General features: G+C 44.4%; 1 protein-coding gene and 1 long non-coding RNA gene across 2 annotated transcripts; one reads left to right on the top strand and one right to left on the bottom strand.

Moving 5' to 3' along the window:
* Positions 1-1,310: 1,310 nt before the first annotated feature.
* GATB (glutamyl-tRNA amidotransferase subunit B) lies at positions 1,311-70,383 on the bottom strand. The gene is made up of 13 exons (XM_001511570.4): positions 70,246-70,383; positions 67,521-67,671; positions 47,481-47,594; positions 44,926-45,124; positions 44,124-44,246; positions 36,643-36,756; positions 35,741-35,825; positions 34,624-34,668; positions 32,958-33,147; positions 13,808-13,941; positions 9,565-9,643; positions 4,237-4,371; positions 1,311-1,781 (listed from the first exon to the last, which is right to left on the bottom strand). The coding sequence occupies exons 1-13, from the start codon at positions 70,368-70,370 to the stop codon at positions 1,656-1,658; spliced, it is 1,620 nt and encodes a 539-aa protein (XP_001511620.3). The 5' UTR covers positions 70,371-70,383; the 3' UTR covers positions 1,311-1,655.
* On the top strand, positions 26,959-36,936 carry LOC114815535. Its single transcript, XR_003763324.2, has 2 exons — positions 26,959-27,082; positions 36,309-36,936. It is a non-coding gene; the product is annotated as an uncharacterized LOC114815535 (long non-coding RNA).
* Positions 70,384-121,896: the final 51,513 nt, after the last annotated feature.

The raw sequence follows: 121,896 nt of genomic DNA, 5'->3' as shown, positions 1-121,896 counted from the left end.
TCTAGGGTGGCCTCTCCCCTGATGTGTTGAACGGCTTTGGAACTAGCCGGCTCTCAGAGAGGAGCCCGAAGTGCTTCTCGTCAGCCTAAGTGACCCCCGAAACTTGGGTGAAACCATTGCTACCAACCTTCCTTGCTCTTCCTCCTACCTCTGTCCTACTTCAACTCTGAAACATGCCAATCTCATTCTGAAACATTGGGGATGCCAGCCACCGTCCTTTCCCCGCGTGTCAATCAGAGCCAGGCAGTCGGGAGGCCGGAGACACTGAACCCACGGCTGCGTTCCAGGCTAGGGCCGCGCTCTTCCCTGGTAGGTGTAGAAAAAACAAAAAGGGACCCGCCTTCCTCTCCTGCCGAATGATGTGCAGGGCAACAGAGGAAGCAGCTCGTCTGCGTGACCCATTACCTCTTGGGTGACGTGTTCATGTTAATCCCAAGCAGCATTGGACAAAAACACATTACAGGCAGCTGCTCCTTAAAAGTCTCTTTAAGTGTACAAACGAACAATCCATTATTGCCCAATTTCCTCTTTTCTTTGTTGGCCAGGGAGATTTTCATCATTACTGTGCTTGTTCTCCCCAGAGGCTGTAGGAACAATCGCCTACCACCAAGTAGCAAATACCTGAAAAAGTAGGAAAAAACCCCATTTCTGCCAGTTGCTAATGGATCCGCTATATAAAGAGCCAAGCTCGTCCCTTTGGGGTTTTGTCTCTGCTCCTCAGACCAGTGGTGGATGCCTGTTCCAAACTACAGCTTTCAGAGTTTGTTCTGTTGGCTTGTGTCATGTCACCCGGTTTTATTTGTTGGTTTTAAAGACATTGGTCCTGCAGATAATAGCCAGCTCTGAGTCACAGGTTATACAGCAAAACTGAACAAGGGCACGTGGCCCTGGGCCCCAAGGAGAGAGAGCATGTTGCTCACAGACACGAGGAAAGGCAGGGCAACCTTCGCTGGGATGTCAGGTTACGGCACAATAATTATACTTAAAGGTCAAGGTCTCTATTAATTAATTTAGAGACATTTTTTCCAGACAAAACAAGTCAACTTAACGTTTCTGCTTTTTTGTCAGCTACGTGACCTTTTAACTGTAAGTTAATTTTTTTATGTGAACTCTGGGGATATATTTTATTCATTAAAATATTTGAAAACTCTGAAGTGTCTTTTTGCATTCAATTTTTCTCTGAATCTGAACCCCTGGCTTAGGAGTCAGGCATATAGTCTCTGTCATTCCCACAGAAGTCAGATGGACCAAGGATGCTGCTAACCCTTGCTGATGGTTAAGAATTACTTAAAAAAACAATGGCTCCGGTGTTTAAAGGTAGTTAAGCCTGTTTTATTTCCACATTCCAATATTCAATCCATGCTGTAGGATCATCATCCAGAGGAAGAGCGATGGAATTGACCCCTGCTGTTCAAGCGCTTAGTACAGTGCTCTGCACACAGTAAGCGCTCAAAGAAACGTGACTGAATGAATGAACTGTTCCTGCTTTAAGGTAATGTTGGGGTGAAACAGTGTCCTCCTTTTCTGTGCTGAATTCCCATCTTCTCAGGGTCCCCGGGAGCGGGCTCAGGGCTGCCCATTCCCCAGAGACGAGGACCCAGGTGGCGGGTGGACAGCTGAAGATTCAGGGCCGCAGCAGCCAAAAGTCCAAACCTTCAGAGCAGTTGCTTCTCTAGGATTTGCTTTACCGTTGTCGGAGCTGCTCGTCCTTGGGTTGCTCTCTGGACCAATCCAATCAGCTTGTTCACCACCCTGTGGTTCCCCTTCCTTACTGCTGCAACCTGTAAAGGAAGGCGGGGAGGAGGGGGAAATGTCAGCAGCCTTGCTGTCAACGTCACGTGCCTCTGCCTGGGTGCCTTGCGGACGAGTGGATGTGGCTGTCGGCATACGGAGGGAGTCACCCCAGAAGATGGCAGAATTCTTTTGCCACTTTAGGGGCTGTTTCTTTACAAACAGAACCCTAACCCTGGTGTGCTAACAGGGTGCCAGTGTGGAGTTGGACCCCAGTAGCCCCGCTTCAGCTCCCTGATTCAAAACGGGGCTCAAGGCGATTGGAGTGGCTGTCGGGTCACGTGGAGAAATAATGCCCTATTCAAAGAAGAATTCCCCAAGCCTGACGGGAATAGTGGTCGACACAGAGTAAGTGCTTAACAAATACCATAAAAAACCCCCCAAACCACCCGGACTGACACGCTCACCGGTCAGTGACGACTGTCCGCGGGGATGCGAAACGGCTACCCGGCGGCACTTAGAATACAGAGCTCTGCTTTAGAGAAAGCGCTCATGGAGGATTGGAGTCTAGAGCGACACAGGGCAGGGGGTCGCCGAACGCACCCATACGACCACTGGCTCGGGAGACCGGAGCCCGTTACTATATAACCTTTCCCGCCGCTTCCCGTTGATCGGGGGCGAGGCTTGAATCTCTCCCTCTTCGAGTGCTCTGATACAAAACGTGAGACTAAAATTGTCTTTTATCAGTCCCTACAGATGAGGTGGGAAGACGGAGATGGTGCAGACCCAATGCAAGCTCATTTTCTTTATCAAGAGCTCTTTATAGAGCTGTTAGTGTCCCACCATGAGTTGATGTGTGGGAGGGTATTGTGCTGAGAGAGATGCTAGCAATTTTCTATCCCCTCCCAGCCCCCTGAAAAATGGAACTAGACAATATGATTATACTTAAGGGGAGAAAAGGAGGGGACTCGTTTAAGCTTTTATGTTTTCTGATACATTCAGAACACAAAATGACTTGGTTTTCAGCCACACTACTGTCAAGGATTTTCTCCATAATTTAAAAGTAATTTTCCTCGCTGCCTTTGCGGAAATGTTTCCACATTACTTTTCCCCTTCTCCAGAACCCTTGCCTGTTGGTTTGTTATTGTGAGGTTCTCGCTAAACTTGGTCACTAGCTTGGGTTGACACAACACTTCACCATTCTGGGAGAGGGGAGTGAGCTTTTATTTTAAGCTTCTTGATGGCAGGGATTGGCTCGCTACTTTTAATAGCACTCCCCCAATTGCTTAGTAGTTTAGGGTTGACTTTATGCAGAACACTGAGCTGTTGATGGCTTGATTAGGGCCCAGATTTGGATTTAACATGCTCTTCAATAATAATAATAGTAATGTTGGTATTTGTTAAGCACTTACTATGTGCAGAACACTGTTCTAAGCACTGGGGTAGATTTACAGGGTAATCAGATTGTCCCAAATGAGGCGCACAGCCTTAATCCCCATTTTACAGATGAGGTAACTGAGGCCCAGAGAAGTTAAGTGACTTGCCCACAGTCACCCAGCTGACAAGTGGCAGAGCCGGAATTCAAACCCATGACCTCTGACTCCCAAGCCCAAGCTCTTTCCACTGAGCCACGCTGCTAAGTAAGGGACCAACTGCCTTGGATAGGGGAGTGCCTCCCACTTGCAAAGCTGGAATTTTTCCAGTGTTCTATTCATTTTGCTTCTATTGACCTTTGGTACAGAAGAGGTCAGAAAAGCAGCATGACCTGGTGGACAGAACACAGGCCTGGGAGTCAGAAGGATCTGGGTTTTAATCCTAGCTCAGCCACTTGTCTGCGGTGTGACCTTAGGCAAGTCGCTTAACTTCTCTGGACCTTGTCGGTAAAATGGGGATTAAGACAATCTCCATGTGGGACATGGACCGTGTCCAACCTGATTAGCTTGTATCTACCCCTACTCTTAGTACAGTGCTTGGCACACAGTAAGTTGTTTAACAAATAGCATTAAAAAAAAAAAAGGGAATTAGGGCATTATTGATCAAACTGGGCCAGCTGGGGAGCAGCAGAAAGGATTTCACCCTGACCTACTCTGAAAGTCCACAACATGCTGGCAAACTGAGGTAGTTTTCTGACGTCTGAAAATGGCCTGGGCTTTGAAAACCAGAGGAAACCATTCTGCCACTACCTTTTTCCAGTCACATTACAGCACACACAGCTGCTGTAGTGTTCTGGGAGCAGATGCCTGCTTTGTGGATTATCCAGGCAAACCTGGCAGTGTTAGGGAAGCTGCCAGGAGCCGAGATGAAGGCAAAGTGGTTCCGGCACCTTGGAGAAGGGTGGTGGTGGGGATGGAGTTTTCCCAGTGGCCACGGGGTGCTGTGCGCTGTTTCTACACAGTTGGGAAAGGACAGCACCAGCAACGAAGGGAACGGTGAACCCATTGTTTGACGTGTCTGTTGCTACGTTGGCTCTAGACAAGTGAGATATAATTTGGGAATGATAGTCACCTGTTCTGGATGTGTCTCCATCACTTCCAGGCAGATCTGCTCCAGCACCTTCTCGTCCCAGATTAGCTCAAGTTTCTTCTCTTTAACGATCTGAGCCGGGGTCTTTCCTTCTCCTTTCCACAGCTCTGAGAACACCTACACTCTCCAAGGAGGGAGAAAATTAGAGGGCCGGGGAGAGGGAGAGAAATCTTTTAAGGTTCGGTGAGTAGGGGAATCACCCCAGGACCGATCCAGAAACAGGAGGAAAGGATGTTGACGTGCCGTGGCCCCAGCCTCCACTGAATCGTTAATCTGGTCAATGCGCATCAAGGCTGAACAGCTTCTTTCCAATCTACCACTCAAGTGCCAAGGCCAACTGCGCCCCAGGACAGAGAAAAGTTCTGGGTAGTTATACTCAGTAAGTTGTTTCCTCTTGGAAGTGGAAAATAATAATAAATGTGGTATTTGTTAAGTGCTTACTATGTGCCAGGCACTGTACTAAGCGCTGGGGTAGATACAAGCAAATCAGGTTTGTCCCAGTCCCTGTCCCCCAGTCCCAGTCTTAATCCCCATTTTTAGGTGAGGAAACTGAGGCACAGAGAAATGAAGCAACTTGCCCAAGATCTCACTGCAGACAAGTGGCTGATCTGGGATTATAGCCCAGGTCCTTCTGACTCCCAGGCCCCATGCTCGTTCTACTGGGCCACGCCGCTCTTTGAAATTGGGTTGTGTGGCAGAGGCCAGGGGGCAAGCTCCCGACATCATCCACTCCCTCATCAGCTCCCCGGAATCAGAAAAGAATAATTCTTTCTATGGCGCTAGAGCTGCTGGGGGAGGTGTGGTGATAGCTACCCTGATGGGTCTCCTGCTGAAAGGATTGGAGGCACCAGATGCCATCCTCCCAGAATAAATCAATTATACAGAACCGGAGATGACCATCTGGAAGGAATAAAGGTGCCCAGGATTTACCGAGGTAAGCGGTGGGCTCAGATGGATCCTTTGGGTCACTTGCACTGGGGAAGCTGGGGCACCTGTCAGCCAATAATAATAATGATGATGGCATTTGTTAAGTGCTTACTAAGTGCAAAGCACTGTTCTAAGCACTGGGGAGGATACAAGGTGATCAGGTTGTCCCATGTGGGGCTCACAATCTTAATGCCCATTTTACAGATGAGGTAACTGAGGCACTGAGAAGTTAAGTGACTTGCCCAAAGTCGCACAGCTGACAGGCAGGGGAGCCGGGATTTGAACCCATGATCTCTGACTCCCCATGCCCGTGCTCTTTCCACACTGAGCCACACAAGGATCCACAATAGAAAGAAACCAAAAATAAGACAGTGACAAATGCCAGCTTCCCAGTCCCAGCTACAAGAAGAGTTGGGAGGACAGGTCTAAACTTAAGAACCCACACAAACATTAACTGGATAAAAACCAAAAAACCTTAAAAGAAGCAGTTTCTTGGGGACATTCTTTTCCCTTTGTCCCTCTGCTCTCCCTCTGCCAGGGAATTGGAATAAGGCTCTGACTGATTTCCTGGCCACCCTGCAGTGATCAGCTCTGACTGGAGGAGTGAATTATTATTTTGGTATTTAAGTGCTTACTATGTGCCAAGCATTATTCTAGGCAATGGGGTAGATACAAGTTAATCAGGGGACACAGAGTCCATCCCACATGGGGCTCACAGCCTAAAATAGGAGGAGAACAAGTACTGAATACCCATTTTACAGATAAGTAAACTGAGGCACAGATTAATGTAAATTCATTCTAAACTGTAAACTTGTTGTGGGTAGAGAAGATTCCGTTTAGTATTATATTGTACTCTACCAAGCATTTAAGACATAGTAAGCACTCAATAAAAACAATTTACTGACAAACGGGAGCACTGCCAGTTTGCCTCCTTTACCGGTCCACCAGAAAATGGAAAGGATAGGGGAGTGAGAATCAAATCTCCTCAAAAATTAAAGAACCCAGTTGGAAGGGAAGGTGTTTTGAGATTCACCAGGGTCCACAGGGTCCCCAATCTGAGAAGGCTTAATCAAGTATTTTTTAAAGGAACTTTTCCTGCCAGTTAAAGATGCCGCCTTCCTTTTTCAGAGGGCTTATCCTGACAGCAGCCTATCGGGGGACTAAAGTAGCCATCACGCCACGCTGGGAAGCCCTAAACCAAGTCTGATGTTTCTCTCACAGAAGGGCCAGCGAACCTCTACTTTGCCTTTCCTCCATGACTGACAAGTTCTCAGCAAACACCGGATCCCATACAAAGCATCTTTCCTTTCCTAACCGGGGGACACTGGTTTGGAAAGAACAGGGCTAGAGATCGAAAGGACGCGAGTTGGGCAAGGGGCATTTTGCAGTGTCAAGGTGCCTGCAGTGTTCCTGCAGAAGATCCCCATTGAAAATGAGCTCCGGTGAGGCAAACTCTCTGGAGATCCCCAGCCTGACTCAAAATGGTGCACACCTGCAACAGCTTCCTAACAGACACCTTCAAACTGCCCCTCGTGGTGACGGACAGCCAAAACATTTGGGCAGCCAAGGCGGGAATGGTTTCTCTGGGAGGGCCCCGGCCCATCTCTCCAGGACAGTAGCTCACAGGCCGACCCCTTAATTCTGTTTATGGCTGCACTAGTTAAGAGCTGCTGGAGCTCTTAACTGAACATGTGATCTGCAGGACCAAAGCAATAATCAATCAATCACTCAGACTCCCTAACCAATCGTGGTCCCCAGTTTGTTAGCTGGGGGGACCTCGGCTGTGTGGGGAATAGGGGTGCCCAAAAGATGTAAAGAGGGAGAGGACAGCAGAGAGGAACTAGTGCTGAATGAGGAATTTCTAAAAAGACTCCAATATCCAGGTGAGCTTCTGGGGAGGAGGGCACATGTCCTATATGCATGGAGCCAATGGGGACTTTCATATCTCCCTGATGTGCACATAATAAATCACATATACATAGCTATAGATTATATGTAATTAATAATTTAAATTCATGTCTTTATCCCCCTGCCACAGACTGTGTGCTCACTGTGGGCAGGAAACACATCTACTAACTACACTGCATTGAAGTTTCCCAAAAGCTTAGCACAGTGCTCTGAGCAGAGTAAGTACTAAATAAATGCCATCGATGACGACGTTCTTTAAGATACTCCGTTTCGGCTCCACCTTCCCAAGAAACCTTTGCAGTGGCTGCTGGCCCCTAAGGACACGGTGGGTTATCCACATCTATTCCAGACTCTATGCAACTCACACCCGCCTGTTAAACATGAATTTGGTGTGGGTTGGAATTTATCCATTGCTTCAGTGTTATAAGGGGAACTCTGAAATCACTGGGCTTTTATTAGCAGCTTAATTTTGACACTGCTGTACTCTAAGGTTTTAAATTGCATTCAAGGCTGGATGCTTACTCCTAATCTGGCACTGGGACCAGCCTGGAAAGTAGAGCTGGGATCCCTTGCCCAAAAGCAGGGGTCGACCAGGACCTCCTATCGCCTTTCTCGTTTCCCCAGTTTCTCCTTCTGGAGGGACTCTCCTCCCTTCCACTCCCTGCCCTGCTTCCCCTCTGAAAGTTGGAATCAACGCCTGCCTCTCTCGGCCCCTCCCTTTCCTGGAGTAAGAAAGTGGAGTACAGGAAGAGGCTAGTATAGATAACCACAGATGCATCCAGCACACCCCGGGCGTTGGATGTAGAGAACAAGAGAGGCTCCTGACGGGGGAGGGAAGAGGCAGTGAAAGTCAGCTAAGGACAAGGGAAGGGGTGGGGGGAAGGGATCGGAAAAATCTACCTGACCATGTGCTTGCCCCTTCTCTATAAACCTTTGCCACCTGAACCCATCTTCTCAGGCGTGAAGTCAATAATAATCCCCTCTGCCTCTGATTAGGATGTCACCACTGCTTCTAGCCTGAGGTTGGTCTTCAATCCTTCCTGCTGTGGGAGATAGCTCTGCCTGCCTGCACACCTCCTGCACAGCCTGGGTAGAGCATCCGGCTCCGGGCTGACCCAAGGCACTTAATACCCTCTTAATCAGGGCACGTGGCTTTTTATTTATTTTAGTTTTATTGCTCCCTTTCTCCCCAGAACCCTCACAAGCTTCTTTAAAAATTTAAGCTGCCGCTAAAAGCCAACAGTGTGCAGGCGAGTATCTGTGGAGACTCAGAACTGTGGGTTCCTCCATCATTTCTCGTCTGAACTGCCTGCCATGCCTGGGTTCTGATTTTTGGGAGTTTTTTTCTTTTTTCCTCCAGCACAACAATTCATCTGCTCTTGTGTATATATAGCTTTTCCTGCCCTCGGGCCAGCCAATATCTCTGCCTACTGCTGAGAATTGTAATAAACATTTGTTATTCTTCTGACATCCAGGCAACCAAAATTCTTTTCTAAAAGTGGTGAGGTCCCTGTAGTCTGACAGCATCCCTCAGTGGTGGGTAAAGAGAGCCTTTATTAGTCTGTATCTCCAATTTCACCACGCGGAGGACAGCACACACTCTATGGTCGCTGGTAATTAGGCAGATGAGGAAGCCTTTTAGAAACATCACTTTGTAACCTGCTACAATTGTCAGTGTGTATAAATATTAAATGCAAAAAAAGCCCCATTAAAATAACATTAGGACATCAATAGCAGGGAAAGCTGCAGCCAAAATCAAGGCCCTCCGTCTTACTGCTCCCTCATCCCACCTTGTTTCTCATGTCCAGCTAGTGGTGTGGGGGTGATGTGAGCTCGGGGGATTTCTTCACACTCTAACAGGTGCAAGAGTGGGCCAAAAACCACCCCCGATGCAGTCTTTTCTGCATACGCGCATTGATTGGCGGAAACGGAGCGGGGCCTCTGCTTGATGCTCTCCTTCGCCGCCCGGTGCTTGGCCCTGGTTTAGGGGAGTCTGGCCTTCAAAAGGCAGCCACGGGATGCAAACGGAGGAAGTGTTTGCTTAGTCCCTGCAAGACTGCACTGGACAACAGCGAAAGACCATTAAATGGAGCATCAGGCAAGCCAGGGGAGTGATGGAGAGGCTGCTGTCAGCCTCCCAGGCTGTGAGTGGCTTCTGCCTATTCCTTAGCAGCACCACCCTGCTGGGCTTTAGCCTTTAACCCAACAAACCTCTGGAGTAAACAGTCAGGGCACCGTGCACACAATTAAGCATTCTGGCCCGCTTAAAGAGCACAGCAGCAAACTACCTGGGTACCAGAGTGCCTATTTTATCTTTCCTAAATGGAATTTTTCCCACCCTTCAACAAGAAAATATCCCTGAAAAGCAAGCACTTCCACTTCAATTATAAAATCCATTAAAAACAGCGCTTTGGTCTCACCCCAATCTGTACAGCAAAGGTAGAGGAAACAGCTTTAAAAGGTGTTGTTACTCACTTGTTTTGCTGCCGGAGGAGAAATTATCTGCGATTCTAGAAGGTTTAGAAGCTCGGCCAGAGAAGAGGGTGTAACTGGACTGATCGATTAAAAAAAAAAGTGTGGGTGATTTATATTTAACATTTCTCTTACATCAATTTTGTTATTTCACTACCTAAATTACTGTACAAAAGCCAAATACCCTAACAGCTTGAAAGGGTGTTTTTTTTTTTGTTAAGAGGAGGATAAGTCCTCAATAGGTGATCAGCAGTCCAGCAGTAGAGCGTAGGCTAAGAACAGAAAGATTGTAGAACTCTTCTCCTCTTCCCTCCTTACCCCAGATTTCTAGACTTTGAGCCTGTTGTTGGGTAGGGATTGTCACTGTTGCCGAACTGTACTTTCCAAGCGCTTAGTACAGTGCTCTGCACACAGTAAGCGCTCAATATGATTGAATGAATGTTCTGAATCACCACTTGGTCTCCTCCCCTCTCATAAAAATCAATACATCAATCAATTATATTTATTGAATGCTTACTGTGTGCAGACTACCGTATCAAGCACTTGGGAGACAACAGTAAAACCAAGGTTGGTAGAGACGTTTCCTGACCACAGTGAGCTTATCGTCTAAAGGAGGATATCCTCCACTGGTAATCTATTCCTCTCCATATCAAGCAGGAACTGCCTACCACTGGTTTTAAGGCACTCAGTTCAGCTCTCTTCCTCCCACTACTTATCCTCGCTCCTCTCCCACTACAACAAAATGCATGTCCTTCACCCTTCTAACACCAACCTTCTCATTGTGTCATTTTTCTTTCTGGCTGCTGTCCTCTTGCTCACCCCCTTCCTCTTCACATCCAGTTGGCCACTGATCATTCCATTTTCAGTCTTTCTAAAATCTCATCTCTTTCAAGAGGGCTTCCCCTCCCCACTGTTTTTCCATTCCCCACCCCGATTCCCACCACTTTAGCACGTCCGTGTAACTAGGCACTTTGATACCCCTCCAAATCTGTAGCACTGTATTAATTCCTCCTAGCTGTACTTTAAGTAACTGAAGTAATGTTAAGTGTCTGTCTTATCTGCTAGATTGTAAGCCCCTAGAAGGCAGGAATTGGGCCTAATTCTACTGTATTCATTCATTCAATAGTATTTATTGAGCACTTACTATGTGCAGAGCACTGTACTAAGCGCTTGGAATGAACAAGTCGGCAACAGAAAGAGACAGTCCCTGCCGTTTGATGGGCTTACAGTCTAATCGGGGGAGACAGGCAGACAAGAACAATGGCAATAGAGTCAAGGGGAAGAACATCTCGTAAAAACAATGGCAACTAAATAGAACCAGGGTGATGTACATCTCATTAAACAAAATAAACAAAATAAATAGGGTGATAAAGATATATACAGTACTCTTCCAAGCCCACTAAGTACAGTGCTCTGCATAGGATAAACATTACTAAATATGACAAGCTGACCAACATTATTGATGAATCTGATGGACCCAGGAGCCAAAAGTTTAGATTTTTGGGGGGTAGGGGGAAAAATGCTACCTGAGGAGGGTAGAAAAAAGCTAATTGTTCTGGGAGTTTTAACCTAAAAGGTTTTACAGAGTGAAATTGTAATTCTATATGTTCCTGTCTAACAATTCTAACAATTCTAGAAATTGCACAGTGGTTTTGCCCCATCAACAGATAACTGGTTGGTTTAATTGGGGAAAACAGGAAATGGCTGCAAAATTCATGAACTTTGATAAGGGAGAAAAAACTGAGCAATTAAGTATTCTTTGATTAGAAGATCAGCCCGAAAATACTTTGAAAAAACAGCTAATGAAGTCAGTGTGCTGTTTGATTTAATCTGAGCTCCAATTCATTGTGACTCTAAAAACTCTCCTGGAAATGAGTGGTTTTCCCTGTTTCCCTGAAGGTTCTAACTATGCAGGCAATACTAAAACGCCTCTACCATCTGAACCCCAGAGGACAATGGTGTCTATCCCGTTCTACTCTGCAACTCTCCGCCAATCCCTGAACAAGCCTCTAGACAACAAAGCACCATTCTAAACTCATTGGATGTCTCCCTCAAGGATCGGCTGCCAGCTCTAAACGTGCCTGCCACTTTTAATGGCTATATCGGCCTGTGGCCTTCACAGGTCAGGTCAGCACTATTCAGGTCTCAGTAGGACCAATCTCCACCGATTTTGTTGAGGGTGGGAGATACGGGGAGGGCAGGGAGCCACTGCCCCACTGCAACCACGGGGGTGAGGCACCAGGACAATCACCAAAAAATGAGGAAGGAAAGGAAGAAGTGAATGTGTCAAAATGAGGGAAAAGAAGACTAGAGAGAGAACGTATACATCCTGCTTGTGAATAGGTTGGGGGGGGGGGGGCGAAGGGAAGAGACGGGGGCAACTAGCGACTCTGTAAACATGTAGAGTGAAGGGTGCAGAGGTTTCTTAGAGTGTTTGGGATATTCATTCATTCAATAGTATTTATTGAGCGCTTACTATGTGCAGAGCACTGTACTAAGCGCTTGGAATGTACAATTCGGCAACAGATAGAGATAATCCCTGCCCAATGATGGGCTCACACTCTATGTGGGAGGGAGGCAATTGGGTGCCATGAGATAGGTGTAGTGGGTTAAAGTCAAATAGGTCAAAACACCTGCCTTTGTTTTAAAGAGCTACACCCATTTCTGCCAGGATGCATGTTTTGGGCCAGAATTTGGGTAGAGAATTTGAGGAGATTTTTCCACTAACACAAGCCCGCTGTGATATAGGATGGTGCGGGCCTGGCGGTATGAAGGATGGATTCAGCCTTGCACATTGCGAGTTTTCCTTAATATGGGATTTTACGAGAACACAACCTTTACGAGAACGGAGGAGTATTAAGAAACCGCTCAGACATTTACTCTATCCTTCTAGTAGGGAACAGAAACAGAAGCACAGAGGAGATAAATGAGCAAGGTAGCATGAGACACATGACACGGGAGGGTCCTAGGCCAGTCAGTTTTTTAAAATTCAGGTACAGGAAAGTCTCATTAATTCAAAGCAGCAACAGAATGGAAGGAAGTGCTATTCTCCAGCCAACCAGATAGGACTGTCCAGCTACGTTTGTGCTTATTCCAAAATGTGGATGATCCATACATAATTCATAGAGAAAATTAGGTCCTGTGAGTGCATTTCTAAGTCAGCTGGGTAATTTCACTCTGCTGCAATGAAGCAGCCTTAAGCAAAGTAAGGCCAGTGGGCCACCCAGGAGGAGAGGGAGAGAGGGAGGCTGCAAAAGCAGTAACCCATCTACTGACAGGTAAATCAGGCCCATTCACAGGTTTCTTGTCTGGAGAAGCAGGCTTAAGTGCTCTGCTCTCGTGCAGTACGATTGTGAACGCCATGTTCAACAACAAATACGTCCATTTGTGTACAAAGAACTACACTACGTATTAAAGGAGGTTTAGGTTTGGAGAGTACGCAATGTCTGTTGGACTAATGAGTGGTATACACAGTTCTCTTCTATAACACAAAGGTGATCTTGCAGGACCCACCTAAGGCTATAGTACTTAACCCAAGCATACTCACGACCGCTTCTGACGCTGTGTCGTTACACCCAGACAGACAGTTGGAAGAATGTTCCCAAATTCTGCCATGATGTCCTATCTGAATACAGAGTAAAGCACACATTCTGGCAGGACTGGGTGCACTGAGATTTATAAAGAAACACTGGGTGTACAACACAGCACTCAAACACATGTATACACACAAACACACACCTGCTGCAGTCCAGGGGACTGTCGTATGTTTGCCCACTGGTAAAGTGGTGCAGCCACTGTGGTCAGGCTGCCGGGGAGCAGTGGTAAGTGCTGCTGCAGCAGCTGAAAGAACACTGCCAACACTGCCAGCCCCATCCATTCGTGCCAGGTTGGATGGTGAGTTGGCCCATTGATCCAGATGCCAACCCTGCCTACACCGGGCATGGGGGCTAGTGGCCACCTGCAGCCTGGCCAACAAGAGCAGGTGTGGAGGAAAGGAGCAGGAGTCATGCAGGTGGAGGTGCCATTTTGGCAGCTGGGCTTCAATCAATCAACCCATGATATTTATTGAGCGCTTAGTGCACAGCACTGGACTCAAGTGCTCCAGCAGCCGGCCCATGGACCGGGACAGTTTAGATGGGGACTTCTGGTGACTTGAGGATTTAGTGCCCATTTTTTAAGTTTTCTAAGCAAGACTGCATCTAGAGAGTTCATCCCAGACAAGAGAGATCCCAGCCCTGAGCCTCACCACTCTTTGACAGTGCGGTCCTGTTGCTTTAAATATCGCAGCAAATCATTGAGAATCCAACTGGTCACTTTCTTCGGCTCTGCCTTGGTTTCTTTCAGCACATCCTGGAAAAATTCCATTAGGCCTTCCTCATTCTGTGGAGACAAAATATAGTGACGGTTCAAGGAAAAAATCCTGGGGCCAAAGCCAAAGACACTATAGCTCTAAATTACACTCCTCTGTCTTTTCACCAAAATACTCTGAGAACTAGAAATCGCTTCCTGCTAGTAATATGACCTGGAATTTCCACAATTCCCACAGCACCTAGTCTGAAGTGTGAGAGTTCCTGGTGATGATGATGATGATGACCTTTTCCTGGAGAAGATCTTGATGTCCACAGAAATGAGGAATACAAGAAATTCACATATAACGCAAAAATAATTTGGGAGCCAATATTTTAATTCCAACTACCACTCATTTTTTTTTTTTTTAACCAGAATCAAAATGTTCACATCTCCTGCCTTTCCTTGTTTCCTACTTTGAAATGAGTTCTAATAAGCAGTGATAATCAACCAATAGTATTTATTGATTGCTTACAACCAGTCATAGCTTTACTTACACTGCAAGCTCCTAGAGGACAGAGACCTTTGTCTTTAACGTCTACTCTATTTCTCCTGTGCAGTAAGCATAGTGTTCTACACATCGCAGGACCTTAATAAAGATCACTGTTTGATTGATAATTCTGCAAGAAGTGGGGAAAGGGAGACAATTTGGGAGGTCAGAGCCAGGTTACCTAACTGCCTGACAACCTGCCAGTCAATTGTTCTTTTTTGTTTTCCCATGTCCTAAATGGTGGGGTTCTAAAATTAGGTTTTTGAAGAGACTCCAGCCTTCTAGTAGGTCACTTGCCTGTTTAGCTAATCCCTTTCAATTTCTTCCTGAGACCTGCATTTATCTCTAATTTTCGTTCTAAAATTAAATATCTTCCTGTTGGCTTTTCCCCCGAGTCCTGAAGGAAGAATGTTAGGTTTACTGAGTTGTGCTAGACTGTGAGTTCGCTGTGGGCAGGAATTATCTCTCTTTATTGCTGTATTGTACTTTCTCAAGCGCTTAGTACAGTGCTCTGCACACAGAAAGCACTCAATAAATACAACTGACTGAATGAATGAATGTGCTCCCCATTGCTGAGTTTTCTCCCACGTTTACCTCCAGCATCAAGCCCCTTCCACCACTCGGTCGCAGACGGCTTCCATCTGGCACCTGATGCATGGATGAAGACTAAGGGCTCAAACAGCAGAAGAGATGCCCGGAGGCAGCATCCTTTCAAGCAACCTGTTATTACCATTTTTGGCCTACAGGAAAACTCCTCACGGTCACCAAGCTTGAGGGCCAGCAGCTCTCTCCCCTGTACTCATCCTCACTCTTCTCCCACTACAGCCCAGCCCACTTGTTCCACTCCTCTAAAAACAACCTTCCTACTGTACCTTGCTCTCATTACTGACCCCCTGCTTGCAACGCTCCCTCCTGCTTAGACCTCCTTCCCCCTTCACATCTGGTAGACCCACTCTTCTCTCCTATTTTTGAAACCTCATTTACATCACATCTTCTCTAAGAAGCTTTCCCTGACTAATCTCTAATCTCCCAACCCTAGTACAGTGCAGTACAGTGTTCTGCACACGGTAAGCGTTCCATAACCATAACCTGAGTCCACCATACTAGCTAAGAACTTACGAGGCACACCACAACCCGACAGGACTTATGCACATATCTTTCTACTCAGCTGTTTTCCCTACCTGTAATTTATTTTAAATTCCATCTTCATCACTAGATTGTAAAGCCCTTGAAGGCAGGGATCATGTTTGCTTCCTCCATTCTACTCTCCCAAATGCTCAGTGCAGTCCTTTGCACAGAGTAAGTGCTCAATAATTACTAAATACAGCGATTGATAATGGGCTCCATAAACATTCAGGTCACATGGAAAGCTTGTGGCAGGGCCAGATTGGGCTTAAGGATTTGTTTTGCCTCTCCACCATGTTGCTTTTCTCACTATTCAGCTATTATTTTCAGTCTTATCTTCCTACGCAAGAAGTCACTGTGTAAAGAAGATAACAGAGAGCAAAGCTTAGGCCTATCTGCTACCTGATAGAAATGGCATTAAATCTAAATGGTTATCTTGTCTCTCACTTTCCTAGTCACTGAAATTACGGAAGAGAGATAAAGTGGAACTTTAGGATGGAAAACACCAATCCTAAGGTGAAAATGAGGGCCACTGGCAAATAAGATGCCCGCTAGAGGGAGCTTAACCAACCATAGAAAGAAAATAGACATCACAAAGCATGGCTTAAGTACCTGAAAATTAAAAGAGCTATATTCTGCACAAATCCCACCCACTTCCACAGGGTTTATGGAAGAAATCCTAAGGGAAAAAGCTGGTTTTCCCTTTGAAAAAGCTGATTTTCACTTGGAGTGACATCCAACTTGGGTCAGTCTAAGTAAAAATAGTCCCTTCTTCAGGGTGGACATTTTCTTTATGCACAGTCTACAACGGCAATCACTGGGCGCTCAACAGAGCCACTTTACCGATGCAGCGAGGACACTGTCCTGAAGACAGAAGGACTCACCTATGCCCAGATTCCCCAAGAAGATTGGCAACTTTGCGGAAGTGGGTTTGAGCCAATGGGAGCATGGCACTGTAGGTCAGGGTGCAGCTGGGATCGTCTGGAAATTGCAATCCCTCTACAACATTTAAATGCATTCAGTGGAATCTTTGCATTGGAAGGTTAGGAGTGAGGGTAGCCCTAATCTCTTGGTTAGTTGTTAAGCGCTTTAGTACAGTGCTCTGCACACAGTAAGCGCTCCATAAACACGATCGATTGCGATGACGTAAAGGAGGGATGAACCTAAGTCCAGTCACAGAGACTTCTGGGCTGAGAACCTGCGCTGGGGAATTGGAGATGGTCCTAGTGGCATGTGCGGTGTCATTCACAGTCTCTGATCCTTTTTGATGGTGTTTCTCCAGGCGCAGTGGGCAAAATAAAGTAGAGAGGCAAAAGTGCAGTATAGTGCCAACAGCGCCAAGGACGTCATAGGAAAAACCAATCTGTGGCCAAAGTGAGCACAGCATTGTATATTGTACTTTCCCAAGCCCTTAGTACAGTGCTTTGCACACAGTAAGTGCTCAATAAACATGATTGAATGAATGAATGAATGAGCGAGCACAAATCAGCAGTCAGATGTCACCTCAACAACTGCTATGATCTGCACCACCCACTTCAGCTAAATATTTTCAAGCCTCTTGTTGAGCCTATCCACTACATGAGGTACTCTAGGCGCTTCTCTGGTCAAAAACCTTCACCAGTGACGGTGAAGTCCAAGCGGAAACACCCCTACTTTGGGATATTTTGATTCCCCTGACCACGGTGAGGTGTGGGTCAGATATTGGGGAGACTTTGCAAATTGAAAGACTGGATGGTAAGCTCCATGGGATCATCTCTGAGTGTGTGCTTTGCACACAGTAAGCGCTCAATAAACATGATTGAATGAATCTTGGATTGTATTCCAGTAAATGGTTAGTGCAGTGCTCTGCACAGAGAAAGCAATCAGTAGATACTGATGACTTATTGCATTTGTGACATTTACTGAGTGCTTATGATGTGCAGAGGACTGTACTAAGTGCTTGGGAGAGTAATAATGTTGGTATTTGTTAAGAGCTTACTATGTGCAGAGCACTGTTCTAAGCACTGGGGTAGACACAGGGGAATCAGGTTGTCCCACGTGGGGCTCACAGTATTAATCCCCATTTTACAGATGAGGTAACTGAGGCACAGAGAAGTGAAGTGACTTGCCCACAGTCACACAGCTGACAAGTGGCAGAGCGGGGCTTCGAACCCATGACCTCTGACTCCAAAGCCCGGGTTCTTTCCACTGAGCCATAGTACAATATAACAGAATTAGCAGATACGTTCCCTGCCCATAATGAGCTTTCAGATGAGACACTCTTTTGGCCTCAGATGTGGTTATTACAATTCTCTGTTTCCCTTTTAAGTGCTTCCGGCCTCCCTTATTAAAATATTAGACTTGAGTTTAAGAGGATGGATATGGTATAAGCATGTGTCTTGTCTCCAATTTCAGTTCAGGTACCGGCCTTAGGCTGCACAGGTCAGCTTATGGCTCTCTTATTACCTTTCTTTTTTTGCTGTCTTAAAGTCATCTCCAACAGTCCTCCCAATAGATCCTGAAGCTGTTGATTAAATCTCAATTTTTTCCAAAGTTTTTACACATATACAAGGGCTGAAATTTCCAAATTTGGAATTAGACACAGAATTTTCCCTTTCATTAGTAAGAAAAGTATCTTTTCCCCCATGCTTACAGTACATTTTTTTACCCTCTGATAATGTCTTTAGCAGTTTGTATTGAGCAAAATTCCTATGTGGAAAACTTAATCCTTACAAGAAGAACTTCTCTGAAAAGCCTAAGTTACCAGCCGCTAGAAGATAACAGAAAGAATCTTAAAATCTTAACTCCATAATTCATTACTACAAAGCCATCTGTCATGTATTCATAAGCACACATCCCAAAGATAGCAATTCTAGAACAAAAAGAAATTGGAAGGTCCTTTTTTATGGTATTTTTTAAGCATACAACTATGTACTAGTCTCACATCCTTAATCCCCATTTTACAGATGAGGTAGCTGAGGCACAGAGAATAATGATAATAATGATTATGATATCTGTTAGACACTTACCAAGTTCCAGGCACCGTACTAAGCAGTGAGGTGGATACAAGCAAATCGGGTTGGACATAGTCCCTGTCCCGCATGGGGCTCACAGTCTTAATCCCCATTTTATAAATAAGAACCCGGCTCCTTCTGACTCCCAGGGCCATGCTCTATCCGCTACGCCGTGCTGCTTCTAAACTAAATTCTCGGGGGATGAACCACCTGAACAGCTCACAGAGACATTTCTGACCATTTCCCTAGCCAATGATATTATTCTGCTCATGCTAAAGCTAGGGCCAAAGGCCACCTAACCAGTCAGAACAATTAGCATATACGAAAGCAAATGTAAGCAATTTGAAGAGGGAATTTGGCTTTAACTGCTCAGAAAAAGTCACCGTAACTCCCACACTCCCCAAAAAAACCCACCGAGGAGACCAGAAAGCTGTCTCACCCAAAACAGATGGGGAAGATCTCCCTTTGTTCTGTCCTAGACAGGCTGGCCCTCTGGTTAAATGAGCTGTCACAAGGAGAAAGCTCCCCTTCGCCAAGGATAGGTTTTCTAAATCCACCCTGAAATATTGCACACTTGAAGTTGGAGGCTCGGCTGAGTTGCTGGGATGTGATGAATATATATTTCCCTATCCCTGGGTGGTTTTCTATTGGATGTATAACAGCGCGAGTCAGATTTTTGTTTGTCTTTTCGTGTCAGCCCTTTGATGAAGCCTCTCCAGGTTGGAAGTGTGTACTCCACTGGGGGATACAAGGTCTCAGTCCTCAATTTAAAGTGGACATGAAAATCTGAGACTGTTTTGGAGTAAGATAAAATCGGTAAGTCTGAGCGATGCTGTGCTGTTGGCCTCCCGGAGAATGACGGATCAATAAAAGTTGCGCACTGGCCGCCACCGGGCTGCTCTATATCCCAATTCTGTCTTTTGGAGACGTGCCTCATTTGGAATAAGGTTCTCTTCGTTTTTTCCCCGGCTTTACGTAGGCAAAAGCTAATTAGCTTGGCATGAGCCTCCGAAGTCTCCGGTGACTTGGCTAGTGTCAGCCATCTGCTTTGGTCCAAAAACGGCGAGCTGGTGATTTCGGGACTTGAACATTCTATTAGCAGCAATGCAGAGAGGCCGTGACATAAAGGGACCTTTAATGTCCCATCTTAAGAGGTAAGCGACTCAGCACTAATTTATCCACAATGAGAAAGAATTTAAGCTTCTGCTGCACAGCGAACCAAGTCCTGCGGCTGATTACGGATTCTCACCATGGCTTTGGAGATGCTTCACGTAGCAGGGAAGCCTGATCCAGCCTCCCGTGGCTTCGGCTCACGTACCAGGCTGCCCTTACTGCCCTACTGCTGGAGAGCATCTTTTTTACACATTTTAATCAACTTTCCCAGAGCAATAGTCAATTACACCCATTGCCAGTATCTTCTCTACTGCTGGGCGGCTAATAGGAATATTTAACTGCTAACGGTTTTGTTAGTTTATCGATACCAGTGTGATATAAAGGAGGACTAAACACCCCGGCAAACAACTCTGAGATGAAGCGCTTATTTCAGACAATAGAATCACACTGTGACTACTACTTGACTCCAAACCTCACTTTTCATCTATCCTTAATCTAGGTAATTAAGGATAAGAAAGTTTCCTGTTGCGACGGACTAACACTGTTACCACCTTGCATGTCACGAAGTGCTCCTAATCACAGTTTATCTGGAGTCCTTTCGGAAGGTGACACGAACGAAAGAGGTCAATGTGAACTGCAATCAATTGCTATTTATTGTGCGCTGTGTTCAGAGCACTGTACTAAGCGCTTGGGAGAGTACGTTATAAAAGAGTTGGTAGACACAAAAAGCTTACAGTCAAGAGACAGCCACTGATATCAAATGTGTTACAGAGATATACGTAAGAGTTGTGAGGGTGATGGATGAGTAAAGGTTTCAAATCCAAGCGCAAGGGAGACACCGAAGGGAAGGGGAGAGAGGAAATGAGGGTTTAGTTGGGGAAAGCCTCTTCGAGATGTTTTTTTAATAAGGTTTTGAAGGTGGGGGAGAGTGATCACCTGTCAGATACAAATAGGGAAGACAACGTGGGCGAGAGGTCAGCAGCAAGATGGATGAGACCAAGGTACAGATCTTTGGGGAGAGTGGAATTCAAGAGAAATAAGTGTGGACTAAAACACCTGTGGAAGAAAAACCAATGGCACCCATCCAGAGATCAGTTTGAGGCCCTTTGGGGAATTATAAAATAAAACAAACCTGGCTCCCGGAGGTTTGGCAAAGAGGAGTGAGGAGGGCATTCCAGGTGTGGAGAATGCAGTGTATTTGGAGAGCGATTGGCTTGGAAACTGAAGATAATAAACCTGGTTTGTTCAGGTAGGGTAGAGGGCATGAATTGGTGTGCAGTGGGACATGAGTAAAGTTAGGAAAGAAGGAAGATAGAGAGTAGATGACATTTGATTAGACACAAGAAGGGGAGTTCCATGAAAGAGTAACTTTTTTTAATGGTATTTGTTAAGTGCTTATTATGTGCCAAGCACTGGGGTGGATAGAAGCTAATCAGGTTGGACACAGTCTGTTCCCACATGGGGCTTACAGTCTTAATCCCCTTTAACCGATGTGGTCACTGAGGTATCGAGAAGTTAAATGATTTGCCCAAGGACACACAGCAGACAAGTGGCAGAGCTGAGATTAGAACCCAAGTCCTCTAACTCCCAGGTTCGTGCTCTTTCCACTAGAACATGCTGCTTCTCTACAACAATAAGGATTGAGGAGGATGATTCCCACTGCTGTAACAGGTTAGAGTGGGAAGAGGACTGGTGGCCAGATATCCAACAACGATGAGGGCGAGGGTGTATCTTTTCTGTTTTTGAGGCCTGATATACACCACAGTCACTCCTGACATGTCCCAGAAGAAAGTGGTTATGACTTTAACCCGACGAGGGAACAGGGAAATGGGGTAATGCGTTGTCTCCTTGAATTGTTAGTAGTTCCAGACTCACCACTGGTGAATCCACTTTTTATCACAGCTTGTTGTGGGTAGGGAACGTGTCTACCAACTCTGTTACACTGTACTCCCCAAAGTGTTTAGTACAGAGCTCTGCACACAGTAAGCACTCAATAAATATGCTTGACTGATAGTGTTGATGTTTGACAAAAGCGCCGGTCTCTGCTTGTAACACAGAGGGGTCATGGTGTGGAGGAACTGATCTCACCCAAATCCTTGAACAGCCCAAAAGACTGTATGTTCTGCTCAATTTCCTTCCCTGATTTCCAGTTTGAATGATATCTCTCTACGCTCCATGTGCAATCCTGAGGAACCTTCTCACTAAGACTTTGTGGGGACAGCCTGGTGGCCCTGCCCATCTGGGTGGGTGCACTTTACGTGGTGTACTGTCAAGGTCAACTTTCACGTGCTTTTTTGCTCTGAGGCCAACGGTTCTTCAGCCCCTTGTTTCGTCTCCAAAAACCTTTTTTCACCACTGTGTGAATATCAAATACCCCACTGATTCATTGTCTGCCGTCAAATTCAGTCCAGCTCTGTTTATTATGCATATCGTTGAGTGATACCATTTTGTCTGCAGCCTATTCTTACATTTCCCACTAAAATGTGTTTAAGAAGCAGAAGGTTGGAATGATCAATTTCCTGACTAGCTTTCTTTGGGAGAAAAAAACAGTGGGTTGGGGGAAGAATTTGATAAATTTTTAACACTCCTCAATAACAGAAACAAGAAAAAGGGCTCCTTTTTGATTTCCCTGTCTTGCTTCAATGTGCTGAAATCTGGGCAACACCTTAATGCACAATGTCTACAAGAGATCCAGGTCCACCCATCATCCACCAGCCCAAATCCTTAGGTGGCTATCACCCTTGCTAGATGATTGCTGAGACTACCGTGGTGGTAACTCCTGAAGGTGGAAACCACACCCTAAGGGAGGAACTCGGCCAGCTCAGCCTACATCAGCAATAGGTTCATAAACAGTATATCACAGGGTTTCTGAGGTCACATCACCTCTCAGTGGTACTAGCAGGAATAATAATATTTATTAGGCTCTTACTGTGAACAGAGTGCATACTACTAAGGGCTATATTCCCTTCTAGCACACAAAGTAAGCACTTAATAAATGCCACAGTTATTATTATATTATTATTACACAAGTGGGAATTAAAAATGGTCCATCCCTTGGCCGGGGGAGAGAGAGAGAGAGCCGACAATCTCATCTCTTTCACAGCATCAAACAGAGTCATCCTGATCCTTCTTGGCAAGGAGTGTGTGTACCAACTCTATTGTACTATATTCGCTCAATCCCTTAGTACAGTGCTCTTCACACAGTAAGCACTCCATAAACACTATTGTTTGATTGAACCCCAGGGCAACTAAGAACAAAACATCCACGAGGAGCCAAACTCCTCTGACAAATACCCGCCTCTGTGCCTATTATTAACCATGAACAATTGAAGCCAAGAGAGATACAACAAAATACGCCATAAAAATAAGCACGGTCCACAGTCCCAGGCTATGTGAAAAGGCCAAAGAATCCTTATTGAAAATCAAGCAGCAGGTTGATTATTTTTTCTCTTCTTTCTAGTCCATCTGGGCTTGGTTTTCATAAAAATCTATGCCATAGGTAGACGCTTAATGATATGGGGAGCAGTAAAAACAGAAGAGACTTGTTAGGGTTAGCCCCACATTTGTGAGTAGGGTCAGAGCATATTTTGTAGACAAATAGAATTTTAAGCACTTAGTACAGTCCTTTGCACACAGTAAGCACTCAATAAATACAACAGTGAATGAATGAATTTTGCAGCCTAATGACTTTCAAAAATAAGTTGTACAGCTGAGAGAATATGCTGAGACTCTACCCAATTGTGATAGCTCCCATCATCCCAGGCTGTGAAGCAGGGAAGGAGGAAAAGAAGCAAGTACACTTTCCTGGGCAGAGTCTTCGTAGCAGAGAGGAAAATGGGAAGGGCACCTAGGTTAAGACCTAGTCAGTAAGATCTGCCCCCACCACATTCCAACCACCTTCAATCACTTCGTCTTCAACACTGCTCTCAAACAGTCTCCCCTATCCTAGCTTAAAAAAACCCCTCCCTTGACCCCATGGCAACCTCCAGTTACTCCTGCCATCTCCCTCCTGCCATTCTCCTCCGAACTCCTCAAGCAAGTTATTTACCGCAGCCGCTCCACTTCCTCTCCTAGACCCACTCAGCAATTTGGCTTCTGCCCCCTTCACTCCACAGAAACTATCCTCTCTGAGGTCACCGATGACCACCGATGACCTGTTAGCGCTTAACAAATACCACAATCATTATTATTACTAAAAAATAGCCCGAGGTTGAAATCAGTGAAAATTACCTGGTAGGTGGAACAGCCCTAAAGTATCTAACATCCTCTATAAATACTCTTCTCTGATCTTCATAAACATGGGGATCCAATGGCCCCTACTCTGTCCTACTGGCTGCTTAAAGACTCTGGGCCTACTTCTAAAAGTGAAGGACTACGCCAGTCGCCTCCATACCTAGGTCCCAGCAAGGATGAATACTGAATAGGGACTGTCTCATCGCAGTGGCAGCCTCTCCCCTATCAGCAACCACCAGCAGCATGTCTAGCTCTTTCCACTGAGGCCAGTGCCCGGAGTGCTCTCTTGTCAACACACGACAAAGCAATTAGGACATTACACCTAGCCAACCTGACTGGCGACTAGCCTTTTAAAACCACTTTTCAAGCCCTGAAACCATTCATATTTGTTAAAGCCAAGCCCATTGCATCTGCACATTGCTAGGCTATGAAAACAAGCTTAAGCTTGTAAAACCCAATCTCACATGACCACATCCCCTCTCAAATTCTCCCGGAAATTTCACATTCAAGGAGAGTTCATTTCTCTTTGGCTCATCACTTGATTTCTTTTACCATGTGGAAATGAACTAATTTCCTGGATTTGAGATGCGAATATGCAAAAAATGAGTCAGCAATCATTCATCTGAAAACTATACCCCTATCTGAAAAGCACATCCAGATCTGTTCATGCAGTAACACACAGAATACAAGTGAAATTCAATGTCCCATCTTTTACAGGAAGGCCAGCTATGCTGGGTCAGCAGATAAACACCACTCACCTGACCTTACGTTGAACGCGGTTACCTGAATTTCTGGTAAAACTAGCTGGCTCAAATAAGCCCAATCTGGGAATAAACACCACACATATACCACTTGTCTGCTGTGTGACCTTGGGCAAGTCACTTCACTTCTCTGTGCCTCAGTTGCCTCATCTGTAAAATGGGGATTAAGACTATGAGTCCAATGTGGGACAGGGACTATGTCCAACCTGAGTTGCTTGTATCTCCAGTGCTCAGTATACTGCCTAGAACATAGTAAGCGCTTAACAAATACCACAATCATTATTATTACTAAAAAACAGCCCAAGGTTGAAATCAGTGAAAATTGCCTGGTAGGTGGAACAGCCCTAAAGTGTCTAACGTCCTCCAAAATACTCTTCTCTGATCTTCATAAACATGGGGTCATCATTATCAGTTATTGAGTGGGTGCTCACTGTGTGCAGAAGACATCTGTGGACATGCAATAAAAAATAAATGACATGGTCCTATCCTCAAAGCAATTTTTACAATCCTTTTGGAACCCTTTCTGAACACTCACAAATCCTTTTTGGAATGAATCGCCTCAAGGGTGTAATGCTACAGTTAAGTCGGTGGACACATGACTGTGTGGCCCTCTTAAAACCCAACTGGTTTGGAAAGCTGAACTTCTTTGTCATCACTGTCTCCCAACCAATTATTTAGAGAGTCTTGGGAAGTACCTCCAGGGAACTGAGGGGCGGGACAATTTCTTAAGAGTCCTTGACTCAGAAGCCCCTGCTCATTTGAATCCAAATGAAAGTACCTCTAGTGTGGTGCATAAAGTCCTGAAATGCATCTCTCTGGGTCTCCCAGATGCAAGACCATCATAAAATACTCAGGGAAATGGAGAGGTTTTCTTATAAGAAAATACTGAGAGGATTAGGCCTCCTTCATTATCATCAGCAGCATGCGATGAGTAATCTACTCTGTGCAGAGTGTGGGATTATGAGGTTGGGGACATGATGATGATGATAATCATGATGGAGTCTCCTGGAGAAAACAGGGGACCAGGCTTAGTCCTGACGCTTCCAGCCCAATATCCTTCTCCAAAAATTGATTATGAGACAGTGGTTTATGTGGGGTTCCTCACTCTCTCTAGTCCCTACCGGCCATATTCCCTCTTAGTAGTGCACAAGAGAGGAGAAAGACATGGTCCCGGTTCTTAAGGAGCTAACAATCTCATTGTCTGGAGAGGCAGAGGCTGAGATTCATTCAAAAATCCATAAAAGTTGTGGACAAGGTGAACAAGAATCGTCGTTGACCAAATACCACAACACCATGACACATGATCACCCAAGGACGTTTGAAGGATAAAACCAAAACCAGTCTTCATTCAGCTGGTGAAAATTTGTTAACCCAGGAAGTTGTGTAGGCAGAAATGATCAATCGACAGTATTTACTGAGGTCTGTGCAGAACACTGAACTAGGCTCTTTGAAGAGAACATGGTCCCTGCCCTCAAATAGGAGTAGTTGTAATAGTCTTTATTGAGCATCAGTAGGTTCAGTAGAGGTTTGGGATGAATGGTCTATAATATTACTAGAGGGACACTTAGAGATACAGTGGGAAAAAAAATTAGGGATGCTGGATGAGTCATCCTTAAACATTAGGATGGAAGCCAAGGAGGACAACCATTGCACGGTTCTTCCAACTCTCTTGTTGCCACTGTCAGAGAAGAATTCTGGGCAAGATAAACCTCTGATGTGACTAATATTATTATTATTAATCATACTTATTGAGTGCTTACTATGTGCAAAGCAGTTCTTTTTTGTGCATAATAGCATTTCTTCTGTTCTTGAATGTAATCAAGTAGAAAATGAATACCAACGCAGTTTTGGCCAGAACACCGTTAGAGAATGAGGTTTAACATGGCTAGAATGCAATGCAAAATATCGGCAGAAACAGATGTACACATTTGAGCTGTGACAGTCCAGGCGGATGTACTAGACCACGTTTTCCTTATCTTGCATATGTCAAGAACATAACCCTCACCTTACAGGAGAAGCGAGGGCACAGGGTCAAACAAATGGAGTCTGAATAGACTCAAAAAATCCTCAGCCGTCTATAAACAGCCACTGTAGCTTCGGATGCTTTTTCCAAAGTATTTCAATTTTAAAATGCTATGTTCATTTTTATCTTGGGAAATGACTTTATAGGCATTTGGGCCAAAAAGCAAACTAGGGCCTTTGAAGCTCACTTGATACCCTAAGGATATCTTTGAAAAATAATCCATTTAGCAACAACTCTGCTCATAATATCTTTTCCATTTCTTTCTTCCTTGGAGACCACCTAACCTTTTCTGTGATGTCACGAACAAAGGATTATGACTTCAAACAGAGAAAAAGCAGCTGGTGAAGATGGAAGTTGTTCAAATAAACCACTGGATGAAAACATCTTTTGGACTAACACAAAGGGATCGAGAGAGTCATAAGAGACATATAAGACGGTACAGGTTACTTAACGGATATGCGTTACGATAGCATTTTTCAAAGTCCTCTTTAGCTATGTCAACTTAAGGTTTCTATAGAGCCTCACCACCTCTGTGGATCTCAAAGTATTGGTATGCTCTTATACTACTTGAGAATGGGAACAGGGTGGCCTAAGTGGATAAAGGACGGGCCTGGGAGCTGGAGGCCCTGGGTTCTACTTCCGGTACCACCACTTGCCTGCTGTGTGACCTTGGGCAAGTCACTTAACTTCTCTGTGCCTCAGTTTCCTCAACTGCAAAATAGGGATTCATTATCTCTTCTCCCTCCTATTCGACAGTGGGATAGGGACTGCATCTAGCCCGATTAACTCGTATCTACCTTAGCGCTTAGAATGGTGCTTGACATACGGTAAATGTGTAAATACCATAAAAAAACTTACTGCTTTCTTGGGGATCTGTTTAGGCTAGTTTAATTTTCTGGACCTGATGATGATTTTGCTTCTTCCATCTTCAAGGTTGAATGATCCGTTAACACTATTACTAATAATAATAATTGTGATATTTGTTAAGTGCTTACTATGTGCCAGGCACTGTACTAAGAGCTGCGGTAGATACAAGCTAATCAGGTTGGACACAGTCCCTATCTCTCATGGGGCTCACAGTCTCAATCCCCATTTTACAGATGAGGTAACTGAGGCACATAGAAGGGAAACGACTTGCCTATGGTTCAGGCATAGGCAGACAAGTGGCTGAGCAAGGATCAGAACCCAGATTCTTCTGACTTCTATGCCTGTGCTCTCTCCACTAGGCCATGTTGTTTCTCATTATCCATATTTTGCACGTAAGGAAATAGTGAGATCAACTTACTGCCTCATCATTGCCTGGCCAGGGTAAAGCACAGCTGGAAACATAGCTCTCCCAGTTTGGTGACTGAATCTATTTTCCAGTCCTACCTGATCTACTGATATTTAATGAATAATAAAAAAAATCACTATGGAGATACTGTCAACATATTTCTTATTCATCAATTAATATTGTACTGTCTGTGAATAGTCTCTATTATGTAATATAATCTAATATAAATCTATTCACCCTATGGATCATCAAAAAGTTCTGACCAGTAACACCAATTCAATTGGTGGAGGGACCCCGTACCAACGGAGCTCTCATTGACTCTTTTTACTTCACAGTAAGGGCATCAATGGGAACCAAAGGCTTTCAGCTGTCAGTGAAAGAAACAGCATAGTCTAGCGGGAAGACCCTTCAGATGGGGATGAATCACTTTAATATAGCTTTGCCTCAACTGATCCACTGGGGGTGTGGGGGGGATAACTTCTGCCTCTAACTCAAAAAGATGTGGAAAAAGGCCAAATGAAGCCCTGGTGAAAGTGATTTAGACACTTTGGAAAAAGATATTGATATTGATATCAATTATGATAGTGTCTTAAAAGTCCCTCTTGAACCTACTGCAGATAAGTGAGACAGTTTTGCAAGACAATCTTACATGCCAAAAGTCACACTGGCTATATCCAATAGCAGCAGCGTGGTCTAGTGGATAGGACACGGGCCTGGGAGTCAGAAGGGCTTGGGTTCTAATCCTGGCTCTGCCACTTATCTGTTATGTAACCTTGGGCAAGTTGCTTAACTGCTCTGTGTCTCAGGTGCCTCATCTGTAAAAATGGGGATTAAGACTGTGAGCCCCATGTGGGACATCGACTGTGCCAACCTGATTAGTTTGTATCTACTCCAGTGCTTAGTTCATAGTAAGTGCTTAACAAATACCATAAAAACATATTCATAACGTTAAGGCTAAGATATACAGGAACTTTGGGTAAAGGTGTGGTTCCCTGGGCATTTATGGAAGATAAATTGGAAGTTTTGACCCTACCTATTCATGACAGAACTACATGTCTATTGGCAATCTGTTTCCAAATCTCCAGGCCTTCCAGGGGTGCTTTCTGTTTCTTTATTTTCAAGGTGCAAATTGGACAAATAAAAATCTTACCATCTAACTGCCTCAAAAAAGGACGAATATTCAGAGTTAGTGTTATAATCATTCCCTTGAGCTCAGCCTTTCATTACCTTTTCACATTTCGGGACCCTCAAGACAAACACCATGAGATGTTAGAAATGGTGTGAATGGCCTAGTGGAAAGAACACTGAGCTAACACATATAAAGGCAGGGACTGCAGCTTTTTTTGTGTACATTCCCAAATGCCTACAGCAGTGCTCCGCACAGAGTGAGTGATCAATAAATGCTGCTGCTGACTTCTGGCCTTTATACTGTTACTCATAGAGTAACCTTTGGCAAATCACTTCTCCTGCCTCAATTTTCTCGTCTGCACAGTGAGGATAAAGAAAACCATCACCTAATCCTCTCTCAAAGAAAGCCTAAGAATTTAACAGACACTATCCTATAAGGGATTTAGCTTTGGAGGGAAGGGGTTAGAGGCATAATAAACAGAGAAAGACGGAGGGCACGTGTGAGCGAGGAAAAAAAGGTGGAAAGAGAGAGAAGTTTTGGATCAACTATGCAGAGTACGGACATCACGGAACCCGTTCTTTTTAATTTCGGCTTTACCGCTAGCTAACTCTAGAAAGGCCACTTTCTTTCATTTTTGTTTACTTGTTCACTGGATATAACTGTACTTTTCAGGGTTGTTGGGCAGAAGCTGTATGACCTCAGAGGAACAGTTATATACACACATCTAGTTTCCCCTTCTCCCACTTTGAAACTTCTATGAATATTACCTATGTAGAGTATTAAATTGATTGCAAAATACATTGCAAATACTAAGGGAAATATAAATACTTCATAAAAATATAGCAGATCCACCTTACAGCCCGTAATAAAATTCCTTGATGTAGCACGACAAACTGAGGGAAAGGTTAACCCCGGATTTAAAAGTTAGACTTTCCATATTTTTATGGAATATGGTTAGGTGTAGAAAATGTCCAGACTTAATAAGCAGTCCACAACACAGACTATGGAGTAAGTTTTTTGGGAAGCATACCTCTCCCGCTGCTATTTATTTAATGAATACTCTCGGGCACTGTTTAGATTGAAAGATGGTTCATTAGCTTTGTGCATCTGCCGCTCTCAGCAATCTGTCGTGTTTATGAAGAAGGCAGAAAAACCAATGGAAATAAAATTTTTCAGGTGTGCTAAGGTTAATTAATCTTCTAGTGCCTGGAAAGTTTCAAAAGATCCTTACTGATAACCTACCCTATTCGTAGAAAACAATTTCCTAAATTAGATGGTCTTTCTGTGTCTTCTCACATATCCTTACCATTTCTGGAAATTTAAGTCACTTCTATAATTGCATTTCAGGAAAGTCCGGCTATGGCTGATATTCGCTTATTTTGTCATATGCTAATTATTAAAAATTCATGCACGATTACAGGATATGTTTGCTACTGCAGAGGCGTACAGTTAAGACGAGCATCGTGGCACATCATATAACACAACTCTGAAACAAGATAAGTCTCCGGACTGTAAGCTTCTCTTGGGCAGGAAACGTGCTTCTGTTGTATTGCACTCTTTGTACAGTGGTCTGCACACAGTAAGCACCCAATGATTACTATTGACGATGAAGATGATGATGGAAATATAACTCAAAATGGGAATTTCCACCCTTCTTTGCAGCACCCATTAGTAGTGAACAGGAATGGGATACCAGCATCTGCAACAGATGATGATGGAGAACTTCATCTCTAAAAAATGAAGCCTGTAGCTGGTGATGCTCTATTTTTGTTTCTAATTAATGTAGTTTGTCGTCTCCTCTTGCCCCAATCAAGAGCTCTGCATCAGCCCAGGGCCCTGATTATGGATGTGGCCTTCACCCACGCCAGGGGCCGCTGATGCCAGGCTCAATCAATGGCATTTATTGAGCGCTCACTATGTGCAGAGCACTGAACTAAGTGCTTGGGAGAGTACGATACATCCCTGCCCATAACAAACTTACAGGTACCTGGCTTCCCCTATTCTGTGCCCCGGATCCACCTTCACTAAGTGCACTTACACTAACCAACTTTAAGGCAGCATGCCTTGTGCTGGATTTTGAAGGCATGGCTTAGTGTCAACAAAATCCAGAGAGCGTTGGCAGAATTGGAAGGGCAAGCTGAGCTTCCCTAGCACACCATGAGATTACATGGTTTAGTTGTACAAGTGCTGCCCAGAGAGAGCATAACGAATGTTCAATGTAACAGACATTTTACGGCATTATAGATCAGGATTATGTTATGTATTAAGTGCTTACTGTGTGCCGAGCAGTGTGATCAGTGCTGAGGTAAATGCAAGACAGAGTCCCTGTGCCACACAGAGTCAATCTGAGAGGATGGAAGTGCATTTTACAGATGAGAAAAACCAAGACCCAGTGATTTGACTATGAGCCCGTCACTGGGCAGGGATTGTCTCTATCTGTTGACAAGGCTTAGTACAGTGCTCTGCACTTGGTAAGCGCTCACTAAATACTATTGAATGACTGAATGAATTTGTACCAGGGCACATTTTGTGCTACACTTTTACTTTTCTAGTTGGTCATGCAAAACAAACCTTTCATGCCCACCCAGCCTCTATCTCTATACTATCCCCTTCCAACCTGAATATAAAGTTTCCATGAAGAATCTTAGGTAATCAAATAAGGATAGGATTTTCTTGTCTCTAAGAAGTGTGAAAAGTGATGTGCAGTCAAATCACTATCAGCAAGTTAGAAGGTGCAGGGCAGTTGCTAGTCTCATTCTACTGAGAAGTGAGATCTGTCCACAAGACTTTCATCTGTCAAAGGAAAAAGCTCATTTCCAAAATGGAAAACGAGTGCCATATTTAATTGAAGAATACCTCTTGTTTGTATTGAATTGATTCAAAGTTTGTTCACTTATTTCAGTGTCTTTAATATTCTTGGCTGGTCTATCTTGGATTTTAAACTAATACAAAGCAATATCCTTCAAAGACAATCACCACATAAAAAAGAATAAGAATTCACATTTTCAGCAGGGTGTGTTTCTTTATAACTACTTTGTGTGATCGTTTTTAGAAAGGCACAACCTACCAGCAAATTTAGCTATCCACTTTCACTCAAACGGACAGGTTGAAGACAACAGTGACAATATTCTATTTAAAAACTAGGTTTGAAGTCCCTAATGCTATTGCAATGACAAAGTAAATCGGAAAGCGGCGCCTGGCACAATCTCAGTGCGATTTTTTAAACCAAAGGTAGTAAATATTTTCTTCCACTTCATAAAAAGTCTAGCCTCCTTCCAAGAATCTATAGAATCTATAGAACTAGAAATCCAGAAACGCCTTTCTTGGCTTACTAGCAAGTCTGGATGATTTTTTCCCCCCTATTTCTTAATGGTATTTGTTAAACACTTACTATGTGCCTGAAACTGTACTAAGCACTCAGGTAGATACATGCTCATCAGGTTGGACACAGTGCATGTCCCATATGGGATTCACAGTCTTGATCCCCTTTTTACAGATGAGGGACCTGAGACACAGAGAAGTGACATGCCCAAAGTCACACAGCAGACACGCGGTGGAGTTGGGATTAGAACTCAGATCCTCTGACTCCCAGACCTGGGCTATTTCCACTAGGCCATGCTGCTTCTCACTACCTTACTAAATGGGCACCGCTCTACTAGGGATGAAATTATCACCGCTGGGAGTTCCACTTCTCATTCTTTCAGGGAGTACTTGTAAGCAATGGGAAGGTTGGGGAGGGGGGAGGTTATTTCTGACCCCAACATACAATCAGAGAAGCAGGCTAGTATACATTCAACTTGAGTCTACGGAATGATAGCTGATTAACATGCTAACCTTAGGCCATGACTTCGCAAGTGCCGAAACCCTAACGCATTTTGAGTGCATTTTAGCCCCGGTCAACAGACTTACCAATAAGGTATAACTGTGCTCAGGTAGCATCCCATACTGTTTAACGAGTTTCTCTCGTGTCACGCTGGGGAGTTCAGGAAGCCTCTCCCGGATCCAATCAATATTCACCACCTGCTGAGAGTCTGCAGTCGGGGGCGGAGACTCGGAGTCATACAGAACCAAAGGGGGGAGATTTGGCTCCGGTATGAACCTAGGCCGAAGGAAGAGAATGTCTGAGAATCTGAGATTTTGGGTCTTTGACCAAAAAAACTCACAAATAACTAATACTTCTTTATGTATAATAATCATAATGGCATTTTTAAAAATGCTTACTATGAGCCAAGCATTGTGCTATGCTCTGGAGTAGATACAGGACCCACTCCCTGTCCCACATAGGACTCACCAACTAAGAGAGAAGGAGAACGAGCATTTTATCCTTATTTTACAGATTGGACTGTGCCTGTTGTTGGGTAGGGATTGTCTCCGTTGCCAAATTGTACTTCCAAGTGCTTCGTACAGTGCTCTGCACATAGTAAGTGCTCAATAAATACAAATGAATAAGAGATTAGGGAGCTGAGGCACAGAGAGGTTGAGTGTCTGACCCAAGGGCATCCAGCAGGCAAGTTTTGTGGAGTTGGGCCTAGAACCTGGATCCCTTGACTTCCAGTCCCTTGATCTTTCTACTAGACCATCCTGCCTCACCAGGAGTTCAAAATATTTGCCAGTTATATCTCATTCCTTTTTCCCAAAACCCATGAGGTGATCTCAGCTTCACCCACATGATGGCTAGGATCTAACTACATAATCAAAGGCTTTGGGAAAAAAACAAAATTTCTGGATTTTGCTAAAATAGAATATGAAAACCGCATCCCTAGCTATAGAGCTGCCCGTGACAAGATTGTCCTACCGCCCACTCACGTCTGTGTTCCCCCTTCGTTTTTTCATTATACTCCAAATGCCCAAATTAGACTCTAAGCCTTGATGGGGAAAGAAAGATGTATCATGGGAAAGCCAGCCATTTAAAACATATTTCCTTATTTAATTTCCTGCCTAGGACTGTAAATGGGATGAGTACCCTGAGCTTAACAAAGCCTGTGCCACGACAGCATTCATTTATCCAGGGGCAGGCAGAACTCTTAAATCCTTTCACACAGGCAACAATGGCTGCCATCATAACACCTCTCAAAATGAAGCAGGTTTTTTAGAAAACTTAGACTACGACCAAGTAAATCCTTCTCAGTTATATTTACAATTCAGTACGGTGCTTCAGTATGCACTCTGTATGAAAAAACTGCAATTCAAATTAACCATCTGTATTTTCCATGCCGCACCAAACAGGAAGAAGCTTTCCTAAAAAAGCTAGCTATGCTTGTGTTAAATCTCAAATTTTTTGGCAGTATTTTAATTTTTAAAAAGAAGCAGTGTGGCCTAGTAGAAAGAGGGTGGTCCTGGGAGTCAGAGGACCTGGATTCCCATCATGGCTTCACCACTTCTCTGCTGTGTGACATTAGGCGAGTCATTTACCTTCTCTGTGCCTAAATTTCCTCATCTGTAAAATGGGGATTAAATCCTAGTCCTTCCTACTTTGACTGTGATTCCCACCGTGGGACAGGGGTTATGTCCAACCTAGTGCTTAGTTCAGTGCTTTGCACCCAGCAACTGTTTAACAAGTACCACAGTTAGTTACCGGTAATCTTGTTTTCCTTCTTTATCTCTCATTGGTACGGTGCACCTAGAACAAAAATAAGCAAGTAAATGTTAAAGATATATTGCTTTAGGCAATCTTCTTCAACGTTCCCAGCACAACTCCCACTAGCAATTTTGCTTCTTACAGCTCTGAATTAGGGTATTCTGGATCTCCGTTTTGCCCTCTCAAAGTGGGAACCAGACATCACAAAACCACCTGAAAATAAATTCAATTTACCACTCCTGGGAATGCCTCCTACCGAGGTGAATTTGGGCCCACTTTGGGTCAAATTTTTAAAAATAACATTTTTCAACCTGGAGAAAACTGGCTGTCTGAGAAGAAATTCATTCATTCATTCATTCATTCAATCGTATTTAGTGAGTGCTTACTGTGTGCAGAGCACTGTACTAAGCACTTGGAAAGTACAATTCGGCAATAGATAGAGACAATTCCTACCCAACAATGAGCTCACAGTTTAGAAGGGGAAAATGTGAGGTGGAGAAATGAATAAGCAGCCAAGGAGGCTCAGGCACCTCAGGCTGCAAATCATTTAAAAGTTAAGTAATGAAAATCCATTTCAGTCACAACAAAGGTTCATTCTTGCACATTGCTTCCAATTGCTTGGGCATTGTTTTTGTTACAATGTGCCAGGCACCGTATTAAGTGCTGGGGTAGATACAAGCTAATCAGGTTGGACACAGTCCCTGTCCCTCATGGGCCTCACAGTCCCAATCCCCGTTTTATACGAGGGTACTGAGGCACAGACAAATGAAGTGACTTGCCCTAGGACACACAGCAGACAAGACTAAAACCCAGGTCCCTTTTTTTTTTATGGTAGTTTGTTAAGTGCTTACTATGTGCCAGGAACTGTTCTGAGCAGGTTGAAAGAGATTGAAGATTCACGGATTATACTAAAGTTTCAGCCAAAAGAGGCAGAGAGGATGATATGTCAACTGTGTTGGGAAAATCAGGCAGAGGAGAGGATTTGTGGGGTAAAATAAGGACCTCAGATTTACAAAACAATCCAAAGACATCCAACATGGTACTGAGAGGTCATTTCCAGTTACTAACAAGCCCATATAGTTCCCTCTTAATATACTCTCAAATGCAAACTCACCCAAGTTTGTAATCAAAAGCTCTGGTTTCATTCAGGATTTTGCCTCCACTTTCCAGTTCTTTAATTTGTCTCTGAATTTCAAAGTCTAGAAACAAAGCAATTTAGAATAATGGAACCACCTTTTGGAGTCTCCCTAATTCCATCTTTTATTGCAAGTCAGTAATTTAAAAAAGATTTTTTACCCTTAATTAGGGCAGAGTCTTCTTGGGAAAAGGATTAGTGAACAACTAATTCTTCTCTGACACACTGGGGCGTATTCTTTGTCCCTCTCACTCTCAGCCTGGCAGAAGGCAGTTCCTGAACTACTCGACTTCAATCAAAGCAACAGACCAAGGCAGCTTTCATTTCCTTAAGTCACCACTGATTGTCCATGCTAATGGGGGCAGGGAGAGGAAGGGTAATTGAAACCCACAGCTAATTCCAAAGTTGGTTAACTCTGACCATCCTCTTAGCCAAGCCTCTCCTCGGAAATTTCTGGGCGGGCTGTGGGTTCTGCATCACACCCACACGCTCATAGGTTTGTGGTGTCTTCTTCAAACACTTACACAAACACGTATATATTCTGCAGGTACCAGCTAACCTTGTCTACTCTCTGGTGAAGGTTCTAAGGAGTTAAGGAAATGGACAAAAGGAGGGAGGAGTACAGAAACATGGAGCTGGCTCATTTATCCACTGCAGAATCCCTCCCCAGAAAACAGAGCCGCATGGACTGCAGGGGTGCAATTTCCTGCTCTGCATTTACCAAACTCATCTCAGAAAAGTGTGCTGGACCCTAAGTAGAGAAAGAGCAGGACCTGGCCTCTGGGAGGTCTGCATTCTAGGGAAAGAAGACTATTAAGGTGATCAGATAGGTCAGGGGACTCTGAATCACTTATGTTAAAGAACAGTAAATGCCACGGTACCTATTGCTTTTGCCAAGAAGCGTGCACTGTTGAGATTCTTCACTTCAGTCCTAATCCCCCAGGGTTCCCCAGGATGATGCACAGATATGTTGGCGTCCACTCTCAACTGACCCTCTGGAAAGAAAAAGAAGTCACTGCTTCAAACATTCCTTTCTGCTCGAGGGCCACATGGGAAGGGCCTGGCATGGGTCCCCATGCTGGATGTTGGAGCTTGGATGCTGGACAGGTTTTCACTAGTCTCCTCTGAAGGTCTTGAAGGTGACTCATTTCCTTAGTAAAAGCCTTAGCACGTAACAATCCTCGAGCCTGTCTGTTTACTTATAACTTTTATCAAATAAAGATGAAGTGCCTTGTCCTTAGTCTCCCTGGAGAGGACTTAATCACAGAGGGGTTGCTGGTTCCTGGCAGCAGAGACGGGAATATTTATTTGGGATGTGTGTATGCAGTCACACTCCCTCTCTCTTGCGGATTCCCTCTAGACAGAGAGGGTGCACACAGGGCAGATACAGATTTATCTGGGCAGAGAGAAAATACGCACAAGAGATAGAATGAGAGAGTGGGCAGGACTATGCTACCCCTTGGACTTGGAGATGATTTTGCCGGCAGTAAGATTTTATCAGTGTGTGCAGTCGTGACTGATTAGACCAGAGAGAGAGAGTTTTCTGGGCTTGCTAGTCAGGCACCATCGAACCAAAAAATTCTCAATCTTCATTTCTACGCTTGCTTCTTCAATTACAAGTCACTTAATTAACAGGGAGACAGTACAGTCTAGTGGAAAGACAACTGATCTGAGAGTCAAAGTATTTGGGCACTATACCATCTTTTTGCAATCGTATCTGTTAAGAACTTACTGTGTGCCAGCAACTATACTAAGCTCTTGGGTAGACACAAAGTTCATCAGGTTGGACACAGTTCACGTCCCACGTGGGGTTTATAGTCTTAATCCCCATTTTACAGATGAGGTAACCGAGGCACCGAGAAGTAAAGTGATTTACCCAAGGTCCCACAGCTGACAAGTGGCTGAGCTGGGATTAGAAGCCAGGTCCTCTGACTCCCTGGCCCGTGCTTTATCCATTAGACCACACTGTTTCTTCTGCTCTTTGTCCCTGGCCTACTGTGCAGCCTTGGGCACATTCCTGATGTGTACTTCCCAAGTACTCAGTACAATGCACTGCACCAAGTGGGCTTTGGATAAATACTACTACTAACAACCCTTCCAGTTTCCTCAACTGTGAAATGGAGATAAAACCTGTAAGCAGCATGGCCTAGTGGAAAGAACACGGGCCTGGGAGTCAGAGGAACTGGGTTCTAATCCCAGCTCTGCCACCTGTGTGCTGGCTGACCCCGGGCAAGTTACTTGACTTCTCTGTGCCTCAGTTGCTTCATCTGTAAAATGGGGTTTAAGACAGTGAGTCCACGTGGGACAGGGACTTTGCCCAACCTGATTATCTTTTATCTACCCCAGTGCTTGGTGCAATGCCTGGCACATAGGAAGTGCTTAACAAATATCATTTATAAAAAAACCTCACAAAAAACCAAAAATCAAATAATGTTAAAATGTTTGGAAAATAAAAATACTACACAAATTCAATGTGCCATAAAACCAAGGATCTTTTCCTCATCATGAGTAAAGAAAGATGGTCTTTTTGCTGCAGCTGCTATCCGAAGTGCCTGGTTCTATTAATTTTTTTACTTACTGTATTTACTGTGTGCCATACATTGTTCTGAACACTGGGATAGATACAGGATAATCAGGTCTGACACAGTCCCTGTTCCACAGTTTAAGTAACTGTCATTTGATGCTAAGTCCTGCCCATCGGGACCATTTGGTGGAACTGATCTTGATTTCAAATAGGACATCTGTGTTGGGTCCAAGTTTCGCAGAACATAAAGAAGTTGGGATGTGTGCAATAAACACTACTGATTGATCCTATATTCAGTTTGATCTGAATCAAACTGTCATTCAGATGGATGTGAATGTACCTGCCACCACATTATTTCTTAAGACACTCAAAGAACACAATAGCTTTTTTGATCTTCTATCCCCTTTCCATCTCTCTGACTCAAAGCCGTGGGCACACTTACGTTTACAATGGGAAAGCAGAGCAGGGCTGCCGCTTTCTACGACAGAGAAGGAACGATGCAATGACGATTTATGCAGCAGATTTATTCTGAAATGTTTTCAAAGTGGCTGTTGGGTGGGGTGGGAGGGGGATCTCTACCAATGACTGGAGAATTTCTAGCAGTGATTCTGTGAGATTTACAAGACAGGGCTAGAGAAATTATGGCTCAAGAGCAAAAGCCAAAAACCTGGGCTTCCCTTTCTCCAGGTCTGGTAATAATTTCTTCTTCCAACAAATATGATCTTGAGTCTTTCCTCATTACTGCCCTGTCTACAGAGTTAAACTGGTAATGTCAAAGTGACATGGGGCAGAGATTCCTCAGCCATGGGGTAGGGGATGCCTTTCCAAAAGATGCTGTCTGACAGTGAAATTCAAAAAGTCCTCATTTTCTTTTCCCTAGTTATTCATGAGGAGCTCAAAACAGCATAATGAACAGATTATTTGGGAGGAAAGGAATGTAAAGCTTCTGAGAATAAAGAAAAAAAAAGGAGATAAGAAATGGCCAAACTATTCCTGTTTCTACCAGGCTCTGCCTACATTTTCTCCAGTTGCTCACATGAAATCTCCAGGTTTTATTTTGTTTTCAAAAAAATGCAACCTGGTTAAATGTAGAGTTCTACTAAGTTGACATATGAAATACATTTTATGACATTCCATTGGAAAAAAGATTTGCTTTCCTTTATGTTGGTTTTTTTTTAATTCAAGTAACCAAAATCAGGCAGGAAATAGGGTCTTTATGTCCAAGAACATTCAAGGACCTCATGTTTTCTGGAACATCAGTCTCTGAATTATGCTTCTCCCTCCCCTTTTTTTGATCAATAATTTGACTTATTTTAACACAATGAACGAAGAGTCCACCCTCGCACTGGGTGAATATATCTGCTCACCTGGCCCAATTTCAGAGGGGGTCCCAGACAGGAAGGGTAGAATGGGTTTGGGTCGCTTCTAAACATCTGAATGAAGCCACTCAGTTCTGCCACAACGTGCGATTTTGGTCAGAATGTGTTTAGGAAATTATGAAAATGTTTGTCCAACGTGAGCCTGTTTGATTACGACGAACCCTGGTATTGGAAGAAACCACTGGGGCTCAGGCACATGGACTGGATCAAGTGAGTACTACAGTGAGAGTCCTGCTGAACAAAGGGTTTGGCAAGAATGCATGCTTCTTGTCAGGGGATTGTTATACAGTACTCTCCCAAGTGCTTAGGACAGTGCTCTGCACTCATTAAGCTCTAAATACATATGACTGCATGAAAGATTAATGGGTACACTGCAAACACACTTTTCTAAACATTTCCCACACTGTGGCTGCTTTCAGGCCTCTCCTTTAATACTGCTAAATTCCAAGCCAAAGGTTTAAGAAGAAAGCCAACTAAAAAGAGGGACAACCATTCCCAGTGAAACAACCACAATTACACTGTAAGCCTGTCAAAGGGCAGGGACTGTCTCTATCTGTTGCCGACTTGTTCATTCCAAGCGCTTAGTACAGTGCTCTGCACATAGTAAGCGCTCAATAAATACTATTGAATGAACCAGGGCAGATATCAAAGGGTCCCAGAGGCTTGGGAGACTCTATTCTTCATGGCAGAGGGCCAATCCACAGTCCACTGGGAGTAGGTGGGAACATTTCCACTAATTCTGTTAGATTGTACTCTCCCGAGCATTTAGTACAGTGCTCTGCACAAAGTTAGCACTCACTAAAAACCACTGATTTACTGATTGATTGGTAGGCGACTATATCCTTCAAGGTATGGTGGTTAGCCCTCCCATTATGAAGCACTGTGACTGTCCCGGCTATAAGAGTGCAGGCCGGAAACCAGCACTTGCATTGTGGCCTTATAAAGCTCCCCCAGTGTGCAAGCTCTATTTCTAGGCCTATGAACTCCAGGAGTCCCACATTCAATCTGCCTCGAAATCTTGCTGGTTTTTCCTCTACAACATTTCCTGAATCCACCCTCTTCCTCCCTATATATATTTATGACCACCACTGTGGCTCAAGTGCTTTTCATCTCCCAGCTGGACTACTATTTCAGCCTGCTCACGGGCTGTCCAACCTCCATTCTACCCTACAATAGTCCAAATCACATTTCTGAAATGCTATTAAGAATGCATCACTACCCTCCTCAAAAGCCTCCAATGGCTACCTAATTCTCTCTGTATCAAACAAATGCCTGGACCATCGGCCAAAAATGTATATGACTCTACATTCCTCCATCCACCAGCTCTCCCTCATAATTTCTCCTTTCACCAACCCCACCCCAGATCCCGATTTAACTGGCTAATGTTCTCTGCTTCCAACACTTCTTTCTCAGGCCCATGATTCAAGCTCTCCCTCACACGTGCCGGACCAGGTCACCTTCTTCAAAACCTCCTTTGCCCTAGAGCCATTCCCCACCTTATTGGTGATATCATGGTTTATTTCTTCCATGTGCTTATTCCATGTATTTGTTCATATTTTCCATACTATTACCAGCTGTACCTATGCCACCCCCAATTCCGTCTTATTACTAGTATATAAGTTCCCTGACTCAGAAACCAAGTCTTCTACATGTATTGTAGTATCCTACGCACTTAATACACGGTTAATACATAGTAGGCTTGCAATAAATACCAATACTTGAAATGAAGTGGCCAGAGAAAGATGGCCACTCTTGGACTAGCATCTCCTCCTTGTGAAAGAGCAACGAAGTCTAGAGAGGATGAAGAGGGAAGGCCCAGGAGCCTGAGATGACTGACATAATGCTAGCAGCACTTAAATGCTGGTATTCTACCCCTGATCTATCCAGACACCTGCGTCAACCAGTCCTTTTGTCTAAAAAGCTCCTGCCCTCTGCAATACTGTTGCAGCACCTCCAGGAAAAGTGAAAAGGTTTATTTTTCAAAGAAAACACGCTAACGTGCTTTGGTAAAGTTTCTCAGCTGTTATTGTCTAACCAATCTTAGCTACTGGTTCATCTTGTGGCGAAGGTACCTAGATGGGACCATTTATTATTCTACGAGCTCAGGAAAAATTACTAGTCTTCCAGGAGATGATGGAGAAACCAAGGTACATGCTGAAGTGGAGTAAATCCTAAAATATGAGAGTCTGTCAGCTCGCTAATTCCAATTAATTTTCCCTTCCCTCTTCGCTGTAAATAAAGGCATGGAATGGGAAGAAAGTAGGAACGAGATGGTGAAATCCCTCTAAAATGGAAGCTTTCATTCCTGTCGAACACGAAAGTACCCTACGTGTCTGAAAGCCAAGCACACTCAGTTCTTCATAATGTGTGCTTTCACGTTATGCTTTGGACATACAAGTTTTGGGGAATTATAAAACACATCTTTCTGGGAAGGACGGGATGTGACATCGGAAGAGATGATTCTGCCCGAGGTTGTCTCCTTGGATAGGGCGTGCATTCTATAATGCATGTTTTCCTTAACATGAGGTCTGTCAGGAACATAATCCCCATGATTTAGGAGAACTGAACATATATATGAGGATAACAACAATAATAATAATGTTGGTAACTGTTAAGCGCTATGTGCAGAGCACTGTTCTAAGCACTGGGGTAGAGTGTCATCAGGTTGCCCCATGTGAGGCTCACAGTCTTAATCCCCATTTTACAGATGAGGTAACTGAGGCACAGATAAGTTAAGTGACTTGCCCACAGTCACACAGCTGACAAGTGGCAGAGCCAGGATTCAAACCCGTGATCTCTGACTCCCAAGCCCGTGCTCTTTCCACTGAGCCATGCTGCTTCTCTCTCTATTTTCTCATTTTAGATTAAGCCATTATTGAGGACGGTTTGCATAAATACTTCTGTCACTCTGATTGAACTTGTACCACGACTCTGACATTACAATTGGTTGCTACCGAAAGGTCTAATGTAACAATCTGCACTGCCGCTTCTCCATAGAAACAGAAAATTCGTTATGATGCAGGAAACCTTTAAGTAAATGAATTTTGGAAAGCCACTGCCAAGGAGATAAATATGACTTCCTATCACAGGGAGGATATATGAACTTTGAGTTTAATCTCAGATTAAAGCCACATCAAAACTAAACTCTTCATTTAAGGTTAATAAAATTTTTGACCTCCCAACTGTAGTTGGGATCAATGTCCCATGTGAGAGAAAGAAAAAATCCTCCAGAAACTACAATTAGACTTACTAAATCTTGCCCAATAGCCCACCCACAAAAGAAGGAGAAAGGAACCTAGCAAAATCTTGTTTCTCCAGATGGCTCCGGACTGACTCAGAGTTGGGGAGATGATAATCCAGACCACCTGGATCAGAGGCACCACGGGAGACGGGAGGAGGCGTCTGCTATTATCCCTCTTGCCAATGCCACCTCCGTGGGCTGTAGGAGAACCAGACATGCTGGGCTCCTGTGGGCTACGCAGAACCCATGGTGGTGCCGTAAGTAGGAAAGAGCGCTGCGAGTGCCAGCACAGCACACAATGACCTCGCTATTAGTAAGGTGGGAGCACCAGGGCCTGGGCTTTCTTCTCACGGGGCCCCCACCGTTGGCTCAGTGTTGTGAGGTCTCGAGGGCCTGGAGTGTCGACGGTGCCACTTCTGCCACGTTCGCAGGTACACTGGGACCCTGGGGCACCAGAAGATGGTCCCTAGCTCACACCTCCTCCATGGAGGATTAGGGCTCAGGCAGGGCACAGGGAGAAGTGGCACAGCCTCAACAGCTCTCGCAGGGCTGCTTCCTATTTACGACCGGTGCTTAAAAGACCCGATCTGAATTTCTGGGAGGTCACGGGGCTGAAGACCCGAGGCACTCTACCTCGGTACAGGGCTCGAAAATTCTGACTCCGCCTCACCGAAGAAATTTGCCGTGTTCAGGAGGCTGCCCCTTTGAGGGCACATGGGGATACACCCTGCACGGCGGGGAAGAAGACCAATCTCCCTTCCTCTCCTCTTTTGCCCATGTAAATCTCCAGAGGGAGCTTCCGTGGATTCACACGGTCCTATTCTCCGCCAGGGCAGGGAGGTAACAGGCTCATTATTTCATCGATTTTCACAGCTTCCCTATGCAGCACTAATCAACAAGTGTCCACATTTTCTCAAGTGGGAAACGCGATGAAGAGATGCCACGAAACGCAGCGGCCGAGAAGCTGAGAATTGAAACCGGATCCCTAGACTCCATCGGCCTTCCCGTTGCTCTAGTCTTTAAAACACAGAACTGCGTAACTCATAGGATCAGGGCAGAAACAGAAGGCGCTGAGACTTTCACATAAAATAATGTCCCTTTTCACTATTTTTGAGTAAACATAAACAGGATCAAAGAAGCTGGGTGCAGAGAACAAAACTGAAAAAGAATCATAGGACACAGGCTGGTGGTGTGGTATGACTCCCCACCTCCTCTTACCTGCCATATTTGCCTGGCTGGTCCCCAGGGCTTGAAGAATCAACTGAAGCTCTCGGACGGCTGTCGCTGCCTCTTCCCCGCAAGACATGTCGGGCTCCATGACAACTTCCATGAGACCAATTCCTACCAAAGAGGTTACCGAGTGAATTTCAACTGGAGCTTTTGATCTTGACAGATCAGGCTGCCATGTGATAAACACAGATGCACTAGGGGTCTTGTTAAAAAAAAAAGTAAGCCCTCCATTATTTAAAGACTGTCCAAGAGGATCTATCCATAGACTTAAGAAAAGTGCACATGCATTCTCTCTCTCACTTTTTCCCTCTCCCTCTCTCTTCTCCGTTCCCCCCATTCTTGGATTTCGACATAAAGTGGATTGCAAAATAAAGTGAATTTTTCCCACAGCATTGACAAGATGGAGTCTGGGGATCCGGTGTCAATTCTCACCTTCTCGTAGAAGCAGCATGGCCTAGTGGATAGAGCAAGGACCAGGGAGTCAGAAGGACCTGGGTTCTAATCCCCGCTCTGCCATTTGTCCGCTGTGGGACCTTGGGTGAGTCACTTCACTTCTCTGTGACTCAGTTACCTCAGCCATAAAATGGGAATTAAGACTGTGAGCCCCATGTGGGACAGGGACCATATCCAACTTGATTTGCTTGTATCTACCCCAGTGTTTAGTACACAAATAGCATAATAATAATAAAAACAATAATATTAGTATCAAAGAAAGTAACTCAGGGGTACTGTTCTCCTTTCCCTCCAAGGGGAAAAAGGAAAGTGAACTTAAGGAGAGTTCGAAGCCTACCTGCCCTGTTCAGATCAATGAGGGTCTGAGACCTCTCGTCATCATGGAGGCTCTTGCCGCTGTCTTGCTCCAACTGGATCTGCTTAATTCTCACAGTTTTGGTGACCATCTGGTTGGCCTTAGCTCCCGCCCGGAGGCAGTACGTCAGGCTCCCCTTCACTGCAATGGGAAGCCTCTGCTGCGTGATTTGATAGCCAGCCTGCACACAAACACGGGTTTCACAGTTATTGTCCCAGCCTGCTCATTGCAGAGAAAAACAACTCCGTATCAACTCGGCTATCTGCTACTCTTCTTTCTATTTTCTCGAACAGCAGTGTTAGAAAATAACAAGGCAAATAACAGTTTACGCGCTGCAGCTTCAGAACTGCCCGGCCTCCTCTCTCCTTCTCCTTCCCCCAGATCCTCATTAGAGAGAGTAAAATGCACCACCACCCTCTCCGTCAAACAGCAAGCGACAATCCCAAACACCAAACCCATCTCCCCTCCCAAAATGCCATCTTTAGGAATAACAATAATCCCACTGTCAGAGAGCCCTAAGAGCAGGATTTATTGACCCAATCCAGCTCATTAGCCTAAACTCTGCATCTTATTACATGGCTCATGACAGACCCTCCTTATTAGGAAGTGCCAGTAAGGCACTTTACCATCCACGCTCAATGCTGCAGATGCCAGTCGCGCCTGCCTTTAGCCTTGTTTTTGTTTCCCCTCTTGAAGCTAACCAAGCTTGCCAGGTGTCTCCTTGACCTAGCTTCCCTTGTTTTTCTGGCCAGAGACTGCTGTGACACTCTGTTCTGCTAGTGAAAGGCACAGAGTGCTAACATGCAAACCACTGTTGCAAGCTCTCTTTCCCTCCTTTCCCTCTGCTTCTGGTGAAATGGCTGAATTGTCTTTAAACACACAGCGGCAAGGATAAAACAGGAAAAAAACAACTCACTGACAGAGCAGAGGACTGAGCTAGTGATTGCTAACTGTCAGCTAGCCAAAACCCAGCTAAGGCAGCAGTAAAGGGCTTTCAGCTAGTGCTGGGTTTGTGAATACTACAATGGAAACAATGTTTCCGCAACCTAGTGGAAAGAGCATGAGCCTGGAAGTCAAGGGATCTGAGTTCTACTCCTGGCTCTACTACTTTCCTGCTGATCAACCTTGGGCAAGTCACATGACTTCTCTGTGTCTCTCAGCTATAAAATGAGTATGAAATGTCTGTCCTCCCTTCTATTTAGACTGCGAGTCCCATGTGGGTTAGGAACTGGGTCCAACCCAATTATTTTATATCTCCCCCAGAGCTTAGTACAATGCTTGGCACAGAGTAAGCACTTGAATGCCATTATTATATTATTATTACTTTAAGTCTAAAAACTTTATCTCCAGCCAATACTCAATCACCTCTATGTCTAGGGAACACAGAGGGCAAGGATAATCGAAATGTCTACTGATCCATTAATCCCATCAAAACCTTGATCTAAACTGACTAGTAACAAAATGGGCTACACCCCCAACTCTGGCGAGGAACTAATGAGTAAATAAATGGCCGAGATGAGGGCAACAAAGCAAGAACAAAGGGCCTTCATATTTTACAAACTGGATCGCCTAGACTGTGAACCACTGAGAGTCGTCCCTATAGGTGGAAAAACAAAAAGTCAAGTCTCCCAGGTCTTCATTTCAGTTTCACTTCATCAGAGGTAATGAGGTGAAGCACTAGCCCCAAAACAGCTTAATCTAACTCTGAGGAAGAGCCAGGTCAACCACACTTCCATTTATTTGACCTTGAGGATATGGCAGATGGAGCAGCGTGGCCTAGTGGAAAACAGGCCTGGAAGTCAGAGGGACCTGGGTTCTAATCCTGGGCTCCCCTATTTGTCCACTGTGTGACCTTGGGCAAGTCACTTTACTTCTCTGGGCCTCAGTTACTTCATCAGTCAAATGGGGATTAAGAGTGTGACGGGGGCTGTGTCCACCCCGATTAACTTGAATCTACCCCTGCGCTTAGAACAGTGCTTAGCACATAGCAAGTGCTTAACAGGCACCATAATTATTATTATTATTGTTGTTATCTCAAAAGGACCCAGGAGAGAGAGCCATCCTATTTAAGGGCCCTCAGACTGCCCTGCAAGAAGGAGAGAGGGAGATATTTCCATTCCGTTCCCAGATATTTTCAGGGACGCACTATGCTTCTGCCACATGTCCCTGCAGAGAGGGCATGACCGTGGTCCACAAGTCTGCTTTCAGCCAACACAGTCTGAAGCCAGTCTGAGCACATGGGCTTCTTCTATTCCCCGTTCAATTACGTGAAAGTTCCCAGAAACATGAGACTGAGCGAGAAGTTAGCAATCAAGCCAATCGCATTCAATCTAGCAAGCATCAGGGAGCACCTGTCTTCATCAGGGCTCAGCTCGGCGTCCTGCTGAGACTGACAGAGCCCTGACTGGAAACTCGAGAGGGCCGCCCTCAGCTCTGTCGCCATCCCTCGTCTCCGCCGAGGCCCCCGGTCCGCCCCTCGCCCCGGCCTCGCCGGACCACTGGCGGCCTCAGAGGGGTGCATCCCCAAGCATACTTACGGGGAGATCTGCGTAGAAATAGTGTTTCCGGTCAAATAGGGACTTCTTGTTTATGCTGCAGTTCAGGGCCAGGCCTGTCATCACTGCCGCTTCTACACATCTCCTGTTGAGAACCTAGAGAAACATGGCACGCAACTCCTTTCAGGTCCTCGGCATGAACAAATGCTTCTCCCACACAATGTGAATATTCAATTTTGCCCTTCGTCGAGCATTATCTCCAGCTCTCTGCGTGGGCAGTTCAAGTTTACTAACTGAATTTCTCTGGCTACGGCTCTGGAAAGCTTCGTTTTAATAAAGAACCACACATGACAAAAGCGCTCAGGGGGACCTGCTGCGAGCCAAGCGCAGCACCGCGTCACAGGCTTTGGCGCTGACTTAACTACCAATACCGGGAACCTTCTCCCCCGCCTCGCCAGCCTCCGACGGCCAGGGTTAAAAGGCTACAAAAGCAGAGGATGAAAGAGAAATATCGCCGAGGAGTTGAGCTCCACGCAATATCGGCGGTGAAATTAGTCTTCCTGAAGAATGCATTTTTCAGAGGAAAAATGGTCACAATCACGGCCATCGGAACAGTGGTATCCATCGCCTTCCGCCCAGTCATGCAGCCTCCCGCTCCTCTATTTCATTGTTACTCCTCCTCTTCCTTCACCACTCTTCCCCTTCCCTCCAATCCCCCTCACCTCCCGCAGCCACAACAGCCCCTATTGGCTTCGGATACCATCGTCCCCTCATATTCACTCAGAGAAGCAGCATGGCTCAGTGGAAAGAGCATGGGCTGGGGACTCAGAGGTCATGGGTTCAAATCCCAGCCCCGCCGCTTCTCAGCTGTGTGACTTTGGGCAAGTCACTTAACTTCTCTGTGCCTCAGTTCCCTCAACTGTAAAATAGGGATTAAAACTGTGAGCCCCATGTGGGACAAACCTGATGACCTTGTAACCTCCCCGGCTCTTAGAACAGTGCTATGCACATAGTAAGCACTTAACAAATGCCATCATTATTATTACTATTATTATATTCAGTGTGTCCCCCATCACTTACTTACACACACACACACACACATATGCCACTAAGGTAGGCCAACCCCAAGGTGCTTGCATTTGTTAGACACAGGGAAAGCTGTCTGGAACCCATTGGAGGGTTTCTTCTCTGTTAACCGAACCCTCCTAATCACCGATTTCCAGGCCCTCTATCAGCTTCTCCTTGTTACGTACACGCTCTCCCTTGCCCCAACTTCTCAGCTCATACTCTTTGCTCTTCCCAAGCAACCCTTCCTAGCTCTCCCTAGCTCATTGACTCTCAGACTGGACCCATTTTTCACAGCACAGAACTCCCTTCTCCTCTGAAATCAGCCATCCTAAACTGTCCCCTCCAAAAACCGTGCTTTGGCGAATTCCCCACAATCACGTCACCACCCGGCATTTTACCCATTTGTCCATACGGCAATCTGCTTAAAATGCAGGCTCTTGGGCTAATGAATTTTAATGGTACAGACCTCTCCTTTGAGATAAAACTGCCAAGTTTACCTTGGCTTAAACACTTCCTTCCCCTCCTGTCTGAATGCTTATTACTCATTTCGATTCATCTCTGCTAAACAGATGTTATTATCTGATGCTAATGACATCTCTAGTTTGTTGACATAAGGTGTCTGCTTTAATGGGATGTGAAAACTGAGGACTGTATATATGAACACAAAAATAAGGTTAATTCAAAATCCTTCAGGTTTGGTATATATTTACATTGCTATTTGATTACGTAATTACAATGTGGTTTTGAATCGCTGTTTTTTAATATATTTGTATTGTTTGGGTCATTGTGGGCAGGGAATGCGTCTACCGACTCTGTTATATTGTACTCTCCCAAGAGCTTAGTACAGTGCTCTGTACACAAAGTGTTCAATAAATACGATTGACTTTTTTTTTTGGATTTCGGGACTGTATTAACATACTTTATTTTCTCTACTGTACTTGAAGTGCCTATTAGGGTACTATTGACAAATTACATTATTTACTAGAGAAAAATATATTTTCTTAGCACTCTTTCACTTAGTACTCTATCAAAATCAATGGAGAAGCAGCATGATGCAGTGAACTGAGCAAAGTCCTGGGAGTCAAAAGGTTATGGGTTCTAATCCTGTCTCCACCGCCTCCCTGCTGTGTGACCTTGGGCAAGTCACTTCACTTCTAGACTGTGAGCCCGTCACTGGGCAGGGATTGTCTCTATCTGTTGCCAAATTGTACATTCCAAGTGCTTAGTACAGTGCTCTGCACATAGTAAGCACTCAATAAATACTATTGAATGAACTTCTCTGGGCTTCAGTTACCTCAACTGTAAAATGGGGATTAAGACTGTGATCCCCATGTGGGACAGAGACTGTGTCCAACCTGATTACCTTGTATCGACCCCAGTGTTTAGAACAGTGCTTGGCACACAGTAAGTGCTTAAATACCATAATTATTATTATTCTCTATGCACTTGGATCTGTTCCCTTTAAGCATTATATACTCACCTCAGCCTCAGCCTCACAGCACTTATGTACATATCTGTAATTTATTTCTTTTAATGTCTGTCTCCCCCTCTAGATTGAGCGCTTCTTGTGGGCAGGGATCATGTCTACCAATTCTACTGTACTGTGCTCCTCTGAGCACTTCTTACAGTGCTCTGCACACAGTAAGCATTCGATAAATATCACTGACTAACTGGGGGTACTGTGGGCTGATTTGCAACTATCTCCTGTCATGCCAAGCATTCAACAAGTGCTCCGAGTGTCCAGAGAGATACGCTAAGCACTAAGAACGTTTCCTCGAATCAGAGAAAAGTCAGTGCTTGCCCCGACGACCATGCTTACAATCTAAGAAGGAGGCTTGCCTTATAGATAATCAACTTGATCAATCAATAAGTGGCATTGAGTGTTTACTGCATGCAGGGCACTGTACTGAGCAGTTAGGAAAATATGATATAATAGAGCTTGGCAGATGCAGTGCCTGCCCACAAAGAGCTTATACACCACAGAGACAGACATTAAAACAAATTACAGGCATATCAATCAATCATTTCTACTGAGTGCTTACTGTGGGCGCAGCACTGTGTTAAGCGCTAGGGAAAGTAAAATATAACAATTACAGTGAACACATTCCCTCTTCACAGCGAGCTCGCAGTCTAGTGGGAGAGAGGGACAAAGAGAAATTTTAAAGAATGGTAAAATTAAGAGAAATCATACATTCAAATAAAAATAAAGGAATGGCAGGTCCCATCATGCACTGTTCCCTGCTGGCCTTCAACCCAGGACATTGGTGGGGTTAGGCACTAAAGGCTGAGAGTAAGCAGACTGACGAAGAGTTAACCAGAGATAAAACGAAGAGCCTCACACTGCCCATAGGCACGTTCTTTGGGAGCTCTGCTCACAGAAAGGAAAATGACTCAACAGGCTGCAGGCTTCTGGACTTGCAAGTCATTCCCTCACAGCGGTGAGGAAGAGCAGATGATAGCGGAATCTCTGGCCCTGATTAACTGCTTTAGGAAACTGTCTAACCGACAGAGATTAAAAGCAGAGCCTGTTATTGAAATCTGCATTCTTCTTAAACTGTTTTGTACTTGCGAGGGCATTTTTTGTTTTATTTCTTGGAATGTAATCCCCTTTTACTATGGGTTCATTTTTTACATATTCCGAATGTTCTCAGAATTCATCCCCAGCATAAAGTAGGAAATCGTTGAATGCGTTTGACCCACGAACGCAGCGGTGCCTGCAATCCTGTCCTTACATTATCATCTCAAGAGGGTGAAGAGGAGGAGCATTTGAGATGGAGCTTTTTGTCTCTGACCTTTTACACAGACGGCAAACTCTTACAACTCCACTTTTAGCGTCTGTGACGTGAATAAGCTTTTCGGTTTCAGTTTTTTAACAATTTAAAACTGGGTTTGTTTAGGAAGGATTCACATGACGCTGCCTTTCATCAGTACGAATTTCCAGAGTAAAGTAAGAAATGTCTGAATTTAATACATTCATTATTTTCTACTTTTCTCTGCAATATAAGGAGAAGTCCAACAATCAATCAATTGTATTTATTGAGCACTTACCTTCTGCAGAGCACAAGGAGAATTATAGGGAGAATTATAATATAACAGCTGACAAACGTCTTAAAAGGGGATAGGAAATGGATTCGGTTGGTCAAAACTGTTCTCGTACGTCTGTGTGGATCCCTGTTGTTGTTTGGTTTGCTGGACCTGAACTTGAGAGGACTCTAAGGCCCAAGGATAAGGCATATTTAAGTGCATCCAACAACATCTTCGACAGCAATAGACTGCTAGCTCTTTTTTTTTGGTAGGGATGGGGAGTAGAGAAATGAATACTTATTGGGCAAGAATAAAGTGGCTCCTTGGTAAAAAATCTACACTAAGTCTTATAAATGGTCTCACAGCCATTTACAAGATCGAACAATACTACAGGTTTGAACTGTCAGTTTGATATAAAATTTGGGCTGCATCTAAACTGAGGCATCCTCCCAAAGGACGAGCTGACCTTCTGGATTTGATTTTCTACTTCTCTGCCTAATCAATCAACCAGTGGTATTTCCTGAGCACTTACTGTGTGCAGAGCACTGTAAAGAGTACTTGGGAAAGTACAATATAAGAAGAGTTGGTGGACATGATCCCTGCCCACCAGGAGCTTAGAGTCTGGAGGGAAAGAGAGACATGGCTGCGTTAGGCATCGAGCTAGGGAAGCAGCATGGCCTAGTGGAACGGGCATCGGCCTGAGAGTCAGAGGACCTGGGTTCTAATCCCAGCTCTGTCACGTACTTGCTTGGGCATGTCATTTAACTTCTCCATGACTCGTCAGTATCCTCATCCCTCCTTCTTAGACTGTGAACCCCATGTGGGACAGGGACTGTGTCCAACCTGATTATCCTGTGTATACCCCAGAGCTTAATACACTGTACGGCCCATAGTAAGTGCTTAACAAAAGTACGGTGGGATGAGGATGGGATGAATATCAAGTACTTCCAGGATACAGATCAGAATGCCTAGATGACACAGAAGGGAGGGTGGGGCAGATAGGGGAGATGAGGGCACAGTCAGGAAAAGAATCTTGGAGGAGATGCAATTTTAGTAGGACTCTGAAGGGGATGAGGGTGGTGGTTTGTCTTCCTCTACATTGTAAACTCCCGGAAGGTGAGGAACATGTTTACCAACTCTGTTGTATTACACCCTCCCACGTGTTTAATAGAGTGCTCTGTACACAGTAAATACTCAATAAATACCACTGACTGATTATACAGAGAGGGAGAGCGCTCCATGCCACAGGGAGGACATGGGTTGATTATACGAAGAGGAAGGGAGAACACGGCCAATGGGTCGACAGCAGATAGATGAGCTACAAAGAGTAGGTTGGGATTAGAGGAGAGAAGGGGATGGGTGTAATAGATCAGCGAGGTAAAATAGGAGGGAAGAGCTGACCGCATGTCTTAAAATTCATGGAAAGAAGTCTCTGTTTGATGTGTAGATGGATGGGCAACCACTGGACCTCCTTGAAGAGTGGAGAGATATGGGCTGAACTTTTTTTAAAAAAAATGATTCACTCATTCAATCGTACTATTGAGCACTTACTGTGTGTAGAGCAATGTACTAAGCGCTGATTCAGACAACAGAGTTCAGTATGCACTGGAGTAGAGACAGAAAGAAGACAGAGAGGTCAGAGATAAGGCTGATGCTGTAGTCGAGGGAGGGCCAGAGTGGCTAGAGAGGAAGGGGTGAATTCTAGAGATGTTGTACTATGTACTTCCTTGGTGGCAAAAAATTTTGTGACAGCATGAAGCTCTGGATTGCCATGGCAAGCCTTTAATTGTGTGAAGCATTTCCCTGATAAAAGCTGGTACTTAACCTTAATTTTCTTTAAATCTGTCAGACCATGACACTGTGCTGACTAACAGAGTCACACATTTTGTGACACCGGGCACACCTTGCTAGAGTATTTAGAAAGATAAGCCAAAGGAGCCTTTGACCAATCTAAGCATTCAAAAAGAATAGAGATGTGAAATCTGAGCAGAATCCAAAACGGAACACTGCATGAGTCCTTTCGAGGGTTGTACAACTTTTGGATTGCATATGTCTGCCAACAAACCTTACTTTTATTAGAAATCCAACTGAAAAGAATGCCAAAGGAAAATTCAGGTGGAAATTTAAAGACCGGAATCTGAAGGCTGAAGTCACAAAACCCGTTTAATAGATCACCAATCCCCACTTCCCTGGTCTACCCATCAGCTTACTCATGAGAATGAGTCTCACCATTTGGAACCTGTTCTCAGAACTGGAGCAAACCAAATTCTTTCAACCAAGGCCAAGAAATAAGAGAGGTATATTGTCTCCACCCACCCCCAAGAGCAAGTTGGGGACTTGGTTCCATCCAGAGCTACCTCATAAAGTGGCACAAGCCTAGAAGCCAGAGGCTCTGAGTTCTAATCCCAGCTCCCCTTTGCCTGCTGTGTGACCTTGGGCAAGTCACTTACCTTTTTTCTTCAACTATATAGTGGGGATTCAGTACCTGCTCTCTCTCCTACTTGACTGTGAGCCATATATGGGATAGGGCCTGCTTAACTTATACCTACCCCTCGGCTTAGAACAGTGCTTGACACATAGTAAGTGCTTAGCAAATACCATTAAATAAAACCAAAAACGGGAGTCAGTCCCTTTGCTTCCTGGGAAATGTAGTTTGTGAGCCCCACAGAGGAAAGGGACCATATCTAATTCCCACCTGTGTACCTCTCCCAGACCTAAGTACAGTGTTCAATGCACAGAAAGTGCTTAATAAATGATACTATTCATTCATTCAGTCATATTTATTGAGTGCTTACTGTAGGCAGAGCACTGTACTAAGCTCTTTGGAGAGTACAATACAACAATAAACAGACACATTCTCTGCCCACAATGAGTAGTCTAGAGATGGGGAGATAGTCATCAATACAAATAATTATTTCTCCTTTCCTTCTCTGTGATTCTTTCACCAATCTTCAACAGGACCTCTGGATGCCTCAAAAACACACAGCTCTCAAAGACTGATCATAATATGGCACAATCTAAAACTGACTCTACAAAGCCGGTCTAGAGCTCGTCGTCTTATGTTTCTAACACCAGAGCAGTTACCAGAATACCGCGACACCTGAATGTCTCGATGACACCCCCTTGAGTTGGAGGAATTTCCGGGTAGAGACCCACCCAACTGCAATTACCAGACCCGCATGAACTGCAACAAAGCTGTGGGTCACGCCAGGTAATGAGTGTTTGTTTCTAGGTGGGTTCAGGTTGGAGGAGGGAGCGTCCCACTGGGGAACTGCCCTTCCCTAGACCTGGAAGTAGCCGCTGCTGTCTCCAGACCACAACTTCCAGGATTTGCTAAGCACAAACCTGGGTCTGTCCAGAGGCAGCCCTACCATTTGCTTCTTTTTCTTCCCCTCATTTCCGCTTCGCTGTCCCCCAATCCCATTCCAACCTACCTGCTCCCGCCAGAGCCCCGTCCCACACCTCTCAGGCCTGGAAAGGAATTCTGGAACTGAATCTCAAGAGAAGATGGAATGTGTTGGAGAGTTTCTAGTTAGAGACCCCGCTTGCCCTGCTGAAGGGACCCACAAACCTGCAGCTCTGCAGACATGGGATGGTCAGGGGTATGTGTGAAGGATGCTGATGCAACGGTTCAGTGGATAGAGAGCAGGCCTGGGAGTCAGAAGGTCCTGAGTTCTAATCCTGGCTCTGCCACTTGGCTGTGGGACCTTGGGAAAGTCATTTCATTTTGCCTCAGAGACCTCATCTGTAAAATGGGGACTAAGACTGTGAGCCCCATGTGGGACAGGCATTGCATCCAACACGATTTGCTTGCATTCACCCCAGCGCTTAGTAAGCACTTAAATACCACAATTATTATTATTATTATTGTTATCATTATTAAACCACAGTGCAAGTCTCTATTGCCCCTGGGACTGGAAGCATAGTTTGCTTCTAGGTCCCATGTCACAACTTCAAAAATGGCAGCAGAGAACAGTCGCCTTAGGATCTTGATAAACTACATCCCGGCAGCCAAATTTGCAACTGACATGAAAGGCAATTATTCTGAAACTAATGTCAGACACTGACAACTCGGGTGATTAGGATACAGTATGCTAAATGTTTAAATTTATGAAGAGAGATGGTAATTAAGATGTATTAAGTAAGGATGTGGCAGCAAAATGGGCTGTGGTTTTACCACAAATTGTAAATTTGCCTCAAAGTATCAACTTCCTTTGATTCACATTCAAAGCAAAACTTCCAATCCACACATAAATCCATCTTCTGGTATATAAAATTTCACTCTCTTCCGACCCATCTCCCATTCCTTCTCCAATAACAAAGGTTTATTTTTTTATGATCCTTGGATTAGTACTGCTAAGTTGAAGGAAGTGAATTTTAAGCAGCACTCGACAGACACGTAGTCAAAAGTGAGCATTTTAAAATGGGACTTGCATAAATGCATGAAGAGGGGGAGAAACTGCTACATTTTCTTTAAAACTTTTTACGGGATACACTGAAACTTAGCTTCAGAGGTCCGTGTAGACTTTCTTTAAGAATAGGAACTGAGAGTTTATGGAGCTGTGATTCAGTGCCCCCCATTTTCAAAATGAAAATGTCACGAAAGCTAAAGGACCACCAAAGCATCTACCTTTAGAACATCTTTCACTGGGTACTTACTATTCTTAACCCAGGTTTTTCAACTAGCCAAGGGAACATGGATGAGAAGCTGGATGACATCCCAAAGAGCTTCAAGACAGAATCTAATTAGCCTAGACTTGCAAATTGAAGTGAAACATAACAGATGTTGAAATTACACATTATTTTAGTGATATAAATGTTTCTGCCTTAAACGGAAACCACTAGCACTTGCAGGAATGTGAGGGCCAGCTCGACAGTATTTTTAAAATGTCAAAAATGCACTATGCTTTCTATCACTGAAGCCAATTTTCACTTGACATTGGGGTTGCTATTTGCTTTATGGGTGGAGAACCTATCCCATTCAACATAGAAAAACTAAGCTCTAGCAAGCAGAAGAGTAGCAAATCAATTGCCCAATTTTCCAATTTTTCCACATTTGGAGACACTCTCTGGCAAAAAGCTACCGTTTAGTATTTAATGGACCCTCTAAGCTCAAGAGTTGCCGAATGGGATGTGAAACCAGTCAATCAATCCATCAGTAGTATTGACTCAGCTTCTGAGTACAAAATGCTAAGCATTTCTCTCCAAAATGGAGAGGAAAGCAGAGGCCAGGCACAAGTCCACCAGCCTTAAAGAGTTTACAATCTAAAGGAAGTCGAAGTACAGCCCAACCCTGACCAAAACTCTAGGGTAATCAGATCAGATGCAGTTCCAGTCCCATATGGGGCTCAGAGAGTAAGGACATGGAGAACAGGCCCTTGATCCCTATTTTACAGATGAGGAAACTAAGACACTGAGAAATTAGGTGATTTACCCAAGGCCCACAGCAGGCAAGTGACAGAGCAAGGGTTAGAACCCAGATCTCCTGAATCTTAGGCCTGGGCTCTTCCACCAAACCATGATGCCGCTCTAGAGGGGGAAAAGAATGTTGTTCCATCTATGGGATTTATTGAGCTCTTAAGTTGATTTATTTTACTACAAGGCAAAACAGCATTTGAAACAATGCTCAGGGATGCTCAATAAATACTTGTTGTTTGTCTGAAAGCTTATAAGCTCTATGAGGGACAGGGACCATTATCTAATTCCCACCTTATGTATCCTTTCTCAAAGCAAACAGAAAGTGCTTAATAGCAAGCAAAAGGAAAAAAAAAAGTCCTTCCACAATGGCATTTGCAAAGGATCCACTTTATAAACTTTTTTCCCCTAACTGCAACGCTTGAGTGAAGCATGCAGCACCCCACGGGCTCAAAAACAGAAACTTTCCCAAGCTTAATACAGCCCTATTTCTGAAAGAGCCAAATAATTTTCTGTTCTGATCTCGGTTTTGTGTTTACTGGCTTGTTCAGATGGCCTGACAAACTGTTCTTCCCTCTTGGAACACGCATTGTTTAGTGTAATCAATGGTGACAAACACCAATTTCATGTGCGAAAAGCTTCTCACTAAAGACCTAGAATGAGTTCTCCATGCTTGTTTATGTAGGAAGTGGTTATTACGTTGACAGCTTTGACTAGCATCAAGAAGCTAGATTATTGGCTTGAAGTGACATAATGCCAGGATTAAAAACTACCAAAGCATTCAATTTTGAAGATGGATGTGGAATTTCTGGGGATAGAGTCTGAAAGACCAACATATGACATACCAACTCGCAAATAGTTCCACCATTCTCTCAGAAGAGCATCTGCTCTGCACATTCTCTTCCCAAAGAGTCCCTCGGTATTATCTCTCAGACATAATGTCAGTGGTTAGCAGTGGTCCATTAGGAAAGGATTTGAGAGCTAACGTCTGGCTAAAATTATTTTTCCTTCCATTTGTTCAACAGCAACAGTATCTAGATGGAGTATCCATGGTAGCCACGAAACCAATGCGGTAAAAAGAAAAAAAAAATGCAATAGCTTTTGTGAAGACTACCACTCTCCTTGATTTTTGCTTCGTGTTCCTGAAGATCTTGCATTACAGAAAACTCGCAGTGTAGTACCACTGCGTTTGATGTCCCACAAATGCACACAACTGTGTTTTCCCACACCGTAGCGTGGCTTAGTGGACACAGCATGGGCCTGGGAGCCAGAAGGACCTGGGTTCTAATCAGCTCTGCCACATATCTGCTGTGTGACCTTGGGCAAGTCACTTAACTTCCCTGGGCCTCAGTTACCTCATCCGCAAAATGGGGATTAGGACTGTGCACCCCATGTGGGATTGGGACTGTGTCCAACCTGATTAACTTCTATCAACCCCAGCGCTTAGAACAGTGCTTGGCACATAGTAAGTGCTTAATAAGTACCATAAGTATTAATATCAAGATAGAGGCTGCTGGAATAACATTCCCTATTTCCACAACAGTGTTCTAGCCAAAATGCATAATGAAAACACGTATAGTGGCAGAATTGATGCTATTATTACCCTGCACATATTTAGAAATCCATCTATATTATTTAGCCCAAAATATTGTTTAAACAAGGCTGGATCTTGTCTATTCTCTGCCACTAGGCTTTAGGAAGCAAAGAGAAACCTGGAAGCTAGAGTCAGAATGCACTTCCTATCCTCTGGGACACACTTTCAGCTCAATAGCCAAAAGCATGAGAGTTTAAGATCGTCATCCAGAAACTCCTGCATACTTCTAACTGAGCTCTTGAAGGACAAAACTATGATGACATATGATTATGATGTTCCATATTTAGCCAATGCCTTGGGACTCCTTCATGTTATGGAAGATTCTCACTCAACACAGACCTTAATTTGGTCAACAAATTCTGCTACCAAGGCAGCGCACTATCCAACGATGCGATGATAGACAACAAAGTATCACATGGAATCTAAAAGTCCACATAGCCTTGGAGCAATTAACCGAGTTTAGTGACAAAGAGGCATCAAGCTTCACAACCCATGGAGGTCCATAAAGCTGTAGCAGTGCCCAACTTTCCTATGACTATGAGACCTGAACCTATTTTAGAATTGTACCCAGCTCCTTCAAGCAGTTGCTCCCAGCTTCATCTGCAAGCCATGCTAAACACCAAATGAAAGAACAAGAGTACCAATAACAAGGTCCAGAAACACTGCCAGCTTACCAGCTCTGAAGCAATGTTCATACAACCCAGTTGTCTTGGATAGGTGATGCTAAGAGAACGGACAGAAGCAGTTTACCCAAGAAGGTTCAAATAGAGGTCAGCCAAAAGAGGACCCAAGCAAGAAAGGGGAGCAGAACCAATGTTTTAAAGACCCAGTGATGCAGAGTCTTAAAAAACATGCTCTGGCAGTGGTCTGTTGGGAAATCACCACAGCAGGCACATAGCAGCAAGTGGAGAAAGTCCTCTCTCCTTGAGTGAAGAGGCTTTGTGAAAATCAGGACACCAAGAGAAAGGCTTGAAAAGAGAGACAGGCCCTAGTTGGGGAACAATACACCAGGGAAGCAAGGAGCTTTTTTCACACGCTCAAACTATGGAATGCAGTGTCACTTAACTTCAGCCCTATCTACTTTCATGATAGGATTGTACATCAGTACGGTTGTTACTTCTCTCTCTCCCTCCACAACACAATATTTGCGTTACTGTAAAACCCTATGGCTACCAAAAAATCGTAATGTGTAAACTATTATTTTAATGAGAAATTGGAGGTTAGAGAGAAAATGATTCAAAAACAACCAAAATAGTAAAGATGGCTGGATGAAATTCAAGAGTGCTGTGAAAAACAAACAAAAAACCCCACTTTTTCAAGAAGTCTGCCTTTTCTAACTCTTTCTCTAAAATTTAATCTGGAGCTTGTTAGGACCACATGGGTGACCAGTTTACAAATGCCCAAAGCTCACCATTCACAGAAAATGATGGGTGAACCTCTTCCAGGAGGCCTTCCCAGACTGAGCTCCACTTACCCTCTGCTCCCACTTCCCTCCCTGCCCTCATCCTCTGCTCTTCCCACTTCCCCTCCCTTCAGCATTGTGCTCATTTGTATATATTATTTATTACTCTATTTATTTTGTTAATAAGGTGTATATCTCCTTGGTTCTATTAATCTTGATGATGTTGTCTTGTTTTTGTTTTGTTCTGCTTTGCTTTGCTGTCTGTCTCCCCTGTTTAGACTGTGTTGGCGAATTGTACATTCCAAGTGCTTAGTACAGTGCTCTACACATAGTAAATGCTCAATAAATACTTTTGAATGAATAAATGAATGAATGAACGTTAAATAGTTGTATACTGGTTTCTGAGGTACACTAACTAAGTACTGATAATAGTGTGACCATCTGATTCAGTGATCCTAATCGAAGCAAGTTTTATGAAGCATTCCTGCAAGCAGCCCCAATTTAGGTACAGTCCATTCACAACCATGTTACGGTAATTGTGTTCTTCCAGGTTTCTGTAGTAGTCTCTCCAAATGGAGCCTTGAAAGACCACACGCTAGCAGAAATACCTCTTTAATTCATATGACTTCTGACTAAGAATACATTTTAACTTCTGATCTGTGTTTAGGACTAGCCTTTAATTCTTTCACTTCTGGTCTGGAGAGGAGGTTTTGTTTTGGCAGTCACATTAAGTCCAGAGAATGCAAAGAGTACTGCTGATTTTCATACTAGGAAAAGAATATGCCTGTTTGTAAAGAATGGATTTTTTCCAGTTCAAAGATAGACTTTGTGTCACTACAGAAGCTTTTGCTTCCATTCACCCATCCACATCCATTATTTTATGGGGTTAAAAAGCATTAATTTGTACTCACTTGGGTTCCTTTAAAGGAGATTTATAATTTTAAACCACTATCAACTTTAGTTTTAATACAATTTTGAAAGTTTGCTACTGAAGAAGTGTGTTTAACCCCTGAGATCCAAAGAGACCAACAGTGCAGCTGTATAGTGGAAGTGGGATAAGAGAAACATGGCCATCAACAGTCAATGGTTCAAAATTCTAATTTGGAGATACATAGAAAATGTTAAATTTCCTGTATGGAGAAAGAGAGTTGGAGAAGACTAGAAGCGTGGCAGCTCAAACAGCTGACTGCTGATAAGCCAAGAAAGGTTATGGGTAACTACAAGCATCTTAAATGTTTACAAGCAGCTATAAAGGAAGAATTCACTTATGTTTTGTTTGAAATTAACAATGAACAAATGCTGTAGAAAAATATCCAGCCTGGTGGTTTCAAGCACTTCTGCCGCTTTGTTTCTGCAAAACCCTGTGCAACTCAATTAATGTCTCAATTTCCTCATCTGCTAAAATGAGATTAATGTTACAGAAAAGCACCATGACCTCTCCAGAGGGGTCCTATGTGGATTGCAATGGCACACATTCTACTCTCAGTCTAGAATAATGTCACTTGGAAATTATTGTTCTGGTTTTCTATAGCTTGACAGAATCAATTGCATTTCCAATATATTGCAGTTTCATTCCGAAAACTGGCCTGAGGTGATTCCAGCCACCCAGGCTGCACCAAATGATAAAAGATCACTTCTCCTCTGGATCAATCGTATTTATTGACTATATGCAGAGCACTGTAATAAGTGTTTGGGAGACTACAATATAACAGATACATTTCCTGCCCACAACAGGCTTAAAGTCTAGAGGACGAGCTTACAGTCTAAGGCGAGGAACCAACAGTGATTCAGGCAGGGCCCTCTCACCTTGGAAGACAACACTGTATTCATACTGGTTTTGCTATTGGCACAAGGGAATCACTGAGTCATTTGGAAAAGCAAGGGCTGATGGCATTTTGGTGATCTGTATCTGGGACAAAATGGCTGCCAGTGTTACTGGGAACTTTAGGAGGGGATAGTGAAGTTAGTCATCAGAGAACCACCTCCCCAGCATGCTGAACTGTGGGGTAATCCAAGTCTCTCCTTCTCCCCTCTCTCACCCTAAAGTAGAATGATTTGATGGAAGTGTGACACAACTGCTCACCAAACTCCAAGGATAGGTGGACATTTGCAGAGGAGAATCAGAACCCTGGAAACAGAGCTGGAAATAAAGAGAACGGGCTGGAATTTGGTTCTGGGAAAAGAAAGAGTTCTGGAATGGTTGTTGCAGGATGAAAATGGATTCACCACCTCTGGCACAGCCCTTTCAGCCAGGGAGGGATTGTGGAGTCACACTTCTCTAATACTAACCTACATTAGTCCCTCTTTTTCGGCTCACCTGCCGTTGACTCCCTTGCTCATGCCCTCATCCTGTCTGGAACTCTCCCCTCTTCTTTAAAGCCCTACTGAAGTCATATCTCCTCCAAGAAGCCTTCCAGGATTAAGCTCTCATCCCCTGAACCTATTTTCTCTCTCTACTGTCTCTCCCACGCACTTAATCGCACCTTCTAGGGTAAACTCGCCTTAACTCCAACCCCACATCACTTAAGTGCATATCCTTATGTTCGACTGCTTCCCTTCTTTTATATTTTAAAGACTGCACCTCCCCTCTAGACTGTAATGATAACAATAATTACAGTATTTGTTAAGTGCTTACTATGTGCCAAGCACTGTTCTAAGCACTGGGGTAGCCACAAGGTAATCAGGTTGTCCCTCATGGGGTTCACAGTTTTAATCCCCATTTTACAGATGAGGTAAGTGAGGCACGGAGAAGTTGTGACTTGCCCAAAGTCACACAGCTGATAAGTGGCGGAACCAGGATTAGAACCCACAACCTCCGACTCCCAAGCCCGTGCTCTTTCCACCCAAACCACACTGCTTCTCAGGACCATGTCTACCATCTGTACTGTCCTCTCCCAAGTGCTCAGTACAGTGTGCGAATCACAATAAGCGTGCAATAAATACCACTAATGGATTGAATGACTGGGGAGGGAATTAACGCCCCCTGGCACCATCAGCCATAGCCCCATCCAACTCATTTTCGTTCAGGCTTGAGCTGCCCGTGGCAGCTCCACTCGTTGCCCTCTGCTAGTGCGATGAGGGCTCCTGGCCAGGGTCGAGAACTTGCGCAGACCACCCGGACCCCTCCTCTTGCAGGGGCCAGATCCTATGCTGTATTTCCCCATTTTCAGTCTCCTCTTGGGAGACTGCAGCATTCTGGTTAGATTTTCTCTCTCTCTCTCTCTCTCTTTTTTTTTTACTTTCTCCACTGCCTGCAAAAAGACAGGGTAGAAAAGCATAAGGCTATTTTAACCCTAAGTCTCAGAATAAGAATAAAATGAAAACTCCATAGTTAAAAATCTATTTCCATCCTCCTAGGTAGCTCCAATAAATTCCACCTTCCCCACCCAACCACCTAAAATCTGAAACGCTCAAAGCATCTGCAGTGACATCGTAATAAAACAGAAACTCATGGATGGCGGCCATCGTGGCCATGCATGACCGGTGATAAAAAGTCTCCTGCAATTTTCAAAGTTAGCGACCTGCCTTTTAAAAGAAAAATATTTGAGCTGAAGCCATATTTTTTATTACCAGCTCCTATTATAAGTCACAAAAACAGAGTACGGAGATTTCAAATGAACTACCAAAAACCAAAGACCCAAGAGAATTCGGGTACAGAACTTGATGCCTGGTTTTCCACTGCATGAATGCATCAAAGGCACCAAGCATTCTTGTCCTATTTTGAATGTGATTCTATTTTGCCTTCTATATGTTTCTCTCTCTCTGATAAACACTAAATGAATTTCATTTTAAACACTTAAGCCTAAGTATAACATCATCCTCTCTAACAGCATCTGATGGCTAGAGCATAATGCCCTTCATCCACATGTGTATTTCTTAAAAAAAATAAGTAACTCCCTATAAGACAGTGTATATATGATTCTTTCAAAAATAATGCTGAAGCTTTATTTCCCTAAACGTTCTTCTGGGGAGATCAGCTAGGGACTAAAAGGGAAGTGGGAGTACTATACGGTTTGAATGCAGATATGCAAAACACTGAAGAGCTCTCTGGATGGAACTAGCAAAAATACCTGGTCTGTGTCCAAGTTTTGTTTGTCTCCTTTTCACTCACTTTTTGCACTATATTCAGTTTCTGCTTTCCCAAAGAGTCAGAAATAACCTGTAAATCACCCAGAAAAATGGATCCTGTGAGTGACCAATAAACGTTGGCTCTAGACTGTAAGCTCCCTGTGGGAAGGGAACATATATAACAATTCTCTTATATTGTCCTCCTCCACGCTACTAGTACGGTGCACGCAACCCAGTGGGTGCTCAATAAATTCCACCGATTGACTTATTCGAAAGGTAACGGAAGAGAGTTGTGGAGAGGAAGACAAGCAAATTTTTATTTTCTCTGCTGGATTTTCCTCTTCCCTTGAATCCTCCCCTTTCTTTGTTCCTCTGAGTATCAGAGCCTTGAGAAAGGGAAGGTGCCTCCAGCATATGAAAGCCAGAAAATTGATCCAGAGCAAGTCATGGACATGGGCCAGTTAGGGAGAGAGCACTTTGGGTCTCTGAAAGGGAGATTTAGGAAACAGGGAAGATGCCTCCACCCCTAAGACCATCAGGTGGGGGGCACACAAGCTTTGTCCAGTTCAGGAGATTAGATTGTCAGCCCCATGTGGGACAGGGACTGGATCTGACTTGATTATCTTACTTCTACCCCAGCTCTTAGTACAATGCTTGGCACATAGTGGGCACTTAAATACCACAATTATTAGTATTATTATACTATTATGAGATCTGGAGCAGTAGCAGCAGTTTAGACAGACGATAGAACTTTGTGGAAATTGCACCTTTCTCTCTCCCTGCTTACAAATGACTTACTCTTTTCCCTTCTTAAAAATCTAATAAAATTCATCTTTTCTGAGAGTCATTTCCAAATTAATCGCACCGGGCTCCGAATGCCACCTCCCAACTTTTCATGGTATTTGTTAAGTGCTTACTATGTGCCAGGCACTGTACTAAACACTGGGGTACATACAAACTAATCAGGTTGGGCACAGTCCCTTTCCCACACTGGGGTCACCGTAAAAACTCCCATTTTACAGATGAGGGAACTGAGGCACATAGACGTTAAGTCACTTGTCCAAGGTCTCACAGCAGATGAGTGGCAGAGTTGGGATTAGAACCCAAGTCCTTTTCACTCCCATGCCCATGTTCTATCCAATAGGCCATACTGCTTCTCACTCCAGAAATGCTGGACAAGTTGATTATTTATTGCTGTCATTTGTGTTCTTGGGTCTTGGTTCTGTGTGAATGTTTCTGACTTTAGGAATACTTGTTTTTTTTGTTTTTTTTAATATTTGTGTTTGGCCTCTCTCCACAGACGGCGAGCTTCTGGATAGAAGAGCTTCTCTCTTGTATTTTTCTTTTAACTCCTAGACTACACCTAGGGAGAGCATCATAGAGACAGATGGGGCCTAGAGAGATCACCAATGTCCAGTACCATGCTTCCCAGGGGGATACCATTTACCAGAGTACGTACAGGGAAATAACACACTTTTACCTACATTAATATCAACAGTACCAGCAACGGCATTTATTGAGCACCCTTTTGGTGCGGGGCACTATACTAGATGCTTAGGAAGCACCGAATAAAATAGTGACCCATTCCAGGGACTGACATCAGCATCCGGCGACAGAATGTGACTGCCTGACCGAACCAAGGAGAAGCGCTGTAGTAGGAATGACTGCATTTATATAAATTAAGCAGTTAACGCTTATTTTGGGATATCTTGGGAGGGAAGCAGCATGGGCTAGTGGATACAGCAAGGGCCTGGGGGTCAGAGGATCTAGGTACTAATCCCGGCTCCACCACTTGTTTGCTGTGTGACCTTGTGTAAGTCACTTAACTGCTCTGTGCTTCATTTACCTCATCTGTAAAATGGGGATTAAAACTGTGTGCCCCATGTGGGGCAGGGACTGTGTCCAACCTGATTATCATGTATCTAAGCGCTTAGTACAGTACCAGGAACACAATAAGTGCTCAACAAATACCATAAAAAACTGAAAGATTTGAGCTACTTCTAAGCCTTGAGCATTGATCCACATAAAATAATTAGAGCACTTGCTCCTGACACCTTTATAAGCGGTCTCTCATTACATCCTGGAGCCAAAATGAAATATAAATATGCAAAGAAATTCTTCAGACCCATGTCTGACACTGGAAGGGAATCCTGAAGCCACAGCGATATCAATTTAGGACTTCAGGATTACGTGAACATGGCCATTCAAGTCATCTCTCATGCGGTAGAAATTTATGTAAAGTCCAAGTTTGGCATTCCCTTGCCCTCAGTACTCCTGTACATGTACATTTTTATGTATTTATATATTTATTTGTTCAGCTGTTTCATCCAGATGGGTTTGTACTGCTTCCTTCTATGTGTTCTTCCTCCTGCTTTCTCTCGCCAAATAATTTTTGTCTTTCTCCCTCATTAAACTAACCTGATTAGCTTGTATCTACCCCAACGCTTAGTAGAGTTCCTGGTACATAGTAAGCGCTTAGCAGATACCACAAAAAATGGTGTTGAAAATGGGTATAGTTAAGTATGTAAGTGCTTGAGAAGACAAATGAGTTTAACAGATCTATTGGGGGAGGTGGGCTCTTAGGGTTAGGGTTTTGAACGTGAGGAGAGCTAAGGTCTGGAGGATTTGGGGAGGGAGTTCCTAGCCGATCGAAGAGTGTGAGCAAGGGGATGAAGGCAGGAGAGTCGAGAACAACGTAGAGTGTTTGGAGATGAAACAGAAACCCGATCATCACACTGTCATTCGAACATTTTCTAAGGAAACCCCAGGCTCCTCTGAGCCAGGGCAGACCCAACGGACTAGCCGAGTGATTGCTGACCCACAGGTGATCCACCAGCACCGGATGCTACCCCGGTTCCCTAGTCTTCCCCTTTTAAAGCGGGCACAAAGGCCAGAAAGAGGAGTTGAGGAGGACTACAGGGCTCCAGCTCAGGGTTCTGGCTCTCCTGAAACTGTTTCTGGGGTCCCAAGGTCTGAAACACCACCCTCAGACACCACAAGAATGATTAAAATGATCATAATAATAATAATAATCATGGTCTTTACTAAGCCCTGGGGTGGATACAAGATAATCATGTTGGACATCGTCCCTGTCCTACACAGGGCTCACAGTCTAAGTAGGAGGGAATAGGATTTAATCTCCATTATACAGATGAGGAAACTGAGGCACAGAGAAGTGACCTGTCCAAGGTCACACAGCAGAGAGGTGGCAGAGCTGGATTGAGAACCCGGGTCCTCTGACATCCCAGGCCTATGCTTTCTCCATTAGGTCACACTCCTCCCCCTTCTCTCTAGACCCTCCCAATAAAATCCTTATTTCCTCTTTGCTACACCGAATTGGAGTGCGGACCCACACTGGAACCCTGGCAGCTTCAGGCTTGGTTGAGAAAATCCAATGTCCCCTTATCATTATTCGAGACTGGGGCCTGGATACCTTCCTGCATTGGACACGGAAATCTTCATCGCCGAGGAACGCTACATCAGTAAAATTAGCATTAAATATCTAACTTACCGGCAGAGTTCCCGGGAGAGACGCATCAAAGAAAGACACCAAAGAATTAGGAGGTGCTGTGAACTGGACTTGAGATCCGGAGAAAAGCTTTGAGTTGGAACAGATCTGGGCGTGAATTTCCAGCCCCACCACAGCTGCCCATTTGGCCACTCTGGAAAGAGCAAAAATTTGATTATAGATCTGATCTTTTCACCTCACAGGAACATTTGAAAGACCAAACCAATCAAAAAGTTAACTTTCTACTTGTACTAACTTCATTTTTGGGAGGGCTATAACCAGGCATTTACTGGCAGCGAAATCAGAATTAATCTATATTGAAAAACTTGCAACAGTGTAAGAGAAATAAAATATTTTTATTACATATCATTTAGGGGATAGTCTAGAGTTGAAGCAGGAGGGTTATATGAGAAAACCAAAATTTGGCACCCCACAGCAAATCTAATATGAATACCAGGTGTCAAAGGCCTGGATGACTTTTCAATGGCATTTTTCTATATTACTCGCATGCTGCTATAAACCTAGGAAGGCAATCTGAAGTACAACCCCTAGAATTAACATACACGTTAAGAGGCTACTAATAGAGAAATAATCGCAAATGAAGTATCAAGTCTCATAAAACAGCCCACCAGCCTTGGGCTTCTAGGCAATTCCTTAGTACTTAATTGCTTTATATCTATGTAAACTCATCTTTATAGCAAAAACTGCTTGTAAATACAATTTCAGAAAGGATGGTTGACACACAGAGACGATGCTCCACCCTGGAATGATCCCCGAACGAATATTATGCAAACATCAAATGCAACTTTATCCCCCAAAGCGTTTTGACTTTATCGACACTTAAATTCAAGGGCCTGCCCTTTCACAGATGATTGGAATGACCGTTAATTTGTTCAAAGTATTACTACTCATTTATATTCCTTCCTTTATGATACTGTAAACTCACTGTGGGAAGGCAATGTGTCTACCAACTCTGTTAGCAGCTGTGTGACTGTGGGCAAGTCACTTCACTTCTCTGTGCCTCAGTTACCTCATCTGTAAAATAGGGATTAACTGTGAGCCTCACCTGGGACAACCTGATTACCCTGTATCTCCCCCAGCGCTTAGAACAGTGCTCGGCACATAGTAAGCGCTTAACAAATACCAACATTATTAAGTGTTTAGTACAGTGCTCTGCACAAAGCAAGCACTCAAATACAATCGAGTGACCGACGGTACTTCCCACAGCTCTCTTCATCTTTACAGTTCTTCTCAAATGGCGCAGTGGATACAGCACGGGCCTGGCAGTCAGAGGATTAGAACCCACGACCTCTGACTCCCAAGTCCAGGCTCTTGCCACTGAGCCACGCTGCTGCAGCAATGCTGCTATTGCGAATATTTGGGGATTGATTGCAAACGTCTTTTCAGCCCCCGTGGAGGATTCTGCAGATTTCTTTCAGACACTGGCGTTCCCCTTTGGGCAATCAATTTGGGCAAGCTGCCTAGGGTGGCTTTTGCATCCCATCGCCTGGTTGGGATGCCCTCCCATCCCTCGGGCTCGGGCTCGCTCCACTCCCCCTACACCTTATCACTAAAATTGCCTTACCCTGTATCTACCCCAGCGCTTAGAACAGTGCTCGGCATATAGCAAGCTCTTAACAAATACCCACATTATTAAGAGCAAAGGTTGGGGAGTCACAAGTCGTGGGTTCTAATTCCTCCCCCGCCACTTGCCAGCTGTGTGACCTTGGGAAAGTCACTTAGCTTCTCTGGGCCTCAGTTCCCTCATCTGTAAAATGGGGATGAAGACTGTGAACCCCAGGTGGGACAAGCTGATGACCCTGTACCTACCCCAGAGCTTTGAACAGTGCTCTGCACATAGCAAGCTCTTAACAGACACCAACATCATTATTAAGAGCAAAGGTTGGGGAGTCACAAGTCGTGGGTTCTAACCCCTCCCCTGCCACATCAGCTCTGTGACCTCGGGCAAGTCACGTCACTTCTCTGGGCCTCAGCTCCCTCATCTGTCAAATGGGGATGAAATCTGTGAGCCCCACGCGGGACAACCTGATTACCCCAGCGCTTAGAACAGTGCTTGGCACACAGTAAGCGCTTAACAAATACCAACATTATTATTATTAAGAGCACGGGATTGGGAATCAGAGGTCGTGGGTTCTAATCCCTCCCCCGCCGCTTGTCCTTTTCTTTCTTTCTATAGCATTTACTGAGCGCTATGTGCAGAGCACTGTACTAAGCGCTTGGAATGGACAAATCGGCAACAATTTTTTTTTGGTATTTGTTAAGGGCTTACTCTGCACTGGGGGAGATCCAGGGTGATCAGGTGGTCCCACGTGAGGCTCACAGTTAATCCCCTTTTTACAGAGGAGGGAACTGAGGCCCAGAGAAGTGAAGTGACTCGCCCACAGTCACCCGGCTGACAAGTGGCAGGGCCGGGATTCGAACCCATGACCTCGGCCTCCCAAGCCCGGATTCTTTCCACTGAGCCACAACAGTCAGCTGTGTGACCTTGGGCAAGTCACCTCGCTTCTCTGGGCCTCAGTTCCCTCATCTGGAAAGTGGGGATGAAGACTGGGAGCCCCACGCGGGGCATCCCGCTTCCCCCGGAGCTACCCCAGCGCTTGGAACAGTGCTTAGCACACAGTAGGCGCTCGATCATCAGGGCTCGGAGGGCCGGGGTTGTTTTTTTCCACCCCCGCCCTCTAAACTGCGGTCAAGAGCGATGGTATACCCCATGTTGCTGGGCTCCCGGACCGCAGAGCTCCTCCCCCTGCCCCCCGCCGCCATCGCGTCCCTCACAAGGTGCGAGCGGCCAAGGCGCCCCAAAGGCCGGCACCGCAGCGCGGGGGCCGCCATGGCGCCGCCGGGGCCCGGGTCACGTGACGCCCCCGCGCCGCGGCGCCCGCCGGGAACTGTAGTTCAGGGCCCTCCGGCCCGGCGCACGCGCAAACGCGGTCCGCAGCCCCAGCGGGACTACGTTTCCCGTCGGGCACCGCGGGGGCGGAGGGGAGAAAAGGCAGGGTCACGTGGTGGGGGGGGGGGGTGTGGGTGTGTGGTGTGTTGCTAAGGCCTTGTCCCTGACCAGCCTGGGGATAATAATAATGATAATGTTGGTATTTGTTAAGCGCTGGGGTAGACACAGGGGAATCAGGTTGTCCCACGTGGGGCTCACAGTCTTAGTGTCCATTTTACAGATGAGGGAACTGAGGCACAGGGAAGTGAAGTGACTTGCCCACAGTCACACAGCTGACAAGTGGCAGAGCGGGGATTAGAACCCACGACCTCTGACTCCCAAGCCCAGGCTCTTTCCACTGAGCCACGCTGCTTCTCCATGCTTAGCCAGTAATAATAATAATGTTGGTATTTGTTAAGCGCTTACTCTGTGCAGAGCACTGTTCTAAGCGCTGAGGGGAGACACCGGGGAATCAGGTTGTCATTCATTCAATAGTATTTATTGAGCGCTTACTGTTCATTCATTCAATAGTATTTATTGAGCGCTTACTATGTGCAGAGCACTGTACTAAGCGCTTGGAATGAACAAGTCGGCAACAGATAGAGACAGTCCCGGCCGTTTGACGGGTTTACAGTCTAATCGGGGGAGACGGACAGACAAGAACAATGGCAATAAATAGAGTCAAGGGGAAGAACATCTCGTAAAAACAATGGCAACTAAATAGAATCAAGGCGATGTACATTTCATTAACAAAATAAATAGGGTAATGAAAATTTATACAGTTGAGCAGACGAGTACAGTGCTGAGGGGATGGGAAGGGAGAGGGGGAGGAGCAGAGGGAAATGGGGGGAAAAGAGGGTTAAGCTGCCCCACATGGGGCTCACAGTCTTAATCCCCATTTTACAGATGAGGTCACTGAAGCACAGAGAAGTGAAGTGACTTGCCCACAGTCACACAGCTGACAAATGGCAGAGCTGGGATTCGAACTCATGACAGTAGTTTTTGCCAGTGCCAAAGTCTGACTTATTAATAATAATGTTGGTATTTGTTAAGCGCTTACTAATAATAATGTTGGTATTTGTTAAGCGCTTACTATGTGCAGAGCACTGTTCTAAGCGCTGGGGTGGATACAGGGTCATCAGGTTGTCCCACGTGGTGCTCCCAGGCTTCATCCCCGTTTTGCAGATGAGGGAACTGAGGGCCAGTGAAGTGACTGGCCCACAGTACCACAGCTGACAAACGGCAGGGACTGTCTCTATCTGTTGCCGACTTGTTCATTCCAAGCGCTTAGTACAGTGCTCTGCACATAGTAAGCGCTCAATAAATACTATTGAATGAATGAAGTGGCAGAATGGGATTCGAACCCATGACCTCTGACTCCCCAGCCCGGGCTCTTTCCACTGAGCCACGCTGCCCAAAGAGCAGACTGAAATTCATTCAGCCGTATTTATTGAGCGCTTACTATGTGCAGAGCATTGGACTAAGCACTTGGAATGGACAACTGGGCCACAGAGAGAGTACAGTTAGGCAACAGATAAGAGACAATCCCTGCCCAACAATGGGCTCACAGTCCAAACGGGGGAGACAGCAGGGCAAAATCCAACAAAAAAACCCAAGTAGTCGGGCGTCGATATCATCAAGATAAATAGAATCATTGATATAGATACATCATTAACAATGATTTTGTTTATTTTGTTTAATGAGATGTACATTACCCAGATTCTATTTATTTGCCACTGTTTTTATGAGATGATCTTCCCCTTGACTCTATTTATTGCCATTGTTCTTGTCTGCCTGTCTCCCCTGATTAGACTGTAAGCCCGTCAAAGGGCAGGGACTGTCTCTATCTGTTGCCGATTTGTCCATTCCAAGCGCTTAGTCCAGTGCTCTGTACACAGTAAGCGCTCAATAAATACTATTGAATGAATGAATGAAAATAAATAGAATAATAAATAATACATACAAATATATATATATACTAAACAGCGTGGCTCAGTGGAAAGAGCTCGGGCTTGGGAGTCAGAGGTCATGGGTTCAAATCCTGGCTCTGCCACTTGTCAGTTGTTTGACTGTGGGCAAGTCATTTAACTTCTCTGTGCCTCAGTTACCTCATCTGTAAAATGGGGATGAGGACTGTGAGCCTCACGTGGGGCAACCTGATTACCCTGTATCTACCCCAGCGCTTAGAACAGTGCTTTGCACATAGTAAGCACTTAACAAATACCAACATCATTATTATTATTATTATTATTATTATTACAATTGGGAAACAGATAAGAGGCAATCCCTGCCCAACAATGGGCTCACAGTCTAGAAGGGGAAACAGCAGGGCAAAACCAAACCAAAAAAACCCCAAGTAGTCTGGCGTTGATATCATCAGGATAAATAGAATCATAGATACAGACACATCATTAACAAAATAAATAGAGTAATAAACAATATATACAAATATGCACAGTGCTGTGGGGAGGGAGAGGGGGCAATGGGGAGGGGAGGAGGAGCAGAAGGAAAGGGGGGGCTCAGTCTGGGAAGGCCTCCTGGAGAAGGTATCTTTAGTCCAGAGTGTTTTCACAGGGACATTAACCCCGCTTTACAGAACAAAAGACATAGGGTTAAAGTGATCTATTATTTGAAGTCACTCACCCAGCAAAAGTCAGTGGTGGGGCCGACATTAGAACCTTTGTCTGCTATCAGTTGAGTTTCCAATACACAACACCAAAAGGGGTGAACTTGTTTAACTCAGCAAGAAGGCTTTCAGATAAACTGGAGTTTGAGTGTCTCTTTGCCTTCCCAAAAGCGACCTGGCTTGGTGGAAAGAGCCCGGGCCTGGAAGTCGGAAGTCATGGGTTCTAATCCCGGCTCCGCCTCTTGTCAGCTGTGTGACTTTGGGCAAATCACTTCACTTCTCTGTGCCTCAGTTGCCTCATCTGTAAAATGGGGACTAAGCCTGGGAGCCCCACCTGGGACAACCTGATAATCTTGTATCTCCCCCAGCACTTAGAACAGTGCTTGGCACATAGTAAGTGCTTAACAAATATCATTATCACTATTACTATTATTTACCCATTGCATCCCAGGTCCCCTCTCCCAGACAAACTTAACTATACTTTGTCTCTTTCCCATTGTGCGAGCCGTCCCCCCAGCCCTGGCTCTAGAATAATAATAACGGCACTCATAGAACTGATGTCAGTGGTCTTTAAGCAAGGAATCTGGTGCTTGTTAATTGGACACTGCTATTAAAATAGCCCTTAACGTGAGCCCCATGTGTCCAACGTGCTTAACTTGTACCTACACTAGTGCTTAGAACAGTGCATGACACATAGTTGGGGCTTAACGAGTACCATAAAAATGAGTAAGAACAACATGAATGAAGCACGAAGCCCAGGATAAATACAAGACAGTGAGGTCAGCCACAGTCCCTTTCCCACATGGGGCTCACAGTCCAAGTAGGAGGGAGACCAGGTATTGGTTACCCATTTTAAAGATGAAGTAACTGAAGCACAGAGAAGTTAAGTGACTTGCCCAAGTTCACACAGCAGGCAAGCGGCAGAGCTGGATTAGAACCCAGATTCTCTGACTCCCAGGCCCAATACTCTTTCTAAGAAATAATAATAATTATGATGGAATCTTTTAAGTGCTTACTATGTACCAAGCACTGTTCAAAGTGCTGAGGTAGATACAAGGTAAATAAGTTGTCCCACGTGGGACTCACAGTCTTAATCCCCATTTTACAGATGAGGTAACAGAGGCCCAGAAAAGTAAAGTGACTTGCCCAAAGTCACACAGCTGATAAGTGGCAGAGCTGGGATTAGAACCCACAATCTCTGACTCCCTTGTCTATGCTCTTGTCCATGAGAAGTCAAGCTGCTTCTCATAATAAGATTCTCTTCTAAACCATGCTGCTGTTTCTTACCATTCTCCCTATCCTCTGCTAGCCTCAATAAACTAGCAAGACTTCCTCTTCCTCAATGAAAAGCAAGAAATATAGTTTCTTCTTAGAAGAAAAAAATGCAGCCTGGATACAATTGGAGTGCCAAAGGGAGCAGAACAAATCTCCAACTTCAGTATCTGGTCTACACTCAGAATCCCTAGAATTTCATTTCTGATTTTATTCCTGTATTTACCCTTTTAAGATTTTAGCTGCAGGTCCCATGTTTGTTTCACTGTAAAGAGCTTAGAGGACTTGGCTAAGCTATGTGTTGTAAAAATAAATCAGGCTTAATTTAGTTGGGAATGTTCTTGAACTAGGGCAGTTGTGCACCTTGGAATGACACATGGTCATTTCATGTACAACACTGAAAATGGTCCGAGGGGAAATGGTATGTGCTGGCTTTTCTTCCACAGAGCCTTCGCTTGGCCATTCCAAAGATGGCATACAGAGGCAGTCTCAACTAGGAATGTATCAAGCACCGCCTCCAGGTGTTTGAAATCATGGAGAGGATCACAGTAGCATTCGAAACAAAAATTACACACGCCTGCCTTAACCAGGTCATTTAAAAGTCCCAGCAAGTAGGTGGGGAATGAATTCATTCAGGCTTTTTTTCAAGTTGAAATGTCATTTTTGCTCTCACGAGTCATTTTTGCTCCACTTAAACCACACCGGTCCCTGGGCTGGTTGGGACCACTTGGTTTGACAGAGAGCAAAGAAGGGAGCCCATCTTCTTGGCTCCATTCCAGCCCCTTCCCTGCTTGGAGGGGTGGGGCGACTAGTGCTTCCCGCCCAAGAAGTTGTAGGCAGAGCTAACGGTAGCGTCTTCAGGGTACCAAGCCTACAAGGGTGACGGCTCTCACGGAGAGGTGTCTATGCTTGAACTTGGTTCCAAGAAGAGTCAAAAACAACTCACAAGCCATAGACTGCTAACCCTTGCTCCACGTGGTCCAAGATAATAATAATAATGATAATAATGTTGGTATTTGTTAAGCACTTACTAGGTGCAAAGCACTGTTCTAAACGCTGGGGTAGATACAAGGTCATCACGTGGTCCCATTTGAGACTCACAGTCTTCACCCCCATTTTACAGATGAGGTAACTGAGGCCCAGAAAAGTGGAGTGACTTGCCCAAAATCACACAGCTGACAAGCGGCGGAGCTGGGATTCAAACCCATGACCTCTGACTCCCAAGCCCGTGCTCTTTCCGCTGAGCCACGCTGCAACAAGATGATGGCTCTGGGCATTCCAGGATCCAACAAAGGCCTGAAGAACACGTGGGAATCAGCAATCAATCAATCGGTAGTAGCTCTTACTGTGTGCACACCACTGTAAGAGGCGCTCGGAGAATAGACCGTAACTTCCTTGTGGTCAGGGAAGGTGTCTACCAACTCTGTTTTACTTTCCCACGCATTTAGTGCAATTCTCTACACCCAGTAAGCCCTCAATAAATACTAATGATTGACTGAAAGTACAATAGAATTGGAAGACATGATTCTAGCCCTCAATGATCTTACAGTGGATGAGGAGAGACAGGATAAATTACAGATTGAAGGAAAAGGACAATGGAAAGATGGATACGCCTGAACAGTAGATTATGCGGTCATCTTGTGCTTCCCTTATCAGACCACCAAAAAGCCCCTGGGCCTTGGAAAGTGGACGTTGCTTCCTGGATATGCTAATTGCCCAGGAGAACTCTGGAAACCACCTTCAAGTTTTCCCAAGGCCCCACGCTGGCAATAATGGCACCAAAGACCAGGGGAGATGCTCCATATAAATTTGGTTTCTTGAAGGCCCCTGCCACTAGAGGGTGTGATAATCCCATGCATCCTTGCGTGCTGGATTCCCTCCACAAATCGAAATATTCCAACGCGATGCAAGTAACAGCCCTCACACCTTACACCAAATTCTGTTTCCTCTGAATCCGAAAAGTGTCACGGACCATCATTTATCAGAAATTTCTCCACGTTGATTTCGTTTTAGAAAACTGATCCTTTTGTCTGCTCTGGTCTTTGTGAGTGAAACTACTGAAAGAGTCCCCCTCCCTGCTCCCCCCACCATTACTTTTCCTTCAGTTCAACCTTCACAATATTACTAAATTCTGGCCTTCCCTCTCCATCCAAACCGCTGCCACCTTAATCCAAGCATTTATTCTAACCTTTCCTGATTACTCCATCTGCCTCCTCATCGACCTCCCTGCCTCCTGTCTGTCCCCATTCCAGTCCATACTTCATTCTGATACCTAGTTCAGAAACCAAACAAAACCATTCAATTCATGTTTTCCCACTTCTCAAGAATCTCCAGCGGTTGCCCGTCCACCACTGCATCAAAGTGAAACCCCTTACCAAAGGCTTTAAAGCATTCAATCACTCTGCCTCTTCCTACCTTACCTCGCTGCTTTCCTAATATAACCCAGCCCACACACTTCACTTCTCTAATGCCAACCTACTCACTGTACCTCATTCTTATATATCTCACCACCAACTTCTTGCCCACATCATGCCTCTGGCCTGGAATGCCCTTCCTCTTCATATCCGACAAATGATCACTTTCTCTTCCTTCAAAACCAGATTAGAAGCACATCTCCTCCAAGAGGTCTTCTTCAACTAAGCCCTCATTTCCTCTTTTCCCACTCCCTTCTTCATTCCCCTTGCATTTGGATTTACACCCTTTATTCACCCTCCTTCAGCCCTAAAGCACTTTTTTATATATCATTAATTTATTTATATTAATATCTGTCTCCACCTCAGACTGTAAGCTTGTTGTGGGCAGGGAACATGTCTATCAGCTCTGCTGTAGTGCAGTGCACTACACACAGTAAAAGCTCAATAATATGAGGCTACACACAGTAAGAGCTCAATAATATGATTGATTAATTGATTAGCAATTGAAGTATCTTCATTTCTCCATGCTGGCCAATCTGATCTGTTACCTAGCAAAACACCCTCTGCCAGATAACAACCTGAGGATTCCATTTTGGTCCCATCAAAAAGGTGACTGCATCTGTAAAACAATAAATTTTCATTTCTAAAATTAATTAACCATATTTATTGAGTGATTTCTATGTGCAGATCATTGTACTAAGTGCCTGGGAGAGTATAATACAACAGAGTTGGTAGACACATTCCTTGACCATGAGGGGCTTGCAGTCTAGAGGGGAAGACCCGCATTACAATAAATTATGGATATGTGCACAAGGGTAGTGGGCAGAGGGTGGGATGAATAAAGGATACAAGTCCAAATGCAAGAGCAACACAGAAGGGAAGGGGAGTAGGGGAAAATGAGGACTTAGTTGAGGAAGGCTTCTTGGAGGAGACGGTGCCTTCTATAAGGCTCTGAAGGTGGGGAGGGTAATTGTCTGTAGGATATGAAGAGGGAGGATGTTCTAGGCCAGAGGTAGGTTGTGGGCGAGAGGTCGGTTGCAAGATAGATGAGATCAAGGTATAGTGAGTAGGTCAGTGTTAGAGAAATGAAGTGAATGTGCTGGGTTGTAGTACGAAATCATTGGCATGGTGGATGCACAACTACTGGAGGATCTTGAGGAGTGGGGTAACATGGGCTGAACTGTTTCGTAGAAAAATGAACTGGGCAGAAGAGTGAAGTATGGACTGGAATGGGGAGAGACGGGAGGTTAAGGCAGCAGTCAAGGAGGGTGAGGATAAGTATTTCGAACAACATGATAGCAATTTGGATGAAGAGGAAAGGGTGGATTTTAGCAGTGTTGTGAAGGTTGAACCAAAAGGATTTGGTAACAGATTGACTATGTGGGTCAAATGCGAGAGCTAAATTGAGGGTACTGCCAAGGTTATGGGTTTGTGAGACAGGGAGGATGATGGTGCTGTCTATGGTGATGGGAAAGGCAGGGAAGGACAGGGTTTGGGTGGGAAATAAGGAGTTCTGTTTAGGACATGTGTAGTTTGAGGTGTCACTGGGACATCAACGTAGAACTGTCCTGAATGGAGGAGGAGATATGAGACCGCAGAGAAGGAGAGAGGTCAAGACTGGAGAGGTGGATTTGGGAATTATTCATGGTAGTTGAAGCCATGGAAGCAAATGAGTTCCCCAGGAAAGTGGGTGTAGATGGAGAATAGTAGGGAAATGAGCCTTGTGGAATTCCTACAGTTAGAGGGTATGAGGCAGAGGGGCAGCATGTGAAAGAGACTGGGAATGAATGACCAGAAAGATAGGAAGAGAACCAGGAGAGGACAGTGTCAGTGAAGCCAAGGTTAGAATAATGTTTCCAGTAAAAGGGGGTCATCCACAGCATTGTAGGCAGCTGAGAGGTTGAGGAGGATTAGCATGGAGTAGAGGCAATTGGATTTGGCAAGAAGGGGATCACTGGTGACCTTTGAGAGGGAAATTTCTGTTGAGTGAAGGGGGTGAATGTAGCTGATTAACTAGGGCAGAATCTGCTCAAGTGAAAAATCACATTTTCAAAAAAGCGCTTTTTCAGCTTTGTATTTTCCACAGAATATAAATAATTTTGGAATGAGTTAGAGTCCTCACTAAAAGTGAGTTAGAGTCAGGAGCAGCTGGAAACTATATATTTTAATAACAGAGATTGAGCTGTGCAGTCATTGTTCATGTCTCCTGCAACTTTGAATCAAGGGCTCCATTTACCAATAAGATATAGGGATTTCTGAGCTAACACTATTCTACAAATGTACATTGCATCTACAGCTAAATCAGTCTTACTGGACTACATGCTTAACACCTCTTCCTAGCCCCTAAATCGATCAATAGTATTTATTGAGCTTCTGTTCTGTACAGAGCACTGCCTTAAGTCAGCGTGGCTCACTGGAAAGAGCACGGGCTTTGGAGTCAGAGGTCATGGGTTCGAACCCCGGCTCTACCTCTTGTCAGCTGTGTGACTTTGGGCAAGTCACTTAACTTCTCGGTGCCTCAGTTACCTCATCTGTAAAATGGGGATTAAGACTTTGAGCCCCACGTGGGACAACCTGATTCCCCTGTGTCTACCCCAGCGCTTAGAACAGCGCTCGGCACATAGTAAGCGCTTAACAAATACCAACATTATTATTATTATTATTAAGTGCTTGGGAGAGTACAATGGAATAATAATAATAATAATAATGATGATAATAGTATTTGTTAAGCACTTTTTATGTGCCAAGCACTGTTCTAATCACTGGGGTAGATAAAAGGTAATCAGGTTGTCCCACGTGGGGCTTACAGTTTTAATCCCCATTTCGCAGATGAGGTGAGGCACAGAGAACTTAAGTGGCTTGCCCAAGTCACATGGCAGACAAGTGGCGGAAGCGGGATTAGAACCCACATCCTCTGGCTCCCAAGCCCATGCTCTTTCCCTTAAGCCATGCAGGGAAGCCTTGATCAAAAATAGCTTCCAGTCTAGCTGGGAAGGCAGATAGAGTGTATCAAGTGACATGAACAAAAGATCAGAGAGAAGCCACATGTGAAAAAACTCTATGTGAGAAGCAGTATGGCCTAGTGGATAGAACGTGGGCCTGGGAGTCAGAAGGAACTAGTTTCTAAACCCAGATCCACCACTTGTCTGCTGTGTGACCCTGGGCAAGTCACTTAACTTCTCTGGGCCTTAGTTACCTCATCTGTAAAATGGGGACTGAGAATGTGACCTCCATGTGGGACATGCATTGTGTCCAACTTGATTAGCTTGTATCAGTGCTTAATGCAGTGCTTGGCAATACCATAAAAAAGGGGCTGAGGGATGCAAAAGTGCTGATAAGTCAGTAGGTAGGAAGTGACCCAGGGAGAGGAATGAATTGGGGTAAGTCTCCTGGAGGAAGTGGGATCTCAGAAGGGTTTTTGCAGATGGGGAGAGCTGTGGTCTGGCTAATTTGAAGGGGGAAGGAATTCCAGGTAAGAGGAAGGATACCGGCCAGGAGTCTTAGGCGGGAAGAGTCACGAACAAGGCACAGTGAGAAACAGAGAGTGTAACCTGGGGTGCAGTAGGAGAGAGTGGATAGGAAAGAGGGAGAGAGTTGCTCGAGTGCCGTGTCTGATGCGAAGACCAGTCAGTGAAACCATTGAAAGTTTCTGAGAAGTGGAGAGACGTTCTTTTAGTGGAGAAATACTGGCTGTGATTAAAGATGATTCAGTGTTATGGGTAGAATGGTTTTTCTTACTTGGGGATTCTGGGGGACTCCAGGGACCACGGCTCTGGTTCACAATCAAACAACTGATTTATAATAGTAGTGGTGATGAGTTCAGTTTAGAGTAAAATCTCCTTTGCTCATATGGATCACCAATGATTTTTTTATTTCTAGCTCTTGACTGCCTCATCATTTCATCCCCAATATCATCATTATCACATCTTTGCCCCACACTCCACTTAAACTAAAATTCTCTTAGTTTGCGCAAAGCAAGGGAAAGAAATTATTTTTCCATCCGCTTCAACAACATAGAAATCCTGCTGCATTTTTGTGTGTGATGGGGTTGATGGTGAACAGTGGACAAGAGAGCCCTTGGGCTGGGGATGAGGCTCCTCAAACTTTTTCATCCTAATAATAATAATGGTATTTGTTAAGCCCTTACTATGTGCCCAACACCGTTTTAAGCAATGGCACAGACATAAGATAACCGGGTTGGACACAGTCCCTGTCCTACATGGGGCTCACAGTCTTAATCCCCATTTTACAGATGAGGCAACTGAAGCACAGAAAAGCTAAGTGACTTGCCCAAGGTCACACAGCAGAAAAGTGGAAGAGCTGGGGTTAGAACTCAGGTTCTTCAGACTCTGAGGCCCATGCTTTATCCACTAGACCACGCTGCTTTCTGTTGGGTGGATGCTCTTTTCTCCCCCATTTACAGAGATATATGATTTTTGGAATTCATTTGTTACACTTCTGGTAGAAGATATTCACACTACATCTCAGCTGCCTCCAAATCCTCTTTCCAACCTGGAGTCACACAGATTTTTTTGCTGCAAAGACTCTGAGTCTCTGTTGCCCTTCAGTGTGGAGAAGAAAAGACTGCATAGAGGTGTCATGTTGATCCCAACAATGTTCTGACCAGTACTTAATACATTGCTGATTTCCACACATTTTTGCTTATCTAATCTAAAATTAAAAATGGTAAAACATTCTATAACATTAAGAATTACTTTTCGGTCTCTGTTGATTTCATCGATCGTAACCAAACTGGGTGCAGGATAGTGAGCTGGAGTACCATGTCAGTTGGAAGTCTTTTCCTAGTTTCTTTTTCACTGGCGATATTTTAAATTCATAATCTAATTTGGAATTTTGTTTTACTTTGGTGATTTTTTGAACATGCTTTCGAGTTTTAAAAGCATATTGTTTTGGCTTAATATCTGAAGAAGGGACATTGAAAATAAGGTCCTTCTCCCAAAATGGCTCTCATCACTAAGAGAACAAACAAGAAGAGGTCTGGTTGCATCAATATTCAACGTTCTCAGAATGGCTTTCTAGAAAACCTGCTGTCCCAAGTTTTCAGAAGCCCTGGAGAAGAGACAGGGAAATGCAACTGTGGCTTGCAGCGAGACAGAAGGATCTATTGCCTTTCATTTTCCCATTAAGATCCAGAGTCTGTTAGACGGCTAACAAAAGGGGAACGATTGCTCTCACTAGCTGATTACTGTGAAGTGGAAGGCTCTGGAATTTTTTCTTCCTTTGCACACCGGGCAGAAGATTACCCTTTACAATGTGTTGATCGTAGTGAAGCATTCCCTGGGGGAAAAGCAGAGCATTTCATTGTGTCTGAAAGTCTTGCAGGGCCCAAGTACTGAAATAGCCATTTGGATTTCTCTTGAGGAGAGTCCTTGGGGACACTTTCTGTTTGTGGGGGCTTGTTCCTACTTTAGGAATTCGGCTGATCCCCAAAGGAAATGGGAATTCTACTCAGGACAAAAACTCCTCTTAGTAGGTGTCATCTAAGCCTTACCCAGCCACTTGATTTCGTCGCTTATTTGAAAGAAGAGCCTCCTGAATTTCAAGTCATGAGTGGGGGAGAGATCTTTAAATTCTCCCTTCTTGTAAGCTATGTTTAGCATGTATGCTGATCCCCTTTATGCTCTGAGGAGTTCTCTCACATGTGATGGGGTAGTGTATTTGGGCTCCCAGGCTTTCTGAATAGCACACACACAATGATATCTTGTTTCCTCAGGAAAAAGAAGGAGCAAGTAAAGCTACCAGGAGCCTGTAAAAAGAGAAAAATCCCCCTGGTTTTAAAATCCATTAATGTTCAGGACTGCAGGTCTAGAGCCACGACCACTGAAGACTCAATGATACTTTTAGTCCCAGTCAATCAATCATCCTCATCAGTGGTATTTATTGAGTGTTAACTTGTGCAGAGCACCAAACTATGCCTTTAATAATAATTATGGTATTTGTGAAGCCTTCACTATGTGCCAGGCACTGTGCTAAGCACTGGGGCGGATACAAGCAGATCGAGCTGGACATAGTCCCTGTCCCATGTGGGGCTCTCTGTCTCAATCCCCATTTTAGAGATGAGGTAATTGAGGCCCAGAGAAGCAAAGTGACTTGCCTATGGTCACAGAGCAGACAAGTGGTGGAGCCAGGATTAAAACCCATGACCTTCTCATTCCCAGGCCGTGGTCTATCCACTGCTCCATATGACTTTGGGAGAGCACGATACAACAGAGTCAGTAGTTATGTTCCCTGCCCACACGGAGTTTACAGTAGAGGGGGGAATCAGACATTAATCTAAATAAATAATTTAGATATGTATATGAATGCTGTGGGGTTGAAGAGGTGAATGAAGCATACAAATCCAAGTCCAGTCCAGTCCCATTACTCTGTTCCTCAGTAGTAATAGTAATTATTATGGGCTTATTGTGCATAGATCACTGCACTAAATGCTGGGAAAGAATGTAAAAGTGGGAGTTAGAAAGCTCCTACCAGGATGGTTCAAGGGGACAGGTAGACCCAACTTCCTCACTCTGCTAGGCTCAGTCACCATGGCAATATTCACATTCATTCATTCAATCGCATTTATTGAGTGTTTACTGTGTGCAGAGCACTGTACTAAGCACTTGGGAGAGTACAACAGTAAACAGACACATTCCTTGCCCACAACGAGCTTACAGTCTAGAAGGGGGACTCCCCCTGAATCTCAGCATCGGATGACGGCAAACCAAGGCCCAAAGTTTGGAAAGAAATATAAAATTTAGAACACTGAAATGTGATTTTAACAAAATGAACTTATGAACGAAAGAGAAAAGAGTGGCAGCGAAAGCACTTTCTGAGGGAGCTGAATAGACTAACTAAACTGCCAGGCCTGGGAAAGATAATCAAATGCACATCAACCAGTGCTCCTATATATGTCTACCTTCAATTCAGGTACATTGTGCCTGACCATGAAATCTGAAAACCTCTGCAATGTCTGTGCTCCATAAATGCCTCGTAATTGCAGAAGAAAGTGTCAGGTCAGGACCTTAGGAGAGAAGCAGCGTGGCTCAGTGGAAAGAGCCCGGGCTTGGGAGTCAGAGGTCATGGGTTTAAATCTCGGCTCAGCCACTTGTCAGCTGTGTGACTGTGGGCAAGTCACTTCACTTCTCTGGGCCTCAGTTCCCCCATCTGTAAAATGGGGATTAAGACTGTGAGCCCCACGTGGGACAACCTGATCACCTTGTAACCTCCCCTGCGCTTAGAATGGTGCTCTGCACATAGTAAGCGCTTAACAAATACCAACGTTATTATTATTATTATCATGTGTTTGGTGCCTCGTAACTCACAAACCCAGATCTCGTTATGGTTAGGGAAAAATCTCCGTTCTATTGAATGCTTCCAAGCTCTCATTACAGTGCTCGGCACAAAGCAAGTGCTCAATAAATACCATTGATGATGATGATCATTCATTACCGGCATCAGGCTGTTCTTAAACCAAGAATGGAAAGGATGCCAAAGTGGTAAAGGTGGAGTTTATTTTGGTTAGCCTCTCTAGCAGGGCTTACCCTAGAGGCACTGTGCTTGCTTACTGAAAGAATTTAGTGCTCATGAAGGGGTGCCAGATTGAATTAAAACAGAACAGCTTAATTTAAACACATTAGTAATCAAAGGGTACAGCTACTGCGATAAATGCAGTAGGAGAGAGGGAAAATCATCCCCAGCAATCCCTGAATACTCATAAGGAAGAGATGGATCAGCTCAGAGACTTTATTTATGTCTCCTCCCAGTCTGGCTCCAGATTGCCTTTAGCCAACAGGAAAAAGTGTGTGCACTTTGCAGCTGAGTCGATGTCCACAGTTAGATCAGCCTGGCCGGTGATAACGCTTCCTTCCTTCATCCTCTCACAGTCAGCATGGCAGGTGGTTGTGTGTGTCAAGAGTTTTTTTTTTTTTAATGGGCTGAACACCAGGCTTGTCCTATGCCCTTAGTTCTGAGTTTGAACTGGAAAGTATTAACCCTTTTAGCCACTTAGGGTGTCAGCTACCTTTCCCAGTTCCCTCGAATTTCTGGGAAGTGAGCAAGAAGGCTTTGATGATGCAGGCGACAACTTCTGTAGAAATGTATTATTTCCCTGTCCCTCTGTCTCTTGCTCTCATTATAGAAACAGCATGGTCTAGTGGATGGAGCATGGGCCTGGGAGTCAGGAGGACGTGGGTTCTAATCCCGGCTCTACCACTTGTCTGCTATGTGACTCTGGGCTTCACTTCTTTTTGTCCCAGTCACTGCACCTGTAAAATGGGGATCAAGATTGTGAGCCCCATGCGGGACAGGGAAGGGGTCCAACCGGATTATCTTGTATCTACCCCAGCCTTTAGAACTGTGCTTGACACATAGTCAGTGCTTAATAAATATCATCATTATTACTGTAGGGTCTTTTGCTCTTTCAAGAGTTTATTTATTGTACTTCAGCAACTTACTTAACCCAGCTGGGCTTTTATTAGGCCCACCCCTGTGTGAGAAGGGGTCGAGTTTCTACCTCGTTTGTCCCTTTCCCCAGCTGGGCCATGAGGGTGTCACTCACTTTCAAGGAGACTGTCTCCCTTTGGCACCAATCCCAGTGCCCATTGGATCAACTGAACAGTCACCTTCCCTGTACTGGGGCAGCTCAAGACAAGCTGCTCTGGGAGAAAGGATTTGGACTCTCCGGTTGGGTATTTGTTAATTCATCCCTTGAGTTCTTTGGCACCTTTCCTCTAAAGGGTTCAAGGCACCATTTAAGCAAGCGTTGTACTGTTTCCTTTGCCTTCTCCTTTACACAAAAATGTGGTCACCCATTTCCAATTGCCATGGAGCCGCAAGTTTGGAAGAGGCCGTCCGACATATAATGTGCCACGAAGGGCCAAATTACAAGAAAATCAACTCATTTGTGTTACATGAGTCCTCGGAGCTATGAGGTCCCTTCCCAGCTCTGGTTACTATGGCTAGTGCCTACTCCTCTTATAAAGATTACAGAGGAAAACCATCCACAAGGTCTCTGCAGGATAAAAACCCGATATCACCAGACACGTAATACTCGTCAACCGAGGAAGCCGCAGAAACATATTTCTTCACTGAAGAGCTTGATTCCTTTATTCCTATGGCTTTCGATCCTTAAGCTCTTGAAGGGACTCTGAGCATCTCACTGCTTTTGAGGCTTGATATTTCCTAAATTAAGGCCAACAACTCTCGTTTCATCTGATCTATGACTTTTTATATAAGGTCAAGGCTATAGAGTTTCCGTAGCCCATGTGGTTTCACATAACTCAGGGTTTGATCACAAGAACTTCTATGACCCCTTGATATAAGGCCAATTAAGAAGTCCTACTGGACAAAGCATACGCCTGCATCCAAATTTTTCACTGTTTCTAATTATAGCGTAACAAACATTCACGGCCGACTGTGGCTTTTTCTTTCGTGGCTTGCTAAGGTCATCCTGGAAAATGTATTTTTTGCCCTGACTAAGCACTGAAATTGGTTTGAGCTTGGTTTTAGGGACTCACTTCAATCATTGTGATACTCTCTGTCAACCCTCCCTGAAAAACAAAGATGATATACAGGCACAGAGGATAATAAGTATGTTTGTTGCTTACTGATTCCAAAACCGCTCAGCAAAGCATTTTTCTCAGGGCAGCCATAATCAACAAAAATCTTCAATTAACACTGACTTTCATGTAAAATAAAGTACAGATGTTAAAGAAGTGTTTGAAAGAGTTGTTACACAACACAAAGCTTGTGTAAGCCAAGATAAAAGCAGCATTACTTGAGGACTAAAATTAATTTTTCAATCAAAACACTTTAAAACTAGTTTCAAGGGTCCAACTCCATCAGGGATTTGCATTTTGTGGTGGGATTACAGGAAGATGCAGGATTATTTATAGGCTGGAAGTGACTTGAAGAGGTTGCAGAATAAAAGAAAATGATACCCCAGAGCTTTGGCACAGGCCGGCTTGGGGCTGCCATTAGTGTTTTCAGATCTGTAGATTGCTTTTAATCTTTTGAAGTAATGAGAAATGTTGTGAATTTAAATAGCCAGCCAGATGGAATTTCCTGATTAATTTTTCAGTATTTGGTGTTTAGCACAATAATGGGAGATGGAATTATTGAATGATCCACATAGAAGGTGTGAAACGGGCTTAAAGAAGGTGGGGGCTGAGGAAGTCGACAGGGAGGAGCTTGACGGGTAGTGAGTCGACAGGGTGGGAGTCGACAGGGAGTGAGTCATTCATTCCTTGATTCAATCGTATTTATTGAGCGCTTACTGTGTGCAGAGCACTGTACTAGGCACTTGGAAAGTACAATTCAGCTCATTCATTCATTCAATCATATTTGTTGAGCACTTACTGTGTGCAGAGCACTGTATTAAGCACATGGAAAGTACAATTCAGCAATAAAGAGAGAAAATCCCTGCCCACACCAGGCTCACAGTCTACAAGAGTTGACCGGGAGAACATCGTTAAGCGCTCACTATATGCCAAGCACTGTTCTAAGCACTGGGGTAGATACAAGTTAATCAGGTTGGACATAGTCCCTATCCCACACAGGGCTCCCACTCTTAATCTCCATTTTACGGATGAAGTAACTGAGGCCCAGAGAAGTTAAATGACTTGCCCAAATTCACATGTGGCAGACGTGGCAGAGTTGGGATTAATAATAATAATAATAATAATAATAATGGTATTTGTTAAGCACTTACTATGTGCTGAGCACTTTTCTAAGCACTGGGTAGATACAGGGTAATCAGATTGTCTCATGTAGGGCTCCCATTTTTTAATCCCCATTTTTACAGATGAGGTAACTGAGGCACAGAGAAAATGAGTGACTTGCCCAAGATCACAAAGCAGACAAATGGCCGAGCTGGGATTAGAAACCATGTCCTCAGACTCCCACTCCCGTCCTCTTTCCAACTAAGCCACGCTGCTTCTCTAACCCAGGTCCTTCTGACTCCCAGGCCCGTGCTCTATCCACTAAACCAAGCTGCTTCTCAACATCACCATTTCTCCAAAATATGGCTCTGAGCCAATCTTCTATTTATTTTTTCAACTGATATTGGGGCCTTGAATCCTGTATTGCCTGTGCATCTTCTGTGGGAAGCAAAAACCTTACCCTGGACCTTGCCTGACCAATATACAGGAGTGTTATAACACCTACTTTTATAAATTTTATCTTTGCTGGACCAAAGGCCAGTGCCGTAGTCAACATCATCATCATCATTACCATCAATAGCACTTAGGAAACAGTGTGGCCTAGAGGCTAGAGCATGGGTCTAGAAGTCAGAAGGACCTGGGTTCTAATCACGGTTTCACCACTTATCTGCTCTGTGACCTTGGGCAAGTCACTTAACTGCTCTGTGCCTCAGCTACCTCATCTGTGATGTGGGGATTAAGACTGTGAGCCTCATGTGGGGTAGGGACTGTGTCCAACCAGATTTGCTTGTATTCACCCCACTGTTTTGTACAGTGCCTGGCACATAGTAAGTGTTTAACAAATGCCACAATTATGGAGGACCAATCACATGTTCAGCCCTGCACTAGATGCTTGTGAATGTACTATATAAACAAACACAGTCCTGCCCTCAAGAAGCTTGCAACATAAAGGGAAGATTTTCAGTTTAACAGAGCCACGAGGAGGCCTTTCTCTTATAACTCAAAGGCAGACATAAAGTATTCTTCCCATAACTTCTATCTTCCCTTAATCCCACACATCTATCACCTACACAGAATCTGATCCAAACTGTCTCTAAGCCCTCCAGTAGATTTAGATGCTGCATTCTAAGGATTTATCTAATCGTCCTTCCTGCTTAGATTTTTCCTTGGTCATCATTCCAACCGTTACTGTCTTCATTGCATACTGCCCTGATGATTAGGCTCTCAAGTCAGGTGCCACAAATGGTAGCCTGCCTAGCCCTTTAAGCACTCCCCACCTGATTATAGATGAAGAAGCTGAGGCACACAGAAGCAAAAAGACCGCCCCAAGGTCACCCAGTAGGCAAGTGGCAGAGCCGGGATTAGAAACTCGCTCCCCAACTCCCCACCTCCACTGCAGTTACTTCCTGGGACTAGGAGCAGGAAAGGAAGAAGAGGAAAGGAGGAAGGGTGTTCTTCACAGGAAGAAGCAGTGTGGCCTAGTGGAGAGAGCACAGGCCGGAGAGTCAGTAGGACCTAGGATCTAATCCTGGCTCCAACACTTGTCTGTTGTGTGACCTTGGGCAAGTCACTTCACTTCTCTGTGCTGTTACCTCATCTGTAAAATGGGGATTAATAATGCGAGGCCCCATGTGGGACAGGGACTGTGTCCAACCTGATTAACTTGTATCTACCCCAGCACTTAATACAGTGCCTGGCATACAGTAAGTTCTGTGCAAATACCATAAAAAAGGGCCATGAAGGATTAATGATCAAAAACCTCCTTCTCAAACACTCTCTGCTTTTTCCCTGTCCCCTCTTCTGAGTCTAAGCTGCAATACAGGACCTCCTCCTCCTCTTTCTCTTGCTTGTTCTCCTCCTTCTCCTCTGTCCCCTAAACTCTTCCCTCCTGACTCTTCTGCCCTGTCTTCCCCACCTTCTCCCCTTCTTCCACTCCCTGCCATATGGACTGGAATATTTTCATCCCATATTTTGAAATTGCAGCTTTTCAACCAAGCCCAAGAGTTATTTCAGCTGACCCTCTCCCGGCACTCACAGTGTTCTTGAGACTGTAGGTGAGAACAGTGAGTTGACTTGTCATGAATCCAAGGGGAAGGGGCCTAAATCTCATTAAGCAGAATGAATGAAGTGAGGGGTAGTTAGAGTACATTCAATCATATTTATTGAGCGCTTACGGTGTGCAGAGCACTGTACTAAGCACTGGGAATAAACAATTTGGCAACAGATAGACAATCCCTGCCCAACAACAGGCTCACAGTAGGTACACATCATTTCCAAAGGATTGAAGTTTGGGTCTCTGCTTTGGAAAATTTACCAGGGAAGCAAAACCCCCCACTCTCATCCCTAGGCCAGCTTTTTATCACTACCCCTGTCTTCCTGATCCCCCTCCCCAAATTTGAATCCTTGTCTTCCCAGGTCTCCCTCAGTACCCTTCACTATCCTATGGCTATTTATAGATACATATGCCTATATCTCTAGCTCCAAAGTGATGGACCGCACTACTGAGACATTCATTCATTTGATCATATTTATTGAGCACTTGCTCTGTGCAGAGCACTGTTCTAAGCAATTCTGCAACTTTTCCCCACCTTCTGGAGCGCACCTGGGTAGAATAGAGAATAGCGAGTGGCAGAGGGAGAGGAGCAGGAGGAGGGATTAAGGAGGAGAGGATCCGAAGCTTTCTTCCACTTCTTTCTCCCCCTTTTTTTCCTCTTCTCCCTCACTAGATTGCAGACTCCTTGTCTAACAACTCTGCTGTATTGTACTGCACCCTCCCAAAGCATGGGTTAGGGAAAAGAGCACGAGCTTGGGAGTCAGAGGTCATGGGTTCTAATCCCGACTCTTCCACTTGACAGCCGTGTGACTTTGGGCAAGTTACTTAACTTCTCTATGCCTCACTTACCTCATCTGTAAAATGGGGATTGAGGCTGTGAGCCCCAAGTGGGTCAACCTGATTACCTGGTATCTACCCCAGCGCTTAGAACAGTGCTTGGCACATAGTAAGTGCTTAACAAATACCATTATTATAATTATTTATTTATTACAGTGATCTGCACCCAGTAAGTGCTCAATAAATGCCATTACACTGATTGAAGCTTCTCAAGAGAAACACTGACACCAGCAGCCCCCAAAACCACAGAGGGAGGGTGCCGTGGTGGGAGGTGGGAGAGGAAGGGGGAACTACTAAGAAACTACACAAACTAGGTAGGCACTTGTTATGCCAGAGGGTCTTTTGGAATAAAAGGATTTTCAGGCCTGGGTGTTGGCCCTTCAAGCACTTGGGGCAAGAAGTATGCAGAATGGGGTAATGAACACTTAGGGTAATGAGCAGAGCAGGGATTAGAATCTCGCTCTCCCCCCCCCCCCCCCCCCCCCCCCCGCAGTTACTTCCTGGGACCAAGAGCAGGAAAGGAAGAAGGGGAAAGGAAGAGGGGTGTTCTTCACAGGGGAAGCAGTTGCTGAAGCACATATGCAAATGTGCATATTTGGGTGTTGCTAATGATTGGGAGTATCTATTGTCCTTTGTGGTCCCCAATCTCTGGATGGCCTTGTACATATTTTCTTTGCCATCAGTCCACCGCAATCCTATATAATAGGCAATCCCACTTGTCTCATCCATGGCAGTACTGCAAACAGAAAGGAAATGATTTAGACTTTAAGGACTTATTCAATTTATTAAAATTTAATGACAGAGTTGTTCCATTAGAACAAAGCGGGCGATGTCTCTTAAGCTTTCTGCTTTAGCTTGCAACTTGCTAATCAGAGATCGGAGGTGAAAACCTCAAATCCATACAAACTACCGAATGACCTGAATATAAAAGGATCTACCCAGAGAATCCAAGCCCTGGAACTAGAGGGTGATACAAGGTTGTACCAGAGAATCTGAGATTTGTAATTGGAAGTTTAAAGGCCTAAATCTAAGGTTATTTAAAAAAGGTCAGCTCACCTCCCACTTTTTCCCTTTTTCGTGGAAGAAGAGGAAAACATTATGTAACAGACACTTTGACACCTGGTCTATAATTTCCAGTAAATAAACATTGAAAATGCCTACAGTAAAACCTTTATCTCTGAGATGCTCCACCACTTTCAGCACGAGTATAGAGAAAGCAAATGCTATTTCTTTGGTAACACATTCAAACAGTACCAAATGGCAGTCAAAATACTAAGAAGGCCATCTTAGCCAACACCAGAATCTGCCTTTTTATACACATATATAATACCCCCTGAGATTTTTCTATGGGTTTGAAGTCTGCCTTTAGATCCCCCAGCAGGACCTGGCGGGTGGAGGGGGAGATGAAGGATCGGGTGGGGCGGTCTGAGGGTAGTCATTGCCCTTAGTGTGTTTGAAAAGTGCTTTCAGATTCTGGAATGAAAGGTTTTGCAAAAGTCAAATATAATATTCACTTTACTGACTCATCCCACATGTTTTTATTTTTGCATTCAATCAGATGATTATTGACTGGTTTCTTGGATTTTAAATGGTGAAAATTGAGTGCTTCATTTCCTGTGGAGCTCATTCTAAAGCATTCAGGAAAATAGCAAGTGAAAATAAATGACTCCTGAGAGACTGCTCCATGGAAAAGAGGAATTTCATAGCTTCTACCTATTCCCCAAAGCTTCACTTAGTGTCCCACAACCAACATTCAATTATCGGAATATATCGATCCACGATCTGCCCCAGAATCCCACAGTTTATGGCTTGCTCTTACATACCATCAGAGCCTTTTTCCTGGGGGTATACCCAGGAATAGTTCTGGTACAAGCCGTGACAGGAAGAGGAGATAAGTGCCTAGTGGCTGGCAAAGTGGAGGATTAGGTGATTATCTGGTTGATTTGCTCCAGGAAGTCAGCTAAATGGTTCATTCAGGTCCCAAAGTGGACTTGGGAGGGTTTCAATAGACAGATGTGGGGAAAGCCAACACCCAGGCTAAGGGAAGAGTGCACATTTTTGAAAGGGTTGCCTTTTCCCTGACTCCCCTCAACTAAGAAGACAATATCGCTTCCTTACTATTTTCTCTGCCCCTTCTTACCTCACTCCTCCCTGTCTTGCTGCAAGGTTAGTATCTTGCCTAAATCCTAGAATCTTGTAAAGCTAGGGATCGTTTGTCAGCTCCTTCCCCCCTCCCTCACTGCCCTACCGCACACCATATGTGTAATCCTCAAGAATTCTGAAAGCAGGAAACACGCACGCACATACATACACACACACGCAGCTTGGTCCCATTCAGTGTCATTACTTCAGTCAATCTGGTGCCCAATCAAAATACGGGCATCACAACTTAGCTATTCATTGTCAGACAATGTGTCTGGGTTTGCAGCCCTGATTTCCAGTTGGGAGAATGGTGTCAATTGGGCATCTTGTGACTTGATAACAGATTCCATTGATTCAGCATTGCAAGTGGGAATAGTAGCCAGGCTCTCAGCTGGAAGGAAGCTGGCAATTAGTGCCGGCCTGAAGAGCTGTGAGGTTTGGGGCTCCCCTTAAGTGGCTAAAGCTGGACAGAAGGATAGGGAGGGGAGTGAGAATGAAGGGAAAGGAAGGGGAAGAGAAGCAGGGGTCTTGAGCACTGAAAATGGGGAGATGCAGAATACAGGAAAAGAGCCCTTACCATTTCTGACAAAACTATGCCTCTTCCCCACCTGCCTCCACCCACTTACCTCAGGAAAGGAGGAAAATTAGACCCCGACTTCTAATGCACTCCAAATCATCCTTCTTCCACTAGGTTGGATCCCAGCGTAGATCTGTGGTAGTTAGTACAGGGCTGCTTCTCAGTAATTATGATTATCACTATTTATGATAAGAATAATTGACAACACAGTAAAGAACTTGAAAGGACCTAGGTCCCTAGAGAAAAAAATAAATGCACAGTAATAATGGCTCTCTAGCAGAGCAACAAAAGCACATCTGTGGTTGTTGTATTTTAAACTACACCTTGGTGTGCTGAGGCTGTAGGGCAGAGGGTGTAATTAAAAAAAATCAATAAATGAATAAATGAATTAGTATTAAGGATATGGTACATGTTAACTGAAATCAGCCATTCGGAGCTGCAGTCCCTTTTAATCACTGTAGAATTTTCTATTTTGCTGCTGTTTTCTGGTTGGTTTTGCTCCTTGGTACTTGAGGTCTTTGGAGGAAAAAAAAAATTCAGGAGCTTTTCAGGTAGCACAGCCTGAAGCAACTGTTTATAAAGCCAACTTGTATTTATATTTGCTAATGGGGCAATGGAGAGCTTGAATAATTGATAGACACAGATAATCCAAACATTTCATTTTGCCATGAGTTTCAAACTTCTGCTCAAGTTATTAACAATATCAAAGTATACTGATTTAAGTTCCGCTCCCTGTTTCTGATTGACCTCTCTTCCTTGACCTTCTCAACCTTCTGCTGGGGAATGGAGTGAACAGTGAAATGGCCCTAAGACAGGCAGCAGGAGGTAGGAAGAAGATGTACCACATAGCCTGGATAATTAGTCCCTGAATAATCAAGAGCAGGATGAACCACCCTTCACCTTCAGGCCCTGTGGAAGATGCAGTTCTATGGAATTATTGGACTAAGAAATGAAAAAATGGAGAGAATTTTCTGTTACACTGTTATATGGTGTGTTATATTGTTATATCGTACACTCCCAAGAGCTTAGTACAGTGCTCCGTACAGTAAGCACTCAACATAAAGATGACTGACTGTTTTTCCATTTTTTAAATGTTGCATAGCCTTTTTCTTGGTTTAAACTTCACTAAAGCTCCAGTCTGGGAGAAATAATTTGTACCATATCTTTCACCTACCATCTAAAATGTTGATTGCCCAGCTGTATTGATGACTTGTGAAGCAAAATGATACCAAAAATGGTTTGAAAAGCAAGTGCATAATCTACTCAGTTTGGAGAAAGGAGGAATTTCATTCAGGGATGAGTTTGGCAGGTATTAATTTGCAGAACCAGACCCATTTGTTTTCATGTACGGGCAGGGACGACTTTACCCAGAAGTAGTCTGGGAACTTCGAATGCCGACATACTGGAGAAGGCATTCATCCTCTCAGCTCCTTCCCCTTTGAGAGCTAATAGTAAGAGACAGGCGGCCCATTTCAGCTGAGACAGAAAGCACTTCTGAAATGTCATCTCGCTAGGTAAAGTGGCAACGTGGCCTATATAATAATAATAAAGATGATAATATCTCATTGAGAAACAGATTGAGCAGGACTGGTCCCACTTTATTCAGCAGAGCCCTAGATTACAGTAGCTCTTGCATCTATGGATTATAAATTCACATTGTTCCCTAAAGTCTCATTTCCTTGGATCCTTCATATAAGGTCCTCATAGCAGCACGCGCGCTCTCCCAGAGACATCACTCAGCTCTCTTTGTCAGGCTCCCCATTTCCCTTTATAGAAAATGGTAATTTTTCATCTTTTGCTTCAGATCTCTTTTGCAGTCAACTCTCATCGCCAACTCTCCCCACCTTCGAAATCTTATTGAAGGCACATCTCCTTCAAGAAGCCTACCCTGACTCTGCCTTTCTTTCATCTTCTCCCACTACCTTCTGGGTCACCGTGACTTGCTCCCTTCATTCATCCTCCTCTCAGCCCCATAGCACTTATGTACACATCTGTAATTTTATTTATTTATATTAATGTCTGTTTCCCCTGTAGACCATAAGCTCATTGTGGGAGGGGAATACATCTGTTATATTATTATATTATCGTCTCCCAAGTGCTTAGTATGGTGCTCTGCGCACAGTAAGTGCTCGTTTAATAATTGATTCTGACTCCTCCCTTTGCCCCTCTCCAGGGTCCCTTCTCTTGGTCAATATGGTCTCTTCTCTGCCCCATCCACACTCCTTAGAGGTCCTCTTTATCCCCAGAAAGGTATTCAACTTCGAATCGGCTAAATTCTTTCTCTCCCCCTCATTCAAAACACATTGGCTTCACCCTCAGCGTGGGCCTCTAACTTGAATTCCTCTTGAGGTACCCGAATAACACTTACTCTGCCTGCAAGAAAGCAATAATGATCTTCACACTGGGGATGTATAAAAATAAAGCCTCACAGGGTAGGTTTATCTATCTTGCCTCCTTTGTCAGTAGATCTCACACAAGAGGTAATCAGATCTTTTAGACGAAATCTGCAGTTGGTCAGTCATTCAATTCTGGATTAATCAATCAGCCAATCAATCAGTGGTACTGAGTGCTTACTGTGTGCAGAGCACTGTACCAAGCACATAATAATAATACTAATAATAATAATGGTATTTGCCAAGTGTTTGCTATATACCAAGCAGTGTACTCTAAGAATCAGGATAAATACAAGATAATCAGGTGTCACATAGTAAGCACTTAACAAATACCAGAATTATTATTATTATCTGTAATGTATTTATTTTAATTTCTGTCTCCCCCTCTAGACTGTAAGTTCACTAGTAGGCAGGGAATGTGTTTACCAACTCTGTTACATTGCCATATTGCACTCTCCCAGGCGCTCAGTACAGTCCCTTCTTCTAGAGGACTGGAGAATTATATCTCCGCTGGGAAACCCGGTAGCGTGGCTCAGAGGAAAGAGCACGGGCTTAGGAGTCAGAGGTCATGGGTTCTAATCCCGGCTCCGCCACCTGTCAGCTGGGTGACTTTGGGCAAGTCACATAACTTCTCTGTGCCTCAATTACCTCATCTGTAAAATGGGGATTAAGACTGTGAGTCTCACGAGGGACACCCTGATGACCTTGACTCTACTCCAGCGCTTAGGACAGTCCTCGGCACAAAGTAAGCCCTTAAATACCAACATTATTACTATTATTATTATTAATATAATGCTTCTATCAGAAATAGGACGGTGCCACTAGAAAAGCTCTGGTTTCAGGGATGGTTGCCCTACATTCATCTGGGAGAAAACGAGGGCTTTCAGGATGGTCTGTTGACAAGTTGGATTCCCATACTCCCTTTGTCCCTGCCCTTGGCAATTATGCATCCAATTATGCAGGCATGCTTGGACGATTCATTCTTTAGAACAGGGTGCCCCTGCTCCACAGGGTGGATGCCTGAATTAGAGATTTCCTCTGTACAGCTGCCCCCAATCTCAGGCGGCACCAATCAGCCAGCTGGGGAAAGCTGTCCTAGTGCCGGACCTGCTGTGACCGTTGGTCTGGTCTCACAGATGCACTGGAGATCACAAAATGGATGGGGTGTGCCATACGGGGATGTGGAGTTCAAGAGGCAGAGCCTCAGGTTAGGGAAGCTGCAGTTCTGGAACCATGGATGGAGTTAGAGGTATTTGAGGCAGAGATGGGCTGCCTTTGTTCAATTTGGCTGTCAGAATATTTTTTCCTCTAGCTACCTCTGCCTGGGAGAATAAAAATTAGGAAAACTATAGTGATTTTTCATTTGTTTGCTCTCCATTTTTCACCTTCAAGCTACTAGAAAGTGAAAGATGAAAGATCCATTTGACTAAGGCCTCATGTCCAGGTGACTTATGAAGGAGCAGGTGGGATACCAGAGGGCAGAGAGCTGGTGGTGGGAAGGAGGAGACCAAATGAGGCAGGTTTATCATTTTACTCCCGCTTTGTTTATTAGTTAAAATAGTTTAAATCATTACTGATGAAATTTTGTTTATTATACATTGAATGATTTTATAAAGCCATGTAGCCTAGTGGAAAAAGCCCTGACCTGGATTCTAATCCCAGCTTTGCAACTTACCTTCTGTATGACCTTGGGCAAGTCATTTAACTTCTCTGAGCCTCAGTTTCCTGATCCGATGAATGGGGATAAAATGCCTTTTCTCCCTTCCCATAGACTGTGAGCCTCATGTGGGACAGGGCCTGTTTCAAGCATTTAGTACAGTCCTCTACACACAGTAAGCACTCAATAAATATAATTGAATGAATGTTTCTGACTTGATTATCTGATATCAATCTCAGGGCTTAGTACATTTCTTGACTCATGATAAGCCCTTAATAAATACCACTATGTTATTATAATTAGTACACTATGAATATACACATTACAGTGCCTCAACTTTTCAGCCAAGATTTTGATAATAATAATAATAATAAAGTTGGTATGTGTTAAGCACTTACTATGTGCATAGCACTGTTCTAAGCACTGGGGTAGATACAGGGTAATCAGATTGTCCCATGTGAGGCTCACAGTTAATCCCCATTTTATTCATTCATTCATTCAATAGTATTTATTGATCGCTTACTATGTGCAGACCACTGTACTAAGCGCTTGGAATGAACAAGTCAGCAACAGATAGAGACAGTCCCTGCCGTTTGACGGGCTTACGGTCTAATTGGGGGAGACGGACAGACAAGAACAATGGCAATAAATAGAGTCGAGGGGAAGAACATCTCGTAAAAACAATGGCAACTAATTAGAATCGAGGCGATGTACATTTCATTAACAAAATAAATAGGGTAATGAAAATATATACAGTTGAGCGGACGAGTACAGTGCTGAGGGGATGGGAAGGGAGAGGGGGAGGAGCAGAGGGAGATGGGGGGAAAAGAGGGTTAAGCTGCGGAGAGGTGAAGGGGGGGCGGTAGAGGGAGTAGAGGGAGAAGGGGAGCTCAGTCTGGGAAGGCCTCTTGGAGGAGGTGAGTTTTAAGTAGGGTTTTGAAGAGGGGAAGAGAATCAGTTTGGCGGAGGTGAGGAGGGTGGGCGTTCCAGGACCACGGGAGGACGTGGCCCGGGGATCGACGGCGGGATAGGCGAGACCGAGGGACGGTGAGGAGGTGGGCGGCAGAGGAGGGGAGCGTGCGGGGTGGGTGGTAGAAAGAGAGAAGGGAGGAGAGGTAGGAAGGGGCAAGGTGATGGAGAGCCTTGAAGCCTAGAGTGAGGAGTTTTTGTTTGGAGCGGAGGTTGATAGGCAACCACTGGAGTTGTTTAAGAAGAGGAGTGACAGGCCCAGATCGTTTCTGCAGGAAGATGAGCCGGGCAGCGGAGGGAAGAATAGACTGGAGCGGGGCGAGAGAGGAGGAAGGGAGGTCAGAGAGAAGGCTGACACAGTAGTCTAGCCGGGATATAACGAGAGCCCGTAGCAGTAAGGTAGCCGTTTGGGTGGAGAGGAAAGGGCGGATCTTGGCGATATTGTAAAGGTGAAACCGGCAGGTCTTGGTAACGGATAGGATGTGTGGGGTGAACGAGAGAAACGAGTCAAGGATGACACCGAGATTGCGGGCCCGAGAGACAGGAAGGATGGTTGTGCCATCCACGGTGATAGGGAAGTCTGGGAGAGGACCGGGTTTGGGAGGGAAGATGAGGAGCTCAGTCTCGCTCATGTTGAGTTTTAGGTGGCGGGCCGACATCCAGGTGGAGACGTCCCGGAGGCAGGAGGAGATGCGAGCCTGAAGGGAGGGGGAGAGGACAGGGGCGGAGATGTAGATCTGCGTGTCATCTGCGTAGAGATGGTAGTCAAAGCCGTGAGAGCGGATGAGTTCACCGAGGGAGTGAGCGTAAATGGAGAACAGAAGAGGGCCGAGAACTGACCCTTGAGGAACTCCAACAGTTAAAGGATGGGAGGGGGAGGAGGCGCCAGCGAAGGAGACCGAGAAGGACTGGCCAGAGAGGTAAGAGGAGAACCAGGAGAGGACGGAGTCCGTGAAGCCAAGGTGAGATAAGGTATGGAGGAGGAGGGGATGGTCGACAGTGTCAAAGGCAGCAGAGAGGTCAAGGAGGATTAGAATGGAGTAGGAGCCATTGGATTTGGCAAGAAGGGGGTCATGGGTGACCTCAGAGAGAGCAGTCTTGGTAGAGTGGCTCTCTACAGATGAGGGAACTGAGGCCCAGAGAAGTGAAGTGACTTGCCCACAGTCCCACAGCTGACAAGTGGCAGAGCTGGGATTCGAACCCATGACCTCTGACTCCCAAGCCTGGGCTCTTTCCACTGAGCCATGCTGATTATGTTTTTGGAGATCAGTGAGATTAATCCCATCACAACACACCTTTTTCCTTTGCAAATGTGGTGTTGTTTTTTTTTTTTTAAAAAAATGAGCACCACACAACCTTTATCTTCTGCCATTCATGTTTACAATTTTTTAAAGAAATAATTTCTGTCTTGTATATGCCACCTCAGAGTTCCTGTGGTGAGTTCACTTCCATGCTGCTGTAGTTGTAGAAGAAATACCACCATACTGTTTAGTTTGACATTTTGTAGAGTGCAAATTACAACTGAAAAAAGGCATTTGTACATTATATTATTATTAATAATCATGCTGTTACTACTCCTGCTACTACTAATAATGACCTTAATAATAATAATGATGGCATTTGTTAAGTGCTTACTATGTGCCAAGCACTGTTCTAAGCACTGGGGGGGGTACAAGGTAATCAGGTTGTCCCATGTGGGGCTCCCAGTCTTAATCCCCATTTTACAGATGAGGTAACTGAGGCACAGAGAAGTCAAGTAACTTGTCAAAGGTCACCCAGCTAAGTGGCAGAGGCGGGATTAGAACCCATGACCTCTGACTTCCAAGCCCGTGCTCTTTCCACTGAGCCATGCTAAGACCACGGAGCAGCAGCAGGAGAGCAGCTAGCAAGGTAAACCACTTCTCTATCTTTGTGTTGATCTCTGTGCCAATCAATAAATCAATTGTATTTGTTGAGCACTTTGTATATTCATTTATTTATATCAATGTCTGTCTTCCCCTCTAGACTATAAGCTCACTGTGGGCAGGGAACCTGTCTGCCAACTTGATTATATTGTAATTACCCAAGCCCTTTTAGTTAGAGAAGCAGCGTGGCTCAGTGGAAAGACCCCGGGCTTGGGAGCTGGAGGTTATGGGTTCGAATCCCACCTCTGCCACTTATCAGCTGCATGACTGTGGGGAAGTCACTTCACTTCTCTGTTCTTCAGTTTCCTCATCTGTAAAATGGGGATTAAGACTGTGAACCTCATGTGGGATAACCTGATTACCCTGTATCTACGTAGCCCAGCGCGTAGAACAGTGCATTGCACATAGTAAGCTCTTAACAAATGCCAACATTATTATTAGTACAGTGTTCTGTTCACAGTAAATGTTCAATCGATACCATTGATTGATTGCAGATCTCTGTACTAAGTCCTTGGGAAATTACAATATAATAGAGTTGGTAGACATGTCCCATGCCCACAATGATCTCACAGTCTAGTTGGGGGGACAGACGTTAAAATAAATAAAGAAATTATAGATATTTAAGTAAGTGTTGTGGGGGTGAATAAAGGGTACAAATCCAAGTGCAAGAGAGATACAGAAAGAAAGGGAGTAGAGGAAATGAGGACATAGTCAGGAAAGGCTTCTTGCCAGAGATGTGACGTTAATGTGACTTTGAAAGTGGAGAGCGTGGTGGATCTGTCTGATATAAAGGGGGAGGGAGTTGAGGTCCGAGGCAGGATGTAGCTGAAGAGTTGGCAGCGAGATAGACGAGACTGAGGTACAGTAAACAGGTTGGTGTTAGAGGAGCCAAGTGAGTGGTCTGGGTTTCTAGGAGGAAATGTGAGGTTAATTCAATGAGCTAGGTGAAGCTGTACATCTCAATCAATGAAGGATAGTTCATGGAGGCACCCTATAATGGAGAGGTCTTCCCCCCCAGAGAGGGGCCCCTTGGGGGTGATTACACAGTCTGACGATTGCAAGTTCTGCCAATTGCTTGCTGTGTGACCTTGGGCAAATAACTTCTCTGTGCCTCAGTTTCCCCAACTGTAAAATGTGGATTCAGTACCTTTTCTCCATCTCTGTCAGCCGCACACGAGAGATTAATTTGTATCTATACCAGCAGTTACAATGGTTGACACCCAGTGAGTGCTTAATATAACATTAATAATAATAATAATAATGATGATTCTTCTGCTGAAGACTTCCAAACATGCCTGTTTGGTGATGTTGCTCTGACCGTGTCCCAAAACCATCCCTTGCCTGCATTTGCCCCCTCTAAGATTCCTGCCGCTTTTTAGCTCGTCAGCTTAGTTATGTGGAAGACAAAGGTATATTTTGTTTGTAGCTGTTAGTGTGGTTCTTTGTTTTGTTTTTTGCTTTTTTCCTGCTTATCCGCTGGTTTTCACAAAAAACTGGCAAGGCTTTCCCTGACTCTATTCTGAGTGTCACCCCCAAAGACGTGGGCACAGCAATGTCTGCTGCTGTTGAGGTCTCATATATTATGTTCCAAGACAACAAACTTCTCCCGTTTTCCCTGCCAGCCATCTCGCAGTGCATTCCCACTGGGCACGGGGAACCAGGAGAGAGAGAATGATGAGACAGTTGGCTCACCAGCCCAAACCATCATTGCTCCTCACAAACAATTCAAAAGATGAGGTGGTTGGATGGATCTCATAATAATAATAATTGTGACATCTGTTAAGGGCTTACTATGTGCCAGGCGCTGATCTAAGTGCTGGGGTAGATACAAACTAGTTGGGTTGGACACAGTTCCTGTCCCACATAGGTCTCACCATCTTAGTCCCCATTTTACAGCTGAAGGAACTGAGGCACAGAGAAGTTAAGTGACTTGTCCAAGGCCCCACAAGTGGAGGAGTTGGGTCTAGAACCCAGGACCTTCTGCCTCGCAGTCCTGGGCTCTATCCACTGGGCCACACTGCTTAACTGTCAGCATCTGAGCAATGTGCCCCCTGAATGCAAGCCGTCAGAAAAGAGGCACTTTTGTGTTTTTACCACCAAAGTAGGCAAGAGATTCTCCCACCGTGGATCAATTTCATCTCCGGAAACAAGGGCAAATCTACAGATTGATATGAAAGGTTTTATTTTAATTTTTCTTCCTGAAAAGTTGATGGCTGCCCAAAATTTTCTGCTCTAGGCCACAGTCTTCATGGCCTCTAGTGAAATCCACCAATTGGTACAGCCGTGGGCAAGTTATGAAGCTTATGATGAAAGCCAGACTTTCAAAGACGACTCGTCCTCAGAATTGGGGCTGGAGTTTCTGAAGGCAACTTAAGGATACGATCTGCCTCTTGCATTCTCATTCCATTTTCTCACTCCTCTGTTCTTTCCTCTTAATCAATCAATCATTGGATTCTTTCCTCTTAATTGATAATAGTAATAACAATAACAGTGGCATTAAGTGCTTACTACATGCCAAGCACTGTACTAAGCACTGGGAGTAGATACTACTTATAAGCAGATTGGTCCCAATCCTTGCTCCTCATGAGAAGCAACGTGGCCCAGGGAAACAGCACGGGCCTGGGAGTCAGAGGACCTGGGTTCTACACTAGCCTGCTGGAGGACATTGGGGAAAGTCACAACTTCTCTATGCCTCAGTCTCCTCATGTATAAAATGGGGACTTAATATCTGTTCTCTTCCCCTTTAGACTGTGAGCCCCATGTGGGACAAAGACTATGTCTGATTTGATCTGTGCATTGTATCTACCCTAGGGCTTAATATAGTGTTTGACACAATTACTATTATAATGGGTATACACATATACCGCAGTTACCATTAAAATGGGTTTGCAGTCTACAAGAGTGAAAAAGAAAGAGTCTCCTTGTCTTTCCACTCTCATTCTTAGACCAAGAACCCCACCCTCTGACCCACTTTAAATTCCAGGAAATATGACCATTTTATAGGTAAGATAATGCTCCCTTCTAGAACTTTTGGAAATTCAGAAATCTTAGTACTGCTCATATGTATCTGATTTGATTTTCTGTCTGATGATGTTTAAATATCTGAAAGGATTCATTTTCACCAGTCAACCAAAACATTTCTCTTTGATTCTACAGTTCATTTTAAACCTGAAAAATAACCAGCCTAATGAGTTATTTTCAAGCAGCTGATAAAAATCCACAAACATGAGTAGGAAGCTAACTGTGGTATTGATGAGCTTATTTCCAATTGGTGTACGTCCAATTTAGTTACATCAGATCTTATTAACATCATGCATGTCGACAGCCCACTGGGTGGCAATAATTATACTGATAAATAGGTAGCTTAGTAAGGAGAAGGGAATAAGGGGAAAGACAGAGGAGGTGGGGGGGTGACGGAGAAACCAACTCAGGCTTAAAAGGAAGCAATAAAACCCACTACCGTTCCCCGCGACAAATCCTTAAATGTAAATATGGCTCCTCTCATAGTCATCACAGAAATACCAGCTCTTTATCAACCATTCATATTTATTGAGCACTTACTCTGTGCAGAGCACTGTAATAAGCACTTGGGAGAGTTCAATATAACACTATAACAGACATATTTTGCTATATGACTTGTTCTGCCAGTCACTTCAATAAGCAGCAACCCTAGTAGAAAGAGCATGGGCCTGGGAGTCAGAGAACCTGGGTTCTAACCTCAGCTCTGCCACTTGTCTGCTGTGAGGTTTTGGGCAAGGGCTTGGTCAGAGAAGGCCCCTGGAGGAGATGTGACTTTAGGAGAGTTTTGAAGGTGGGAATAGTGATGGATTACCAGACGTGAAGAGAGAGGTTGTCCAAGCCTGAGGAAGAACGTGGGCAAGGGGTCAGTGGCGGGCAGTAGAGATCCAGGTACAGAGAGTAGGTTGGTGTTAGAGGTGTGGAGTGTGCAGGCTGGTTTGAAGGAGGAGATCAGCAAGGTTTGGTAGGAGGGAGAGACCTGACTGAATGCCTTAAAGCTGATGGTAAGGGATTTGCCTACCATCAAGAGTTTCTGTTTGATGCAGAAGTGAATGGGCAACCACTGGAGGTTTTGGGGGTTTGAGGAGATTTGGTCTTAGTTTTTCAGAAAAAAATTATCTGGGAAGTAGAGTGTAGTATGGACTGGAGTAGGGAGAGATAGGAGTCCGGGAGGACAGTGAGGAGGCTGATGCAGTAGTCAGTATGGAAAATGATGAGTGCTTGGATCAGCATGGTAGCAGCTTGATTGGAGAGGAAAGGTTAGCTTTTAGCCATGTTGTAAAGGTAGAATCCACAGGGATTCGTGACAGCTTGAATGTGTGGGCTAAATGAGAGAGATGAGTCTAGGATAATGCCAATGATTACTATTGTTAGCATCCCCATCAGTTCAAAACTTCCCTTCTTTTGTTTCCATTCTAACTACTGAGGAAAGAGGAAGGCAAGGAGAAAACCAGACCAAGAGTTTTCTTTACTCCTACTTTGGAGAGAAAAACCAACTTGGGCATGCAAAAGGTGGTGATTGCTTCTTTGCACCCCATCCCCCAAATACAGGACACAGATAACAGCATGGCCTAGTGCATAGAGTAAGGTCCTGGGAGTTAGAAGGACCTGGGTTATAGTCCTGCCTTGCCATTTGTCTGTTGTGTGACCTTGGACAAGTTACTTAGCTATGCTGGGCCTCAGTTACCTCATCTGTAAAATGGAGATTAAAACTATGAACCTCATGTGGAACATGGGCTATACCCAGCCTGCTTAGCTTGTATGTACCCAGGCACTTAGAATCTGGCACAATTGTAAGTGTAATGGTAACAAACACCATTATAAAAAAAAAGGACAACAAGTAAAACCAACAAGAACACAAAAAAACACACCATATATTGTGCTCTCGCTCCCTTATCTTCATGTTTAAATAGTTTATGTGGGTTTGTCAGTGAGAAGAGCTATTCTGAAAACAAGGAAAAACAGAAGCCAATTTGGGGCAACCTTGACCTTTGGCATTTACAATTACTGCTGACACATCCAATGCCTCTCCAAAAGCAACTGACTTGTGCATCCCCGCCAGCCTCACAGCACTTATGCCCGCATCCATAATTTATTTATTTATTTTAATGTCTGTCTCTCTCTCTCTGGACTGTGAACTTGTGGAAGGAATATGTCTGTTATACTATTGTGCTATACTCTCCCAATGCTTAGTAGAGTGCCCTGCATGCAGTAAGCGCTCAATAAATATGATTGATTTACGTTCCTCTCCATGATTTTTTGTGTGAAAGTGTGTGCACACCTCCAGCCAGCTCCAATGTGTCAGTCTGAATGGTGTGTGTATGTTTGTGTGCGTGCACCCCTCCAGCCAGCCCTAACTGTGTGAGTCTGGCATGTCCCCTTCCACACCTGAAAGGAGTGGGTGATTCCACCTCCCCAAGCCAATATATGCTGGTGTCTCTCACTTTTCTCTGTAGCCTCACTCCCAGATTCCCAGTTGGCTTCCAAACTGGAAAGGACAAACTCTCACCCAATCAGAGGGGGGAACTGCAGAAGCCTTTCCTGGACATAGCATACAAGTTAGCCAGATAAGACTAGCAAAGCAAATACCTTGCTCTACCCAGCAAAAGATCTCTTAAAAGTTTAATTAGACATCTTATCCATCTACATACCAGATTGAAAGAAACAAAACTAATGAAAAAAAACCCAACAAAACCTGAACTCCACAGTTTTGCATTAGGAAAGCCTTTCCCCAGCCAAGTGTGAAACTCCAAAGAAAACTTATGTAGTAGAGTCTGTGCCTCTATTCTGGTCCCTGATGTTTAACATATCATTTGTCGATTGGTATGGTGACTTGGTTGCCTAAATTATATTGCCTTGATGTGAAAGTAAGTTTATTTATCATTCTGAAAACAGAGCTTTGTGGTTGGACTTTATTTGAACATTGCTGTACAATTATCAGCTGAAGCGATACCTGAGTAATGTATGTGGGGGGTGGGAGGGGGGTGGGAGGGGGGTGGGGTGGGAGGGTGTGTACATCTAGGCGTGTGCCAGTGTTAGATGAATTTGTAACTGAGCTTGATGAAGAGACTAGGAGACAAATGGATACAAACCTGTTGGTTAGTCAAAATAGGAAGACAGTCGTGACATTTATTAGGAGGGTTAGAGATAATTGCCTCCAAATCCCCTGTAAAAGCACTATTAGAAAAGAAAAGAAAGAAAAGTATGAGGAAATATCCCCTTTTGGGCTTGTTGCAGAGATTTAGCCACACTGAAGGGTACTCCTCAATAAATGAGTTGTGTGGACAAATTTTGCTACCCCCTTAACAAGGGGCCCCAAACCACCATATTATAGAAGTTATTTACTTATATTTATGTCTGTCTCCCTCTCTAGAATGTAACCTTGTTGTAGGCAAGGAACATGTCTACCAACTCTGTTGCATTATACTCCTCCAAACACTTAGTACAGTGCTTCTACGCACAAGTATGTGCTCAATAACTACCACTGATAATGATGATCCTGGGAAAAGGGATGTGCCCTGGTGTCACAAATCCATTTCTAGGAAGTTTAGACTTTCAAGAGAGAGATAAGGGGATGGAGTCCAAAGAAACTTTTGGCCAGGAATGAAACAGAATACTATTATTATTATTATTAAATAATGGTATTTAAGTGCTTACTATATGCCAAGTCCTGCACTGAGTGCTGAGGTATAAATACAAGATCATCAGGTCCCACACAGGGCTCAGAGAACAGGTATTGAATCCTCATTTTTCAGATGAGGAAACTGGGAGAAGCGAAGTGACTTGCCCAAGGTCACACAGCAGACAAATGGCAGAGCTGGGATTAGAACCCAGGTCCTCTGACTCCCAGGGCTGTGTTCTTTCCACTAGACCAAGCTGCTCCTAAGAAGACAGGAGGACTGAGTATCAGCCAATATCTATTATGGGGTTCCATTTTATGGAGCTAGCATTCAAGGATTTTACTGATGTTGGAGAGGTTTTGGTTGGATAGTAAACCTCAACCACTAATCCTCTGGCCCCGAATGACTGCCCACCTGCTACATCATTGCTTTGGAATCTGGGAGCCAACATACAAAAAACCCCCAAAAAACAACAAAAAAAAATCCCCCAAAACTCCAAACCCATACTTGAATCCTGGAAAGGGACACTGTAAAGCTCAGATCATTTTAAATGGCATTACCACTCTGTTCTGAAGACAGAATTCAATTCACATTTTACTGGGAATTTTAGGGGCAATTGTCCTGAGCTGAGTTTTATATATTTGGAAAGTCATTTCTGATTTGAACAAGACATGCATTTGTGAATCTTATCCGCACCATCTGGAGGCTGTTTGGTGGCTTATGTGAAATGAGTTGGAAGATGCAACCAAATTGCCTGTGGACAAAGGTCCATTCCCTAAAGAACTGTTATTACCCCCTGGATGCTGTTTGCTTTAACGCAAGTTGAATAGAATTGGCCCCGAAAAGATCACACTGTACAGGCTGGGCTGCATCTGTTCCATGGAATCCTTCACATTTCTCAGTCCTGCTGTCAGTCCAAACTTTTGAATACATTAAATTATTTTTAAATGAAATAAAACAAAGCAATAAAATAAAATGGATTTGATGCCAAATATCCCCAAGCCCTTCTGCACACTTGTTTATTTTTCATGAGATGTATTAGAAATTTGGTCACAAAAGATGAAAGCTTAGTAGATTGTTTTCAGACCAGTAGTCTGATTTGAAGTCAGTCAGTTGTATTTATTGAGCTCTTACTTTGAACAGAGCACTTTACTAAGTGCTTGAGAGGGTACACTGTAAGAATAAAAAGACACATTCCCTGCTCAGATGCAGCTGAGGACGGTTTAGGATATTGAAACTAACGAACCAATCGGCCAATAATTAATTAATCTTTTTTGCAGAGAACAATCTTGTTAAAGTTTTAACTCTTCTTTTGATTTTTCAGTGATGTTGCAGTTGAAAATCTTTGCCCATTAATGTATTAAAACAACTACTTACTGGCTAATGTCTGTATTTTCTAGATCCTTTAAATGCTGTAAGGTGACCAAATTTTGCAGTTTCTTAAGATGAATTTTTGAATGAAAATCACTGTTTTTTACTCTTTTTCTAGCCTGAACAGTGATTTTTGACTTTACAGAGAAACATATACATACATACAGAGAAAAAAAATATAAAAAATACATATATTTAAGGTAAATTAATTACAAGGCCATATTTCCTTTGGCCTGGATACAGCTTAAGCCACAACAGTCAGGCTCTCGTGGTTTGTATCAGGATCGAAAGCACAATCGAAAATTGTAGCCTCAGAACTCAAGGTTTGCTTATTGTCATTTTATACACAACATAGAGCCAATGTAGAGCATCTGGTGTTCTGGTGACTTCTTTAAGAAAAATGGCGTATGGAGAGGCAGAGGCACATTTTTCTTCACTTGACTTCATACTCACTGAAGTCAGGTTGCTTCACGAGAACAAAAAAATCCTTTGGGTGATCTCTAATCTCTGCTCAGCTACCAAGCCAGACCCACACGGACGGTAGTGGTCGGGATACAATCCAAGCCCCCACCTTGTGCAGCTCAAACAATCTCCTCGTTGGAACCAGTTCTACTTCCTGGGCCCGGCTCCAAGGCTAAGAGCATATTTGAGCTCCCTTCCTGCCTGCTGTGGTGATGAGTCCCTAAGACTACAGAGCAAATTTTGCATCCGGGGTCTTCCCCCACAAAAGCCCTGTAAACAAGAATCCACCCCATATGCTTTTAAAAACAGTGTAGTCGTGGGATTGGAGGGAGAGGGATGTAATGGAGAGAAAACTGGCTAAAAGGTGGGTAACTAAAGGGCCCGAAGTGTACACCGTGAGGTCTTCCTGGGATCAGGGTTGGTTTGGTTTAAACACTATCATCAATCATCTAGCACAGGGAGCGTGCAGTGAAATAACCAAGTTTACGGTGGTGGTGAAACGCGGCTCTGAGCTATCGGTCGAGACTCAAGGAAAAGATCTCAGAGTCATTGTTAACTCTTCTTTCAAATCAATGGCCTAGAGTGTGGCAGCTGCCCAAAAGGCCACCCAAATGCTGGACATCCTCAGGAAGAGTTTTAGAAACTAAACAAAGGCAGAGTTTTCCCACAGTATAAAACCATGATTCACCCACACTTGGAATCGTGCTGTTCACAATTCTGGTTGCCACATTTTAACCAGGTCGAACGATAGCCTGAGAAGGCATGGGGGGTGGGGGTGGGGGAAGGCGAAACTCAGGAGCGGTTCAGAAGCTGCATGGCCTAATGGAAAGAGCATGGGCCTGGGAGTCAAGGGACCTGGGTTCTAATCCTAGCTCCACCACTTGTCTGCTGTGTGACGTCGGGCAAGTAATTTAACTTCTCGGTTCCTCAGTTTCCACATCTGTAAATTGGGGATTAAATCCTACTCCCTCCTACTTAGACTGTGAGCCCCATGTGGGATAGGGACTATGTCTGACCTCATTATCTCACATCTACCCTAGTGCTTAGTACAGTGCTTGGCACAAAGTGCTTAACAAGTACCATAAAAAAAAAAGATGATCAGATGACCCACTCCTGTGGAAGGATAGGCACAAAGTCTTAGGATTCATCAGCAGATCTCCTGGAGAAGACCTTCCTTGATGCCAGATTCAGGGATCCCCTTCCAGTGATCTTGATGCTGAGAGGAACATTAGAGGATTCTCTGTATTGTAAAATCATTGTGAGCAGGGAAAATATTTGCTTATTCTCTTGTACTGTATTCTCCCAAGTGCTTAGAACACTGCTCTGCATATAAGTGCTCAGTAAATGCCACTGATTGACTGATTAATGGAAAACCCTACCCTGCCCTCTCGGGATTTTGGGTATGGTGGTCAGGCGTGAAACAGAGGGAAGACTGAAAAGAAGTTCAGATGACATTGAAATTGTCAGGAAGCATCCATCCCATAAGCTATATTTCAGTCCACTGGGTAAATGATGGAACACTGGACATTTATGGGACTTTCAGCCCAGTGACAGATTAATGAGTGTTTCAACCCCAGGAAGATTCTATTTGCAGGAGCCTTGAGTCCAAGCAGGGAGGAACAAGAGAACAGGAGGAAACATTTATGACCCAGTAGCCTGGGTCTCTGGTCCCGAGTGGTCAGAGGAGATGGGACCCCCGCAACTGTGCAACTGCTAGGGATCCCCACATTCTTTTGTAACTCAGGGAGCCACTTCAGGCAGCTTCCGCTCCGGCCCCTACTTTCCCAGGTCCCAGAAGCCTCCCTGGAGTTTCAGAGGAGAACTGGAGGACAGACAAAAGCCCTTTCGAAGTTGGGAGAAATTCACTTGGCTCTCCAGCCTGGGGACGCTTCCCAAGGTGGTCAAGATGCGGCAGATGCCTCTGGACTGCAGGGATAGGGGCCACCAGGCTCCATAAATGGCCTGCAGACACGGTGCTTCCCTGAATCTCGGGTCTCTTGACCTGTGGAGAAAATGAGTTGTCAGGGGCCAAGAGAAGTACATCCAAGAAGAGTTTGAATGAATGCAGTCCAGCTTTTCAGGAGTTCTCAGACATGCTGGTTACGTCTAGGAGTGCTCAGCAGGTTCCCATGCTGACACCACAGCATGAGAGACGATTCTTCGGAGCCACCTGAAGACTCTATAACCAAATTGCAGTGTCTGCTTCTGGCACCTCCCATCCCAAGGATCATAGCTGCTTGCTTTGAACATTAGAGGAAGGAGTGGTTGGGGGTGGGAGGAGAAGCAGATACCTCTGTGTCCTTCCCCCTTTTGTCTGAAGCCTGGAAAAGGAGCTTGCTGTTCAGAAAATTGCTTTGTTTTTTTAATTGGAGGGAGGGAGGAGGTGCAAAAGCTTCCAGCTTTCTGCTTGTGTTATAATTTGATGACAGTGTGAAGTCAGTCTTACAGTAGTTATAGCTCTTCTGAGCTGTCAGAATTTCAGAGATTTCTACTTTGATTAAAACCTGTGACTAAAAAAAATTACCACAATCCAGTGACAGGCATGAAGAAAGCCATAATAAGACTGATAACAATGTGTCACTTAAGAGGCTATTATATTTTACTGCCTCACTACAGCATAAGGAAATCTACTCAGAATTGCCATTGATATAACCAGCGTTTTGTTAGAAATCTGCTCCCTGGCTGGTTCTTACAAACCTCAACACTCTCTCTTTATCAGGGGCAGAAAGAGCCGAAGCATGCACCTGCTAGCATTGGAGTCCATTCACTGCAGTCGTGACGAAGACCATGATCTGGAGCCATAGCTATGTTGCTCTCTGATCAAAACGTGCCTGGCAGGCTAGAGCAATGATGTCTATCGGAGCAAGCATTCTGTTTCAGTTTGGTAAGTCTCCTTGCTTTGCGCACGCATTGCACGGATAATCTTCTTGAAGCGTCACTCGGCACACATCTCTCAAAAACCCCCATTGGATTCCAATTTCCCTCCACATCAAAGACTTCTCATGATCGGCTTTGAGGCTCCCTGCCAACTCTCTCCATCTTACATATTGGCTCTCCTTACTCACCTCTCTCTAGCTTGCTCTCTTCATTCCCCACAAACTAACTTTCTGACCTCACTCTCGACTCTCCTGCCTCCATACCTTTACTTACAGTCTCTTCAGGAGAGTATAAATGAATATGTGCATATCTTTAAATTAATTTATAAATCATTTATTTATATTAATGTCTTTCTCCCCCTCTAGACTCTAAGCTTGTTGTGAGCAGGGAGCGTGCCTGCTAACTCTGTTTTATTTTACCCTCTCAAGTGCTTAGTAGAGTACTCTGCATATAGTAAGCTTTCAAAAAGTACCATTGATGATGATGACGATGATGATGACGACTGAGAGGTGGATGTTAGGTTGATGGAATTTGGGGTTAGGAGTGAACTGGAAATGACTTGTTGGAGGAGGGTTTCAAAGACAGGAAGAGTTTTGGTCTGTCAGATTAAATTGGGGAGGGAATTACGGGTGGGGGAAGAGTTATGAGCAAGGGGACTTGAGACGAGTGGGTGGAGAACCCTGAAATCAACTGTGAGGATTTCTGCTTTATGCAGAGGAAAACAGGAAACCATCAGAGAGTTTTGAAGAGAGGGGGGTGCAAGAAGATGATAATAATAATTGTGGTATTTGTTAAAAACTTCCTATTAGCCAAGTACTGAACCAAGATACAATATATGCAGATAGGATCCAGTCTCTGTCCCACATAGGATTTACAGTCTAAATAGGAGAACAGTTATTTAATCCCATTTTACAAATGGGTAAACTGAGGCCTGGAATATTTAAGTGACCATTCCAAGGTCACACAGGCAAATAGTAGAGTTGGGATTAATTCCCCACTCCTCTGACTCCCAGACACAGGCCCTCTTTTCACTAGGCCACCTTGCTTCAAGAAGTTACTTTGTGTAGCAGCTGTGCAGTATTGATTGGAGTAGGGAGCTGCTGGAGGAAGGAGATCAGTGAGGAGGCTGATAGAATAGTTTAGACATATTGAGGCAAGAATTTGGACCAAGGTGATTGCAGCCTGGTTAGAGAGAAATGAATGGATGTAGGAAACACTGGGTAGGAAGAACTAGCAACATTCAGCAGTAACTTGAAAGGGAGAGTTGAAAAATAATGAGGAGTTGAGGATGACACCAAAGTTGTGGGCTTCTGAGACAGGAAGCACAGTAAATGGGAGGAGGAACGGGTTGAGAGGAAGAGGGAAATTTAGTTTTGAACATGTTTGAAGCGCCAGTGGGACAGCCAAGTGGAGATGTCCTGGAGATAAGAGAAAACGTGAGACTGTAAGTTAAATGGGAAGCTGGAGGTGGAGAGAGAGAGCTGGAGTATTCCTCATAGAGGTGGTAGCTGAAGACTTGTGAAAGGATGAGCTCCCCAAGAGGGTGGGTGAAGAGCAAAGAGAGGAAGAGCGATTCAGAACAGAGCTTTGTGGGACACTGACAGTTAAGGGGATGCAAGGCAGAAGAGGAATCAATGAACGAGACGTGTTGCTGCCTGACCCCAGCAGTTTTGTTGGGAGCCAGCCTAATGATAATAGTTGTGGTCTTTGTTAAGCACTTAATACGTATCAAGCACTGTACTAAGCACTGGGGTAGATACAAGGTAATTAGGTTGGACAATGTTCCTGCCCAACATGGAGTTCACAGTCTAAATAAGAGGGAGAGTAGAACACAAAGCTAAAGATATTTAAGAACTTTTTATATGCCAATCACTGGGGTAGATAAAAGGTAATCAGGGTAGGCATTGTCCCTGTTCCACATGGGGCTCACAGTCTAAGAAAGGTGTAGGCTTTAATCCCCCATTTTACAGATGGGGAAACTGAGGTACAGACAAGTTAAGCGACTTGTCCAAGGTCACACAGCTGGCAAGTGGCAGAGGTAGAATTAGAACTCAGGCTCTCTGACTCCCAGGACCGTGCTGTTTCACTAGGCTACGCTATCGTTCCTGTGGCCGCCACCACCACTAACACCATCCTATAGTTCTGTTTAGACTAGAGGGTCAGATGGCGGTGGAAATTGGTGTCAACTGGGGCTTTCCAGTTCTGCTCCAACTCGCCCTTCCAGATTGTTGATAGGAAATTCTGACAGCCTTTGGCCACATAGGTCCATTTTCCCTGTAATGGAGATGGTAGAGTCAATAAGAGCTGCTGCCAATCCCATTAGCATCATAACTGAGGGGTTCTGTTCCACGTACCAAGCCTAAGTCACGACTCCAGTAAGTCCCATGGGGAGAGACAAAACCTCTCAAAGCATGGCTGTCCCACCTAATGTGTGAAGACTGGTCAACTAAGCCTAGCTACAAATGAGAGCATTTCATCAAAAAGGATATAGGCTCTGGTGAAACCAAAAGAAATGCCTAAATCACAGGATCTTTAGGTATCTTTTGGAGCTCCAGAGGAATCTTTTATGTGGTCTTAGAGTGATTTTCATTTTTCTTTAAAAGGAAATTATTCCAAATACTTCTGAAAAACTGTGCACAATGGTCTGGTCCTATGATTTCATAATGTGATCCTAGGTTTGGGCTTCACTTTTTCAGCTCAGTGACTTTTCCAGCAGCCTGAGCTCTCTGTCTCTTGAGATCTTATGCTGCCACGTCTCTTCTCCACTTTCGAAGCTCCACTTAGCTAAGAAGTTCATTCTTTTCTCCCTCCCTTCAAACCTGGGTTTCCCTCCTTCTGCTTCTCCTTTTCTTCCCTTCTTCAAGAACATGTTCTGTAGGCTCCCACTTCTTGCCTCTCTCATCTTTTGAATGAGCTAATAAGTAAGATGATTTTTGAGAAGTAAACAACTTTCCCAGGGTTCTTGCAGCGGGGACCATGGCTCATGTCTATTTTTGACTGCCCCAATTACTGAATTAAAATGGAAACATTTCACAGGCCACATGCCGCTGCTGCTGGTGTTATGTGCACCGGCTCACTACTGCCCTGTCATAGTATGATTCTGTGATTGGCAGGCTCCATTCTGCCTCTTAGATTTCTACCTTTTTTCTCCAAATTTCCCCCAACCTCTTGGTTCCAATCTGCCGGACCCCTCCCTTTCCCTCCGCTTGCTGCTCTATCCTGGATTCCTTGTGACTGTCATCACTCCACTGCCAGCCAATCCCTGCCAAAGCCTCCCAGGCTATTAATTCTTGCTCCTCATTTACTCCCTGCTACCCTCTCTCTTCACATTTTACCAATCTTTCTACACCTCCCAGGTCGTCCCCAACCCTCTGCTCCTGCTGCCTCCTGGCCAGGCTCCATGACTGAGGTTAAAGAAGAGAACAAACGGGGCCCACTAAAGCAGCACCTCCGCCTCTCTCTCCCCAGGGAAAGACCTGGAATTGAATGAAATTTGCCCAAGAAAAGAGGTTCCCAAATCCACCTGCAGTCCTGTAAATCAGGTTTCTACCACTCTGTCACTGAAAAATCTCCCTCACTGTCACTTCAGGAGAAAACAGATTATCATCACATTGCCAAGTGATTGATTATCTAAATCCAAGCTAGTTAAGATCCTATTTTATACTTCAAAAGAGTTTGGTTAACAGAACCAAACCGAACATAAATTTAGTTAATCCCAGTTACTTCTGTGATACAAATCCTGGATTGGCTAAATTAACCTCTGTCCTAGTTAGCCTCAAAGCGCTTAGTAGAGTGCACTGCACAGAGTAAGCACTTGATAACACTGATTGATTGATTTAGCCCCGGGAGCTTGCTTCTCTCAACTGCCCTGACAGTGAGATTTCTGCTTCCTCCACATGAGGAATCCTCCAAGTGAGGAATCCTCCAAATGCAATTTACAAACAAAGACGAAAGAAGGGGAAGACCTTCAGTCCTCTCCATCTCAGAATTCACTTTACACCTCAGCTACTCTGTCAGACTCACCGGCTTCTGAACACAGGTTTTACTTTGGCATTTGCTTTCAGCTTTCCTGACTTGCTGCCTGCCAAGGATCCCTATCCCTTGCAGCTTTGTTTCCTGGCATGTCCAGGGCCTGGCAAATCAGGAATCCCTCAGATGTTTCAGCCAGCCCCTGGGCTTGTCCTCCAAGTTGGTTCCTCGGTGCTCGGCTCAGAACATGGCTGACCACAGACGTGACTGGTATTCCACATATGTGCAGCCAGCAACAGCTGGAGCCTGCCCCAGCCCTGCAGAGGCAACGCAAGGCCAGGCACCCGTCTCGACAACAATGCTAGAAATGTAAGTGCATCTCGAGGTTATTAATATGTCACCTGCAGCAGCCTCTTTAGTAGGAACTGTTTAATTAATGTTAATTGTTCACGGCTCATTGTGTGGGTCCTGAAGGATTTACTGAAAAGGATCATAATCCAGGACCCCATAAAAGCGTCATTGCTATTAAAGACTGTGTAACTCTTGTCTGTAGACACTGCTCTGATACGCTTCACGAATTGCAGAGACGTTGAAATACCCTCTTTGTTTGCATAATTCATGGAGATTTTAGAGATTCATCCCATTCAGTGGGGGAAGAAGTGGAATGTGCACCCTCCCTCAAAGAAACCAACTGTGACTTACATCGGGTAATTCCAAAGCACTGGATGAGTCCTTATCTGGGCCTAACTCTACCTTTGATTTGGCTACCCTCTGCCTCTCCCCCATACCCGTTTTATCTTTTCCAGCTGCAGTGTGTCTAGTAAGAAGGACACTGCTGGTTATACTGCTTCTTTCCACACCTGGGCACATCCTCCACCCATTCCATGCTCACTGTATCCAAGCTACCATGTCCATCCCACCCGTTTCCAAAGCCTCCAGTTCAGAGGTCCTCGGCAGGAGTGAGACAGTGAGTCAGAGATTACTTAGAAGAGGCACAACAGAGGACAACCTTTGTGTGGGCAAAATATGGCCAGGATTATAAGTCCCATATTGGTCAATTCCAGCTTCTTTGGGTGTCCTTGGGTTCAGGTGATTTTATTTCCTGAAAGGCTCTGGTGGTGTTTTTCATTGTTACCTCACCCTTACCTTCCCAGCAACTTTCCTTTAATGCAATGACTGAGAAAGACAGGAAGGGAGAGGCTTGAAAGAAAGATAATGATAGGAGGTGGCTTCCAAAAACTGCTGGGGAAAAGCACTCAGGGTACTTTCCAGTGACAGCTCTCAAATAAAATAAAGTTAATAGGTTAGATGGGAGAAAGAATGAATGGGCTGGGGTGAGACTAACATTCGCCCTGTGGACATTTGAGAAGCAGGGACAGGCTTGCCTTTTTAACATTTAGCTGAATCCACCGCCTCTGATCTTTACCTCTCAATTCTCTCTCACCATAAAGGCAGAGGCATCCTTTGGATTCCTTCAACCTCGGCTTTGGTTGCCTTAGACAAGAACTCGTCACATGTGTTTTTATTACCCTCCTGTAAAAATGCGTGGTGGGATCCTTTCAAATCTTGAAAATCTTGAAAATCACATTTCACAGCTGTTTCCTTCTTGCTTGAAGAAACAGTCCTCGTGGAATCTTTTTGAATTTAGAAAACTTTTTTAGTTTTTCTAGACTGTAAGGTCATTGTGGGCAGACCATGTATCTGTTAAAATGTTATATTGTATTCTCCCATACACTTAGTTGAGTGCTCGAAACGCAATAAGCGCTCAGTAAATACAATTGACTGATAAAAAAGGAAAAATTCACCACGCTTCATTTTTTTCTCTTACGACTAAACCCAAATGATTGTGATCCATGTTGAATTTAGATTCTGAATGAGATTCCCTAATTGCTTAGCATTTATTGAGTGCCAGCAATGTGCTGCTAGACCTTCTGTCCCCTTTGCTTTTATCCCCTGTATGCACACGGAGGGGTAACAGTGGAAAAAGTGAGGGCCTGGAAATCAGAGGACCTGGGTTCTAATCCTGACTCTGCCACTTGCCAGCTGTGAGACACTGGGTAAGTCACTTCACTTCTATATGCTTCAGTTTTCTCATCTGTAAAATGGGGCTTCAATACCCATTCTCCCTCTTATCAATCAATGGTATTTATTGAGTGCTTACTATATGCAGAGCACTGTACTAAATGCTTGGGAAATTACTGTACAACAGAATTGACAGACACATTTCCTACCCACAACAAGCTCTCAGTCTAGAGGGGGAGACAGACACTAATTTGAATGAATAATTTATAAAACATAATTTAAAACTATGCACCTAAGTGCCGTGGAGTTGTAAGCGAGGCAAATGTCAAGTGTCCAGATGTTCACTTAGACAATGAACACCATGTAGGTCAGGGGCTGTGCCTCACCCAATTATCTTGTATCTACCCTTCTCTGCCACTTGTCAGCTGTGTGACTCTGGGCAAGTCACTTCACTTCTCTGTGCCTCAGTTACCTCATCTGTAAAATGGGGATTAAGACTGTGAGCCTCATGTGGGACAGCCTGATTACCCTGTATCTCCCCCAGTGCTTAGAACAGTGCTCTGCACATAGTAAGCACTTAACAAATACCAACATTATTATTACCCCAGTGTTTAGAATAGTGCTTGACACCGAGTAAGTGCTTAACTAATACCACTATTTTAATTAATCTCTCATGAGTCCCACTGATGGTTCTCTCAAATGCATAGGGTTACAGATGAAATCTGTCAAGAACTCTGTTCATTTCCCATGTTATCTCATTTGTCTCAAATCCTATCAAGCTGTTAGCACCACAAAGCATCTTGTTGGTCTTCCACATTGCCTACCTGACTCACTGAGATGAGGATGTTGATGTTTCCACAAATCCCCCCAGGCCATTTCACAATCACCATACTGTGTGACTGTTCTATTCAACTCACAGCCCCCTCGATTGTAAGATACATGGTCTGGGAGCGATGACCCATTTCTCTTCACTGCACTGCATGTGCCATCTGCCGGCCCCCCACCTCTTCCAACAATCCAAATTCCCTTAAATTAGTATCCCTGTCACTCATCAAATGCTCTGCTACCCCATTTCTCATCATCTGCTAACCTGAAGATCCTGTTTTCTGTCCATCCCACCCTCTGAATCCTTACAGTGCATGGAATGACGTGACTTTCCTGATGGCTACTGAAACTAGGGGAAGAAAGACAATGCCACATGAAAATGATTTCCTCTTTCATGCTGTCAGTCCTCCTTTCTTCATTCTGCAGGTCAAAATTGCAGTTCCAGTAGCCACCCTGCCTCTCCTTACAGCCAGGACAAAAATCAACAAACTATATTAGCCTAGTTTGGAAAAAAACCCCAACAAACCAAAAACTGTTTTAATTCCTGGCATTTTAAGCGGGGCCATTCCCTCCCTACAAGTCATGCACGTGTGTGTGTGTGTGTGCGTGTGAGAGAGCAGCTGAAAAGACTCACAAATAGCCATTACCCACTTCTGTGTTGGGTCCACATAAAGATAGGCCCTTGCCGGGCTAATGGGTTTGTCCCAGTTTGGGTCGGTCTGTTTTTTGCCTCCTGGTGTCTTGGACTGTGCTGACTCTTGGCTCTGGAACATTTCATGATGTCTGCCCACTGTTCTGGTTTACCAGCTACCGTGTTCTAATAGCACAACGTCACGTCCCCTTGTCTAGGACTGTAGACATCCCGATATTTATTTTTCCCTTCCAGCTTCTGTGTGTCCCCTTTCAGTTCATCATATTACAGCTATATGGGTAATCCGCCTATCAGAACTATCTTTCTATACGCTTGCTTTAGTGCCAAAAGGTTGATTGTGTACCTGGGTTCTTGGTCATCCCCTGTAGACTGTAAGCTCCTGGTGGGCAGGGACCACAACTACTTTATACTTGGGGTTGGATTGCTTTTCCTTAAAAGATTCCTTCTATCTGAGGTTCTTCATTATGATTAGCTAAATTGTGAGGGAAGGGCTTGGTCTTACAGTTTTGACCTCTCCTGGACAGACTCTTATGGTTTTTTCTAGGATGGGGTAGGCTATAGAGTTACACACTCGCCAACTGAATGTTTTTTGTAAGCGTGAAAAAGTAGCAGTGGGGTACAAGTCCAAGTTTCGTTGAGCACAACTGAAGTCTCCATGTGAAAGCTGCCCAGAGACCACCCTCCCTTTCACAGATCAGAGTTTTTTCTGACAGGGGATGGCCTAGGCGGGTCTCCCTGAATTCCTCCGGTTCCCGCCATGCCAAACTCGGTTATGTGAGCAGCTTGTTAGCCCAATCGGCACTGTGCTGCGAGTCGGATGACCGGGCCTGAGGTCCGGTGCTGCAGCTAAGTGGCCTGCCAGTGACCCTGGGCCAGTGGCTTACACATTCTGTGCTGCAGCTTCCCACCCACACACATGAGGAAACAAAGCTTGCTCCCGACTAGCTTCCCAGCTTGGGTGAGGATAATACTAATATAAATTAATAATAATAATTAATAATTATTAAGTGCTTACTACATGTCAAGCACTGTACTAAGTAGATATGGGATAATCAGGTCCCACATGGGGCTGGAGAATAGTCATTGAATCCTCATTTTACAGATGAGGGAACTTAGGCTCAGAGAAGTGAAATGACTTGACCCAAATCACACAGTAGGTGCGTGGTGGAGCTGGAATTAGAACCCAGGTCCTCTGACTCCCAGGTCTGTGCTCTTTCCACTGTGCCACTCTGCTTCCCAAGAATGGGAAGATGCATTAGTTGGGCAAAGCACTTTGAGTTCCTAGGGAGAGGCATGGAATGTACAGCTAAAACTGTAGGAAAGTCATTCTAGCTTTTTAATTCTGGAGCCCAGAAGAACAGCTTTCGAACCATTTGGCCATGCTGCAGAGTTAACCTAGCTTAATTCAGTACATTCCAAAGAAAAATGAGGCTTTCATTTCATTTTCAACTTCAAACCTAATGACATATTTTAATTAGCCAAAGTTATTAACCCCCTTGCCCACCCAAAACAGTGGCTTGGCTAATGGATTGGGGTGAAGCACTCCATAAGCCTCCGCACTGGCGCATCCCCTATGCAGAAATTCGTCGTTCATTAGCAAATAAAATATCACAAAAGGCTTGTGCCAAAGAGAACCGACATTAGCATCCTTTTAATTCCAGGAGATGAATCATAGGGAAGGAGCCAAATGGCCTTTATCAGATTTGGAGTTGATGTTGAGCCATGTGGGGAGTGAGCTCTCACCCACATGTTAGTCAGAAGTGGATCCTCTACCTCTGACCCTTTACACACTATTTCAAAATGCAAAAAAGGGCACAAAAGGAGGGCCTCCTTTTTACTAAAACGAATAAATGAAAGTTACAAATTTACAGTCCCTTTCAGCCAAAGGTCTCCGGGGGATCCCTTATTCAGCATTAGCTTCATCTCGGTGGGTAATGTGCAGGTCGGCTCCCCCATTACTGACATCCTGCCCATTCTGGGGGGAGAAACAGCAGCTGTTTACTCTACATTCAGGCCAACCAACAGTTTGGGTGGAAGTAAGGTGAACATCGAAACCAAGAAAGCATCCAGCCAGGAAAAATATTTCTCCAATTTACCCAGATGCATTGGTAATTGGGAGAAGATAAATGGACAATGGAACCAGCAGAAACCATAGGTTACAGAGAGACTCTGAGCATAAAGGGGAGTAGAATACGTTCTTGGAAGGCTGCCGAACCAAAGCTAATCCAGTCTAAGCTGGTTTAGCTGTAGTGTTCTCCTGTCCGGGCTGGGTCAGTGTGGCAGAGATGGTTAGATTTTAAAGGACTGTGGAGGGCACTTGAAGGCTTTTTCAATCCATGAATTGCTGGTAGGGGTGTGGAATGGGATGATAAAGGATGTTCAGGTGAGGGCTATGAAACTTGAGCATGCTTCTGTCAACTATGAATTTATATTTTCTTTCCAATATTTTCAATGCCCCTTTCCATCCTAATACTTTTGAGGTATCACAATCTCCAAAGACAGGGCAGATGGAGATAAAATAGAAAGAGCACTGAACTGGGAGTCAGAGAACAACCTGTCTGCACCTCAGTTGGCCCTTTTGAAAAATGGGAATAATTAGATTTACCCCAGCCAATTTCCAGGGATGCTGTGGAGATAAATTAGTTGAGTTGTGGCTAATTTATGAATTACCCTTATTCACTGGGGACAAGTATATTATGGAAAAATAAAATTCACAGGTCCTCCAAAAACCTCATTTAAATCAATATTATTAACCAGCCCCATGAAACATTTTTAGCTAGCGGTGCTGACAAATTGCAAAATTATTTGCTTTTAGTTGCATTTCCTTTCATTCTCCTTGAACTTCCTTTGGCAATGAGCAGTGAAAAGCCTGAAAAGGGAGTACCTGAAGAGAGGAGGGGAAAACAAAATACCTGGATAGTCCTCATATTGACTAGCCAGTGGTTCCGTGATGGTCTGGAGAAATTCACTTCCTGATGAAGTGACTTGAACGGGGCATTTGGTGTTACTTGCTATGCGTAGATAGACAATAGGTAGATAAGGCTTCTCCTTTATTGACCACCCCCCTCATGCCTTTCATATTCTATGTGTCTTCCTCTCTGCTCCCTC

The sequence above is a fragment of the Ornithorhynchus anatinus genome, chromosome 12, assembly GCF_004115215.2.
Source record: "Ornithorhynchus anatinus isolate Pmale09 chromosome 12, mOrnAna1.pri.v4, whole genome shotgun sequence".
In the NCBI taxonomy this organism is placed as follows: domain Eukaryota; kingdom Metazoa; phylum Chordata; class Mammalia; order Monotremata; family Ornithorhynchidae; genus Ornithorhynchus; species Ornithorhynchus anatinus.
The sequence above is the reverse complement of the archived record's forward strand: the minus strand, read 5'-3'. Positions and strand labels throughout refer to the sequence as shown.

Bases quoted from the DNA above. Each gene is read 5' to 3' on its own strand.
- GATB (XM_001511570.4), bottom strand. From the start codon at position 70,370: ATGGCGGCCCCCGCGCTGCGGTGCCGGCCTTTGGGGCGCCTTGGCCGC. The intron at 45,125-47,480 runs GTAAGTATGCTT...GTTTGTGTGCAG, and splicing joins ATTTCTACGCAGATCTCCCC to GCTGGCTATCAAATCACGCA. The intron at 35,826-36,642 runs GTACCGTGGCAT...CTTTGTTTCTAG, and splicing joins CTTCTTGGCAAAAGCAATAG to ACTTTGAAATTCAGAGACAA.